Here is a 144,179-nt window from a genome sequence, read left to right as displayed (position 1 = left end):
GGCAAGTCATCCTCGGAGGGAAAAAAAAATAAAGACAAAGAGCAATAAATACTTCTTTTATTATAACAGCAGCAACATGACCATGAAAACTTCAGGCAACAGACCTCTTAAGAAGCTCAATTTTCCAACTACCCCAGTGAGTGAAGTTCACAGGGGTGCTATGGAAAGATAAATGTGTTATTTTGCAGGGATAGATCCAGGCCCACATTATCTGCTTCAGGGTAGCAGTTATCTTCCAGCAGTGCTGTTGAGGGCTCATATCGTGCAGGACTAGGGTGGTTCCTCCTCCCCCAGCACCACCTGTGCTCTTTGCTCAGATGCAGGACCAAGTGCTCAGCTGCCTCCCTCCCTGACCAGGACCCCCTGGCCCACCACATGCCAGGTCAGCCCTGTTTGTACAGTTCCAAGCACAGTGACTCACGGCTGTGAGAGCGCTCCAAGTCATTCATCACAGAGGAATTGAGACTCAGCTGGCACCTTCTTACAGCATAACTGCCAGTAGTGTTTGTGTTCTCAGATTATAATACTATGACCTTAAGTGTTCATAACATTACATCTTTCCCCTGTGCTTTGCAAGACTCAACATATTCTTTTATAGCTTTCCTCTCCAGTTTCAGTAAGGACTGTGATTATTAGAAAATTTTGCAGTGTCCCTGTTTACCCTTCATTCATGCAATGCTATTGCAATGATGCAGCTGCTACAGGTTTGGAGAGCTTTGAACCCATTTAAGAACAGGTTCCAATTTTAGTCTTTACTGTATGCAGAAGATTTACAAATTTCTTGTTTAAAATATTTCCTTCAAGCGTTCTTTTCAAATGTTTCTTTTGAGTGCTGACTCTTCATAACTCCTGGATTGTCCAGAGGTACAACACAGGGAGCAAATAGGTGATGTTATCTAAATACTTTAGGTGACTTAACTGCAAGACAGAGTACCAAAATGAGGAATCCAGGGAAGATGGATGTCATCCTGGCAGGGAGCAGAAAATAAAGAGCATCTAGGTCAGATACCTACACCAACATTGAAATCTTCCCTTCCCATGTATTTCATTGTGCATGCTTCAGTCCTGACTTTTCTTTGCTGGTGCCTGTCTTTTATTCTCTTTTGACTATCCCCTACAGTCATTGCTATCTCTCACACACAGTAACCTCATTTTTATAAGTTGTTGTGCTATGCCTGTCACCAAGGGTTCAATGAGAAGTATTCTCAAGAAAACCTTGTCATTTCTCTGGCTTGTTTAATGCCCATAAGTCAGAACAACACACTTTGTCAAAGAAACCCGCTAGAGGTTGGTCACTATTAATGCTCATAGTCTGTACATTGACCTCACAACCTATAGCAGCAAATTCCCACACAAGCCCTGACTAATCTAGTTAGCAATAAAACTAGCCACTTTCCTCAGGTAAAGGAGAGGATACAAGCATCCATCACCATGCTTTGGCAAGAAGAAGCAACCCATGAGAACTAGAGCCTTTTACACTCATGTGTTTTCACTTTGCAAGGCATTTGTTAAGGATTATGTCTCCTATATATCTTTTAACATTATGTTTTCTATGCTTCAGCAAGTTCAGCTCACTGATGATGATTGAGTAAAGACTGGATGTTTTTGATGTGGTGTCACTAATGGGTGTTCCCCCTTGGGAAGTTTCCAAGAGAACATTTTTTCAGTGGAGTTTGCTGTTCTATCATGACCTGATGGAAACCGTGCCATTTCAACAAGACCCATCAGGTATGTCCTGAACACTCCCCCTGGCAGGGTGCTGCACTCCTACACAAGCAGCCCACAGTCCCAGGGCAAGCAGCAGCCAGCTGCACCACTGTGCAACAATAATTCTCCCTGAAGGGTATTGAAAATAGGAAACCCAATTTGGGGATTTCTGGAATTCAAGTAAAATCCATTTGTGAAGTTTCAAAATTTTCCGTACAAAAAGGTTACATTGTCCCTGGGAACCTTGTGCTGTAGTCCCAGGGCAACTTCCAGATTCTCAATCAAATAATAACAATATGTTATAGATTTGAATATCATATTCAAATGTGGGAGACATTTCTAAATTTGTTTATTCATCCCTGCCTGCACTGAAGTCATGAAGACATACCTGTAAAGACAGTCCAAGCACAATACAGTCATTTAAAAACCTTTATTTCCCCAGTTCTGCTTCTTTCTACTGCTTCTTAGAGATGTTCTATCTTACCTGCTACTGACCCTATTTTCTCTTTGCTCTGAACTTTTATTTTATTCCAGGTTTTTCCTTGGTGTAACTATTTCTGACATTTCATGCTGCAGTTTTCAAGGCCACATAAATAGGAATCAAGTATCACTATTGTAGTTCCCAATGGCTTCTCTGCCTCTGCTGGCTCTTCCCCACATACCATCTGTAGGAATTAGAAACTGCTCAGATGGGGAAGCAAGCAGAAGCAGTGAAATACGTGCACTGCTAAATGAGAAAAGGCTGGGGACACAGCTTGACACCGGCTGTCCACACAGCTATATTTTTAGCTTGTTCCACAGTATGTTCCAGCTAGCTCTCTTCCAAGCTCTGGGGATAGTTCAAGGATCCCTCCAAAAGGCAATATGGAAATCACTACATCAGATTTCGTACCCCACACACTCCCATGCTCCCCCTCCCCAGGACATTCAATGTATAATCTCCATTTCAGGTTATGAAAAGAAAACACTATTTGGTGGTTCTGTTTTAGATACCATGAACTGAAGCAGACACGCACACTCATTAAATCTTAGGGTTATCATACAAAGCCTATTAAATCCAGGACAATGAATTACACATGTGATGTGACTGGAATGTTTTGCCCAAACTTAAGCAGAAAATCCATAGTAGGCCAGACAGCCAAACCCAGCTCCCCCAAGACACAGGTTATAGAGTATAACTACCAAATCCTCCTTCCGTACTAAGAAGGAACCTCAACCTCTCTACCTTCCTTTTAGTCCTTTCTGCTGGTCACACAGATATCCCCTGACACTAACTCTTACTTTCCAGGAGTATGGTCACAATGCAGTGAGAATGAAGATGCCACAGACAAGTTCCCCACATCTATTTTTATCTCTTCCAGGTTCTCCTTTTCAGGAGGCAATTGTCTGCAGCCTATCCTAGGGTTTTGCACGTGTCTGCCTTCACCCCACAAAGGAGCAAAGCTATTGAACTTTTATGATTGCAGCTCCAGCAGCCTGATCACTGCTCCTAACAGCTGATGTGCAAACCTCATCTCCAGCAGCATCAGATCGTGCCAGACATGAGGTGTCTCATTACATCTCGCTCCCAGTGCTCAGCAGCAGTTGGCACTCCCTGCTGCATTTAAGCCTCAGATGTCAGATGTCACTGGGCAATGGTTCCAGACACATATTGCTGGTCTCCTCCAGTACCTCTACTCCTTGTCAGAGATTTCCCCTCTGATTTCCATTCATCTCTTGGCAGACACCCTGTGACACTGCTTCCATTTGATTTTCCAGTGAATTCTTAGTTCTGTAATACTTAATTGGCCCAGCTTCTTCAGAAGATGTTTCCAACGGGTTTTTAAAAAGAAAGAAAGAAAAAAAAATCTCCAAGGTACCAATTCTCAGTCTGATTGATGAAGGAGTTTTTCTTCCACCTCACCAGACATTGCGGACGTCTGCTCATTGATACATATTCCCTCTGTACTCTCTGCCTGAAGACTGTCTTCACCTTTGTCTCTCTGAATTTTTCCATATGTTGCAAAGTTTCACCTGGGGGCCATGGTTTATAAATCTCTTGCTTTTTTTTTTAAGTGATGGTGATATGCTCTTGCCCCGGTGGTGGCTTTATGGCTTACCTTGAGCAACAGTTTTTTGGCCAACTTTCTTCCTCATACGAATTGACCATGGGCCTCAGCTGATATATAATAGCTTTTCACCTGGTTATTCAAAATCATACTAGCATCTTTTAATGCTCAAAAGTAAAGAAATCAGATCTGTGTCTTTATAGCATGGTATATTTTTCAATATCAGGAGAAAAAAATTTCAAGTGTGAGATACCAGCATGCCTTGCAAGCTCTGCAATCTTAAATAGTGTTTATTAGTTGATACACTTTACTCAAAAACAGAACTACAGGATTTTCTTCTTGATTAAAATCACCAGATTCCTTCATTCATTCTGGGCTGAAGTGCAATAGCTGCTCAACCCAGTTTCAGAGCTAGATGTGAAAAAGTAGCCTTATACCTTCAAAGTAACTGGAAACTGTGTTGTACCAGGCAATAGATAACTAATCTACATCAAAATTTGACTAAAACACAACTAACTGTCCCTGTTTTGTGGAGAGCAGGGTGGGACCTCGAATGCAGGGTGCTGCTGAGACCTGCAACAGCAAAGCTTTGGTTTGAGGGAATGCTCAAGCCACAATGCCCCATCACCCACACTGGTGGTAGCACTCCTATAACTCACAGGTGGAGATGGAGTAGGAAGAGCTCAGATAGGGTCTGAGGTACCTGGACTGCTGAGGCCTTCTGCTTCCAGCCAGGAGATTGAAGTGAGGCCCTCTCTTTGCATCAGCTGTTCTAGCAGCAGCATTCGTGGTGGTCTGTGAAATGATTGACTGCTATTCTCAGCTATATCCTCAGTTTTCTCTATAAGCTAAAAGCATCAGACTCCCTCTAGTAGGAAGGGATTAATTTGAAGTTGAAAGGGAGCTTGCCATACCACCATCTGCAGCATGTCCCTCAGGGACCTCATGTCCAGGTCCTAATGAGGAAGAGAACATCAGGAGAGATGATTGAAAAGGAGAGCATCTCCCATGTTGCACCTGCTAAGTCAAAACCCCTGGCATGGGAGTAATGCAGATGTCCTTATGGTGGCTGATGTTCTTTGAACAGAACAAAGAGGTCTGAGTGTTCCTCAGGAACTTGGTTTCAGTAAGCAGGTGTCATAAGTGGTCCTATGGAGATCATTGAAATGCATCTGAAACAAAAGTAAGACTTAGCTTAACAGTTTCCCATTAAGTTATTAAATATCTAGCAAATACAGGATGGACAGAAAATATAAGGAAGAATAAATTACTGGTTTTCTGCCTCTTTGAGACAGGAAGAAGTTGTTTTGCTATTTTTGTCCTCTCAAATCAAAGCTGGATAGAAACCAGAATAACTTGAAAAGGGGATAAGAAGTCCTTGAGGTCTACTTAAATAACCAATCAAGACAGAGTTATATGGAACCAGGATTATTCAATTTTAAACACTTTAAAATCATTTCTCAATTCCTAACCTCAGTTTTCCTTTTAATCCCCTGATCCTCATTAGTTAGCTTGGCTTCTATGCACCTCCACTACCCACAGTGAGACAACTTAATGGGGTGATAATGAGACAGAAACTCCTTGCAGTTGAACCCTGCCAACTGAACCCCTGACTTCAGCAGGATGTATGTGCAGAGCAGAGCTCTGAGATGCTGCTCAGAAACACTCGCTGCAATTTTTTTCTTACTCATGCAGGTCAATTATCAGTGAACTCACTCCAGCCATAATGTGTATGGCCCTAGAGAACATTTTAATATCATGTATAAATGTCACAAAAATACATCTTTTACATGTAATTGATGGGTTTGTACTGTATGTGGAAAACAAGTGTTATTCATAAAAGCAAGAGTCTTTGCCTTGCATGGAGCTGCTACTCCCTTTGCTCCTGAACAGATGATTTTCCAAAAATATTTCACTTCTTTCATCAGATTTTTCTAACTGAGGGAATGCCTAAAATACTCATTTCAAAACAATAGGATTTCAAGAAATAAGCCATAAAAGCCTGGAATAAGTCATTATTTCAGTAAAGCAGATGAAAACCAAATTAGCACATATCTCCCTGTGAAGCTGATGAGTTGATGCCCACTTAAACAGCAACTAAATAGCAAGAGTTTCCAAAATTGTCTCATTGTTTCCTTGATTTTCTCTTTATCTCATTTAAGGAGGTAGCAACTGCTATTCCAATGTTACACAGAAGTTCTCTAAAGTCCCACAGTAACCATTGCTGAATGCATCTCTCTAAAACCTACCTTTACCTTCAGCCACTCAATTATACCAAAGGGAAAAACATCTCCCTGAAAAGAAACATTTCCATTCCATGAAGTTTTGTGGAAAAATGACCAAATTAAATGCATTCTTATATCAAAGAGAACAAAAGCCATCAGTGAAATCATGCAAGAAGATTGTTAGGGATCTCTGCAGTTAGTATCTGTGATTGTTCTGATATGAGATGAAAAATAGTAGTCAAGCTGCTTTTGCAAGATTTTAAGTGTACATATTCTGACTGGGGAAAATATTAATAACAAAGACGTTGGACAAAAATTAAGAGCAATAATCAGTAATCACTGTGCTATTCCTACTGATGTGAATTAGGAACACATACGTGAAGTACTAAGGTGCTGGATGAAAGAAGTTAAATGAGGTGTTGTTTACCTGTGAAAGAAAAGTAGGAAGAAAAGAAGTCACATGAAACACAGTGATTTTCTGGATATACACATAAGGACAGAGAGACCAGATGAAGATTTATAGCAGAAGGAAGGCTCTTCCATGCTGGTGTGAATTGCCACTTGCAGCACGAGAAACCACGCTGCAGATCAGCTCTGCTCAAACAGGTGTCCAGCCATGGTGACTAGTTTATTTACATGATTTAGAAGTGCCTCCAAGAGCTGCTTTATAGAAGGAACTTCAGGTGAATCTCAAAACATTCCAGAGGTCCCAATCACCACTCCGGAGTTTGTCTGTCTACCAGCATTCACCCACGAGGAGACAGAAAGGCCCAGTGGCTGCTGCCACAGCAATTTTCACAGCACCATGGATGTCACAGGGCCATGCTGAGCCAGCTGTGGCAATGTATGCTCTGCCACATGTTGTCTGCCAAAACCAGGAAGGTTTTGTGTTAATCTCTGTGTGTTATTTTTTCACCAAGAGCTGAAGAGTACCCCTTCCAAACATGTGCTCACTATGCATTTTTCTGAAAGGTATCACTACTATTATGGTGGATAGTCGGCTGAATATGAGCCAGCAGTGTGCTCAGGTGGCCAAGAAGGCCAACGGCATCCTGGCTTGTATCAGGAACAGTGTGACCAGCAGGGCTAGGGAGGTGATCATCCCCCTGTACTCAGCTCTGGTGAGGCCGCACCTCGAGTACTGTGTTCAGTTTTGGGCCCCTCGCTACAAGAAGGACATTGAGGTGCTTGAGCGGGTGCAGAGAAGGGCGACAAAGCTGGTGAGGGGCCTGGAGAACAAGTCCTACGAGGAGCGGCTGAGGGAGCTGGGCTTGTTCAGCCTGGAGAAGAGGAGGCTCAGGGGCGACCTTATCGCTCTCTATGGGTACCTCAAGGGAGGCTGTAGCGAGGTGGGGGTTGGTCTGTTCTCCCACGTGCCTGGTGACAGGACGAGGGGGAATGGGCTTAAGTTGAGCCAGGGGAGTTTTAGGTTAGATGTTAGGAAGAACTTCTTCACTGAAAGGGTTGTGAGGCATTGGAACAGGCTGCCCAGGGAAGTGGTGGAGTCACCATCCCTGGAAGTCTTCAAAAGACGTTTAGATGTAGAGCTTAGGGATATGGTTTAGTGGGGACTGCTAGCATTAGGTCAGAGGTTGGACTCGATGATCTTGAGGTCTCTTCCAACCTAGAAATTCTGTGATTCTGTGACTACCTTGGCGAGCTTTCACCTCTTATTCCCACTCCTCCACCACAGTTTCTCTACCTCTGCCTCTCTTTTGGTGGAAGGAAAGCCATTTTTGCATTCAGGTTACAGTGCAGACTCTGTACGTTTTTACAGTGGTACAACTGAGGTCAAAGAACTGAGAGGCAGAGGCAAGAGTGACAGACATGGAAAAAACACAAATACTTCCTACAGTTGCTTCAGTACTAGAGAAAACATGTCATCATGGGAGTCTTACACCTAGTAGAAAAAATGGAATTTGGTTTCACATCAATTTAATATCAGTGAACTCCATTAGGTTAAATAGAGTGGCATTGATATCATCAGAGTGAACCATCAGAATGACAGACAGTAGCTCGAGGATTGCCAAAGACTTGCTGTGTGTTTCAGTGAAGCGATGATTTTGGAGTCTAAAGACAACTGATGAATGGTTGAAATGGTTAATGGCTTCATCACTAATGATTTAAGGATAAATGTTCAGCTACTCTGATTGAGGACACCATTTCTGTACAGTAAAATCTTTGATAATCCAAAGTCAGAAACAGAGTTTATAAATGTTTTGAAAATGGTTGTGAAAAATATCTCAAAAAGAGAATAATTTAAAGTGGGTTTAATTTTCTCTATTCTGTTACTTCTTTTTATTCCTGAGGTAACATATCTTACAGATAGAGAAGTATGTTGTACAGTACACTCCCTTCTGCACTTCTGTACCTGTAAAGATAACAGAAATACCTTCAGTAACATGAGGCATGGTGGTGCTTTATTTTATTTTATTTTAAATTAATTAATTAATTTATTTATTTATTTTGATGTGCAATGATATACAAGCAGTAGGAAAAGGTTCCTGAGAACAAAAGTTGCCAGGGCACAAACAACCATTCCAACACCCTCTTTTCTTGAAGTCTGTGACAGAAGCACAGAGTGGTATATCTGAGGTTGCTTGACCTGAAGTAGTAAATATGTCAGAATATGTCCCTTTCCTGTTTCCTTGAGTGTATCATGCATCCCATCTGGATCTCCATGTTTCTTTAGCTAACCAGCCAGCCACACTTCAGTCAACTAATTAAAAGCGACTTAACAGCTGCAGCCACAATGGAGATCTGCTCCAGAGCGATGACAGATGAAAATACGCCACTTCATTTTTCCGGACACAGTAGAGTAAAAGCAACATAATTTCAGTTAAGTTGTACTTTCATATGGCCATCCCTTTTTCTAGTGTAAACTCCATAGCTCCTCTTGTCCAAGGAAGGCACACCCTTTATCTCTGCCAGAAATCCAACATAAGAAACTTTCTGTCACTGAAAGTGCAAGTCTGAAACAATCACTTAAACCCAGGGAGTTATTCCAAGTTTGCATCAGTGGAACAGAGATCAGAATCTGACCCAAATATTAATTGAGTTTTGGAGTCTCTGTGTCTGGCCATGTAGAAATGCCTGTGGGATGCCAGCTCTGCAGTCCGCAGTAAGGCAGAACAAAAGGAGAATAATGAGGAAATAGCCATGGATGGCGTTTTCTGACATGGAGTTGTTGAGCAGCAAGTGCCAAGTGTCATGCATGTTGGACACAGAAAAATGGAAAATTGCAAAATTAAATCTCTCTTGTACCAGAGACCACGTCCCAGTATGGGAATGGTTTATGAGAGATTTGTTTTTGCTGTTCTACCTTAATGTGGATGTTCTTTTCCCTTTAATGGAGCAGACTGTATGGTTCTACCCAGAGCAGTGGAGAGTCACTGCTTCCTTTGCTGTCCAAAAATTTCACCACAGTCTCTGTCCTCTCTGTCCTTGGGGTGTCTCGTGTCTTTGCCAGCATCTTCAAATTTGAACAGGAGAGCATGGCAATTTTCAGTCTAGTACAGACAGGGGATACATGTACATGAAAGGGTTGTTAGGCATTGGAATGGGCTGCCCAGGGAAGTGGTTAAGTCACCATCCCTGGAGGTCTTTAAAAGACGTTTAAAAGTAGAGCTTAGCGACATGGTTTAGTGGAGGATTTGTTAGTGTTAGGTCAGAGGTTGGTCTAGGTGATCTTGGAGGCCTCTTCCAACCTAGATGATTCTGTGATTCTGTGACAAGACACTGCTAGCAGACTGTGGAGATAATATCCCAGAGCAGTACAGCAGCACTGACACAGTTTTGTACATGAGCTAATGAGGACTTTCATTGATGCTTGTCATCTTAACTGCATCATCATGCTGACCCAGCTGACCTGCTTCTAGATGGGGAGCTAACCGTGGCACGATGAACTTAAGGATCTCTGCACCAACCTTCACTGCATGGTGTAGAGCACCTGAAATCTTGTCGAGCACACAAAGTGAGTTCATGTTGTAACACAAAGTCATGCTGAGAGGATCCACACTCCTCTTACAGGATTTAGAGAGGTCTCTATACCTTAGGGGAGCTAGGCTGTGCCCTGGCACAACCCACTGTAGATAGTCATGGATTATCACTTAATCCTCACATCCTCCACTCCAAACTGTGTTTTGGAGTGGAGTGGAGGACTGCCTTGCAAAGGCAGTCCTCAGCTACTCCTTGGTCATGAAACTACGCTACCAGCTTCATCACTGTATTGTGAGAGGGAACCAGGTGTGTCCCTCTGAGGAAAAGGCCAGCAGAACCAGCAAAAGTGACAGAAGGAAATCACACATACAAATGAGACACTTATCAACACTCTCAGCTTCGGCAAAACAAAGAACTTCAGAGAAAAAAAAAACCTTCACAGGAACAACAATCTCACCATCAGGACAAGAAATTAGTCCTTCTTATTCATTCCATTTGCATAGGTTATACACCCCAAGTTTGAAGAATGCTGACATTTACATGCTGTTTTTTATAAAAATAAGACACAGAACCACAGCTGAGGTAGCCAAGATTTTTATATATTTTTTTAATTTAATATTTCCAGTAATGGGTAGAATATGTTTTGTTGGAGACAGACCTGACCTTCATCATATCACAACCATGAATCAGCCTTTCATGAGGCATCAGTTTGTGAGCCAACAGATACTGCATATACTTTGTCATGATTTACAGTCAGGCTTTCTTGCAGGCACGAAACATTTTTAACAGTTCAAGCCAACACAACAAACAAAACCATGAAAAGAACTATGATTATATTTTTTTTATTTTTTATTTTCTTTCTTGAGGTAGATGCAGAGAAAATGAAGGAAGGTCTTTACATTCACCTCACAGCTGCCACAATATAGAAATAGGAAGTTAGTCAACACTAACCCTGTAAAGGAATAGTAATCATTTCCAATACGAAAAGTGACTTGTTTGTCCTGACCACCACTTGAAAATGGAGAGCTATCAAACACAGAATAAACAAGAGTCCGTGCCATCCTCAGAAATATAGGTAGGAGACAACTCCTGCCAATCATTTCGAATCAGCAACATATAAAATTATCATATAAATTTGTCTCCCTCAATGTGTTTTTATGTGTCAAATGCAGAGATCAAGGAAAAATAATTGATGGGAGCTATTCAGGGAGCCATCCCTGAAGCTGCCCTTGTCTTGCATAAACAAATCACAAGACTCTCCCCTTCCTGAAGCTTCTGAAGACAGTTAACAATAAGACCTACCAAACAACATTTGCTCTCCTCATGACTGATATAAGGATAAAAGTCTGTTCGGGAGCTCAGCTCAGCATTTTGGGTTATCAGACACCAACTCTGGTGGTGGGAACCAAAGTGAGTTCAGGAGCCCTTTGACAAGGGCAAGAAAGAGAGAACAAGCACACACCATGGGGTTGACATCTGGGCTGTGATCACAAGAGTCATATGTGTGTCTCCACAAAGAATGATAGGAATGAAGAGTTCAATAAGTAGTTTCCACTGACTTACCACAGAGAGATTTTTTTCTATGTGGAAGCAAGCTGAAAGTCTTTCCAAAGTGTTTTTGATTGTTCAAAGCTTTTCCATATTTCAGTAGTCTTTAAATACTCCTTTTAAGGGTAATAAATTTAAGAATGGCATCACAGCAGTTTTTCTTTTTAAAGGCCTTTTTTAGAATCAGCCCTATGTCTTACAACCCCAAATTACACCACCAAGCAGTGTTCAGCCTGCTGAGAGAGCAAGCTGTGAGCCACATTGGTTGCTCTTGTACTGGCAAAATCCCCTTGTTGCTTCCCCAAATCCTCCAGATCCACGAGGGTGGCAGAGGCCACAGCAAAGGGAAGGGGTGCAGAAAGCCTCAGCCAGTACAGAGCAATGGGACAGGACTGTTCAGCTACCTGCTCCCCACACAGGTTTGGGGAAGCCCCAGACCTGTGTCACCCCTCCAGATAGTGTTTCCCCTCTGAGCCTTATGCAGGGGGATGCCAGGCACCTGGCCATATGGTGCATATAGCGTGTCTCCAGGACTTTGTCAGCTGGTGACCTATAGGGCATGTGGGTTATATCTGACCTGTGCAGATGCACCACAGCACACACACAGGAGAGGTGTATGGGAAGGCTGGAAGCAGCTGGAGGCCTTGAAACTGGCCTACTTCAAAACTGAGTTCCTCCATACTTGATGTTACAATAGCTCAGCTGCCTCTGCAAGGACCTTGTCTCTGGGTGGCGTTAAAAGCTCCAGAAGGAAGGCTCCAGAGAGGATGGAGACAGGCTCCTTGCAGTGGTGCCCAGGACAAGAGGCAATGGGCACAAAATGGCACACAGGAGGCTACCTCAGAACATCAGGAAGCTCTTCCTTACTGTATGGATTACAGAGCACTGGAACAGGTTGCCCAGACAGGTTGTAGATGGTCCTGGGCAACCTACTGTGGTTGTTGGAGCAGATGACCTCCAAGGATCCCTTCCAAACTCAACCATTCAGTGATCTGTGAAAACAACAAAAGGTGCCCTAGCATGTGAGCAAGACATCTCCACTTCTCCTAGAGTCAGAGCACAGCTGGGTCTCAATGCACTTGTCCACATCTGGATGTCTAAGACCACTTCAGAGGTCACAGAGTATCTCACTAACTTCCAGCTCCTTCTACATAAGGATACAAGTCGAACGTGCCAGTCATATGCTCCATACCCTGAAGCACCCTAAAAAGCCCTTGTGTGGGCTGCTGAACTGAATCATCCATCAATGGATTACTGTGCAATTCACCTCACCTAGCACAGGAAATCTTAAGATAAAACAGTGACATAGTTTCAGGGTCACACATTGATTATTTCTACACCTGCTTCAGGACATTTTTTTTTCCTGCAAATCTCATTTTTCTCAAAAAATATTAATGTAAAGATGCAGCTTTCCTTGCTGAATTTTCCCATTCTTTGTAACATCTATACTAATAGCTTTCTAGAGACAGTTTATCCATGAAGACTGCAACTTCTTCCAAAAAGCTTTTTCCTCTTCCTTGTGGTATGGGTTTGTGCTATTTTAGCGCATATGAAGTAATAATAGGACTTCTTCACATGAAAATCCCTGACATCTCAATTTAGTTGACTAGACTAAGTGACTCCATGGTTTATCAATGTTCTGCTCTTTTAAAATAAAGCACATTATTTACAGATGTGTCTTTGCTTATGCATCCATTTCATACAGAGCAAATCAATTAGTGATCACTCAGATTACTATTATTTTCTTTGGACAGCTAATCTGTAGCAATTAAAAAAAATGCAACAGTTCATTTTAATTAACCTAGCCACTGTCTTCCCATTCTTACCCTGGAACTGGAAGTCTTGCACAGTCATCCAGTTCTGGTTAGTCATTACTCTTGAAAATATGGCTGATCTCCATCTACAGAAATTCAAACAATATCCTTCATTCCAACAAAATCTCTTTAATTAGAATTTCTCAAAGCATATTCCCCAAAAATGAATGTGCTGTAGACACAGAAGCAATTTGCATTTCTGGTCCTTAACAATGTTAAGTGCTTCCAATATTTAAAGAGGATGAAGAAAGATAGGGAAAGACTCTTTATCAACATGTGCAGTGATAGGACAAGGGAGAATGGTTTTAAACTAAAAGATGGTCAATTTAGATTACACATTAGGAAGAAATTCTTCACTCAGAGCATGGTGAGGCATTGGAACAAGTTGCCCAGAGAAGCTGTGGATGTCTCATCTGTTCAAGGCCAGGCTGGATGGGGCTTTGAGCAACCTGGTCTAGTGGGAGATGTCCCTGCCTATGGCAGGGGGTTGTAATAAGGTGATTTTTAAGGTCTCTTCCAACCCAAACCATTCTGTGATTCTAAGAAATCATCTCTTCAAATAGAAGAACTGTCTCTCCTCTTTTAGCATTGTCAGTGCAATGAAGAGAATACTCCCTGTGTCTGATCTTTATGCAAGAATGGATACATATGATACATATGATGGCACCTCACCTGTACCTCCTCATCCCAGAACCAGAGAGCTCTCTGCTCATATAGGGCTTTCTCGGCTGACCACTGGCACTGTGGACCTTTCCCACACCTCCCTGTTGTTGCACAACTTGTCCCTGGAGAGACTGGTTAGGCTTAGCCAGGATGTCAGCCCTGCCCCATGCACCTCCAGCTGCCGGCTGTTTTCCCATAGTGTGCTGAGACATTACCTGCTTTCTTCAGCAACAGCATTCCCAGAAATCTGGTTGCGATTGCCAGCCCTCTTCTGTCTCTCTGTGAAAACAGACCCAACAAGCCAATGCAGACAACTGCCAGCACAACTCTGCTTTGCACACAAGAAACGCTGTGTGGTAACTTATGGGACAGGGGTAAGAAAGAGTGGGGGGCATATGCCTGAAAATAGGTAAGAGCTATCTCATAATTGATCCTCTCTGCTATCATAGTCATAACTAAGTATTAAAATACATTTTCTCTTAAATGCTCTCTTTACTTCATCCTGCATGGCAAACACAGTCCCATTATTTGTGTTTTTATTCACACAAACACTTACCAGCCATCAGCATACGTCTGCTGCTGAGTGCTCGCTGCCATAAAGCATTCCAAGCTGACAGACACAATAAGCTGTTTCCACGGGGACAATTATAAAAAGTCAAAGGAAAACATCCTCTGAGCAACTGTGTAATTTCTAAGGAAGTCTTTCTTACCCCATGAAAGTGGAGATTACTCATAGCATGACAAATCTGGAAGAACTATTAAAGGCTTCACTCCAACTTGTCACCAGTACTTTAAACCTGACATTGAGCTTCCAAAAATATTAATAATTTACCTAATATTTCCTTGGAAAGACTTTGCCAAAAGTGAAAAATTTATTCCCAGCCTTTAGGGAAGGGTAGATATTAAGAATACAGCACAATTTTTCATTAATGACCTTTCACCTTCGTATCAAATGAACAAGGGCTTTGATCCAATAAAGCACTTATGCACATGTACAACTTTAACCATGTGCATAAGATAAACGTATCTCTAAATACTATTTAATGATAAGAGCACATTTGCTCGTCTGTTTCTGAAGTTTGTTTAAATACAACATACCACAGTGGTACAGGACAGTGATATTCCAATTACCAATACTTTAAATAAAAGAAATAAATGTCTATCAGATTTATAAAGAAATATATTCAGAAGCTGCCCACAGAGAAATAAACCTGACAGAGAGGTATTAGGAGAAATGAAATGAGCAAGATAAAACTAAGTGAGGCTTTTAAAGGAATCACACAACTTCATTGCTTCATATAAGATGAAATCTTAGACTGTTGGACAAATTCACTAAGTCATTCCCTCCATGGGTGTACAAATGCAAGGGGAAGACATTTGATTTTTGACTGCAAAACATGAAACTAATGAGGTGATAGAAAGCAGACAGAATACAAAACCAGAGTTGGTCTGCTGCAGCTTCACTCCCTCTGAATCTCTGTGAGGTTTTGAATCACAGCTGTGGAAACAAGCTGTTGGATTTCCTCCCCTAACCCTCCAGGTAATTTTGTAATTTCAGTATAAATGCTCTGGAAGTCAGGATTAACTTTTGTATACAGCACGCTGCTAAGTGCCTTGTGTGAATAGAGGGTGCTAGTGGGAGAGACACTGTGAATCAAAGCTATGTGGTCATGCAACTGAGAAGGCAAGGAAAAGAGCCAGGCAAACAATCCCCAGACTGTTTTTTCCTGAGAAGGAGATGATCCACCTTGTCTGGACTTTATAGCAAAAGTGAGTCTATTGATTAAACATTTTTTAACATTACTGTTAAAATTATTAATGGTAATAATCATAGATTAAGAGCTCTGTGTTGTAGTGTTCTGTCTGAATCAGAACAAAATGTTTGCTATTAAAGGGAAGATGACAATGTACTTATTGTTTAATAAGCATTAAAATGGAAAAAAAAAAAAAAAGTGAAATAGTTCAGTGTGTTCTTGGTGCAGTAATAAAACACCTCCTGGACAGGTTTCCGTGGGCCCCAGACTAGGAATAGAGAGTATTCATTCTCTGTAAGAAAAAAGTAATGGAGTGTACAACAAAACTCCTATAACAGAAAACACTGAAAATCAAAGGGTTAACACCATCCCTAATGATTGTTACCAATGTAATATTATTCTAAAGCTGTTGTGCTGTGCACCATGCTATTTTTTCTCTTTTTTTTTTTTTGTTTGTTTGTTTGTTTATTTTTAAGGTGCTTTTGTTATTTATTTATTTATTTTTATTACCTAAGGGATAAGATTAGGTATATCTCTCACACTGTTTTGCACGAAGAGGTCTTGGGAATCCCAAGATATGCAGCATTGACCGGACCTCTGATCCACTGTGCAGACCCCTATCTGTGGAGGCATTGTTCCAGTTGGGTGGATCCTGACGCCCCCAAGTACAATGCTCTTCCCATGTGTATCACTGCAAACACCTGGCGATCACCCACCTTGTACTAAACAAACAGACTACATAGCTTGTAGAATGAACAGAGGCAAATAAATGTCCTTTCATACTTTCAGAAAGACATCATGTCCACACAAGTTAAGCAGCAGGGTCAGGTGGACACAATCTCATTTTTGGAAGTTTTTCACATTATCTATGTTTGTCCATTGACAGATACTCAACATAGGCACTTATTTTAGGATGACTGTTTTATTTAGCACTAATATACATATACCCAGAGCCCCAGTTAGGCAGTATATATCCTAACTATAATTTCTTGCCATCTCCAAATCCAAATGTCTTGGATTTCCTTGACTTTTCCCCATGGCCACATCATGGAAACCTCTTACCGTAGTTCTTATAACCTCAGTAGTACCTCTACCTCTGGTTCTCTGTCCTACAGCACAGGAAAGGGAAGGAGAACCACAGAAAACTGATGAAGTTCAGATGTAACTATCTCATGACCTACGAATACAGAGGAGAGAAAGAAGCATAGGGGCTCAAACAGTTGGACTAATTCAAATTAAGTTGTGGGAGCTCAGGAAAACACTGCCTCTTCCTGCCCACATCACCTTTCTGCCAGAAACTGAGGCAGGTGCAGAAGGAAATAATCACTGACTGCCCAACCCCTGACATTTGAAAATTGGCCTAAACCATGAGTCTTCAACTACCACTGACACATTTTCAAGTACTACTGGAGTTTATATACAGCACACCAAAACTGCAGAAAGTCCTTCTGGGAAAAAGGTAGGGTAAATTTTGATTTGTATAATATCAGTTCCTTGTTAGTTTCATAGCCACCTATCCAAGCAGCTTGCAAGTGCCTCCAGGGGAAGGGTCAGGAAAAACCTGTAAGGGTTTCTTTGAAGTCTCTCTCCCCTTCCCTTTTTGATGGTAAATGCATGACTTAAAGAGAGAGGAGTTAAATTTTTTCTCTCTCTGTTTTTGCTAACAGTTCATTTCCATCAACTGAGTGAAAGCTCTGAGGACCTCTTAGCCACACTCTGTAGCCAACAACATATAATCACGATTTTATTTCTGGGTATGTCTGCTATATAATTGTTTTAAAGCATAGATCTCCTGAATCCACTAAAAGGTGTTTAACAGACAATGCAGGATTGATTTATTCCAGCTTTCTAAGAAAGAGGGTTATTTTTCTATAATTTATCATAATCTACTGCCTGAAGGCTGGCAAGTGACCAGGGCTCTTCTGACATACAGCGGTCTTTTGTGCTGTCATATTTGAACATAAATTAAAGAATGAAAAGGAGAGGAAGACAGAAACTCCTAAAGGATGGTGTGTTTGGTTCCCCTTTTGAAGTTCTTTGGCAGCCATGCAGGAAAACCTTGTGCCTAGATCACCACCTGTGGCCTCTGGCTCATTTGTCAGAGCTGAAAAAGTCAAAAGGAGGTCAGAAGGGAACAAGAGTCAAGCTTCACTAGAGCCAGCTGAGAAAGGTCTTGCCATACCCTACTGCAAGCAAATATCCAAACAGTGAAAAATGCCTAAATTGGGCAATGGAAGAAAAGCCATGCACAGCATAAAAACTGGAGACTCAATGTCTCTGAGGGATGGAAATGGGCTATGGCTTATGGCCTCAGAAGTAAAGCTAAAAAAAAGAAACCTTTCTGTAAAAATGAATTTTGTACAAATTTTGCCTGACCTGGACACTTGCCAGCCATGCAAATTAAAATTGGGAAAGGAAACACTCCATCCACAAAGAAGGCAGCTGCACACTGGGCAGCAAATAAGAGGTGACAAGCTAAGGGAGACACAAAATCTTCACCCATACTTACGGAAATTGTTTTATATTCAGCTACTGGACACAGGACAAGTAATCAAGCATACTAAAAAGAAAGAGGTATGAGACAGACAAGTACAAAGAGTTCAAAATCAGAGTCCAGAAAAAACAACAATTTTATATGCCATGGCAAATATCACAAACCAAGGATGGCTCAGCCTCTGCAAAAACAGAAAGGGGAATCACAACAGATTACATTGCTTGCAAGAATTTGCAGATGCCATCAAGATGAGAGGAGCATGGACAAAGAAGATGACAGCAGTAGCACAAGCAAAAGATTGGAAAATCCTTCCTAGTGTCAAAAAACATCACAGCTGAGCAGAAAAAAAAAAAAAAAAAAAAAAAAAAAAAAAAAAAAAAGATATAGCCACAATTTTAACTTAGACATGTACATGTCAGTCAGTGAAGTGCAAGAAACAAAAATGAGTGCAGAAAGGATGGGAAAAAGCGGGAGAAATGATAGGAGTAAAACTCTCGACTTAAAGTATCCATTTTGCCTCACTAGAGAAATATTGGAACTATAGGAAGGAGCAAATAGCAAACTGGAGTAAATACAATGTGTAATAGTATCTCTGAACTGCTAAAAATATGTTCTGCTTTTGTTGTTGTCTAGCAAAAGTACTAGAGATGGAGCCAATATATTTAAGCAAGAGCTTGACACCTCCTCAATGTATGTAAGCTCCCAACTGAACGCAAAATAGAATGGAATAACCCAGTAGCCCCTTGTAAGGACAAGAAGAAAATCAAGCATTAGAAGAAGAGTTAAATAATCTGATTTCTCCAGATATCATGGCCAAGCAAAATAGCCCATACTATTTGTACTCTTCCACGATCATGGTAGAAAAGACATAAATGAAAACTGTCATTCAGCATAAACCTTAAAGGGTTTTAAAAATGTACATAAAAAGACATTGTTTTCCACTGAAGCAATAAATGTTTGGATCTCTGAATTTTTATATTGTTATTGATAGGAAATTTTTTACATGCATGATAGATCAAAAAGGTTCTAAGTTATGCCCATAAAAAACAGGGATCTTGTGCAGTCAGAATACAGTTTGAGATATACTCTTTCCTTAGACTATATCTGGGTAATTAAAAAGTTTCACTGGAAAATACAACCAGTCTTCTAGAGAAGATAGTAAAGTATGTGTGTATTATGTGAAAAGCATACGGAGCCATGACTAAGAGTTTCTGAGCTGCTTTCTAAGAACATATGCCACTCTCATTTCTTTAAGCTATCGTGAAAATAAAATCTATAGAGGGGGAAAAGAGGCACATTGAGTAATGTTGGGCTTGTTGCCTACGTTCTATGGATTGGAAACCATTGCTTGAGAGCAGTGTTTTTCAGATGAGAAGCTCAGATGCTGTGTAAGATGTCAAAGAAATATGACTGGTCTGTGAAACAAGTGTCAACCAATGCATCCATTTTCTCACCATTCAAAAAAGTGGAAATAAATGACAAATAAAAATGCATTCTATTTTTCTAGCTGGTTATAAATGAAAGCCAGTATGATGTATGATGATGTACAATCCAGAAGGGTTGTTTTCAAGAAAAAAATAAGTTTCTTCTCATACTTTCTGAAAAAAAAGACAAAAAAAAGGGGGGGGGGGGGAGGGAGAAATATTATAACACTTCTAGATTGAAAGGGAAAAGAAAGAAGAAAAGAAGGAAAGAAGGAAGGAAAGAAAGAAGGAAAGAAAGAAAGAGAGAGAGAAAGAGAGAGAGAAGGAAAGGAAGGAAGGAGGGAGGGAGGGAAGGAAGAAAAGAGAGAAAGAAAGAAAGAAAGAGAAAGAGAGAAAGAGAGAAAGAGAGAAAGAGAGAAAGAGAGAAAGAGAGAAAGAGAGAAAGAGAGAAAGAAAGAGAGAAAGAAAGAGAGAAAGAAGAGAGAGAAGAGAAAGAGAGAAGAGAGAAGAGAGAGAGAGAGAGAGAGAGAAAGAGAGAAAGAGAGAAAGAGAGAAAGAGAGAAAGAGAGAAAGAGAGAAAGAGAGAAAGAGAGAAAGAGAGAAAGAGAGAAAGAGAGAAAGAGAGAAAGAGAGAAAGAGAGAAAGAGAGAAAGAGAGAAAGAAAGAAAGAAAGAAAGAAAGAAAGAAAGAAAGAAAGAAAGAAAGAAAGAAAGAAAGAAAGAAAGAAAGAAAGAAAGAAAGAAAGAAAGAAAGAAAGAAAGAAAGAAAGAAAGAAAGATTAACACAGTTCTAGATTATGTGAATGCAGTGGAGGTAAGCAAATACCCAAGCTGTATGAAGAACACATCAGATTTAAAATAAAACTTGTGTTGTCTGGAAATTCTCATGAAGAAACTTTCTACCTTGAATTTTAGTCCTTGACTGAAAAAGAAACAGCTTCACAGGTCCATCAAGCTTGTGAAGCTTGTGTATAATTGTAAATGCAAAAGCTGCTAAAAGCAGAAGTTAGGAGCCAAGACAGGACATGCACTGGCTCTAATGCCACTATATGCAAGCAGACTTTGTACCATTTTTTTCATTCTGTACTTTTCTGTACTTCAAAACTTAGTATCAAAGTGTTTGAATTTGGGAAAACAATATGGATGGGCTAACCACCCAGTGCACTGGGGTTCAAAAGAGCTGAATGCTGGTGAATCTCAGGCTTCTTCATTGACTGCTAAGTGAACTCGATCTAGGCTGTTTGGGGCTTTCATTTCACTTTTCTCACTTGGCCTGTATTCTCTGTACTTTTCCTATGAGATCTATAACCATATTATGCAATGTCTGTCATAACAAGAACCACCTTGTTGAACCATTAAGGAACTGCTGTTTTAAAAAATGGTATGATAATAGATAAAAACTTCACTGACTTCATCCACCAACAGAAGGTTATAAAAATAACATCTGAGTATATCTGGAGCCACAATCCTCTGGCAGATAATCCTTGCAACTATTTGAAATGCTGAGGATTTCTATGATAACATCTACAGCTGTTAATTACTGTTTGTGAATGTTTTTTTAAGGAAGAAAGTATTAAGTAATATTGATTTCTTATTAGAGCACTTATGGTCCCAGTCCTGAGTATTATTTTTGCACTGGTTAGTTAACTGGTATTTAGCTTTCAACTTCAAGTTCAGAGGTCATTTTTTTAAATAAGAATAAGCATGTGCCTTAAGAAATTATTTTGGTTATTTATCCATATTTATACCTTCAATCTTCTGGGACTCAAGAAAACAGTAAAAATAGAGATATGGTATGAGTAAAGCTGAGAAATCATACATTAATAGCCTTTTGGATGTGAGCAGTAAATAAATGCCACAACACAGGAAAATAATGGATTTTCATCCTTAACATTATTACGGAAATATTGAAGGTAGAAGTAATAATTCTTTTCTTCCTTCAGCTCAACCCCATGTCCCAGCACATTCTGGAGCAGTAATTCAAGTCTGTCTTCTCCCATACACATGCATGGTCTATTAACCATAATAATGTAAAATTAACCTTTCTACATGAAACATTTGGAAGCATTTACTAAGCTCCAAAGCTCTCTAGCTGTGCCTAACCCCAAAGTAGGAAAGAAACAGATGCTTCTTTTCCTGATCTCCCTCCAAATCTCCTTTGCACTGATAAGAAACTTGGATACATTCATCTAGTAAGAGCTGCAAGGTCTTCCAACAGATGAGTGTGGGTGTGAACTATGTACTCCTCTGCTTAAAATCCCTAGGAATGATGTGTGCTCTTTCTGCCGTAGCTGGAAAGAAGACAGAGAAAAGTTAAATCTAGCTTTAGTTTTGATTTCAGTGAGGGGAAGCTCCAGACAGCAGACTTTAACGAGTCTGATGTGGGTGTTTTGGTTTTTTTTTAATAATTCCAGGTGATAAAGGTGACAGAACTGTGTGTCTTCCTGTGGTGGGAGAAAAGAGCTGGGAGTGGTTTTGACAAGAGCTAAAGTCTAACAGGAGTGAAGGGCATTCATGAAAATATCAAAAGAAGCAATAATTATGAGGTCCACCTATTATTGCTTGGTTTTGAATTACCAAGAAAAGATTACAAACAGAAAAAATATATGAGGTCTTTCCCTGGCGCTTTCATGGGTGACCATTCAACCTGTGCCAAGAGGACTCATAATCTGTTACACCAGCTCTCCTTACATGATTTCATTTACACTGTATAATCACTATTTTGTGTGTCATCAGATATGCAGCTCCAATTCCCATTGTTAGTCAGGCCAATCCACACATTAATTTAATATTTGGCTTATCAAGATGTTAAAGCCTCTATTGCAGCAATTTACTACTTTACTTTTTGTCCAAGATCTCCGGGACTTATAACAACCCTTGCATTTCTGTTTTGCTCTATTGACTAAGGCTTCATGGCCTCATGCCAACATCTACAGCCTTCAGCTTTATAGAAGTTAGCCAACGACATCTATAGGATGCAGCCAGATGAATAAATCATAAATTATATTTCATTTCATACAGTGGAATGAAATTATTTAAAGATTTCTTGCACTGCTACCAGAAGTATTAAAAGTTTTTAAACAAACAAACAAGGATTTACTAATCTAGCCATAGAAAATATGCTGATCTGGAGAGACGGAAGTGTACTGGAGGAAAATTTTACGGGCAGCATTCCCAAGGCATGGAAAGAGGATGGAAGAGAAATAACCCACATATTGACTCGTCTGTATTTTCATAGTAGTGAGCAAATATTATTGATTCTATATTGCATAATACTGGCAGAAGAAATAATAATACTTCACAGACACAATGAAAGCATTTGAATGATTTGAAATTCTCATTTGAAAAGTGCTAGTTCAACGTATTTTTCATAGAAATAAAGATTTTTTTATCTTCTTTTCAGAGAAATTGACGGGCCCACTTCATACTTTCCATTAGCACGAGGTGTAAATGCAATGTATTTCCAATCTGCCATTCTAATCTTGTCAGCAGAAAGCCTTTCCAGGGTTTTAACTTAAACTCAGTGATCTAATTTCACGCTCATTCTGCTACGGTAAAGTTTTGATTTTTGACTGTATTGGTGTGTCCTTAGTTTTTTCCTTGTTCTACAGTGTTCCGGCAGAATCAGGCAATTATCCTTCAGGCAACTGCACTTCTACAGAGAGAACACAGTTCAAAATGCTTAGACAGAACTATAAGAAGAGAAAAAAATTGCTGATCATCTTTAGTTTCAACAGAAATAAGGGAAAAGCACTAAACAGCCTAACCATAGTCTAAGTTTCTGCACTGCTCAGGCAACTGGGATATGTTGGTTCATAAAATAATGATGATAATAATAATGTAATCCTTCACAGAGTTTTATGGTACATATATGGTGTACATCACACATTAGGTGCATATATGCCATGGAGGAAGATAGATTGTTCACTTTCTTCAAGCACAAGCATTCACTCACACCTACAAAAGGAGTACTTGAAAATTTTTGCCAGATTCCTCTAAATGCGTTCCTGCTTTTCCCTGACAACATATGGTGGATCACGTCTCTAGCTGATCTAATCAGAATAGTTTCACTAAAGAATATTAATTCTAGAATAAATTAACCACAGATGTTCAAAATAGGACCTAAAATGTTAGAAGCACTTTCCCAAATTTCCATGATATTTAAACTGCTAGAAGCTGTATCTGTACAGCTCCAGCCTACTGCATTAAATTTGTGACCCCTTCTGTGTCTTACCTGAGGAAAAATTTCACTTTATGATAACCCTGTGTTACTGATTAAATTAGTCTTAATCTACAGTTTTAATAAGCTTTAGAAAAACTTATCCATCCATGGATTTTTTTCCCAGTATGAAAAGCCACTCAGACTATACAAACCAGAATATGCAGGAGTCAGTGAAGAAATGTTTTGTTGAGTTCAGGAAACTTGAATAGGCCCCCCTTGTGTGCACCAGCCACTTTCTAACTAACTGCAGAGAGCTCCTGGGAAGATGGCTTCTACCAGGTAGAAAAAAGGTGGGTTTGAGGGATTCTTGAGGAGTTTGAAGAATTCAACTTTTCTCCAGGAATGAGAAGCATTCTTTACAAAGTATCAGAGAAAAGCCATTCCTGAGATGAAAGATAGAAACCACCCTCTTGTTAAACTGAGTGGGCATTTTTGTGACCGCTCTTGTGAGTTTTCCTGGTTGTGTTAACACAAACCTGCACTCACACTCATACACAACATGGAGCACAAAGGGACAGGAACATCAGCAGGGAGTACCTGAGCACACAGACAATGCCTAACAGTTACTGTAAAGGAGTGTCAGCTTTACAAGGACTTTCAAAAACTCTCAGAGGTTCAAAACCTGTAAACTTAGCTTCTATTGAAAATTAAAACACCTTCCATTAGCCAAAATCATTAAGGTAACAAAGCATAAAAGCCAACAGAGCATAAAACCAAAGATGTCTCCAAGTCAACAGATTATGAATTAGTTAAAAGGACCTGTTTGTTCTGTACTGTTTCTTTCTTCTCCCTGTAGTTGTAATAGAAATCCATAATGCATGTTTTTGGAGAGCACATACCATTTCTTGTGTACTGTTAGTGCTCCCAAATTGCTTGGTTGTAGAATAATCACCAGGATCTTTGAGTCAAAATGGGCACTTTCTGAGAGGTAAGTTTTGAAAGACTCAAGCAAAGAACTATTCAAGAAGGAAAAGCATGTGTAAGGAAACTGAAAAGAAATACATTTTACACAGGTGCCTTTTCCATGATTTCTCATTAAGCTGTGTGTGTCCTTTCTATAAGATACATTAAATCACTGGTCAAAAAAGTATAATTAGGCATTCATATAGATAACGAGAACATCCAGTAAAAAATAAAGACATAAATTATTCTTACCTTAGGCTCACAAGCCAATTAAACCTCTGGGAGGAGGAAGAACTTTGAAACGCTGGTTTTGCCCATAACTATCAGCATGACCGTGCACATATCTTGGATGCTGGCTCTGCTGAAGACTGGATACTGAACTGAACAAGCTCTTCTTATTTCAGGGATAAATAGTGTTCCTGCTACTCTCTCTTGTGTTCACAGGTATTTTTCAGAGGCCTCTTGCACATACATCACATACCATTACTTATCCCTGCACCACGCCATTCACTGTGGTGATACATTGTGCCTACAAGTCTTTCTCTATCTGTCACCTGCCCCTGGAGACCTCAGTGAGATTCCACAACACAGAGCAACACCATTTGATATAAACTCAGTCTGCAAGAGCTCAGTATGTGCCTCACCTGAAGACCTGGAGGGAAAGACCCCATAGAGCTGTGTCTGCAGCCCTGCTCTGTGCTCGGCATGGACAGGATCAAACTCTGCAGCAGCTCAGAAGAGTTTCCCAAGGTCTGATGGAAACCGAAGCACTATATAGAGCAACAGTCTGCCAGAATCATGCACACAGGGCCACGTCTGTGCTAAGGAAATGGGCCCAAACCAAAGCCCATTTGCAAAACGGCAGCTGTGGAAAACTAAGCTAATGTGCAAATGACCCATCTCCTTACCCCAGACTGAACCTAAGTCTCTGAATTGTGGTCTGATTCCAATGCTGTAGCCTGGGTTTATGTTTAAAACTTAGTCATGTTGTGCTTACTGTATCATAGCTTGAAGGTCAATATTGCCTTAGAGAGCCTCTTTTTTCAAGTTGTTCCACATCATGCTGCTGGATAGAAAACAATTTCTACAACATTAGAGTCTCTAGTTTCCAGTATGTATGTGTAAGTCTTCCTTTTTGTGAAAAATCAGACTTACCAAACAATAGTAAGAGAATATTCTCTTTAAGCAAACAATCAAAACTCTAAGTTTTTCTTTCCTAGAGGAATAAGAGCCTGGAATCCTGAAAGATGCAGTCATTAGTAACTTAAGCTACTACAACCACAGAGAGTGCGGACAGTTTTCCAACAAGGGAAGCATAAGGCCTCTCTGTACATGCTTAGGCTCTATCCTCCTGAGTTCAAACTATAAATGCCAGCAAGACTTTCCCAGAAACAAACTGTGCTTCATAGCAGTGTTCCAGGCTGCAGGAGGGACAACACCAGAAGGCCAAAGGAAAATGAGCATAATGAACAAATGATTTATAGCATCCATCAAAGGCGGTGTTATTACAAAATAAGGAAAATGTCTCCACTTTCAGCACCCCAGTCACTCAGTCTAATGTAGATGCGAAAACCTCAGACCTTCCTATGCAGACCGATAATTACAGGACTTAAAGAGAAGGAAAGAGATTAACAACAGGGCTATGATGAATGTGAATAATTACAACATCAGCAAAATCCCTCACACATTATTTCGAAGAATCAGGTCAGGAAATAAAAAGGATTAATTCTCAACCTATACAAAGTACTTCTGAATTTTTCTACCCTGCTGCTGTATTCAGCAATAAAAATTTCTCTCTCCCACTGGCATAAGCAATCAGCAGTGGAATAGTGTTGACAAAAGTAATGAGATCAGCAAATACTGCCCGCTTCTTTCTCTATTGAGCCACCCCACATATCTGGAGGATCATTATCTATAAAAGCCATTAACACTGTGAGGTTTTGTGGTCTTCTTTTTAATTGCTTTTAGTAACTCTGTAAAGCCATGTTACGAAAAAGCTTGCAGAAACATGTTCCCTGCCTGAGGAACTGTGCTGTTCCCTGAGATGTGTCCTCTTCCCTTACCGAACAGAAAGGTACCTATTATCTGTCCCAAAGCTATTATATGGGGCTGAATGTACTTGAAGAAGGCCCTCTTACTTATCCGAGATTCCAGTAAACAAGCAGGAAATTTACTGAAAATGGCCCAAAACGCTTATAGATAAACTAAGCTCAGGGATGGAGAGCAAAGGAAAATTCACCAGCCCAGTATCTGCAAAGTTGCACACCCCACTTTTTACATCCGAAAAAGTGGATACAGGCCATAAGAAAGTGCAAGATCCTTGGTATATGAATTCATGCTCTCCACATTAAAAACATAATAAACTACTTTCATTTCTAATCACTCCTTTTGTTTTGTAATCACTCCCTTTGATACTTGGCTGTGTGTGCTGCCATTCAGACTACTGGCTGAAACTGCAGACATGGATAGGGAGTATCAGAGCTCACCCATGGAAACACCACATTGTGTTTCCAGGCCTGTACTGCACTTGCTGTTCAAGATAATCAGATGTGAGAGACAGGATTCCCCTGCCCCCAGTGCTGCTCAGCATCCTGAATATCCAGATGTGCCAAAGCCTCCTCTGGGTTTTGTCCTGCCCTAGCAAGAGTGGGTCAAGGCATAGGTAGATGTTTTTTCTTGCAACTGAACAGAAAATTGAAGCACCTGAAACGAAGACATCCCTGGACCAAAATCTTATGTGTTGATATGTGTGCAAGACTCACAGGATATCAAATATAACCTTTGTAAAATAATGGAGTATACATCAAGAAGTGCATTAATCAATTGCAAAATAAAGACAATTTAACTCTTTTGATTTGATGCATAGAAAGTAAAAAAAGGGATTGCCATATCAGATCATATTGCTGATCCACTTATCCAATAAAAACTTGTGGTATAACCTATCCAGAGAAGGAATGTCTTGCTCACTCCAGACAGACAGATGTTGAAATACATTCTGAAGTCCAGGTACTTATTCTTATCCAAAACTAATTTAATGTTCTGTCTATATAAACATGTCTAATCTCTTGATGTCTGCCAAATATTGTTCCAACAGCTAATACTGCTATCACCTAAACTAAGAATTTCTCCATAAATTTAGATGTTTCAGATCCTGATGGGTTGTCCAGACTCACCTCTGGATAAAAAAAAAGTCTACTAAAAATCAATTCCAGAACATGAGTCAGCAGGTTAACTTACAACAACTGCATTGGTAAGCCTGGTGACAAGTCAATAGATAAAGTACTAACCCTTAATTATTAAATGTTTCTTAGTGAAATTGAGTGCCAATGGAGTGCAAAAAGAACAAGTCTTGATATGCTTTTTGCTTCCAACAGAAATTGGGTTTCTACAATTACAAAAGTGTTTCAGAGATTTGCTGTCACTGATGGAAAGTTAGATAATAAGAATTAGAAAGATACTCAGATTGCATTTCAGAGCCTGCAATACTGAAAAGAAAGCACTACTACATTAGTGTATGTTAATGTATGTATTAGCTAATATGTATATATAAATGAATAGAACTAATTGCCTCTCAATCATGAGTCCAACCCCAACCCAAATGAATGCTGACAGAAAGTTAGTCGCTCATTAGGTGATAAAACACATGTAATCAAACACCTCAGATCACTCTGCAAAGAACAAGTTTTCACGCCACATTGAACTCAGTGTTATATATCAGTACTGTGATAAGCAGAGGGGCCCATCAAATCATGTACTTGGCAAGAGTGGAAAGATAGCTTGACTGCCTATGTAGAAGAATAACTGCTCCCTCTGGGTCAGCTACAAAGTTCTTGCTGAGGCTGGGATTTACATGATGGGAAAGGAAATAGGACCTATTTCAACCTTTCATTGTTTTGCAAAAGGAAATACTGCTCCAGGCTTTCCTAGAAACCTTTTTTTAAAAAAAAACCTGTTTTTAAAGAGCAGAAGATGCCAAAGAAAGTCTCCAAGGTGCAGACAGAGTGTCAAAATGTTCCCATATATCAGTGGGGTGAGATTCCTACAGAGACACAGTCAGCAAGTACAGTTCCCTGGCTGCTTGATCCCAGATCATCTATTTTGGGTTTACTAGCAAAAGCATGGTTTGGGTTTGTTTGCTTTTTTATTTGTTTTAGGGAGACAAGTTTTGCATAAAAAATAAATAAAAATAGTTTTTGAAGATCTTGTCCATCCCGTCCATTGTGCATCCCATGCTCAGGAGAGGTGATTTGATGCCAAGAAGAAAAAATATCCAATTAGCACTTCTGCTGGCAGGCTTAAAGCAGCCAGCAGCTGACCAAACTCTGCATCTCTCCCTGCTCAGGGCAGAGCAGCAGCACAGAGAGCAAAGCAGCTCTTGATTAAAGAGATGCCCCTTCTCCCTGGAGCTCTTAGGCCAGAACCTGGCCAGGCAGTCACATCCTACCAGCTGTTATTACTGTTCTTCACTGATTTTCAGCCCCTCTTAGCAATTTGTCCAAAGGAACTACAGAGTGGACAGACTATCTTGGGGCTATTCATGGCAGACAGAAAAAAATAAATGAATGAATAATTAGGTAGATAGATAGATAGATTGATCAACCGATAGATCAATCGACTGATCTTTTGACAATGTGATGGAGATGATCCACTAGCTGCCTTTCCCAAAATCTGTATTAAAGGCTGTATACAGGAAAATGATTAATGGTGTGTTGCTTAGCACCATCCTGTGCTGACTTGTCCACTGCAAAGGAATGTGGCCAAAGTAGAGAAGCACATTCAGTCTTAACAAATAAATGCATAAGATACTTTGGCATTTGGTCAGGGTTTGTTAGTTATCTCACAACAGCAATTTCAGAACATAATCTTTGAAGGCAGAGATTGCCAGAATATGCCATTCATTTCTACAATAGGATTAAAAATGAAAACAAACAAAAAAAGCTGTATAGGCAAGAGTTCATTTAAGTGTCTTTTGATTAGGAATAAGAGGAATAATAAAAAGTGTTGCAATCAATGGTTACATATTGCCAAAGTAAATAGTTTATTATATTTGTGATACTACAGTCTTGCAAAGTTCTTTCCAGCCTAAGCATTTACAGGAAGTAATTAGTGAAATGAGAAACATTAAAATATTAGCCATATGAAGCATCTGAGTTTACTTATATTAGCAGCTTTTGAAAAACAGAAAAAAATATTTTTGAAGTCTGGCCACTGCAGGGCTCATTCATTGGGTCTGCAGCCTGAACTCATTGTGGCCATGGGATTATACATCTCAGCCCTGTGAAGTGTTCACAGTGATGCTTACAGCCCTCCTCACAGCCATAGCTCACAGCCATGCCTCTGTTCATGCTCAGAACACCTCTTTGAAATAAGAAACTGTTGCCCTCTCTCCTTAACCCAAAGATGGTCCTTTGCTTTAACATAGAATCATACAATCATACAATCATACAATCATTAGGTTGGAAAAGACCTTCAAGATCGTCTGGTCCAACCATCCCCCTACTACAATGTCACCCACTACACCATGTCCCCAAGCAACACGTCCAACCTTTCCTTGAACATCCCCAGGGATGATGACTCCACCACCTCCCTGGGCAACCCGTCCCAGTGCCTGACTCCTCCTTCTGAGAAGAAATGTCTCCAACAGTTTCCAAATGTTTTCAACCTGAACCTCTCCTGGTGCAACTTGAGGCCATTCCCCCTAGTCCTACCTCTAGTTACCTGTGAGAAGAGGCCAACCCCCAGCTCCCCACACCTTCCTTTCAGGTAGTTGTAGAGAGCAATAAGGTCTCCCCTGAGCTTCCTCTTCCCCAGACTAAATACCCCCAGTTCCCTCAGCCGCTCCTCACAGGACTTGTGCTCCAGGCCCTTCACCAGCTTCGTAACCCTTCTCTGAACACACTCCAGGGCCTCGATGTCCTTCTTGTAGAGAGGGACCCAAAGCTGAACACAGTACTCAAGGTGCGGCCTCACCAGAGCTGAGTACAGGGGGACAATCACCTCCCTGATCCTGCTGGCTGCGCTATTCCTGATACAAGCCAGGATGTCGTTGACCTTTTTGGCCACCTGAGCACACTGCTGGTTCATGTTCAGGTAAACATCAGTCAGCAACCCTAGATCCTTTTCCTCTGCACAGCTTTTGAGCCACTCTGCCCCAAACCTGTAGTGCTGCATGAGGTTGTTGTGACCAAAGTGCAGGACCCAGCACTTAACCATGTTGAACCTCGCCCTGTTGGCATTTGCCCATCAACCCATCCTGTCGAGATCCCTCTGCAGGGCCTTCCTACCCTCCGGCAGATCAACACTTCCCACCAACTTGGTGTCATCTGCAGACTTACTGAGGGTGCACTCAGTTCCCTCATCCAAATCATTGATAAAGATATTAAAAAGGATGGGCCCCAACAAGGACCCCTGGGGAACACCACTCTTGACAGGTCTCCAGCTGGATTTCACCCCATTCTCTGGGCCTGGCTGTCCAGCCTGTAATCCCTTGCCCAAAGGCATCTAGCGCAGAGATGTAGTGCTATTACTCTCACCATCAGGTGGCATGACTACCATGAGATATGAGTCCGCATTACTGTGCTTGGACCCAAACATAGGGTTAGGTTTCCTCTTGCAGCCAATTGCTTAAGCTGTGTTTAGATATGCTCAGCTCAGTGTGAAGCCTGACAAAACCATGGTAACTTTTTCCATTTGCTTTCCATGGTTCTTGATTAGGTGCTGTAAGAACAGGTGAGATTTCATAAAGAAAATGCAGCATCCTGCCAAAAGCCCTTTCCCCCTTTCCCTCGGGAAAAAAAAAAAAAAAAAAAAAAAAAAAAAAAAAAAGCACCATTACAATGGCTTCCAAGACAACTCAGAGTTGGGATTTTTAAGTACTTTTAATTGTAACATGAAATCTTTCCAAAGCCTCTGGGTAGTTGTGAACCGAAGCAAAAATAAACACTTTCACCCGATTTTATAGTATCCTGAAGCACCTCAAGGAGGCCCTCTGCAGCCTGGCCGCAGCACCCTCTGCTCCCCACTCCAGCTGCACAGGGCAAAGAAGGAAGGCTTTGTTCTATAAACTGTGGTTCAGTCCATAAACAAGTGTCTATAGTACGCGTAGGTTAAACAAATGCCAGCAGGCAGCTGGCAGCTGAGACAGCTTGCAGCTTCCCCAGATCCAAGCCTCCACTGGCTGCCTGGAAGAGGTAGGGAGGGATTTCACACCCCTGTCACTCCAGGAACTGGCAGAGATTTGTGCAGGGAGGGAAAGCGTAAGTGAATTTTCCCCTGAGAGAAGCTGTGTTTTCCCCATGCAGATGCAAAGTGAGTGCTGCAATGAAAACTGCTACAGACTGTGTGCAACTTTTGATCACTGCCTGTCTCCCAGGGAAGAAAATCATTTTGTGTGTTATGAAAAACAGTTGGTGCTCAACACAGATATCTTCATGAAAAATTACAGTGTCTCTGCAAAGAAGAACAAGTAAAAAGAAAAAAAAAATCACCCTCACCACTGGCAAAACAAAGACAACCAAATTCAGCAATTTATATGGATGCCCCTCAAACCTGGATGGAAGCAGAACATCAGCTCAATCAGACAGCAGTGGCCTTATAAAGAGATGAGGTGAATGACACTGCATCTGTTACACTGCTGTGAGTCTGAGACTGTGACAAAATCTACATGTGAAATCATAGTAATAGTTCCTCAGTATTGTTCAGCCTGCATTTTAAAGAGAAAACTGCCATTTCAGCTTCAATATATACTCAACCATCCAGACTGACTTGGAAAGATAAACAAGTTCACTATTGATTAAATTCAGCTATAATTACAGACCACTGATAAAGACAGTAACACAGGTCTATCACTTATTATCACACCTTATCTGTCTTCAGTTAAACAGTATGCTTTATCTAGAAGGTTTTGTACCTGATAAATATCAAAGGGAAGCAATGATACAGCAAGTGAGCTGTTTGAGAATGTCTAAAGAATTTTAGATACCACCACAACAACAACAAAATGTTTTGCGACAAAAAATTATCAGAGGAAATATTTGCCTTTGTGTTTCTACAAATTAATCCTTGTCTAGCCTGTGAAAAATGACATCAAAGCAAAATAGAAGGAAACAGAAAAAGGAAATATTGATTAGCTTAAAATTTGTTTAAATCAATACCTTGCTATTATTTATCAGGCCACAGAAAGCATTCAATGTGTCATTATGAGGAAATAACTGAAGCTGAAACATGAGAAGCTTCTTAACCGAGTTAGAACTTGAAAAAAAAATGTAGAAATCTACTAATTCTAGCTTACATAAAACCCCATTAAAGGCATGGTTTTGAACAGTTTCCTTTAAAGACCTCTGTTACTCTTGGGTGCAATTTGCAATGCACAAATTCGCTGGCTATCTTACACATTCAATTCACTTAATGTTCAGTGGTGTTCTCTGGGAAATGAGTCAGACCTCCTAAAATTAGCACCCAATTACACTGGAATGTCAGCAGAAAGTTGCAACAACCCCTGAAAACCTCTCGAGGGAGATGTTGCTCCCTTGTTCTATCTTCACATAAATTGATACCTGCCTCCACTTTGGATCCTGCCTACCTACCTTTCACCTGGAGCACTAAGGTAGCCACACCTCCCACCTTCTTCAGAGTAAGTTACTGGAAAGAACATTGCAATGAACTGGCTTTCTTCGGTCAGAAGAAGCTCAAACCCATACTTTTTACTAGACTGTCCTGGACTTCAAGATTGCAGGTCACTCAGGAGACATGATCTGCTCCAGCCCTGTTAGCTTGCAGTGTGGTCGGGCATGCAAGAGTCATCAAGCCAGGAGAGCAGATAAGGGAGCATGTGGTTATAGAAAATGCTTCCATGGATCTGCAACAGAACCTTAGGGTTAGGTTGCTCTCTTTCGTTTATCTTTTAAATCACAGGTTACCCACTTACATTGGTGAACAACTCTCTCATGGTGACATCTTTCTCTTGGAAGGCATCAAGTATCATTGAAACAGAGGTTTGAAAATTCTTAGTAGGAACAAGTGATTTTCTACACGGATCCTTAAATAAAGAGGCATGTACTTTTAAAGGAGTGATACCCAGCAGATTTACCATCCCATAATTTTCACATAGCCCACCCAGACCTACTCACCAATGCTGCTCACACAGACATCATTGAGTACGATACTTTTATGTAACAGCTACAATTTCCTGAAATTTAAGGACACACATGATAATTTTCTCTGGTACTCCAGTAATCTAAGGGACACTGGAACTATTCTTCTGGATTGCAGAACAAGGCCAGGTTGGATGGGGCTTTGAGCAACCTAGGCTACGGGGAGGTGTCCCTGCTTATGGCAAGGGGGGTGGAACTAGATGATCGTTAAGGTCATTTCTAACCCAAGTCTTTCTGTGATCCTATGATTCTATGCTCTTAGAAAAGTTACATCTATCAGTGTATTCTGCAATGGCCCTGTGATTTAAATCAGCATAACTGAATAGAGAGCCTGACATTCTCATTCCAAGAGTCTGAGGATCTGAAAAAACTTTCATTTTGTTGCTCCTGCACTTTCTGTATGCACTACATCCTTAGAAATCTGTGCCAGATCACTACAAGGTGCAAGGCCACGTAAACCTGATTTGGAAAAATTAATTAAATGTAGGCTCTTTGTGCCAGCAATTACCCTTCTCGTGTGCATGCATGATGACTAATGTAATGGGAGCGAGATCCTGACATAGGTCCTTAGGCAATTAAGAAAAAATAGTGATAAAAAAGGTTATCAGGGGATAGTCATTATTAAATAGCTTCCTCTGTCCTTTCCCTTCAGCTCAAGTTCCTCTTAAGTTTCCCAAAAGACAAACTCCCTAGTGTGAAGTGCATTTTGTTCCATCATCAGGCTTCAGCTCATTTTTGAATGATGAGGTTTACTGCAGTGGTTTGCTTTGATGTGATAAGCTGAACTGAAACAAAAGACAGTCTTCTCTTTCAGACAGACTTTGTTTGTAAAGAAATTGAGTTGTATCATCTGAAGCTTGATTATGACCTGGAAGTGGTGGGTTGGGGTGTATGGGGGAGGAATAGTTTATTTTTGTACATTTGTTTCAGAATAACAAAACTTATATACACATGAACATGCTTTCCTGGACAAAGTATAAACCACTGTTTTTTGTTGTTGTTGTTGTTTTTGTTTTGTTTTTTCTATAAAGTGTCAAAACTGTAGTTTTCTTACCAAATTCAGCAATTATATATTATACAATAAATTATCATAGTTCATTTCGTGTCCACAAATCCTGTTCAAAGCTATCAGAACACAGCAGTGGCAAGACTGCTCAGGTCACCAGCACAGCCATGAAGACTCACATATCCGTCCATGTTCTTTTACTAATATATTCTGAGGCAGTTGGAAGAGGGTTATTGATTCAGCACCCCTACTGCTCCACCTGGGCAGATTTCAAGCTTTCTTTCCCTAGCCAAAAAAAATAGTATTTGTTAGATCATGTCTAGACATAGTCTAGATCATGTCCAATCTCCACAGACAGGTACACATCCTAGTTCTCAAGCCCAGATGTCCACATCCAAACCTCTCATCCAGGCGGGTGTGTCCCTACCTACGCCCCTCATTCTCCCACATGCCCTGTTTTTCTTGCAGGGGAATCCCAAGTTCCTGCCCTGGACAGATGCCTTGCAGCCTCCATCACCTGCTGAAAATGCATGACCGAGAAGCCAGCACTCTGGGGAGAGCTGATGTGGTCGAAGTCAAGGCTACCAAACCGGATTCATGAGATGTATGGAAAAAAAAATACTGATTTAGTTGCCTGAACACTGGTATCTACTGTCACTTTTAGTTACGTATAGTATTGAAGACACAGGGCTGGCAGATAAGACAAGAAGCTATGGATGACCCAAGGTCTCTGACACTGTACTACACATCTAAACTAAGGCACTCAGAGCCATACCATAAGTGGAACAAGGTGAAATGAAACCTTTTTTTTTTTTTTCTTTTGAAAACTAGCTTAAAAATTTTGCAAAACAGACAACGAGTGCAGAAGGCATGGTGGAAAACAGAATCTTTTCTCCAGTAGTTTGTGTTGACTTTCACTGCTTATTCTTGGCTCCTCCAACAAACGCCCCAAATTCATCAATAAAATCTTTCTCCCATAGTTCACCAGCACTTCCAAGGAAATTACATGATCCAAGCTACAGACATAAAACAAGTTCTGTGTAAAATGTTTATTGCTCTAATTATCATTGTAAGGGTAATAAAATGAAGCCATATTTATAAATTTCATGGTGATATATTTTTATGAGCTTAGAGCTCTTATTTGTTCAAATTCAATAGAAAAGCTCTTTGGATTTGTTTAAAATTTCTTTAGCTACAGGGGAAGAGCATATATTCCCTACCTCACTTGTTAGAAAGAATGAAAAGCAAGTCTTTCATCTGCTTACTAGAAACTACAGCTTTAATGAAACTCACTATCTTTCTCAGTATGGTTGTTGGAGTTGTACAGAGACAGAATCAGACTGCCTAGACATTGAGGGACAGGGCTGACACATACTCTCTGCAGCCCTTTTTAGAAGGTACAACCTAAAAATGGTTAGACAGATTCAGCTGAAATATTTACCCAAATTATATAGTCACATCTGAATACTTCAGCTGAGAATAGCTTTTGTTGGAGATTGGAGGAAACCAATTTATTTGTGAAATCCTGCCTAGATATTACTAAGTTTCTGGGCTTGATTTTTTCACTAGTTACTTAGCATCCTGGGGTCTGGTTGCATTTGTGGGGTCCCTAGATCATCCTGGCTCCCTGGTTGCAGGAGTGTCCACTAGCAGCCCTCAGACTTGTTAAACACTGAATAGAAAAAGAAAAGAAGAAAAGAAAAAGAAAAAACAACACCCCCAACATTTTGAAATATCAAAATCATCAGAAAAATTGGATGACCTTTTCTGCTTAGCCATAATGCATTGTGTCTTTCATAGGGCCATCCGGACTGAAAGGCATCTGCATTGGACTGACTGAAAGAATTATTATTATATCCATAGGACTGGCATCACTGCAAAGTTCCCTTATGGAGTCAGGGAAAAACCCCAAACCACTACCTTTTCATACTCATTGTAAGAGTAACACTTGGTTGTTCTGGTCTCATTCAGGTCTTGGTCTGATTCCCATTTGAATGGATTGAATGGATTTTAATGTGGTTTGGGTTGTAACAGGTGGTAGTGCCTTTAGGGTGTGCACTGTCTGTATAAGAAGTCAGTGTTCTGGGATCCTTCCTGGAGATTTCCCAAAGTTCCTGGAGAAGCCATATCTTATAAGCTGGTAAGTATTTTTCAGTGACAGAAAAGAAGTTTGATTGTAACTTCACCTGGAACACAAGTCCTGTGAAGAGAGGCTGAGGGAACTGGGTTTGGTTAGTCTGGAGAAGAGGAAGCTCAGGGGAGACCTCACTGCTCTCTACAGCTACCTGAAAGGAAGATGTAGGGAGCCCTCTAGTCCTATCACAGGTAACTAATGATAGGATTAGAGGGAATGGCCTCAAGTTGCACCAGGGGAGGTTCAGGTTGAAAACATTTGGAAACTGTTGGAGACATTTCTTCTCAGAAAGAGCAGTCAGGCACTGGGACGGGTTGCCCAGGGAGGTGGTGGAGTCACCATCCCTGGGGATGTTCAAGGGTGTTTAGTGGGTGACAATGGTAGAAGGGGGATGGTTGGACCAGATGATATTGGAGGTCTCTTCCAACCTTAATGATCCTGCGTTTGTATATGTGCAATGCATACGCTTTTTTCTTTTCCATTCATTAAGTCCATAAATATCTCCTGATTCTCGGTGTTTCTGCAGACCAGCACAGTTACTGCACACCAGTTTTTATGCCCAGCCATACACACATGAAGTGCAAAACCAGCAACATATGCCCTCACTTCAAGTCAAAACGGCTGCGTCAATACCCAGCTAAACTGCAATGTGTATAAAGCACAGAATCTATGAGTAAAATTCAGGTTTGTTCCTCTAATCTGCAACAAGGCAGAGATAGTTGCTTTATTAGGGCTGAATTCAGAAATCAGCCCCACATGTTTTCTGCTACTCCACTGATGTAAAGAGTCCACAAAGTTGTCTTAGCTGTCAATTAGCGGCATTAGATCAGGTCAGCTCAGATTAAATGTTATTAGTCAGAGCATGGTGGGTTCTGGGACTGAGCATACAGTGAGGTTACAGGCATTTAACATCAGGTTTCTTTTGCTTGGGTCAAGCATCTATTCATCTTCTCTCACATTCGGTTCAGTCCTTGCTGCTAATGATTTATGTTTTGGGAGTACATAATGCCCTAGCAAATTTATATAGTTTTTAACATCTGAAATGACAGAATCCTAATCAGAGGTTATACTGCAAATATTTAAGGCAGGGTGCTGTTTATTTTATTTAACGCTATCTCAGTATTTTCCAACATAACACGGGAGTTTGAGAGCTTATAAGATACTGTTGACTTTATGTTATTAATGACAACTTTTTATTAGAAATGTTTTCTACCTGAAATACATATATAGAAATAAACAGCAGAACTCTTCAGGGAAATCCAATGTTTCAAATGATGTAACTTCAATGAGATATAACTTCATTTCATCAACACACAACCCTGAAATTTTTACCGACTACTTAGAGAAAATTAAAGCCAGGGAATAAACAATATCAATGGAATGTGACCTGAGTATCGATAGAAAGCATAAACCTAAATCTAAAACCAAATACTTCATGGCAAGATTGCTTGGTATTAGATGCAACCCAAAACAGGTCCATCAGCCTCAGCAGGTTCATAAGCAAGTACTTGGAGCCCACATAATCCATGTTATTTAATTAGCTCCATCCAAGGGGAGAAGCTGTGGTATGAATGCCCATATCTCGTATCCGTACATCAGGCCACACACATCATGCAAATCCAGTTTGTATTTGCTTCTCCCAGCTGTGTAAAACATCGTGACTGTGGCCACAGGTTGAAGCTGGAGACAAGTAGACATTTTCCATCTGCTGCACAAAACCATTCATTCTTCCTAGTGTAGCAGAAGCCAGAGAGACACTATGATGGCACACAGCTGTTAAGAGACTGTGTGTAGCCAACACAGCAGCATAAAAGTTAGAGGAAGTTAAAACAGGGACAAATGACATCTTACAACTGTAGTAGACCCATGTCTGTTTCCAGCATTTCTAGTTAATTGAGAGATTGGTCCACAGTCCACAGTCTCACAGTCCACAGGTGAGATCTTCATCACAGGAATGTGCGTGACAAAAGTCATTGTAAAGATCACAGGACTTTATTTGAGAGATAGCAATGAAGAAGAGAAGATACTGAGATACTAACATAGTGTTCCAGCATAAACTCCTTCTATTGTAAAGGATCTAGGAGACAGCAGGATAAAAACTATCAAATAAGCTCCAGCCGACAATTTTCTTTTCTAAGAATGTGGCCATCCTCTTTGAAAGTCTACTGTAAAATGGCATCACAAAGTCCGTGCTTACTGGACTAAGTACATTGAACATGTACTGAGCGTGTATATAAGTTTGGAGGTTGGTGCGGGTGTTTGTTTTTACTTTGGTTGGTTGGTTGTTTTTTGCTGTTTTGTTTCATTTTGTTTTCCCTATCACAAATGCAAACAACTGTTCAGCTGCTAGCCTGGCTGGATTAATTCAGGTTCATGTGGCTCAGCAAGAAGTTACGAGGCCAAAAGGAACTTAAAAATTCCATAGCTAGATCACGAGTCTCTGCAGACTCCATTTCTCCCACCAAGGGATATCAGGGCTTTACTACTAGACAGATTCAAGTGTAAGGAATGTGTATCCTCAGGGTAAGCTGATATGATACAGATTTATGTTTTTGTTTTGTTTTGTTTGTTTAGCTTTTTTTTGCTTGTTTTGTTTTGTGCATGTTCCAGTATTGGACTACAGATATATATATCTTCAGGTCACTTTCATTGTCTATCTGGCCTGATAACACTAAGACCATTCCCCCTACAAACAAAATTAGAAGAGTAAATAGTTTTGTATTTATTTCATGGTACAGAAACTTTAGATACATATACTTGTGAACAAGATTATAAGAATGTAAAGACAACTCATGAGTAATCATAAGTAAACTTTAAATGACACACCGAACTACTACATATGCATTTGGGGTCTACAGTGGACTTCCAAATCTCTCCACATATTCTTGCTTAAAAGGAAAAAAAAAAAAAAAAAAAAAAAAAAGTTATCCCTTTTTCACTGATTAAATGCAATGTAATAACTTATTTTGGCATAAACTGTGACATCTGTCCTGTTTTATACTTGTTCTCCTATGTGATTACTACAGTACAATCTGAGTTATATTCATTCGGACAGAAAGGGGCCAGGCACTGTTTTGTATTTTTCTCATCAGTTCTTCTGGAGCAGCAAAGAACAGAGCCAGAAACAGGACAGCTTTGTCCTGTTGGAATTCAGGTTTTACTTGGTTTGACGTTTGAATTTTCTGAGGGGATTGTTTATTTTCATATTGCATTAGGTTATTCTTTAAAATACATAGTGACATGTATTTATCTTAGAAAAAGCTGGTTTAAAAGAACAAAATATGCTGAGATTTGTAATGATCCTTAGTTCCCCAATGACTTCTTTCCAAATCCTCGAACTTTGCCAGGAAAAGTTCGTGAGTGTTGCATTGTGCAGAGAAGCAAATCATCGACCAGGAGATTTAGGACATCTTTTAGCTATCCTTGGCCTGAGTCACCGAGTGTCTTGGTGAATTCTTGAAACTGATGAAAAATGCCACAGGAAGCCAGAGTTTGTCTGAAGGACATGTTTGATGTTGGCACCTATATAACTGAGAAGACAGTAGTAAACTCTATTATTTCATACATTCTAAGAGCTAAAAAGACATGTCCAGCTAAGTTACACTGCTGTAGTGAATAAAAAATACAATGAAGTCATGATTAACTGCATTAACATTCAACTGTTTTAACATTATTACACTATGTAACAAATATGTCTGATGCAGAGAGATTTTTTCCCGAGCATATCCTTCCAGCTGCTAATAGACAATGGCTTAGGGTCTACCTGAGCCAAAAGTCACATCTAGATTATGAAGTTTACTTGCCATATGCCAATTTATCCTCCACAAACTAGCTGAATTATTTTTGACTACTTCTAACTTACCCTTCCATAGCCTCAAACATTTCATGATTTACTTGTTCATATATAAAAAGTTACTTTCTTCTGTTTATTTTGAAGCTACCATGTATTTATTTTTTTTTTTAAAGGCCTCATTAATTAGATTAATTGTGAGAAATTGTTAATAATCACTCTTTACTCACCTTCTCTTTAACATTCAGTCTATGGGTGCTATCAAATTCCCCCCAGTTACACCTTTTTCAACATTAAGAGTTCTAGTATTTTATCTTTGTAGAGATGCAATTTCATATCTTTGCACTTCATTATTCTCCTCATTTGTTCCCTGCTATAGTTGACAGGATCACCTACCTTAACATGGCAGAAGAAGGCAAGACTATTTTTAAACTACAGACTGAATTGACCAACAGAGACTAGTTATCTTCAGACAAATAAAAATATAGAGTCACTGTGAATTTTCCAGTGGTCTTGGCCTTCCATTCATCCCTGACTTATTCTTGCTCAGCTTCATCCTCCTGAGCACACCAACATGCTCTGCAGCCTCCTCCCTCCTCCAAAGCTTTGGCTGCAGGTGCTCATGACAAGCTCTAGCACAGTATGGCTATAACCTTGGATTGAGCTGCTGGGAAAGATTCAGGTAAGAAAGCTGACCCACGGACTTGCCTTCCCAGCTTGGCTTCAGACCAAGTGCATCACGATGGACTTGTCTGGCAGTCAGGAACATTGGCTGCCCTGGTTACCATTTGCATACCTGCTCTGCTCCATTCGGGTACCATGGGATGGAGCTCTTGCCCTTGACTCCAGGCTCTGTCTGCTGCTCATTGTTCGGAAAATTTATCAGTCATTTCCACAAAGAAGGAATCAGTTCCATGAGTCAAACTGCCAATGGGCTAAAATGGAAGCACATATTACATGGATATGTAAACGGCACGGAGACAGCTACTCTATAAACTTGTTAAAGAGCAAAGGATGTTATAAATGTTGTCAGACAGCTAGAAATGATACAACTAAGAGAGGTTTCCATAGTGTTGTTAGATGTTTCGCAGTCCTGTCACTTTTTAATCTTTTGGCAGGAGAACATTACTAGCTGAAAGAGCTTTTGAAGGAGTCTTTATACACAGTTCAAGGAAAACCTCTTGCTGGAGTGGCTAAATCATTAGAAATTCAAGACCTCTCTTTTTGATATAGGACTTTATCTGAGAAGTTCCAAGACAGCATAAAAATCTACTGTGAGACTAGGAGAATTGCCTTTCTTTTCTAATAACACCTCTGTAATGCCAGGTGGCAGCAGATGCAAAACAAGACCTAAATATTCTAAGTCTTCTCTCAAGAATCAGTCTAAAGAGATCCTGCTTATCACATTTTACAAGAAATAAAAAAAAAAAAAAGAAAAGAAAAAAGAAAAAAAAAAAAAAAAAAAAAGAAAAAGAAAAAGGACTGCTTTCAGATTGAAACACATCATCATCTTAATGCCTAAAGCTCCACACTCCACAGTACACCATGAAAAGCTGGGATGGTGTATTGGGTTTATGTGACAAGGTTTTGGTAGCAAGTGGCTGTAGGGGTGGCCTCTGTGAGAACCCAGAAGCTGCCCCATGTCAGATCAGAGCCAGTTTCATCCATCTCCAAAGTGACCCACTGCTGCCAAGAGCTGAGCCAATAAGCAATGTTGTTTGCACCTCTGGGAGAACAGATTGAAGAAAGGGGGAAAAATGGTGTGCAGCAGCATCTTAGAGAGTGAGTAGTGAGATCCAGCCCTGCAGACCCCAAGGTCAGTGCAGCAGGAAGGCAGGAGGTGCTCCAGGCATGCAGCAGCAGTTCCCCTGCGGCCTGTGGAGAGGGCCCCTGGTGGAGCAGGCTGTCCCCCTGCAGCCCATGGGTCCCACATGGAGCAGATCTCCACGCTGCAGCCCCCCCATGGGTGGAGGAGCCCCCGGTGGAGCAGGTGGATGTGGCCTGGAGGAGGCTGTGGGCCATGGAGAGCCCCTGCAGGAGCAGGCCCCGGGCCGGACCTGCAGCCCGTGGAGAGGAGCCCACACAGGAGCAGGGGGTCTGGGGGGAGCTGCCGCCCACCCGTGGGGGAATCGTGCTGGAGCAGGTTGCTCCTGGGGGATGGACGCCATGGGACGGAGCTGTGTGGGAGCAGTTCTTGAAGAGCTGCTGCCTGTGGGCAGCCCCTGCAGGATCAGTTCAGGAAGTGTCAGGGATTGAACGCAGCCCCCATTGCCCATTCCCATGTGCTGCTTGGGGGGAGGAGGTAGAAGAGGATGTTGGGAGCTTGTTTTTAGTTTCTCACTGCTCTAGCTTGTTTGTAATAGGTAATAAATTAATCTCCCTATACTGAGTCTGCTTTGCCCATGATGATAATTGGTGAGTGATCTCCCACTCCGTATCTCAACCCTTGAGCCCTTTCCATCATATTTTTTTTCCCTTTCTCTTTGAGGAGGGGGACTGAGAGTGGTTGTGGTGGATCTAGGGTGCCCAGTTGAGTAAAACCACCACAGGGGGGAATCCTTCTGTCTTTTTTAACAGAAAAATACCATTATTATTCTTAGTAGCACAGAAGCTGGAAAAGAACGGGGGACACGGGGGTGGCAGATGAAAATATTCCTATTTCCATTAGCTTGGATGTCTAGATGGAAAATGAGATAAGCTATCGGCAGCACATTAACTTAACACATGGCCTTTAAAGATTCATATGCAAGTAATGAACTTGTTTTATATTGGTCCCTGGCACCACTTACTGTCATTCTAAGCCAATGGCTGTAGATAGATGTCAGGTTTACAAATATGTTTGGCATTTTTATTTTACTTTTATTGCTTCTCTGCTTTTTACTGTGTTTTGGTTTTTTTTTGTTTTTTTTTGTTTTTTTTTTTTTCTTCAAGGATTATTTGTGAAAAGAACTGAAAATAAGAACTTTCTCCATAAATTCCTGCCTTAATTCTGAACCAGCCATAATTTAAGAAGCTACCAACTATACATTTCAGGTTAGACTTAGTAGAGAATGTATAGCTCCTGGAGATCTGAAATAAAATAAAGTTTGCCTAAATTTGTCTTTAGAGTTTTTCTGTTAGAAATCTAGCCATTGGAGAGAATTTATGTTTTGTAACTTTCCTGGATCCAGAAGAGAAAAACTAGGGAGAAAATACCCAGAAAGAATTTTATTTGTAAATGAGACAGACTATGCTGTGATGGAAATAGTTGTCATACCGATATGGGGTGAGTAGAGCAGTACAGGCTCTTCCAATTACATGAACACACACAATGTATATGACTGTGTGAGCAAACAGAGAGGTAGCTCCTTCATTAATAAAGCTAGAGCTTTACATAGAAGTACACAGAATATTGTCAGGACAAAGGAGACAAGTTCATATCCCTGAAGTGTCGGACAGGATGTCAAAGCTTCTGCTTATGAACTTCTCTGACCTCAATACAAAATATTTAAATCTATACATAGGGTTATCTATATCTATAATCTATACATATGTTCCTTCATTTTCAAAGAAGCTTAAAATTAGCTACATGTTTACAGGCTTATTGAAATTTCAGCACCAACACTGGTTCTTCACTTCCCCTTATTTTAATTACACGATAATTGTTAAAAACTTACATACCTAAAAGGGTTAGTAAAATCAAAATCCTTTAAGTTAAAGGATATTAAGTTTTACTATTGAGAGTCTCTCAGTATTTTTTCTAAGGCTTTAGAGTTGGCTATCTGAGTAGTATTTTAAATGCCTTAAGAAAAGTGATATTTGTGATGCCTTAAGAAAAGGTTAACATTGGATTCGCTGCTATTGCTTGGCTAAGCCCCAAAGTAGTTTATGTAATACAAAAAGAGACAGCAAATAACTTTATAATTAGATATCAAACTTCTTAGTCAGAACTTCATGTTTTATTGGGAAATGTGTTTTTCTGTTCATAAGAACTGGCATTTGGATTGATTCTGACATTTAACTTACAACAACCAGTTCTTGTATAAATAGTTCACTTCCACTCTCCTTCCCCATCTCACCATCTTCCTTAGTGCCTGAATCAGTCCTGCAGTCAGACTGATTACTTACCACCGCAAGCAAGCAAAGTTTTTTAGCTGTAAAAACAAAAGAATAATTGAAATAATGGAAACTGATTATTTTTTTTCCCTACAGTTTACCTAGGCAGATAAATATTTTAAGAATGCAGACATATGCTTTCACTGGCTGGAATTATTTTCAAGGTCATACAATGCAAAAAAAAATCATTTAAAAAAAATAATACATAATAAGGGTGAGTCACATTACTTTAGGAAGGTCTAGAAAGTCATCAAGGCTCACTATTCCCCACTGGTAAATATTTTGTGGTATACTTCACATTTGTCTGTCACAGTAAAGTCAAAATATTACATCTGTGAGACACAATCATTTCTTAGTTACAACTTATATAACCTGGAATTAGTCCAAATCTGAGAAGAATTACTTTTTGCAAATGTCCCTTAAATTTATATGAAACTAGTATTTTTCTCTCTGTTTAGAGAATAAACATAAATCCTTCAAACACAGACTAATAGACTGTAAGAAAAAAAGCACATCACAACACATATACAGCTTTTGCTTACATGATGAAAAGGAAGCATATAAATTAAAGCTCCTGTTCATATCAATACCTCTTCCTGGTATAAAGTTACTGCTGTATTATACATATAGATACAGCTATATTTTCCGCTCCTGTAACATAATTTTCCCCACAAAAGTAGATTAGCAACTCTTAGGGGGTCTTCTGGGGACCAAAACTGTGTGATATTGGGTACAATGGGCCATATCTAAAACCACATTATTCCACACTCTAGGTTAATACCCAAAAAAAAATGGAAAATGAGTATTTGGAAGACATCCTTTCTTTAGGGTACAAACCCAGCTCAGATTTTGATGGTGAAAGGACTCACATGTGAGTCAGCTCCACAAAGCAGGGACACTCCCAAGTCCTGCACTTTTGCTTGTTCTGAAAATAGGCTAATGGAATCTCTTAACAATAACCTAGTTACATAGTGCCTTTTTGTAATCGTGTACAGATGTTCACTAGCTTGTTATTATTTGTATTATCATAGTGACTGGAAGTCCCAGGCAACATGAAGGGCCTCTTATGATAGATGATACATTAAAGTACATTATGAGAGAAAAGCCCTGCTCTGAATGCAGAATTAGGATCTAAGTGCTCTGATTCCTCGATGGAGACATCACAAGAGGATTGTTGGTGAAACTTCCACCTTTTCTTCAGCAGAGGGGAAAATAAACAGTGCTAAGCCACTTACAAATTGCCCTGTGAACTGCTCCAGCAAATGCTGTGACACTTAAGACAGACCAAAACTCGTGATGCTTTAAAACATGACTCTGCAAATTTTAACACTCCAGAAACTGAAAAATAACAAGTTTAGCTGTCCTTACTTCAGAGTGAAGGTGAAAGGAGAAGGAGGGCAACCTCATTAGACATTTTGCTTTCTGATCCTTCCCTTATGAATTGAGGCTCAAAGTAGAACAGCCTGACAAACAAGGGAAGGAAGGTGGTTTTCCTGCAGACTCACAGCTGGAGAGTGTCAGTGGTTAGAGGCAACATTTTGAACCCAGATTTTTAGACTGACATCTCAGCTTTATAGGGAGGATCCTAGAGCATATGACAACCTCATAAATCAGTTGATGTTAATGTAAGCTTAGCTTATTTAGAATTATAATATGGGGAAGTGACATACGTTGTTTCAAACTAGAGTAGACCATAACTATACTTTTCAGGTCGTTATATTGTATTTTCCTCAGAAAACTACACCAAAAACAAGCAATCAATAAAACAAATAAACAAACTTCTTTACTGAAAGGGTTGTTAGGCATTGGAATGGGCTGCCCATTGAGTCACCATCCCTGGATGTCTTTTAAAGACGTTTAGATGTAGAACTCAGTGATACGGTTTAGTGGAGGACTTGTTAGTATTAGGTCAGAGATTGGACTTGGTGACTTGAGGTCTCTTCCAACCTAGACAATTCTGTGATTCTGTGTTTCTGTGAATCAAAAACAGTGAACTAAACAAGAGCAGTATGTGAAAACTTGACAGAGTAAAGTACTTTGCTTCAGAAAAAAATAAATAAATAAACTAAAATTAAAAAAAAATCACTGTGGTTACAACAGTTTAAAATAAATATTTGATAAATATTTTTCTTGTTGATATTCAACAAGTGGAAGTGCAAAGTCCTGCACCTGGGGAGGTGCTGGAGGTTCCCCAGCTGGAAAGCAGCTCTGCAGAAAAGGAGTTCTGGTGAACACCAAGTTGAACATGAGTCAGCCACATACCCTTGCCACTAAGAAAGCCATTGGTTTCCTGGGCTGCTTTAGGAGAAGTGTTGCCAGCAGGTACAGAGAGGTGATTCTTCCCCTCTGCTCAGCACCGGTGAGGCTGCACTTGGAGCGCTGGGTCCAGTTCTGGGCCCCTGTACAAGGGAGACTTGGACATACTGGAGAGAGTCCAATGGAGGGCCACCAAGATGGTTACAGGACTGGAGCACCTTTTCTGTGAGGAAAGGCTGAGGGGTGGGACTGCACAGCCTGGAGAAGAGAAGGCTCAGGGGGATCTCATCAATGTCTACAAATCCTTGAAGGGAGGCCTCGAAGAGTTTGGAGGCAGGCTCTGCTCAGTGGTGCCCAGTGCCAGGACAACAGGCCATGGGCACAAACTAGAACACAGAAGGCTCCCTCTGAGCACCAGGCAGCACTCCTGTGCTGGGCAGGTGATGGAGCTCTGGCACTGGCTGCCCAGAGAGGCTGTGGGGTCTCCTCCTTGGAGATCTACAAAAGCCACCTGGACATGATCCTGGGCAGCCTGCTCTGGGTGTCCCTGCCTGAATGGGGGGTTTGGACCAGATGACTTCCAGAGGTCCAACTTCCAACTCAGCCATTCTATGATGTGTGAAAATAACCAACTATATCAACAACATTTATGAGTGCATGTTCATGTATAACTTATTTCATCTTCTATTATTTCGTATTTCATAGAGTAGCTATAAAGAACGAAGTACTGAAGAAGTTTGTCAGACCACACTATTGCACCAACCTGCCATGTAGATACTTAAAAACTGATTTTTTTCATTTTTGTTGGCGGTAACTATTCAGTACACTCAGACCAGGATTCATCACACTTAGCTTTCTCTCTCTAGGTAACTAAGTAAATTAGTTGTCTGGGCCCCTACTATAGGCAGTATAATTCATTCCATACATCATTAACTGTGACAAAATGGGTGCTTTCATGCAACAGAAACCTGAACTGCTACCAAAAGTATTTTTTTCTACAATCCCCAAGCTCCAGCATCCCTCCACAGAGGCATGAAGTATGCTGGACTTTGCCCCTACTCACTCCAGTGGCTGCTAAGAGACACAGAAGGAGCAATGGGATGAATGAGGCATGAGAGGACACCTCCTTCAGCAGCAGCCCAAAGGCATGTTAGCTTAAAGCAGGCTTCTGACCGTGACCTCAGTCTACCTCTCTCCACAGACTGTAGAGGAAGTTCAAAACACTAGTGCAGACTAGGTTGTGTACTAGACGGAAATTAATCCCTCCTGCTGTAATTAAATGCATTTCATAGTAAGTCTCACAATCCAGCTGTGTCCCAGACAGTGGGAAAACCCTGCAATCTTCAGTGTTTAAACCTTAAGTCTTGTATACCTGCATGCAGTCCCAGTGATGAAAATATGCACACACAAAAAAAGTGGAATTGTATTATTGTTATATTTCTTAGACACCTTTAGGTCAGTTGTTGATATTTTAAATTTACTTGAACTGTGGTTCAAAACCCTTGTTACTAGGATCTGCCTAGTGCTATATCCAAATAAAAATGAATGTGAACAATGAATCTTCAGAAAGTACCCGCCTAAGAGTTTCACTTTTGCATAGAAAAGTACAATCACGCATATTATAATGATAAGAAAGAACGTGCAAATTATCAAGAATTATATTAAAACAGAAACACATTGCATTTATGATAATAATATGATTCACAACAACTCCCCCAGAAGGAATAAGATCAGATTCCTGTCATTTTAATATGGTCATTTTTCGTCTTTTCATTGCTATAATCACTTCATCATTTACAATCACATTTTCATTAAAAGATTTACATATTTAATTCATTGGACATCTGTCTGTTGCTTTCAGTCAAGCTTGTCTTCAAACCGTCTAAATGTTTCCATATGTCAATGACTTCATTCTAGTAAACACAGAAAAGGGTTGAAGGTGCCAATGAATATTGCTAAGCTTCTTCCATAACAAAATCTCTGTGGCATAAAAAATAAAATACTATAAAAGAATTACTAGGAATCAGTCATAAGAAACAGCTGCAAACTTCCACAGATCAGATTAAATCAATGTAGCTGACACTGGAAGCACTGGTGCTATGACTCAATGGAGAAACAGACTGCTTGTGAATATCCAGACTACTTCTCAGTCTTTGCTTTCAGTGTTACACATAATAGAGGTTATAGCAGTACCCTGCCATTCTACAGCCCAGAGAGGTGACCTACTGACTGCTGTACATCCAAAAATCCTAGAGAAGTGCCAGCTGCGTAGGTACAAATCCATGATACACACACAGCCACCGTAATGCAAGGGACACAGGAAACCAATAAGTATCTCTAGGTTTCCAAAACTTTCTCTCCGAAGGTCATTCTTGTTCAAAGAGAAGCCAAAAAGAGAGTTTAAAACAATCCTACCAGTATTATTACCACTTACCTACCAGAAATACAAATAACTACCTTCACAAAAGTGAAGAAACCTACAGAATCACAGAATCACAGAATCAGAATCACAGAATCACAGAATCACAGAATCACAGAACTGTAGGGGCTGGAAGGGACCTCCAAAGATCATCAGGTCCAACTAACTCCCTGCCAAAGCAGGTTCCTCAGAGCAGGCTGCCCAGGTGGGCATCCAGACAGGCCTTGAATATGTCCAGAGAAGGAGACTCCACAACCTCCCAAGGCAGCCTGTTCCAATGCTCCGTCACCCTCACCATGAAGAAGTCCTTTCGCATGTCAGTGCGGAACTTCCTGTGCTCTAACTTGCAGCCATTGCCCCTTGTCCTGTCCCCACAAACCACTGAGAAGAAGTTGGCTACATCCTTCTGTCCCACACCCCTTAGATATTTATATACACTGAGGAGATCCCCTCTCAGTCTTCTTTTCTCCAGGCTGAACAGACCCAGGTCTCTCAGCCTTTCTACATAAGAAAGATGCTCCAGGCCCCATGTCATCTTTGTGGCCCTCCGCTGGACTCTTTCCAGGAGATCCCTGTCTTTCTTGTACCAGGGAGCCCACAACTGGACACAGTACTCCAGGTGAGGCCTGACCAGGGCAGAGTAGAGGAGGAGGATCACCTCCCTTGACCTGCTGGCCACGCTCCTTTTAATGCACGCCAGGATCCCATTAGCCCTCTTGGCCACAATGGCACAGTGCTGGCTCATGGTCAACCTGTTGTCCACCAGGACCCCCAGGTCCCTTTCGTCAAAGCTCCTCTCCAGCAGGTCACCCCCCAGCCTGTACTGATACATCTGGTTGTTTCTTCCCAGGTGCAGGACTCTACACTTGCTCTTACTAAATCCCATCTGGTTTCTTCCTGCCCATCTCTCCAGATGGTCCAGGTCTCGCTGAATGGCAGCACAGCCTTCTAGCGTGTCAGCCACTCCTCCCAGCTTTGTGCCATTGGCGTACCTGCTGAGGGCAGACACTATTCCCTCATCAAGGTCATCGATGAAGATGTTGAACAAGATGGGACCCAGCACCGACCCCTGGGGAACACTGCTAGTCACAGGTCTCCAGCCAGACTCTGCTCCGCCGATCACCACCCTCTGAGCTTGGACAGTTATCCAGTTCTCAACCCACCTTACTGTCCACTCCTCTATCCCACCCTTTATCAGCTTTGCTAGCAGGATGTCATGGGAGACAGTATCAAAAGCCTTGCTAAAGTCAAGGTAGATGACATCCACTGCTCTCCCCTCATGTACCCAGCTGGTGATACCATTATAGAAGGCAATGTGGTTGGTCGAGCATGATTCCTCTTGGTGAATCCATGCTGACTACTCCTCATAACCTTCTTCTCTTCCAATTACTTGGAGATGGCATCCAGAACAAGCTGTTCCAACACCTTTCCAGGGACAGAGGTGAGACTGACTGGCCTGTAGTTTCCCGGATCCTCCTTCCTGCCCTTCTTGAAGACCAGAGTGACATTGGCTATCCTCCAGTCTTCAGGCACCTCACCCATTCTTCAGGACCTTTCAAAGATGATAGGGAATGGTTCAGCGATCACATCTGTCAGCTCCCTTAACACATGCAGATGCATCCCATCGGGACCCATGGATTTGTGTGCGTTGAGCCCACTCAGACACTCCCGAACCACTCTCACATCCACCAGGGGGGAGCCCTCCATTTCCCAGACCCTTTGTCCTATTGCCAGGGGCGAGGAGTCCCGGGGGGGAGTCCCTGAAGCAAAGACTGAAGCAAAGAAAGCATTCAGTATTTCTGCCTTCTCAGCATCTCCCGTGACCAGCACACCCCCCTCATTCAGCAAGGGGCCCACATTATCCCTAGTCTTCCTTTTACTGTTTACATACTTGAAAAAACCTTTCTTATTATCCTTTATATCTTTCGCAAGCCTCATCTCTAGGTGGGCTTTAGCCTTCCTCGTCGTGTGCCTGCAGGCCCTGACAACACATCTATACTCCTCCCAAGAGGACAGGCCCTTTTTCCACATTTCATAGACCTTCCTCTTCCTTTTGATCTTATTGATGAGCTCCTTGCTCATCCACACGGGTTTCCTGCCCCCCTTCCCTGATTTCCTATTCTTCAGGATGCACCGATCCTGAGCATGGAAGAACTGCCGCTTAAATGTAGCCCAGCTCTCACAAGCACCCTTGCCTTCTAGCAACCTATTCCATGAGATACTCCCAAGCAGGTCCTGGAAGAGGTCGAAGTTGGCTCTTTGAAAGTTCAGGGTAGCAATCCTGCTTTTAGCCGTACTTCCTAGTTCCATCTGGAACTCTACCATCTCATGGTCACTGCATCCCAAGCTGCCCCCAACCTTCACATCCCTAACAAGGCCATCCCTGTTGGTAAGAACGAGGTCCAGGAGCACCCCCCGCCTCGTCAGCTCCTCCACAACCTGCATCAGAAAATTGTCCTCAACGCATTGTAGGAACTGTAACAGAAGCTACATAATACCTTTTTGAATATTGAAATCGCTGATTCTTAACAATACTTGTCCATATTCTCAGCCCCTGTCACTATGGACTTTGACTATCTTTATTGAATGTTGACTTTGTAATAAATATGAGCATCAGAAATAGAGACTAGACATGGGATCCATCTCACCTAACTTCAGAACTCTATACAGAAAAACTAGATGACAAAAAATAGATCCTTCTGTGGCATGATTTATCTGCTCTGTCTTTGATGAACAATCCAAGATGACTGATCCCTTTTAGGACTGATTGTTTCATACTATCGAGATGAGATGTATCTCATTGTCTTTCACCTACTCAGAAATTTGCACATCTGAACTGAGCAGCCACATGTCTTCAACGCCCACTGGGGAAAGAAAAGCATCTCTGAAGGGTGATCCCATCCTGAAATAAACATTTAAGATATGAAAGGTGCTAGGCAATGGAAGAAAGTTACATCATTTCTTAGTTTCATCATTTCTCCTAAGAGCATAGTAGCCACAAGTGGGAATATCTTTCCATGACTTGGTATGAAACAGCTCAAAAAGTAAATTGCCTCTCTACTTACTGAAATTGAGTAGATCTGTGTCTTAAGCACTTTATCTAAAGGTAAGGAACACTGATAGCATAGATAAATATGAATGCCTAATTAATTTAAACAAGCGATGAAAGACAATAACCCAATTGTATAGGTTGGAAAGTATGGTTTCTTCTCTGAGACTATTTTTTACTCTATTCAGACCTAATTCATGCACAACACTGTCAAGTAATCCAGGGTAACAGTGTTCACAAAGGGATAGCTCCACTGTTTTACAGATCATTGGGAGTTTTCTGTCCAAATGACAACCTGCAGACTGACTTCTACTTACTTCCAGCTTCTACACGAACATGTGCCCTATCAATGGCAAGAACACTAGTTTACAGCTTTACCTTAATTTTTAAATAAATGCTTTGTTTCATTCAAAAAAGACTTTGTTGTGATCATCCCTTGGCTGTTTTCCCCAGTTTTTCACATCAAGTTTCTTCATCACACATAGCACATCGAAACAGAGAAAAATATGGCCCGCAGCCAAAATTATTTCCCACTCAAACATGAAAACACTAGAAGATGAAAAGGCAGCGAGAAAGCCATACAGTGACTCAGCAGGAAACACATGATGCACAGATGAACGTGAGTCAGAGACACAGAGGGCTCACTGACAGCACTGACTCCTACCTATCTCTCTGGGACAGATACGTCAAAGGGTGGCCTCCGACCCATCCTGCTCTCACGCTGGAAATATAAAGTGAAGAATGTTGTTTCATTCATAATGCAATCTGCATGGAATGAAAAATGCAATGTTAGTTAAAGCAGGTACAAACAAATAAAATACTCTGAAAATGAGAGCAGTGTGGGAATCTAAGAACATAAGAATTGACATTCCAGCTATAAAAACAGCTTCATTTAACCTTCTAACCTGTTTCCAACAGTGGCCTCTAGCACCTAATTTAAGGAAAACTGCAGGAAAAATATAAATATAGAGGGATCTTTTAATAATACTTTATTTGTTCCCACAACCATCAGGCACACATTGAGCCACTTTGTATTTCACCATTTCTAACAATTACACATCTCATCCTTCATCCATTTTACTGATCAGAAATGCTCAGTTTTGTTCTTTTTGTATAATGAGAAATTGTAAAAAGCCATTCTCTACTCAGACTCTCTACCAAGAGATATTCAGAAAGCCTGAAAATTAATGCCTGGAAATATTTTTTCCTCTTTTCAACATTGAATGCAACTGAGTGAAGCTCAGAAGTTTCCCCCAATGTAGAGATACATTTTCTTTCTTCCTGTTCTTTTTTGCAATTTTATCATTTTTCTAATGAAGACATTCTAAAACTTACAGAAGAGTAGAAGGAAAAAATATAAAATAAAATAAAATAAAATAAAATAAAATAAAATAAAATAAAATAAAATAAAATAAAATAAAATAAAATAAAATAAAATAAAATAAAATAAAATAAAATAAAATAAATAAAAACATTTCATTCTAAGACCAAAAAGAACAAAGACTAAGGTAGTGTTGAAAAAAGAACTCTAAACCACTTAGACCACTTCTTCCTGGCTTTGCAAGATAATTGTAGTTGGAAAATTTAGCTATACTGTGTTCCAAGCTATGCAGTTTTATCATTTATCTGTCCAAAGCATAACTGTATCTGCTATGCAAGCCACATGTTATTTGCACTGTGCTATTTTTGGGAGGCCAGGAAAGGAAAATCTATCAGTGGCAAATCAGACGTATAATGAGGGAACAACTTAATCTGCTTTTTACTGAAACCTTTCCCCTTCTTTCATGTAATTTTGAGCTTTTAAGTGCTTGGCTAACTTTAAATTCTCTTTTTAGATAGTGATTTTTTCTTAAAGGGGGACTGATGAGAAAGTGATTTTTTTTCTGGAATAACAACTGGAAATATGAAACAGTTGTTCTTTACTGAGTACATTTTCAACTGCTTTTTCTGTGGATAATTAGGCTAACTCCAAAGCAATGAAGTTAAGAGACAAATTTTACTGGTTGATTCAATTTGTTTATGTGCTGTATGTATGATCAATCAGCTGCAGTAATCATATTACTTTTACTTTGTATTTCAGTGCAGTCATTTCAGTACTGTTTATCTGTAAAAATAAACTACCTTAAACTAAAAGGAAAAAAAAAAAAAGCTTCTCTCTTTTCAACTTTTTGTTACATGGGAGCAGGTAGGTCAAGACTGGGCTAACAACCTTTGTGAGGCACTGCATGTGACATTGATCAAAAGGAGAAGAAGTAAAAATTATCATGAGGAACTCCCAACAGGGCAAGAATTATCAACTTTAGCTAAACAATGTTTTCTTATTCAGTTACCTGGCAATTTGGCTCTAATAATTAATAATGATAAATCAATAATGATAAAACTAACAGAGTACCAGGTTAGTGAAACTATGAGGAAATACGGAAATAAACAATGAGTAAACAATAAACAATTGACCAAGCAATCCAATAAGGAATATTTTTCAAAAAGCTTCTGGAGAAAAACACACACTGTGCAAAAAAAGTACATTTTATACACAAGAGAAACCTGCCATTATGTGATGCTGGCTTGCTAACATCTGGAGAGCAGACTTTCCTCAGCCAGAGCCACCGTGTTGCAGGAACAATGCTTTGAGATAAAAAACACAGTCAGTGTGGCAGTGAAGGTGACCTCAGCTACAACATGATTTCTGATTACCAGATCATGTAACCATTCAATTTCCATCGAATTCTTTGTCACTCACTCTGTACACAGACATCTGTGCCAATGACCAACTGTTCAGTGCTTTGTTTACTCTCTGGTCACTGTCAAGCATTATTTATTGTAGGTTATTCAATGCTGTTCTGAAGAAAATACTGTATGTTTCTGGGTAATTTTTCACAGTTATTTATGGTAACTGAAATTGTATCTGTCTCCTGGGTGTATTAAGCATTAAGTGACACTTCAAAGGATGGCTCCCCTTGACTTCCATCCAGCTGTGTCCTCAGCACTTCTGCAAATTTATCTATAAGATCTCAGAACAGGCATCTCAGCCATTTGTTGACCATTATTAGCCACCAGAAAATCACTTGTCTGGTGAGGTAGCACAGCCGTGACAGAGATACTGGGTTCCCCAGGGCCGCAGTCAGACATATAATCAATATAATTGTCTTTCTTGGAAATATTCACTGAGAAACTTTCCAATTTCAGTAACAAGCTATGAGTCCAGCACATTCCTGCAGATAAACCTAACTAATTTCCTAAGTAGAATGGGAAAACATTGGAAAATTAGTGATATACAGCACATAAAGTCTGTTCCACTAGACTTGAAAAGCTAATTAAATAGAGACAACTGGGGCACTAGTGGGACAGCTAATGACTAAACCTTTATTTCTTGTGATTATGGTTTTTCCTGTAAGAGTGGTGTCTCTTCAGTCTTTCTGTTTGTCTTGCCAGGAGTCTTCCTACAACATCTTGGACTGTGAGTGACACAGCTCTGAGACATTATTTGAGTGTTATCTGAGGTGGGTCAGTAAGTACTGAACTAAATCTTCAGCAAAATGCTAAAATACAAACTGAATCCAAAGGTGGTTTTTCCTTGTCATTAAGCACAAATCTAGGCCCTTGTCTCTGAAGTTTGGAAACGCAGACTGGATAACCTGGATAAACTCCAGCTGAGGCATTTCTGTTAGTTCCTTAGGCTCCCTCATTTATTGCTATAAAATATTGTATACCTTTTCATATATAGTAAATGCTGCTTTTGAAAAAGGTATCTGTTTGAAATGATATAAAGCTTAGTTATTGTAGAAGGTATTAATTTCAGACACAAGTAGTAATGCCAGAGACTCCTCTAGCTTACATCTGGACTGACTTCAAAAGCTGATCTTTTGTCTAGCAATTCAGAATATTCTTTGCTGAGAAGAAGAGTAAGGTTTTATAATTAAGCCTGTTCATAGCATCTGCAGAACTGGATAGTTGCCGTCTACATCGGAATACTGCTGGAGTTGCTTAAAAGGTGAGGTTATGGAGTCAACAGAAAGGACATCCAGTATTTATAATCCCTATCATCACACAAATTGCATTGGTGGTAAAATCTTAGTAGTACCATTAACATAAGGTTATTTGCATGACGTAAGCTTAAAAAGTCTGTGCAGAACCAGTACCCAGCTCTTTGGGCACAACACAAAGATTAGAGGTAGATTAACAGTGAGGTGATTAGCAGGACAATGAGCGATAAAGCCTGGAATCGGTTTCAGATTTTTAAAACTACTTTGTGGTGTTCACATACCAGGTCCAGGCTAGAATTTAACGGTCTAAAGAGATCTGTAGTGTCATGAACTATCTAAAATATCTGCACAGTGCAGGTACCTGTAGCTGTATCACAGGATTTGCAGACAAATTGTAGAGCAGCAGCTGAAGTCTGTGAACATACCTCTAGCACCCAAAAGGACACTAAGGTTATATGCTTAAGCAACTAAAACTTCCACCAGCCTATTCAATCAATTGAATTTGTAGAATGATGCTGCTCATTTTAAAAGTACCTCCAGGTGATCAGATGAACAATCTTCTAAGACTGTTGGGCTGCACATAGTCAACGGAATCCCACCCCATTTGTTGTATTGGTTAGATCTCTGTTAACTGTATCGGCATCTGAGGCATCTCACACGTATGTGGAAACATCTTCTGAAACACAGAAACCTAGGTGTCTATAGTTTGAATGAGACTCCCATCTTGGATTCCTGAAGACACAGATACAAGAATAAAACATGCAAACCTGTAAGATTTTCAAATAGAAATAGCACATCCTTTCTGGAGCTTCATAAAGATCACAAATAAAGAGAATGATAGAAACCTATGCGATGTTCTCAGGTATCAAGCCCACTTCACAATCATAGGCCAACAAGACCTAAGCAAGAAACATCCATTCCTAGCCCTTATACACACCAGAAACCATAACACACTTCCTATTTTCCATATCAAATGTGATACTATTAATACAAAAGACAAAAAGTATCCAAAAATCTAATGTGCTTCACAACATACCAAGGGCTTAGGGCTTAAAAGCGTCATCCAGGGGACATTATACAACTATTTATGATATACAAAGACAAAAATTATGCTATTCCCCAGGCAGCAGTTTGTCCTACACATAGGACATAATTAACATTCCTAGTGAAATATATCAAAGACAAAACAAAAGAGACCTCAAATTGTTGAAGGACCCAAGATAGTGAAAGGTGCTCTGTGATTCTTTCAGGGACACAGACCTTGGGCTGCCCAGTTTCTTCAGTTAGCCTACCTGGACATACAGTCTTCCAAGACTGAGTTGAACTCAACATGAAAAAATTCTTAGAATCACGAGGAGTGGGTGGGAGTTGATAAGGCATTTATTTTAATACATAAACAGAAATTACAAACCAACTTCTCATGACCCTAATGGAACAAATTGGCTTTGTTCGTGTAAGAAAGGGCCAAATACTCTTGATTTCTGTATCAGTTCAGGATTTTGGATTTCTGTATCATTTACAGAATACTGTATAACAATAATAAATGAAAGAATGAAAATAACAAGCCAAATTGAAAAGGAAGCAAACTCCCATAGGAAAGTTTTCTGGATTATCTACACAAAAAGAAGATGCAGTGATTGTCTTCTATCTGGAAAGTAACAAAACAAAAATGGCTTTGAATCAATGTTCTTCTTAATAGACACACTTGAGGCTCATAAAGCTGAAAAGCAGAGACTGCCAATGGCTGGAAAGAAACATATTCTCAAATAAAATTATGACCTGATATATAAGACAAAGTTACATCATAAGGATATTTGGCCTTCTCACCAGGTGATTTTTTCCGTGCTACATCAGTTTAGCAATATTCAATCTGACTTCTTTTCAGAACTATTTCTTCAAAAAAAATATATTAATCTTACCGAATGATGTTTTAAATTGACTTAAACCAGAGGCATATTGAAAAATTTGTCATTCTGAGGCACACAAAGTGAAGCATAGAATAATGGGCTTATTTCTGGGTTTTAGAAAATAAAATGAAGGACCTCGCTTTCAGATATTTCTTTGATCAGTAATTAATTTTACTGTACTTAAAATAAGTAACAAAAAACTTAATCCAGATTTTCCTTAAATGCCTGTGTATTCTTGTGGATGAGGCCTGACTGCCTTTTTTGATGTGCTAATTGGAACTGAAGCCCAGCAAAATCACCATTCAGTATCTATTCAGTTTGGAGGGACAGAAACTGCACAGCCGGCCAAGTTTCTGATAGCAAAGTTCATCTGATGTCTAGAATGCTGCCTCTGGGAATCCTCAGGAGAAATGCAATCCTGACAGCTCTGAGAAGCTCAGCACCTCTTTCATGCATATACCAGATAAGGTGGTCATCCAGTCTCAGGACTGTTACCTTGAGAATTCAGTTCATTATGTATGCTCAGAGCACACACTGTGGATTTCTCTGATCAATCTCTCTGTAAAGGAGAATGAAGTGTCCTTCTCTCCATCACTACCTTCATGGTTAATGCAATTACCAAAGATGGGGATGATGGGCATTTAAGCCCAGTCCTTGCTTGGGTGACCAGAAATACTGTTCCTGCTCTCCCAGAGTGTCCTCTTCCCACAGCTTTAGAATGTTCAGGAAAATGTGTTTTATAGCATAAGACAGAATGAGGGAAGACTGGAGGAAATACTAATTTTGATAGTTCCATTCAAATTGGGGCATTCTTCATAGATAATAAAGTGTTCTTCAAACCAGAGAAAAGAACAAGCAAAAATGATGAGGAAAAACTCCAAAGTAAAGACTGATAAAATGGGGGGATTGAATCTCTGGTAATCTTTTGAGGTAAAGGACTGATCTCTCCTCAGTTTTGTTACAGGGACTCTACCACCAAAGCAATTTCCGGGCAGAGATTCTGCTGCACATGAAGTGGCAGAAGTTCCAATTAACAGTATCATTGTTTTCAATATTTTCAATAATGTAGCAAACGTGATTTCCCAGTCAGTATGCTGGTACTCATGAAACATCCTTTAGTACTTATCACTACCTAATTTGGACTTGACAGTATGTTTATACTAGTAAAATGAATGTGCCAAAGCACTTGTTGGGGCTCTCCAGCAAGCTGGTGCAGCATGGCCTGCATCCAGGCTAGTGAACTCACCACCTTCCAAAGCAGGGTGACCTCCTGACAGACACAACTTAGGCGGCAGACCCCCTGGCACAGAATGTAACTCACAAGGCTTTGAAGTTACCCACACACCTTTCTAGCATGTCCTATAGGCCACACACATCCTCATCTGCCTCACATGATAGCTTCAGATGCTCTCTCATGAGCAGTTACTGAGCACTCTGTGACTTAACGTGCTGCCTCTGGCTGCTTCCATAAAGCCTCTGGATGTTCATGTTCCCAAAGCTCCTACTGCTGCGGGTTTTTGTTACTTATATCCATACCGGATGGCCTCTCAAGATTTCTCAGCTGTGTGAGGCTTGCCTTCTTGGTGGGGACCAATAAAACTGTTACTCAGCAGATGCTCTGTAGTACCTGTGCCCCATGCCTGCTTCTGGGGATTGTCAGTGCCCAAAAACAACCTGCTATTGAGGCCCAGGCTCCCTGCCAAGGCCAATTGCCAAGGCCAATAGCCACAAAGAGGGTCCAAAGCATTACTTTTACACATTACCTTTTAACAAAGGGGAGGCCTGAAAGACTAACACTTATTGACAGGTGTACCTTGTGCTATGACTGGGATGACCAGCAATAGGTGAAGTACCTCCCCATGGAGGACGTCTTTGAAGCTCTCTGCAGACAGCTGTCTCTGAATGTCCTAAGACCATCAATATCCATCAGCCAACCCAACTGCAAAAAAAAAATTTGTCATCCTTCCCCTTTTACAGCCTCATTAACCTAACTCTTGCCAAATACTAGGTAACCAATTTAGTTTCAGAAAGCTTCTGACATGCAGAAAGGTAAATGAAATTGCTAAGGCTATCAGATATATTGTCTACACATGATTACTACGTAGCAGCAATGTTTGATATTTCCTTTGGCATGTATTTCAGCATCAGTAATAGGACAAAGCTGCACTGAACAAGTAACTCTTAATTTGGGTGAGCTAAAAGACAGCATCATGGGAAAACAAAATGTGAGAGACAAAAGGCTTAAACCAATGTGCTATAGTAAAAATTAAATTAAGTCTATGATACAAAATAATCCATTGGTCAGTGACTCTTATATCACCTTATTTGTCTTCCCTGCCTTCTAAAACTTCAAAATGTCTTCTAGAGATAATGCTGTATGATGTGAACTTGTAGTAAGCAAGTTCCACATACAGCATAGCAAACTATATACCAAATCTGGTAGAATTCAAGGTGTGAGAAATTTTGCAGGTCATTTTACAATGCTCCTCACAAACTTTACAGAAAAGGGTCTTTGCCTTTTTTTGTCACGGCATATATTATCCTTCCTGCTGACAGAGATAGGTGTGTTTGTTCTGCATCATCCTATAGTTCTGTGAAGAATTTAGAAGTATCCGCACTGCATTTCCCAAATTCAGTTCTCTAAGGCAAGGTGCAAAAAGAAGGCTGACAAATCCCAGTCAAGAGGATTTCCTTTGCTATGGAGTACTACTATATGTGCAAGATCATTGAATTGCATTCTCCCACAAATACTGTCATCAGAGCTGCTCAGAAATACAACTTCCTTGGTAAAATTTAATCAAGCTCTGTAAACATGAGATTTCTAAAACAGTTAAGCCAAATATTATGGAACAGCATTTAGTTGTTCTAGATAAATACACAACTGCATATAATAAATTTAAAATTATTGATTTTTTTTTTTAATGAAGGGAAATAGGGAGGTTTCACCCTAAGAAAAATGTTAAATGTCAATACTAGCAGACCTGCCAAATCTCTCAGTTTAACACTCACTCTTCTGGCTCTGCCATGGTCCATTCAGTTTGTGTTTTTGCAGTTTCATTACTCAGAGCCCCCTGTGTAGGTTGCCATGTGTCACCCTGTCTGTTTTTGTTTATATTTTTGTTTTTTTGTATTCATTTTTATTGCTCGCCCCCACTTGCAGACACACTTCCATCATAGAGGCAGACATCCCTCTCTGACAAATGAATCCTGTATGTCTGAAGTCTGCTCACTTGAGAGAGATGTGTTAGATATTTTAGACACTGATGTCATAGCATGACAAAGGAGTGAGTGCCACTATTAGTCTCAGGATGAATACTAATTTCTCATCTGTTCAGGCCTCCTTTTCTTGACACAAGGAAAAACTAGCTATCTCAGACTTCTAGTCAATTTAACATGAAAAAGAATGCCCCCTTTCTTATACCAGAAGCAATAGTGGGCTCCCCTGTCTGCTTTCCCTTGACTTGGATATATACTGATTCTCCCTCACAGTTATGTGCTCAGTGTAATTAACCAGTTGTATAGATTTGCCATGAGCATTGAGGCTCCCTTTTACATTAACTTGCATGAATTTTAACAGAAAGATGCTATTAGAGAGCAGAATATAATTATATTAACAAGCTATATCATGTGCTGTGTTTTATTCATTTATACTAAGATACAGTAAGTTCTTACAACCAGCAAGTAAAGAGCAAAACTCCCTGGACTGGATGTCAAGCTGAAAGGTTATTTCAAAGACCTTGCCCATTCTTTTGATTACAAACCATTGCTATTTTAACCCCTTCCTTCAAAATGCAGCTGAGAAGGTTACATGCCTGGAACTAGCTCCTGCTCTACAGAAGTAAGAAATGTTCCTGATATCTGTCTCTGATATTCTTTAAGTAGATACTTAAATAACTAGTATATAAAATGTAATCACAGATCTTCAGATAAAGCTTCAACAGCAATTAAATCAATTTTGGGGGAACCTATGGGTTACAAGTCATATTAGTGTTTGTTTATTGTTGCCAATTTGATCTCTATAAATTTTGTAATAACCATAGATATGTTGAAGGGACTGCTTTTCCAGTATTAAACATGAGGGATTAATTAATATTAACTGAATAATATATATATAATCTTATAAATCTCTATAATTTAGAAACCTCTGACAGAATTTTCACTTCTGTCAATATCTTAAGAGATTTCTTGCTAGTTGATTTTTAACCATCTACCATAGCAGTACAGCCCTGACCTCTAGTGGAATGAGTGAAACAGTCCTTGCAAGCAGAATAACATGCTAATTTGGTTCCATAAATATTTTCATTTAAAGATGGAAAATGTAGAAGTTCCAACAAAGCCCTACAAGCAGCCAAAGACTAGCTATTTTATTAAACAGATGAAAATTAATTACAGGCCAACAGCAGTACTGTGTTTGCCTTATGGCAACATCTATCTGATTGATGAGGTGTTTATGACACTCAGCAGATGAACGCTGAGTCCTGTTGGGAGCTTTTTGTAAAGCCCATTATTAGTCTCTTAGTTATCTGCATAGTTTGGTTATCTTTTTCCAGTCAACTTATCTTTTGTCAAAGAGGTATCTATCGTTGTATTCAGAAAAACAGATAAGGAAGGTTAGGGATAAGTATATTGCAATTTTTTTAATCTAAGCATACCTGATTGCTGTGAAGCATTATCAACCCCTATTACGTTCAGTGAAAACTGATAGCACTTAACACTTCCCTGATACACACCAGACTTCAAAGATCTTAGGCTTCCTGCTATTTCTGTCCCACAGTGAAAATTAAACCCAGAGCTCTGAATTGACTGCTGCAATGATTTTTCCAATGAAATACAGGAGGCTTCCGTATGAAGATGTCAGAAAATATGCAAGATACAATATTTTCATATAGAAGGCCAAAGAAAGATACAAAGTCATAGAAATGAGGACAGCCTCTCAAATTCCTGACACAGGATAAATGATATATGGACAGTATTAACAGGATAGTCGTAGTTACTGAACTATGTGCCTATATCTATATTCTTTAGTCCCCAGCACGGCAGTGCTAATGAAAGCATCCATACACCTGATTCTCTTGGTTACAATATGCAGCCACATTAATGTAAATAATGTTCTGATTTGCCATGAACTAAGCAGAAGGGAATTAGGTCAAATGAGAAAGACAGAATAACAAGAGCATTGTTTATGAAATAAAAAATAAAACAGATATAACTCTTCCAGAGGGTCATAAATGTGCCACACTTTCACATCATCTGCATGTTAGCAAAATCCAAATATGCAGATATGTGTTCCAGACTCTGAGTGTTGCAAGAGAAGACCAACAAACGTGTTGCTTATGAACTCTGGAAAACTCAGCCAAAACACTTCATCGAAAAATTAATTATGTAGGAATGGTGTATTTCTTTGCTTATTTAATACAGGAGCAGCTCAATAAAAGATGCACTTTTTAAACTTTGAAGAAGAAACTATCCTCTTTCTATCAATATTATAGATTAATTACCTCAATATCCACATTAATTTTGTTCATAATAGAAGTATGCATATCTATTTTGCCAAATGAATAATAATTTGACTATAATTTCCAGGTATTCCTGAAGCTCTCCCAGATTTTGTTACATTGAGAATCTTGCATTCAGACATCATCATCTTAATTAGAGGGCCTCATTTTATTGTTCCAGTATGGTTTATCATGGCAACCTCACTGTTTAGTAAAGCCAAACTGCATACTATGATTTTTCATGATGTACCAACTGGTAATGGAAAAATTTTTTCCCTTAAAATTCTCAAAGAGTAAAGGGATGGTTTAGATGCATTCCTCCTTTCATATGCTAGCATGTCCATGACATAAGGTTGGCATCGTAGACTCAAACCTTTGGCGGTATCTACATTGCCCTAAGTCCTCCTTGAAGTACCCTCAGTGCCAAATTGCATCTCTCCACAAGCTTCTTTCTACAGCACAAGTATGCTCAGCCTGATAACCTCTGGGCCCTGAAGCGCTTTCCAGCACAACTCCTCAGGCACCACACACTTCCACCCACAGGTTCCCGGGCTTTGGGACAGATAAAGATGGTTATCCCAACTCCAACAGAAAGCAAGGTGCTGCCTGGTGACCCATTTGACCTAGAATTCAAACAGAGTCCTAGAATATCAACTATCAAAAGCATGTTTTCATAGAATCACAGAATCACAGAATTGTTGGGGTTGGAAGGGACCTCGAAAGATCGAGTCCAACCCCCCTGCCAAAGCAGGGTTCTTAGAGCAGGCTGCCCACATAGGTGTCCAGATGGGCTTTGAATATCTCCAGAGAAGGAGACTCCACAACCTCCCTGGGCAGCCTGTCCCAGTGCTCCATCACCCTCACCATGAAGAAGTTCTTTCGCGTGTTAGTGTGGAACTTCCTGTGCTCCATCTTGTGGCCATTGCCCCTTGTCCTGTCCCTGCAAACCACTGAAAAGAAGTTGGCCAAATCCCTCTGTCCCCTACACCTCAGGTATTTATACACATTGATGAGATCCCCTCTCAGTCTTCTTTTCTCCAGGCTGAACAGACCCAGGTCTCTCAGCCTTTCCTCATAAGGAACATGCTCCAGGCCCCATATCATCTTTGTGGCCCTCCACTGGACCCTTTCCAAGAGATCCCTGTCTTTCTTGTACCGGGGAGCCCACAACTGGACTCTAGGTGAGGCCTGACCAGGGCAGAGTAGAGGAGGATCACCTCCCTTGACCTGCTGGCCAAGCTCCTTTTAATGCATGCCAGGATCCCATTGACCCTCTTGGCTATGAGGGCATGCTGCTGGCTCAGGGTCAACCTGTTGTCCACCAGGACCCCCAGGTCCTTTTCGTCAAAGCTCCTCTCCAGCAGGTCACCCCCCAGCCTGTACTGATACATCCGGTTGTTCCTTCCCAGGTGCAGGACTCTACATTTTCTCTTATTAAACCACATTTGGTTTCTTCCTGCCCATCTCTCCAGATGGTCCAGGTCTCGCTGAATGGCAGCACAGCCTTCTGGCGTGTCAGCCACCCCTCCCAGTTTTGTGTCATTGGCGTACGTGCTGAGGGCAGACACTATTCCCTCATCAAGGTCATCGATGAAGATGTTGAACAGCACTGACCCCTGGGGAACATCACTAGTCACAGGTCTCCAGTCGGACTCTGTGCCACCAATCACCACCCTCTGAGCCTGGTCAGTGAGCCGGTTCTCAACCCACCTTACTGTCCACTGTTTTCTCATTCTCAAGTTTCTATGTAAGCACAGGACAAGGGAAAAAAAAAAAAAAAAAAAAAAAAAAAAAAAAAAAAAAAGGCCAGTGGCCTTTCTATATAAAACATAATAAATAAATTCTGGACTGTATATCTTCCTCTACCCCTAGCTTACCCTGCCTGCCTGCTTCCAGATGATCAGAGAGCTGATCTAGCCTGACCATACTCTCTCTCTCCAGTTTCCACTGCTTTCTTCCCACCTTTCTCAAAATTAAACAGATAAATAAACAAAAATAAAATAAAAAATAAAAAAATAAAAACTGCATCCAAACATCACTCCTAGTAACCTCAGCCTCTGGTTTACTGTCTCTGGTCCATGACATTTCAGATTTACCACTGGTCTGCTGTTAAACATTCTTGCTTTATTGCTTTATTTGCTATTTTAAGGATGATGTTAACTCCTAAATCCAGTGTCTGCTGTCCAGCCTTCTGTATACAGAAATCTCAGCATATTTTTACCCATTTCTTTGTCAGAGAGTGTAGTGATAGGGCAGGGGGTAATAGTTTTAAACTAAAAGCGGGTAGATAGATTAGATATTAGAAACTTTTTTACTATGTGGGTGGTGAGGCCCTGGCACAGGTTGCCCAGAGAACCTGTGGATGCCCCATCCCCAGAAGTGTTCAAGGCCAGGCTGGATGGGGCTTTGGGCAACCTGGTCTGGTGGGAGGTATTCCTGCCCATGGCAAGGGGGGTTAGAATTAGGTGATCTTTAATGTCCCTTCCAACCCAAACCATTCTATGATTCCATGTTTTCATCTCCTATCAACCATTTTGTGCTGTGCCCCAATAGAGTCACCAAGTTCAAGCAAGGTGGAAGTGAGGAAGAAAGGATAGTAATTAGGTTATCTGAGCAAGGTTGCCTTGCCTGATCTTCCTTTGTTTCTGTGAGATGCTGGTAGGAATGAGTCAGTCTTTTGTGTAGGACTGGGAAGTAAAGTGTTAGAAATGCAAATAATTCAGGACAAGAACAGAGTAAGATGGAGTTGTTGGAGAAGTTGAAACAGTCTGTGGAATAGAGGTTGTCTCCAAGTGTCCCATATATCTGTGGTGTTAATATCCTATTCCTTCTCCTAAGCCACCATAATGTCCTGCAGTATAGACAGGGCAGTCCAGCTTTAAGAGGTCTTACTGCAGATGCAATCTGAAGAGCAAATTTAAAATAATTCATGTAGTTGGAATTGAGTAGCATCAGCTATTATATATTTTTTCTGAGAGAAATCACAAAAAAAAAAAAAAGAAGAAAATAAGTATTTTCTTTAGTCATCAAATCTGAGACCCAACAATGATTTCTAATTTGGAGTGTAAATCAGAATATTCTGAAAATCAGGGCTGTTTTTAAAGTGTCTCTGGCTGAGTATCCCAAATGTGATGCACCAGAGCTCCTGTCATGGAGCAAATGTCATCAGCAAATGTTATGGAGGAAGACAATCTGAGCAGACAACTAATTTTAGGTATCTACACAATTCTCCCAGATACTTAATTTTAGGTATCTGACAATTCTCCCATTGTCAGTACAGTAGCCAAGGAAGTCCAACAGAGTGACTCGGATGACCAGCCATGGGCTCATTGACTGGGCCTCATACCATTTCAGACTGTTATGTATCCTCATTGTTTCCTGATGAAGAATACAGATATCCCTTGAGATCTATGTCATATTTGCCAGTCCTGAAAAAGAGTCTAAGGCACCTAAGGTGAATCATAAAAGGCACTAGATACCTACTTTAGAGTGAGTGGAATTGATTTTCTAGGCTTTACTGAGTATAACAGAAGCCTACACTCCTTGGTCACTAGTAGTTACTTTATGTGTATTAATTACGTACATAATCCTATACCTAGTCTCTGTGAAAACATTTTTTTTGCACAGTGTTTCCTATTTTCTTCAACTCTACTGTCAGAAAACAAATACAGGAATTCTCTTTAACTTTGTGTGTGTTTTCATGAAGGAAAAATAGATGATCGGACAACAAACTGAACATAAGTTGAGTAAGAATGTTGTTCATCTCTTTTTTCCAACTGTAAAATTTTATTTCAACAGTAATATTACAAATATCTGCCTTCAAAAAGAATGGATGATTGTACTTGAAAGGTGTATATGTCTTTAAAAATAAATAGAAACTGGATCTTCAGCATGTCTGTAAATGATTTGAGTCCTAAATAAGGATGTACACACCCAGGATCGGAAATGTTAGCCACGGGGATTTATGAGAGCTCACACAGAAAGTCAGTGACATAACTGATTTAGAATTCAGGAGTTCATGGCTCTTTGCCCTAAGTTTAACTTACATGCCCACAGTCTGTCTGACTTGAATACAGCTTCTACTTATGAGCATGCTGTCATTTCTTTTTACATCTGTACTCAAATGAGAGGGGCTATACTTGAACAAGTGCCTCAGCCTGAGCACATAAATGTATTTCAGACTGATACGCCTCCATGCCATTTCTCTGAAACAGCACAGGAAAATGAAAAACAGCTTTCCAATTTTCTGTTGGGACAAGTACATGTATGTCTATAGCTACAGAAGTCAGATATTCCATTCCCATGAATGTACCAAACACACTAATCAAGCAAATCTGTTTATAGACAGTTAAACATTATGAATGAAGGTTTGTTATTGCTAAAGAATAATCCAATTTAGATAGATGAACAATGAGACTGACTTCTCACCTACACAGATTTGCTTTTAAGCTTTATCTTAAAAAAAAAAAAAAAGTTCCCATACTTTGATCTGAAAATTCTTGAACTGTACTTTTCTGGCTTGTATTTTTATTGTTCTACACAGTCAGCAAAGTGAAACATGCATATTAAAAGTTGGTTTTTGTCTACGAAATTTTGAAAAATACTAATTTCTAAATCTAATAATAGACATCACAGACTCAGAGTCAGTCTTTGACTGATTTTATTATAGATATAGATATTTATTATAGATATCTGAGCTCGCTCTTCATTGTAATATATGTCGTTTATAAATAAGGACACAAAAAGGCAAAGAAGGCTTCACAACAGCTGCTGTTAGTCTCTTTTGTGAAAGCCATTGGCTCATATGATAATTCAGGCTGGAAGGGACCTGAAGAGTCCAACCTCCCATTCAAAGCATGATCAGTAGTGGGGGTACACAAGGGCTCAGGACTTTGTCCGGCTGAGATAACAGGTAGGTAAGAAAGCAAATTGACAGAGTTATGGCTCTTGTCCCAGGAAGGTACCTGAGGCTGCAAGTATAGGAAATTATCTTTCCAAGTAAATTGATTAACTTTTCCTCAGATTTAGAAAGGAACAGAAGAGGCATTGCAAATACTTCTATTACAGATCACCCTCCAAAACAGCTTTGCAGCAGCCACTCTGTTCCTGTTCCTCCTCTGGGCTATGAGTATAGGATCAGCTGATTTCAAAGCTGAATTCAGTGAAGAAACAATGCTGGGAGAATTTAGAAGTGTCAAGTGTCAAATGTCGAGTTCTGTCAGTATGACAGAACAAAACCAGTTTTGTACACCCAAGGCAGAAAAAACATACCACACTACAGCTGAAAGGAATGCAGGAGGGATAGATCTTAAGGGGAAGTCTGTTCAAATATCAGAACTTAAAAACAATGATCAACATATCTGTATTATCATTCCAGATTCCAGAAGTCAGTCTAAGTGATGGATCTCCACTGCAGAGTCTTTTATGTAATCAAACAAATTGGCCTGTAGAAGCATGGGGCAGGTGGAGCCTAATCAGTTTATCTTATCTGTTACACCAGACATGGTACTTGAGTCAAACAGATGAAAGGCTGAGGTCTGAAAGGGTTATGTTGCTACAAGGAGAAGGAATTTGGGAGACTAAGTGGACAACAGCTCTTGTTCAGTTGGATTTAATTCAAGTTGCTGTGTTGACTAGAGCCTAAGAGCAACAGATAAGATTGTAGAAGTTGCATTTACTCACAGCCATCTACAGAGTACTCCAGAGGACTCAGGACTGGATTGCCTTAACATGGACTTTTCAGAGTATGTAAGAATCAAAAGGAAGAAGAAAATAGCCATTTTCCACAGCAAACCACTAGGGATCCACAGGAATCTCTGGTGTTCAACACATTCATAAAGAAGCTGGGTAGATGAGTAAACAGCAAGGTAGCAAAAATATATAATATCAAATTATTATTCAAAAGGGACCGAGAATTAAAATTGCATGTGAAATCCAACATAAATAAAGGGCAGTTTCAACCAAAATTTGGAGGATCTGAATCTGAAGGAGAACCTTGCCCTGGCTTTTCAGAAGCTGAAGATGCCAAACATGAAAAACCTGGAAAGTCTGGTCTTTAAATTCAGCTACTGCCTCACATTTACCTCACAAATTTGAACGTAGGCCTTGTTAGCACAAAAAATAAATAAATAAATAAATAAATAAATAAATTTTTAAAAAGCCATTCGTCTAGGAAAATGGTGGGATCTTACAAATGTGAAAGTACAGAAAAATCAGTGCTAAAAGGACTTGCAGCAAATGAAATACACAATGCCTGTTTTCCCCAGGGCCTTCCCTTTACAGTATAAACACAGCAAAGTGAAGCTAGAGTCAGTCCTAGGCCCACAATATTTGAAATGACCCATCCTGAAATACTGTATTGAGGCTGTTCTCAGTTAACAGGTTCCAGAGAAAAGAAATGCAAAAACACACATATAAAAAGGGAGATCTGAATTAAAGCATGAAGAAATGGGTGGAAACAGCTTTAATTTTTATTATCAGCATTCCTTATTCTGAAGAAGAAAGAAAACTCATCATTTGGTAGCAAGAACTTTTAATGAAACTTCCAGTAAACTGTAATATGACTCATAGCATAATTTCTTGGGCAGCATCTGTCTTCAAACACTCTGGATGCATAGGAGGAATGGTAATCAAGGAGTTTTAAAAGATGGCTTTTTAAATGACACATGGTGCACAAAGGAGAAAATAATATGAACAAATTTAAAAATAGATTAAACAAATTGGAAGGCAGTATGGATGGACTATCAACCCTCGGGACTGATTTTCCAGTTTTCTCACTGAAAAGTTTGTAGGTTTCTAGATCAGGTCCATACCTCCAGCTTTCTTTGAAGACCTAGGTTCAAAATCTTTGGGCTTTTCATCATGGATTTAGAGAGCACAGAGAGAAAACAAAGACAACTGGATTAAGCCAAAGGAAATCCAGAAAACATGTCTTGATGTACGACATCTTAGTTTATGGTTTCCAAAGGCTCAAGTAATTGGGGAAGACAGGCTTCATTATGAATCTGGCTGAGGGCACTCAAGTGGGAAAAGACTATTCAGAAGTTCATATTTCAAATTATTTCAGCCTGATACTCAGAGTGCTTCAGAATGAAAGAAGGTGGTCACCTACCCCAATGAATGGCTAAATAATAAAGAAAACAGGTCTGGTGATCCATAATTAATCACTGAAGTCTGGAAAATATCTCTAAATGCAAAACCTCTTATTCTAAGCAAGTGTAACAAATGCCAGAAACATACAGCAGGATTTTTATCTCCATGACCGACCTTCTCTCTCACAAAACTATCATCACAAATCCTGCAACTTTTCAGGAGGATCTGAGCATGGATAAAATCTCTCAAGGAATTCTTGCTACACAATTACAATAATCTTTATCATTATAATCACTGTACAACAGTTCCCCATATGTTCATCATTTATTCCATCTGTGTATAATAAGGAATACATACTGATTTGTTTCTGGTAATGGGACAAAAAGAGCGTAAATGAGCAATATGTTTAGAGAGTATACAAAACTTTCTGTGATTCTAAGACATCTAGCTCCTCTTTTAGGAAGAAAGATTGTTTCCAAACTCAACACTGAGATGCCTTTGTAAACAAAGTTTCACCCTGAAGTAGCATTAATGTGCTGGTTCTCACCCACAGCAATGTTATGTTAGGCAAGCTGAAACCCACACACAGATGGGGCCAGATTGTGGCCAGATTCTCCAGTCCAGATATAACCTAACTTGAAGGCAGTGCTGGGGGAAGGTTGTAGGCCCTCCAGAGGGCTCAGCATAGCACATTTAACTGCCTAGGGCTGAGAATAAATTTCTGTCTTGGATACAGGCTATTTTGGGGAGTGTTCAGACAAATCATGGTTGCGTATAACACCATTCTTGAGAAATTAGATTGCCTCATTCCAGCCTGAACTGAAAAGGGGAAGAGAGACACTCAGAACATGAGCCCTCATATGACTTTTAGATAATACTGATAACTGAGAGTAGTAATGGGCAAAACATGGACCGGACATTGTCTAAGAATGAAATAACTGTGAAGAATTTACAATGTAATAATTGTGAATACCATATGTGGTAGTAATGTGGTGAAGGGACAAGAGGTAGAGTGTGTGTAAATTGTCCATTTTGTTGGTGTTGGTGTTGTGATGATGCTATGTTTATTTTGTTGTGAGTTTCCTTCCTTCCTTCCTTCCTTCCTTCCTTCCTTCCTTCCTTCCTTCCTTCCTTCCTTCCTTCCTTCCTTCCTTCCTTCCTTCCTTCCTTCCTTCCTTCCTTCCTTCCTTCCTTCCTTCCTTCCTTCCTTCCTTCCTTCCTCCCTCCCTCCCTCCCTCCCTCCCTTCCTTCCTTTTTATTTTTCTTTTTCTTTCTTTCTTTCTTTCTTTCTTTCTTTCTTTCTTTCTTTCTTTCTTTCTTTCTTTCTTTCTTTCTTTCTTTCTTTCTTTCTTCCTTCCTTCCTTCCTTCCTTCCTTCCTTCCTTCCTTCCTTCCTTCCTTCCTTCCTTCCTTCCTTCCTTCCTTCCTTCCTTCCTTCCTTCCTTCCTTCCTTCCTCCCTCCCTCCCTCCCTTCCTTCCTTCCTTTCTTTCTTTCCTTCTTTCCTTCTTTCCTTCTTTCTCTCTTTCTCTCTTTCTTTCTCTCTTTCTTTCTTTTTATTTTTCTTTCTCTCTTTCTTTGATGCAAATGGACTTTGTGAAGATGTTGATGATTGGGATATAAGAATATATTTTATTGATAATCCTTAAGTATTCTTTTTACAGAGGCAAGAGAAGGAATGTATTGAGTTTACATGGCAATATTTTGGTAGTAGGGGGGCTGCTCAGACATAAGGAAATCTGTTCTGATCTTTATAACAACAGCAAACCTTTGGCCTGCAGAGGTTTTCAGGCATGTTACTGCCTGGGCTCCATTTTAGGACCAGTTCTCTTTAATGTTTTCAAAAATGACTTGGATGCAGGACTTGAATGCATACTAAGTAGGTTTGCAGATGACACTAAATTAGGAAGAGCTGCTGACTCGCAGAGAAGCCTCGCAGACAGATTCCAGTGGCTGAGGTCCCTGGGTTTGCTCAGCCCCGAGCAGAGCAGGCTGAGGGGAGGCCTCATGGCGGCCTGCAGCTCCCTCACGAGGGGAGCGGAGGGGCAGGCGCTGAGCTCTGCTCTCTGGGGACAGCGACAGGACCCGAGGGAACGGCATGGAGCTGGGACAAGGGAGGGTCAGGCTGGGCACCACCTTCCCCCGCGGAGGGGCGGGGCATGTGGTAGCCCCGCCCCCGTCTCCATGGCGACGCCTCGAGTCGCTTCCCGCCCTCTCCCTCCCCCCTCCCTCTCGTCTCCACGGCGACCGCTCCCTCCCCTTCCGGCGCCGACCCGGAAGTGGCGGGGCGGAAGCGGCCGGGGGCGCCGCGGGGGGCTGAGGCGGGGGCGGATGAGCGGGCGGCGGGGGCCGCAGCGCGGCGGGCAGGCCCCGGGGCAGGCCGGCCGGCAGGTAACGGGCCCGCCGCGAACGGGCCCCGCACCGGCACCGTGACCGCGGGGGGACGGCGGGGGGCAGAGGCCGGCCGGGAGGGCGGGCGGGGGCGGCCCCCGCCGTGTAGGGCCGCGGGAGGCGAGGCCCGGCCCCGCTCGGTGCTGGGCCCGGCTCTTGCCCGGCCGCTCTCGGCCCTCACGGGCAGGGCCGTGCCGGGCCGCTGGCCTGGGGGCTGGGCTCACCGTGAGGCGGGGTGGGGGGGCGGGAGGCTGCCTGGAAAGCAGCGGGGATGAGGGCAGGCGGCCGCCAGCAGGTCCCAGCCGTGCCCAGCTCTGAGTCATTCGGCCGGTGTTGTCTGGAGGAGTCGGTACCGCGGTGGAGGAGCGGAGTAAAGGCGCGGGGAGGTGGGAGGGGGCAGGTGGTGGCACCTGAAGGCATCCGTCCAACCCAAGGCTGATGTGGAGTGCAGGTGCAACAGAAAGAATTTCCCCAAATTGACGTGATGGCTGGTGGGATATCTTAAGTAAACATTTCACGTATACCGAGGCGCTGTAATGTTCAAATTTCAAAGTAAAATTGACTTCAGTTTTCCCCATCTCTTCACTGACAATGCTGCTAAACACAAGGTTTAAAAATCAGTGTTTGTGACCTGTTTTTTTTCTTCATGCTTTAAAGTGAAATGGTATAGGGACAGTATGTGAGGGCAGAAGCATCTAAGGGACACAGTGGTGCTCCGCAAATTTGATTTGTTTTTTAATTGACAGCCTAGTGTGAGTCAGTATTAAAATAACATCTCAAAACAGTGCTAGGAGGCACTGCAGGTGGAGGTGTTGTCTATGGAATAATACCTTCATGAAAGCAAAACAAAAAACTAATAGGGTATGCTAAATATTCTGGCCAGTTGTCATTAAAGAGCCTAGCATCTCTGGATTTGATGTTAGGGGTGTCTAGGTAGACTGCTACAACAGTGTTCTTGGCTATGGAATTTCAATTAGTTACTATTACTTTACTATAACTAGCATAAAATGATTCTGCATATTAGGAGCAGACATTAGAATAGGAACCCCTGTGCTTACACTTAACAGAATTTTCATGCTTTTGGAGGAGAAAATGCTGTACAGATGAGATTTATGTACAATGAGCCATTTAAGATGTTGTGTTTGAATAAAGTGATGTGTTTCATAGTGATATTTGTTTCTCCTTGATCTTTCAGTACCCCAGGTGTGACCATAAAATATGATTCTTCACCAACTGTACCAAACTTCTTAAGTACTTCTTTTGCCACTGGGTCACCTGGCTTCAACTACAATGGTAAGTTATGATTCAGCAAACATATTTTCAGATTGTTTCACTGTAGCCTGTTGCCTGTCTGGCTGATGAGGAGAAAACCATCAATGTTTGTTTTTTCTCAAAAATCTGATTTTGCTTATCACTTCAGAGTTTTGTCATATTTTTAATGATGTTTTCCTTCATAGCTTGTGAATACTTCTCCTAAATACTTACTCGTTGTCCATTGCATCACAGGAATCATCACATAAAGTGATGTGTTTTCAGTCATGTATGGTGTTAGACAGCTGGGTACAAACTGCATGTCCTTCTTCCACGCTGTTTTTTTTTTTTTTTAGTATTCTTCTATTCACAAATACTCATATTGCCATGAAGTTTACCTGGTGTTAAGCAGTCAGTGAATAGAATGCCTGAAGTCACTCCATTATCCAATGGGCTTATATAGAAAATGTGTTTGTTTAGGTGTTCAAATGAAAATGCCACTTTAAAATGCCCTGTGGTAATAGGTTGCAATGAGTAATAGCACATCATTAAGTGATCTTTTTTCCAAGGACAGGGAAGAAAATTTATGTTAGAGATACTGTAGGTGAATAAAAAAAAAAAAGCCTGAGTAAGTATTTTTTCAAAGATACCACAAAGGAGTTAAATCTGTTAAAATAAATACTATTGAGTATACTATGCCATGGGATATAGGGAAGCTTTTGCCAGGATGGTGGTGTGTTAGGTTTTGGTATATTTCTTAGCTTCTCTTAGTGGATATCTTGGAGTGGAGACTGTTAAATGGTTGAGAAACAGTATATCATAAGAAACTCTTCCTAAATTGCAATGTTCTGAATGTAAGATCTTCATTTCTGTCTTGTAGAAAAATGCCTGATCTTTGGTATCCGTGCCTATGCATTAAATGTTTTCTTCCTGAGCTGCAGTTCGGGAAAATTTTGGTCTAACCTTAATGTGGAGTTAGCAGCCAGCTTAAAGAAGAACAGATTTTCTATTTTTTGTCTGTAATTATTTTGATTAATATTAATCATTACCTTTATTAGGCATAATTTCTATTCCCACTTTTAATTCTAGCTGCCCTTCATTGTTTTAACGCTTTATAACATAGCCAAAACTTCACGAATGTAGATGCTTGGTAGTGGGATTAATTACTGTTAATGTAGTTACATGATGTTTCAGCTGCTAGGTTTAGAATCTGTGAAAGAATGCTTGAGCCCATCTTCTATTAATTCATATCAGTAGTAATAGAGGTTTTTGTGATGGCTTTTATGCACGAGATTGTTCAGCTAACGTACTTTCTAAAAAAAACCTGTTTATAATTCTTGCAGCAACAAGCTTTAGAACTGGCATTGGATCGTGCAGAGGTAAGGAATAGTTACTTGTTTGCATATAATATGTTGGGCTCACACCTAAGGACCATAATGTAGGTGTGAAAAGCAGGAGGGTGTGTTTATGTAAATATGTGTGTGTATATAAATAAAGACCCATACATGTAACACTGGTTTTGCAAAATTCTCACTAAAATTACTAGACCAGGTCATTGTCTGTTACCCATTGAACTGAGAACATTGTCAGGTACAATGACGATAAACCTTGCAGCACTTAAATTTTCCCCTTTTGAAACGAACAAATGTGTATGCTGTGAAATAAGCAGAGTTGTACAGTGGTGATTGCTGTAAATTCAGAGACAGCTGGCAGAACTACGTGGTAAAATCCTGTTTGTGTTTTTTAAAGGTTGCCTAGTTGGTATTAAAAGGCAAGTGCCTTTACTTTTCATGATGACATTTGATGTAGTGGCTGCCTTGAACACTGTTAGTATATTTTAATTAAAATTATATTTATAATACGCAGGTCTGTAAAACAGAGAAACCTAGAATAAGTGCAAAAGACAAGGATAAAATAAAAATTCCCTCAGCTGGTTATATTGGGGAATACTTGATGTGTTGAGCCATTACACATGAAATTGATTGTATCTGAGCAAGTTCACTTCAGTATGTTAGCACATTAACTTAAGCAAATATTAGCTACTCTAATTACAGAATGTGAATGTAAAATCAAGATTTTGCATGCAACTCATGCTACAGTTCTTAGTTTACCTGTTTCTTTCTTTTCTAGTATATCATTGAAAGTGCCCGTCAGAGACCTCCCAAAAGAAAATATTTATCCAGTGGAAGGTAATAAGAGTTTTGGTATTTAGTTTTTAAGTAGTTTTTTCTTTGGTTTGATTTTGGTTACATTTTAAGCTTTTTTTTTTTTTTTTTTATTTCAGAAAATCTGTATTTCAAAAACTCTATGATTTGTATATAGAAGAATGTGAAAAAGAGCCTGAGATAAAGGTAAGTGGAAATTGCTGAGCAGCTTTTAATTGTTGTCTAAATGGGCAAGTTCAGAAAAGACATATTTCGCTTAATTCCTCTATTGGGAAAAAAAAAAAAAAAGGAAGAAAAGCTGGTGGCTGTAGTAGTTACTGAAGGCTAAGACTTGGGTAACAACAATTAATGACTTTTGTGGACTAAACTGACTATAGCATTGTAATTCAGTTTGAAATAAGAACATGGTGCTGGGAGGGCTGGTGATTACCTGATAAACCTAATTCTGTTCCTAAGGGTAATAAAGTAGAATGCTGGCATACAGTTGTGACAATTTTACTGAAGTTGCTTTTTATTATATGAAAAGTAGAATTTCAAATGAACAGTCTAGAATGGAGAGATGTAAGAAATTTATTAGGCAACAGATAGTGCTATTAAAGTAATTGGGTAGTATGTGAATATTAAACCTAGTCTGGCTTGAGTGACCTGTTTATTCTGTTTCAGTCCTGCATCACTGACACAATTGTGAGCAAATGTCAAGCACTGTTGTCAGTATCACTGCTTCTGAATCACTTAATTAGCATGACTGCTGTGGAAAAAATGTGCAATTTTTTCAGAATCTGTGCTCTGTTGTAAATCCAGATGTCTTTTTTTGTTTAAAGATTCATCAACAGCAAATAAGTAACAAGATATTTGAGCAGCAGGGAGAAGATTGGGCTTGTTAGACTGGAATCTGGAGAAAAGTAGGGTTTTAATACTATTGCTGTCGCTGAATCAGAAGGCGCTCAGCAAACTTACCCAACTCTAATAAAATTAAAGTAGTGAGGAAATTTTAGCACCACGGTAGATGAAGTGGATTATTGCTGATAGAGATCTGAATTAAAACTTAATCTTTATTTAGTGGCTTATTTATTGATGTATTGGAAGCTTATGATAGCAAAAATTTCTATTTAGAACTCTTATTCACCAGATGTGGGTAGTTAATGTATCTTGGTCATATGCTGTGGATTCTAATTACTGAAAATAGGAAGCTTAAATATTGTAGTTTTAAGTTTAGAAGACGATGCTATTGTGAAACCTTATCCATGACTGCACATTCATCTCAGTTTACAATAACGAGGAAATACTGTTCTGCCTAGAGTTTGGCCAACAACCTTACAGTTTTTAATATACAGAACTGTCAAATCTTCTGTTTGCTACTGCATCATTTTGATGATACGAATTCTATGTTGTCCATTCAAAAGCAATCTTTTCATTCATATTTAATATTATTTTTCAGTTGTATCTTAGCTCTTGTAATACAACGTTTCTCCCATGTTCATGCTTCCTAGCCTGCAGTTTATTTGTTCATTTATATTCTTGTTTGCTTTTGGTGTGCATAGGGAACACCAAATTTTCCACACTCATTCGCAAAGGACTAATGCATTACTCATCCCCTATTAGTGCAGTCTGCCCATTTGTTCACATGCATGCTAGTGAGAGTCGTAGTTATGTTGAAGTGATTCTCTAGAGCAGTTTATGTCCTTTAGATTCCTGTGCAGTACTGTGGTACCTAAATGTTGAAACAATAACATTTTAACAATAATAACAGACTTGGGCTGTGGGCTTGAAGGATTTAGGCTAGGTAGGTAGTTGCTACTATGTAGACATGTTAGAAGGCAACATCAGTGGGCAAGCACCAAAATATCTCAAAGTAATGAAAGTTTCACACTGTTAATGAAAATCACTGGAATTAAGTCATTTGATTTCCATGTTGGACTAGTACAAAAATAGCAAATTGCACATCTGTTGCTTTGCTATAAAAGTGCTCCTAGGGACTGCTCCCCACACTGGCAGATGTGGGGAATAAGTAACAATGATATGTGAATAAAACAAATGGTGCCAGATAATGGTGAGGGATTTTCTTTGTTTTGGTGTTGTTTTTTTTCCTTGATTAGTCTCTAACGATAATGAATGATGCACACGGTTGGATGTATTTGGGGAATTGTGTAAAATGTTATCTTCATATATATAACTAGCATGTGTGAGGTTACAAAACAGCTGGCGATAATAATCTACTCTGAAGAAAACCAAACCTCATTAGGGTGCAGCAGCCTTTTTAGATCACAGCATTCCTCAAGTTTGATCTGTAAAAGCTTATCTTAGGTGTTACTTAGGAAACTGGAATATTTTCTTGCCTCCACTGTGGAGACTGTGTGGGCCTTGTCTTTAATAGCTACATTAATACTAATCTGTGTACTTAGCTAGTAGTTGCAGTCTTCTCTAAGAATCCAATTTAGATTCAATGAGGTCACAAACATCCTTAGGCTTCAGTATATTCCTTGTGTTTTGTAACCAGTTAACAATGCCTCCATAAAAGGAGGTATCTTCTGAATTGTAGGGTTGGGTTTTTTAGTCAATATATACCAAACTCTGCTTTGCTCTTTCAGTTTTCTGAAAGAACAATGCTTGTCACCATTCACACAGTTAATTTTCAAGTCTTCTGTTGAAATTGACAGGAAATAAAATTGTGATCTCTTTGACTCTGTTGAACAAACCATGCAAAGAGTAGGAAAGAAATTGGTTCTGAATTTCAAGCAAAAACAGTCATATGCTCTTAGATGTGAAGGAATCACTTATGCTTTACTAATGTGAAATTTTAAATTTTAAAGAATTGCTTAAAAATTGTGATAATCTTTAGGTTATAATAAAATTATACTTAATTTGTTGAATGCTTAGTTATCTCTGATTAAAATATATAATTGCCTATTCATGTGAGAGAACAAAAGTACTAAGTAACCCTTGTTGTTCTTAGATCAGAACCTTGTCTCATGCAAACAATCATATTTAATCTTCCTTTGTGTATAAGACTGGCCATGTAATTTCCCCTGGTAATTTCTGCAATGAGACTGACTTTTAGTTAGCTACCCTGCTGCCATACCTTAGGGAGTCTGTAAGTAATGCCACCAGGGTTGTGCATCGTATGATTACTCTTCTTCCCCTCAAAGAATAATTACAAATTTCAGTACATGGATTACTCTAAGCACTTTGAAGATGGTAGATTTCATATAAAGCCATCAGAACTGCCTGTGGAATGAGTATTTCAATCCATACCCACCACCACTGCCTCTCTCAGTACCTGAGAAAAGACATCTATGACGTGAGAAGAAACATGTTAAATGTTTACCCTAAGGGAAGTATTCTGAAATAATTTGGATATAAGATTTGTGATTTCACTTCTAACAAATCTTGACCTCTCAAAATTCTTCCTTAAAATAGAAGAAAAAAAAGACATCTGCTCCCTGAAAATACTCAAAAAAATAATCAAAAATGTGAGTCTGTCTGCTGCTTTTTTCCTTAATGCTACAGATGAAAGGAACACAATAAGACAGTATTTTGAAAATTATAGAATAGAGGAGTTATAGAATTAAGGCTGGAAAAGACTTCCAAGATCACCTGGTCAACCATCCCCCACCACCAATGTCACCCACTAAACCATGTCCTTAAGCACCACGTCCAACCTTTCCTTGAACACCCCCATATATTCACCAATACATTCAATACCAACACTCCAATATATTCGGTGACATCTGTAACCCTCTAAGATTTTGAAAAAACGATGACACCAAAGTTATGATGGGTGTTCAGCAAACTTACCCTAAACCAATGATTCTCTGCAGTAAACATAACATGACATGAAAAAGCTTGAATTCTGTTGTTCTCTACTGAACAATCAGATAAAATATATACTCATGAGTTTATAGAAGACTATGATGGTGAGCACAGAGAACCTCTTGTTAATAGACAAGTTATTCACTTGTCAAGCCCTGCAGAGAATAAGTGATGGTGTCCAATCTGCTCTTGCATATTCTATGCATTTGTAAAGTGATGCTAGGGTTAATGAAATACGTCTGAAGTCAAGGGAAGAACCTTCGGTGGTGGGGTTATTGGGTTTTCTTAGACTTGCATTTCACAAAGGTGGTAAATTGCTTCAAGAGCTTTTTTATGGAGATGATCAGTTTGAAGCATTGGTCAGAAGCTGTAAAACAATCATAAAGACAAGTGAAAAATTGACTCAAGATGTTATAGTAAAAGCAGTCGTGATGACGATAAAATCAGAATTTTGTGCACTGTCAGAGGATAAGATACTAAAGCTAAGATACAAACATAGCCATGGATTGAGTAATAGCAAACAAAGCATAAAAACACTGCCTGTCTTGTTAGAGAGTAGTCACTCAGTATTTATTCAGTGGCAGTCTTCATAAGTCACTGGAAGAGGAAGACAGCACCTATGCTTTCTCTGTGCTGCTTCTCACCCATCACAGTCACCGCAGTGTGTGTTTATGGAGGGGAGTACCACTTTTCTGCTGATTCAGAGAGGGTTAGGATTGTTAGTTTATTAGCTGGTGCAACCGAGGTAGTGTAACTGCCTTGTGCCTCTGTGTCTGAATCCTTCCAATATACCATGGTGAACATTTGAGAAATCTAATAAGCCTCAATCCACTTCTTGACCTTTAAGACTGTCCCAGACAAGATCTGAGCTTAATACCAGCTCTGAGCTACTACTTCCGATAGCCAGCTCAAAGGAGGAAGGTCCTCCTGTGGCTATAGTCATCTTCATGCTTAGTGCAAGGTAATTTTACCTGCTAATTATTTTTGGTATGCCACTTTTTGTAAACCAAAAACACCAATTTACTCCAATGTCTTGGAGTGGTGTTATTATTTTAAAATGTGCCTGGCACCTGGCATGCATCTTAAGAAATTTAGTTCATATGAATTTAGTGCTAAAAATGTTGTCAGGCCTGTTCAGGTCTGTTTGATTGTCCTCTTCCTCTTTTTCCTGTCTTCTGCCATCCTTCTCAACCTCCCCCCCCAAAACAGGCAAGAAAAAACCTGCCAAGCTGTAGTTGGCTAATTACTCCTGAACAATAAAAATAAAAAGAACTAACATGTTGTTCACTGAGTAGTGTGATTAATCAATGTAATAACTTTTACAATCGAACTATGATTATGTATGTTACTTATCTGATGTGTAAGGAGCAGAGGCCTCCTGTAAAAATAACTTCTTACTATTTCTTGTACATGTGAACAAATTTCTGAGGAAAAAGGTAAATTGTTCCCTATAAATTTTTTGTGATTGCTAGTCAGTTTAAATAATTTTGGACCTGTGATTTCATAGAATAATGTCATTAGTTGAATAATCTTTTTTATTAAGCTCATGAAAATAAAGTTGAATTAGAAATATTAACAGTATTAATAACTTCTAGAGGCTGTTTTAATTCTGTCCCAATGAGATCCAATGGATTTATTTTTATTTGCTTTTTAATTTTTAAAAATAATTTTACAATAAATAGTTTTTTTAGCATGCCTTACATAACCTGGTGATCTTTTTTAAATCAAGCCTTACATAATTCACAAGTCCTTTTCTATTTCCCTCCTAATACCATTGCACAACTGAATATGAAATGAGTGATCTTTCCAACACAGAAATCAAAACTTTTCCATCAAAAGATGACAGTATCTCAATTGTTAAGAATGAAGATATTAGAGGAGTTGAGAGTTGACTTTGTTTTCAGAGGGCAATTACTGTATGCCAGGATATTTCATGCTAGGTGTAAGTGAAGAGACAATAGCTCTATTCTGTACTCAGTGATCTTTCTGAAAATTGAAGCCGTGCACAGTCTCTCCTTCTGGGGTAGGTGTCTTATAGGATTCTAGTAGGAGTATTAGCTGAAGGTTTTACCTAGCAGGCTGCATCTGATATATAATCTAAATCTTCCCTCTTTTAGTTTAAAGCCATTACTCCTTGTCTTGTCACTATACCTGTGACAGAGTCCCTTCCCAGCTTTCCTGTAGGCCCCCTTTATATAATGAAAGGCTGCTCTAAGGTCTCCTCAGAGCCTTCTCGTTTCCAGGCTGAACAACCCCAACTCTCTCAGCCTGTCTTCATAACAGAGGTGCTCCAGCCCTCATCATCCTCACGGCCCTCCTCTGGACTTGCTCCAATAGATCCCTGTCCTTGTGCTGGGGGCCCCAGCGCTGAGCACAGGGCTCCAGGTGGGGTCTCTCGAGAGCAGAGCAGAGGGGCAGAATCACCTCCCTCGACCTCCTGGCCACACTGCTTTTGATGCAGCCCAAGATACAGTTGGCTTGCACTTGGCCTTGTTGAACCTCATGAGGTTTGCACAGGCCCACCTCGCAAGCCTGTCCAGGTCCTTCTGGATGGCATCCCTTCCCTCTGGCATGTTGACTGCACAGCTTGTTGGCAAACTTGCTGAGAGTGCACTCCGTTTTCTTGTCCGTGTCACTGACTAAGACGTTAAAGAGCACCAGTCCCAATACTGACCCCCTAAGGAACAACGCTCATCGCTGGATGTTGAGCCATTGAACACAACACTTTGAGGGCAACCATCCAGGCAATTCCTTGTCCACCATGGATGGATGGAGTGGTCCATCCATCAAATCTGTCTCTATCCAATTTAGAGACAAGGGTATCATGCTTTTCTTTATGGTATTTTCCAGACTTCTAAATGCTAAAAGGCAGTAAGATTTTAGTCTGTAAAAGGAACATTTGCTTGCTAGGAATATTTGAGAGTAGTAAATACTTTGTTGTTGTTATCAAACAGTGTATAACCTTTAAATATGTGCACATAATAATGATACCAAATAATGTTGTGCCATAGATTTGCAACATTGCAAATCTTAGCCAAGGAGAATTCTTGCTAATTGTTTTGTGTGGACTTAAAGTTTTTTGAATTGAAATGAGTGTTTCTAAAAAAAAAATTAAAAAAAATGTGTAAGTATGTACAATAATACATAATTATATATTGTATTGAATTCTGCTAAATTAAATTTAAATGGGCTTGTTTTGATACATACTTCAACATTAAAATAAATATTTCTCATTCTGGCAACTGTTTTAATGCTTCTAATTACTTGATAGTATTATGTTCATGAGCAATGTTTACTTTTAAAGCAGAAGCTGAGGCGAAATGTGAATTTACTTGAGAAGCTGGTTATGCAGGAGACGTTGTCGTGTCTGGTGGTGAACCTCTATCCGGGAAATGAGGGTTACTCACTTATGCTCAGGGGAAAAAATGGTTCAGGTAACATTTTTACTATTTAATTTTTAAAACTATTCAGAGTGCTCTATAAATAGTTGGAATGTGTTGCTGTTGCTAATGTTTAACTGTTTATAACACAATCCCTTGTTTAAAAAAAAAAAAAAGAAATAACACCTGTACTTGAACTGCAAATCTGCACAGAGTTGTGAAGTGCTTGTAAGCAATCTCTAGCAGTGCAGTATAAATCAATACATATGAATGTTTTTGATAGCCTTCCTCCCTTATTTCCAGCTAGCTTTGTATCTGTTCCCTCTTTTTTCTGTGTTCCTTATCTGAGTTTCTCTTACTTCATGTACCTTCTGGAAGGAAGAGTGAAAGAAATTATATAAGTCTAGCGAAAGCCATCTGCATTCCACTTTGATTGCATCTTTATGCTACCTGGTACTGTAGTAAGCACTAAGAATATATAGTGTCTCACTTGGGAGCAAGCATTTGTTCCATTGAGCTATAAAGGAGTTTTGCTTTGTAAGGAAAAAGAAAAGAAAAAGTGTTCTGGGAACAGAAATGGATGTAAAAATTAATATTATTTAAAAAAAAAAAAAAGCAGCAATTTTGATATTTTCCACCAGCCCTGCTTTGTTCTGCGGCAAGCTCGTTTTAGATTTCACACTGTTATAGTCAAAACTTGAAAGGCAGATGAAAAGCAGTATGTTTTGTTTTATTCAAATCCAGATTCTGAGACCATACGGCTGCCTTATGAGGAAGGCGAACTGCTTGAATATTTGGATGCAGAGGAGCTACCACCAATTTTGGTTGATCTTTTAGAAAAATCTCAGGTTTGAAAGTTTTGTTTTTAAAAAATAAATTGTTTTGTACCTAAATAGACTTTGAATCGTGAATCCTTCACATATGTGATTCCAACAACAGAACGTGAAACACTTGCTCATTTGGAACCAAAATATTTAATGCCCCAAATAAATACTTGATTGATCACTATAAAAAGGTAATTCATAAATACTGGGGAGAAAGGAATAGAAGGAGTTGCTCTTGTTTCGACTGCCAGACAGCTTGGATTCTGTGTTCTAGCAAAATGTCATTTGTTCTGTCATGAAATATTTGGCATGGAAATTTCCTAAAACTACATTTCTGGTATATGAAAACAAAACATTTGAAGCTTGTATGTTAGGTCTGTCTAGGTATGTTATAAAGACCTATGATCTTGTTAAAATTAGTAGTTTTATCCATAGTATCAATAAATACTGTATAATATATAACAAACTATATGGAGGCCAGGGCTGAGAAAGATGAGTAAATATTTGGATATTTACAAGTTGATCTTTTTTTTCAACTAGGTTAATATTTTTCATTGTGGATGTGTCATAGCAGAAATCCGTGACTATAGGCAGTCTGGTAACATGAAATCTCCAACATACCAAAGCAAGCACATTCTTTTGCGTCCTACAATGCAGGTGAGAAGTGTTCTAAGTCATTTCTCAGTGTTACAATAGTTCCCAGAGTTGATAAGAGCTACTACTGAACATATATTAAGAACTCTTATTACTTTGTTGAAAGCTAACTGCAATTATGTCTTTCTCATCAGACATTAATTTGTGATGTGCATTCTATAACAAGTGACAACCACAAATGGACACAGGTGAGTCAACAGTTGTTTTAAAACTTCACAGTAATGTGGTGAATATACTTTATTTCATAAATTTTGATAAGCAAAATAGTGTCTTTCCTCAAGATGCCACAGAAAACAATAGTTGTTAATTGAATCAGACATTTTTTTTTGGTAACACAGAATGACAGTGTTAGTGTTAGTGTAACTAGTTTACCATACTTCGTTTGTCTTCGATATAAAGCTCCAGAGCAGCAGGTATAATCCAATGGCATAGTTGCTCCTTTAATGGAACTTTCCTAATTATATTATTATAGTAAAGAGAATTTTGTTAACTAGGATTGGAAAATTAGAGTTAGTTAAATGCTGAAGAGCATGGTGCCGGCAGTGTACTTGTTTGTCTTTCAGAGCCACAATCTCGCTCAAATCCATTTCAAATTGTAATCTAAAGTTCCGGACAGATAATCTTTATGGCACTATTGCTAGTCTATCAAGATAAATCACTAAGAGAAAATTAATGTCATTACCATTACTGCTATTAAAAAAAAAAAGAAAAAATACCTTTCAGTAGGTTCTCTTTTCCTATTAGAAACCCCAACCAAAGCCCTGTAACTCATAACTGTTAGTGATATTTAAGCGTTAATTTCTGTTGTTGAGTATTGACAAATAATTTCTTCAATTTCTTTAAGATAATGTGCATGTTATGCGTAGGTGTGTATTAATGTAAAAGTCTTCATGATTTTACATTTAATAATAACTGTATATTATACAGGAGGACAAACTTCTACTTGAGAGCCAACTTATTTTGGCTACAGCAGAGCCTTTGTGTCTTGATCCTTCGATAGCAGTGACCTGTACTACAAACAGACTCCTGTACAACAAGCAGAAAATGAATACTCGCCCCATGAAAAGGTATTTTTCAGTTTGAAGCATGTTGAGACTCCTTCAAGATTTTTTTTTTTGGGGGGGGGGGGGGGGGGGCGGGGGCGGGCGGGGTTCAAAGAGAAGTGTAATCGCATCTTAATGTCTACTTAAATACTTGGAATAGTGGGAACAGTCAGATTATCTTATTTTCAAATATTCAGTTTTGTAGTGTATTTCACTTAGTAATAAATACTACAATATGCTTATTTTTGTATATCAAAAACGTGTATGTTATTTTAACATCATATGGCAGCTTTAATCTTGTCCTTTTACTTAATTCAGGTGTCAAATGGCATCTCAATTTGAAATATATAAATGGATATTTTGCATATTGTCTGACGCTTTAAAAACTGTAAAATTTTGCTGCTAAACAACGAAATCAAATTAATTATTTATTTTTGAGGTTTATAGACTAAACAGAAGTGTTGTCTTATTTGAATCTTAATAAATTTATAAGTAATGTGGAACATGCTATATACAAGATATCAAACTTGTTTAACTTCTGTGCCTGGTGGTTCACTTTTTTTTCCACAAAAGCTTGAAATGGTTTACTCTTTCTTAGTAAAAGAGGTACATTCGTTCTGTAGAATGAAAAGTGCTAATGGTCTGTTAAAATTAACAAAATATGTTTAAAATTAGAATCGCATTGACATACTATCCTAATGTACAGCTGGTGGTGCTAATTGTAAATAGACAAATTGATCAAGCTGCTCTTAAAAATTAGAGTGTAGTGGTAAACAAGCATTCCATTAGAAAAGTACACAGACGTGTTAAATGGGTGTCCCAGATAGCATTAATGTGCCAAAGGGTTGGGTGTGAAACAAAGAATGAAGAGTAGTTCCCATGATTATAACTTATTAGTCACATAAGCAGTATATGGATCTTCTGGCAGAACTGAAATCTTTGAAAATATGCAAACCAAAGGCTCAGTAGCCTTTCGTATAGTTAATTATTTTGACAATGTAATTATGCATTTCAAAAATAACCCCATTCTTAGCACTGAAACATATAAACAGAATACTAGTATAGTATTCGTAAAAATACAAAATTGAGTTTAAGTTGTATAGTCCAGAACAGTGATTTTAAATTAATATTTCAAAACCTGTTTTCTAGTCTCAATGTAAATAGCATTTCCCTGTGTGTTTTTGTGCTTGTACTTAGGCAGTGGGAAATTCGGTTTTGATGTTCTTACAATCGTATCTGTCATTTTACCTTAGGTGTTTCAAAAGGTACTCAAGGTCATCTTTGAACAGGCAGCAGGAAGTAGGTCACTATTCAACGCCACCACAGCTCAGAATACTTGACTACTTACAGAAAAGGAAGGAGAGGAAAGGCACCCAGCAGTATGACCTCAAAATTTCTAAAGCTGGAAATGTAAGTGTTCTGAGACACTGGTAGGTGAACTTCTTAACTGTTTATTTACAAATGTGGTACACTAATACCACTTTATTCATCTTCCAGTGTGTAGATATGTGGAAACAGAACCCTTGCTACTTGACTGCACCTTCTGAAGTGGATGTAAGTTTGGTTGTTATCTTTTAGCAATTATTAGCAATTGTATTCAATGTTGTATTGCATGAAGAAGGAAGTGACTAAAGAATATCCAGTATCAAACAACAAGAATTTTTAAGAAGGTTTTAACATTTGAAATTAATTTTCTGTAGTTTAAGGTACAAACACAAGCTAAGCGACACTGGAATACATTGCAACTGCAGTGTGATAGTTTGGATAAGACAAACAGGGCAAACTGAGCTTTAATATTGTTCAACTGTAGGATCAATGTCCATTTGAAATTCTGTTGATAATATTTGAAATTTTTTTTTAAAAAAAAAAAGGAAAGTATTTTACAAGGAGTTACTTCTCAGCCTGGTAGAAGTTTTTCTTGACATATTATACTACAGGACATACTATTTTCAATGGTTTAATTTATTATATAGAGAATTCTAATTGGGATTCTAATAGGATTAATAGATCTAATTGGGATTCTAATTCTAATAGGATGCAGCCTATGCATTCTGATCTCAGTGATGTGCATGTTATTGTTTTTTGGCACTGTCTGAATACATACTGCTACTAGACGGAAGGGGTCAGTGGATTAGCCAAGGCTGTGGGTTTCGGCTTAATTGGGAGTGGCAGTAGTGTACATTACACATCGAATGATGCTGTAGGTTTGCATATGATTTCTCTCCCTTTTTGCTTCAGCACTGTTGTAACTCCAGACTCTGATTAGGTCAAGTACTAATATTGTGAAATTTCTTAGCCATTCCACACTGCAGGCAGTAGTTTAAATCTGTTCTCTTAACAAAAGTGTGAAACATACGTTTAACATATCAAGTATGATGTAACAGAATAAACATAAAGTCCTGAATGTTCTCCAATTCACTTTTTCTGAAAACTGCACATATAGATGAGGTCTTACTCATTTTTGAAGACTCTCATGTTAGCCACTGTTAAAAACAAGCAGCTGTGTTAGTTTGACGTTAACTCTGGCCCAAGATGACCATTATTATTTAGTTTTTGTTTTCTTTTTCTATCTCCATTTTCTTTAAGGTGGAAAAATATGCCAAAGTGGAAAAGTCTATCAAGCCTGATGACTCACAACCAACTGTTTGGCCAGCACATGTGAGTAATTTAGACCTTTGGCAAACTTTTCTGTCTCTAGTTAAAATATCATGTATTTCAATAAAATCTAAATAATGTGCGGAATACTCCTCCTTCCACCAATTGAATTAACCTTCCATTTATTACATAGACATGGAAAGATTGTTACAGAAACTTGTAATTTCATACAGTGATCAGTGTTGTAATTTCTTCAGATGTTCCAGAAACGTAATGAAAAACACCATCTCCCAAGTAATGTGCTGTCACTGTGTAGTAAATAAAACAATAATTTACAGGGATCAAGTACTCTGATCAATAAATTGTTTTCTTCATGCAGCTCATATAAAGATTGACATAAAAATGTTTCTGTCAAAATCAAAATGGCAAATTTTGAAAGAAATCATTTAATAAGGGCAGAAAGCCCTTTCAAAATTGTTATAGTCAAACCTTAAAATTTCACACAAATGGAATGATTTGATAAGGAGAGGTCATTTTAATATAATTAGGCATGCATTAGTTCATTAATTCTTTGTAATTTCTGAATTATCATTTTTATTTACAGCATGTATCATGATACCCTTGCTTCATATTACCAAAAAGTAATACTTTCCCATAGAACTCAATTTTCATCTCTGACACATTTCTGGAACATTTTTGGCATCGCTGTAACTTATAGAATTCTAGATATGTTTACCCAGTCTGGCTTTTGGTATCTTCTAACATGGTTGGCTTAAGGTTTGCAATATTTTTGAATTTTTAATAGATGGTAAACTTATTTTCCTCCCATCTCTTCAGGTAATTTCTTCTCAAATAATTTTGAGATTAGCAAATACACCCCATCTTTTATTTTGTTATGTATCTTTTGTATTGTATAGAACTGGCATATTTTACTAGCTATTTCTCCTACTGCTTTTGTAAGATTTAAGTGGTTATTTTCTTCTTCTAGGAAATAAAAGATGATTATGTGTTTGAATGTGAAGTTGGTAATCAGCTGCAAAAAACAAAGCTGACCATTTTTCAGTCTCTTGGCAATCCGTTGTACTATGGTAAAATTCAGACACTCAAAGGTGATGAGGAAAGTGACAGTCTATTAACTCCATCACAGTAAGTTATATGTTCTTTTAAAATGTGGTATGATGCAATACATAAAAGAAGACAACCACTACTTGCCATTTTCAGGCATAAAAATATTTAGGAGCTACAAATCTGATTTTAAGAGGGTTTTTTTGTTCAAAAAAATCATCGGATAAACCTCAGATTTTTTTTCTAACAAGTAAAAGGACACATTTTACCAACATCATATCTTGAATATTCTTTTACATCAAAACTATATTGTAAGAAAATCTCGTATTGTGAAAATCTTTGTGTCTCGTACTGCAAGACATTGTTAGTGTGTGTTTTCCAGTGGTACTCATAATTTTGATCATTGTGTCAAAATCTGCCTGAAGCTGTGAAAACATTAGTCTTTATTATATTGCATTTACCCCTATATCAAGAACTTTAGGCTAAGTAAATAATGAAGGAAAATACGAGGTGCAAAGAAGTTACATCCTGTTCATACTACTGTTTTGAATCTGCTATTTTTGGCTGCAGTTCTAGAAATATTCCGTGTTCTTATCTCCTCTTATGTCTGCCAATTCTTTTTATGGAGGAACCTATGCAGCAATATATACCCTATACATTTCAGTAAGGTGGGGAGCAGTTAGCTTGAGCAACTGTATTTCTGTTAGCAAAAAAATTTTGTCTGCTATATAATTGCTATGTGATGCTATTTTTTTAGTATACAAGGATCTTCTCATACTCAGGGTATTTTATCCCTAAAATCTAAGCTATTTAACGTTTCTGTACTTACTGCTAATCTACTTAAAACAGCAGCGTAGCTTACAGTTGTAATAAGGTTGGGAATTAAGAGGATATAAAGCTGTTGTATGTTTGTTGGTTTAGGGTTTTTTTTTTAGGGTTTGTTGTTGGATTTGTTTTGTTTTTTTCAGGTGGGGGATGTCACCGTTTTGGTCCATTGCTTTTTAAGATCTTACCCGCTGATCTTTGAATTTCATTCGTTGATCATGAATTTGTTTTCTTTCTCATAAAACAGTATCATAAGAAGTGAAAGGTGCAGATGATGTTATTGTCTTATTAAAATTAATATAAAATCTGATCTGGAGAAACTGAGAAGTTCTGTAGTGTTTAAAAAATTGAGTAAAAAATTAATAATTTGCAAGCCATGGCATTAATCAAAAAAGAAATGTTTAGTTCTGGAAAAACGTGGGGAATTGGAATTTGGACAAGTGAAATCAAACAGTGGAAACTAAATGTTTAGTTTTATACACTAAAGTAGGGCTGGTTTTGACATAACTGCAGGACACTTATGTTTGTATTTGTGGGTGAGCAGATTGGGATGTTGATTCATGGATAACTTTACCATTGCTACTTTTCACAGTAGCAATGCTGTAGCAGTTATTCACTTCCATTTTTTGAAAATAGAAATACAAGAATTCCATATTCTGCCTTTTATAGGTAATTTACTCTTAAAGGAGTCTATATTACACAACATATATATTGTGCACTGTTATGAAACCAAGTTTTTATTTCAAGTACTAAATACTGAGTCAATCAAATGAATCAAATGTCTCTTGTCAGTGGGCAGATCTGAAAACAGAATAGTATTGATGTTCTTTGAGCTTGTAATTATAAAAATATTATTTTACAATCCATGACTGAAAATGTGTTATACTTTCTAAATTTCAGGTTCCTCATTGGTTCCAAGACTGACGCTGAAAGGTAAATTCATACAGAATATAGAACTGTCTTGATGCCAAATAATTCATTTTGTTCCTTTTAGCTAATATGACTGTTAATGTTGTGGTTATGGAAACAGGTGCTGAACAGATAAGCAAAATAAGAAGAATTAATTATTGTAATAAGGAGAAGGAGATAGTGTGCAGTTCATGCATTTAACATGTAGGGAAATATATAGGAAAGCAAGTATGTAAATACAGCCTGTCCCGCTACCTAAATCCCAAGTACGTTGTTAGTTAGCTTCACAGTTACTCGATTACACAAGTAATTATAAAATTCTAAAAGCATGTAAGAGGAATTTCGTCTTGGGATTTTGTGTGGTAAATTGGCAATCATGGAAGTTTTTAATTTGAGCTCAGTGTGATATAGGACTTTTTTTTATGCTCTTCATTATTGGATTCAGCTTTCTTAAAAAGCAAATAAATCAGTGTTCTAGTATTTTTAAGTCATAGAATAATTAGGATTAGCAATCTTGGCATAACTGTGTGGCAGCAAATTAAGAATTTCTTCAAATATTTGCCTGTAAGCATCATGTTACAGATACGTGTGTGCCTCTGTACACGAGGGCAGAACCTGTTGAAAGCACTCTCTCACAAAGCTGTTCACATGTTTGTGCCTTCTTAGGAGACTTTGAGGTGATGTACGTGCCATAGCCATTCCCCACTACGTGGTTCTCTCTTCTTAAGTGCCTGGCAGGGAGATGAACCCTTGATTTGGTCAAAATATCAGTAATTCTTTGTTTTAATAGATAATTTTGATCAATAAATTATTTGCTTGTCTTTTTCTCCTGCTTTTTTTTGTGGTGATACATACTTTTTTTGCTTGTGCTGTAAGCTAAATTGGGGGATTGGTTGGCTGAAAACCAATGCAACAATACTATGGGGTTTAGTTTTAACTGGAATTCATTTCCTGATCATATTTGCCACTCTGCACAAATCCTCCTATCAGAAAAAGTAGGTATGTTTCAGGGACTAGTTCAAGAAGTATCAACGGAGGAAGGAGCACAGCAGCACCTTTCTGAGCACACAGCACTTTATTACTCAGATTCCACTGTAACTTTAAATTATCTAGATCCTATATACTGGAAAAGGTGCATCTTGGGACCCTTGCTTACGGCAGCAGATTACATCAGTGCTATGCTCATATTTAGGTGCAAACTGATGGAAATAGTCCAGCACTTCTTCAGGGCATAAGGAACAGCTCACAGGTCTTCAGTTTGGTTTTCAAGTCTGCTAGGTTACTTTACCACAGCCATAAGCCAAGTATACAGTGTTCCCTCAAATTACTAGAAATGTAGAGATGTAGCATTGGATTTCTTAGAGCAGTTCTGCATTTGTTTGCCTGATGCTGTTGATGCTTTACACCACTGGGTATGTCACTGCTTGCTAGTCTCCTATAATAAAATTCTGCTGTCCCAGTGCTGAAAGAAGAAAGTCTGGTCCCTTTTGCTGTGATAACTGATTTTTGGATATACCTTCACTATGAACCTCCCCTGCTCTAAGGAGTCTTCATCTGACATAGACTTCAAGTTAAAGGAGGGTTGACTGTTCTGTAAGGAACATAGCAGAGAGGACACAGCTTTATAAAAGATTCTGGACTCGTGGAGGAAATGGCTGGCTGACATCCTGAAGAACTGTACTGCCTTTTGGGAAGGGAGCTGTTAGGTCTACTGTTTTGCATATTCCTCTGAAAGAGTGTTTCCTAAACTTAGATTAAGTAGTTTGACTGATTCAAGCTTATTGCAGGAAACTGCTTCATGTAAGCATTTGTAGTTGGCATTAGAAAAATCAGTGGTTTAAAAACCAAAGAAACAAACACAAACTTTAAAACAGCACTAATCTAAGAACAGAACCCAGGAACATAAAGTAGGAAGATGGATATATAAAAATATGTTTAGCCTGTTTATCTAGGTTTTATATAGATGTATATTTAAAGGTATATATTTTATGCATAATACATATATTTTTTATATAACATCTATATTTAGTATATACATATATACATTCAAAATTGTTAATCTTTAAATGTTTTTATGTATTTGTTTGTTTCAGAGTGGTGAACCAGTATCAGGAGTTAGTACAAAATGAAGCTAAATGTCCTGTGAAAATGTTTCATAATTCAGGTGGATCAGTCAATCTCAGTCATCTTTCTCCAGGGAAGGAAATGGAAGTGAGTTTATCGAGATATATATTTCTTTTATTTGCCCTTGTCGAATTGTTAGAATAATCAATCCTTGTTGTTCATATTTGAAAGTAAAATAACCTAAAAATTCATTCCGAATTAATTTTTAAACATGTTATTGTCATAATCATTCAGGGTGAGTGTATCAGAAAAGCTAGAGGAAAGCACTTTTGTTTTCACTGCTGGTATATTTTATCTTTTAGCCATGGCTTTTTTTTATGGCCGTGCATAGTACAGTTAGCTCTAGGGTTTTGTTTAGAGCATTTTTCTCTGTTCAGATTAACCTTTTACAAAGCAGTATAGTAAAATGCAGCCATGCATTTTTTAATACATATCAGTAAAACAGAAGTAGAAGGAATAGCTGAGCTTTTCTTTTACCTTTATAATTTATTTTCCCCTTAATTCAAGAGGAAAACTTTCAAAACGAACAAAGCTTTTAAAGTGTATATGTTTTTGTATGCATGTCATAGAAATTCATGAATTCTCATGCTTGTGGTATTGCCCCTGTGTTTTACTTCTGCTGCCTTTCTTGGTCAACTGTATTTAAGCTCCAATTAGTAAATGAATTTGTGACAGCAGGGGCTATTTGCTTTGCTGTGTCTTTGCTGTAAATACATCCTCTGAAGTGCTATAACCTTGCTCTGAAAGAGATGGTTCTTTGTGTCAGCCAGAAGAACAGCATGTTGAAGACAGTGGTTGCAGAGAGGAATATGAATGTTTGTGTGTGTACATGTACACTCATCTGCATGCGTGTCTGTATATGCTATACACACAGAACATATCTACACTGTGTACACACACACTGTAAAATCACAGAACAACTTAGGCTAGGAAGATACTTTATCTTGTCCATTTGTGCAAGTCCCCACGGAAAGCTGGACCAAAGTTACATAGATTACTTTGTTTAATGATATTGTCTCTTTTCAAATGGGGCATTAGTTTTTATTCTTTTTTTTTTTTTTTTTTATAAGAAGACAACTAGAAACACATGGAAGGAGTGACTCTCAGTGATAAGAGAAAGTGGAGGCTAAGCTCTCCAGAAAGACCGACACTACACAATAGCAGATGCTCTGATTTGCCAGCCCATGTTAATTTAAGTTAGGTTCCAGCACTGAAATACTCTATTTGCTATACTGAGAGGCTGATTTTCTAATTTCAGACAGTTTGTGGAATACATGCTTTAGATACTATCTTCATTTATGGGATGTTTTGTATGTAAAAATATAGCCTATAACTGTAAATGTGTTTCACTGAGTCTCTTGTTGATGTCAGCTGTTGAAATTATGGATTTAGGGTATGTTGTGAGTGACTAAGATTTACAGGTTTGATTACCTGAAGTTAAAATTGTGTTTAAACACCGTGATAAGCATGTTATAAGAACAAACAGTAACGGAATACCTTTAATTTAAAGAGATTAAGGAAGTTCTAATCCCATTGAAGTCAATGGGAAAACAAATTGATTTGTAAGCATTGAGGATTTTCCTGAATGTGTTCAAATTCCTGCTCCCAGGATCAGGGTTGGAAATAGCAGGTGGTTACAGTTAGTGAATGAATGGAATGATGTAATTTTTTAAGGCCAAATTGTCTTTTTATATGAAGTGCATCTGTCACTTGCATTTGTGAAAAGTTACTAAGAAGCACTTCAGAATTAGGAAAAAATAATTCCTTATTTTTTTTTGGCACAGTTTCAATTTTTCAGGAACCTTAGAATTTCTTCATAAACTAAAAAGAAAGAGTCCATTGTCTAAAAAGAGTTGGTCCTAGGTTGTTTTTCAGATACATACAAATCTGGAATATTTCAAGGGAATTTTTGCTATGGTTTGGAGAATTACAACACAAATTAACTGAATTATGTCTTCTGTTAAATATATGGAAGCTCATATTATTGCTCTGGTAGTGTTAATTTCTCTTTCCTCCTAGCAGCCAGAAAGTATATCAGGCTCTGTTCAGTCTTCAGTACTGGGGAAAGGTGTAAAACACCGGCCTCCTCCCATCAAATTACCTTCAAGTTCAGGAAGTAGCTCTTCAGGTAATTATTTATCAACTTGAGCATCTTCTTTCTGTGTTCTGCTTATTGTAAAGTGATATGCTGACCCTTCAGTAAAGTTTTATTTTTTAAAAAAGTCAGCATTATCTGTGAAAAGAGCTTTTCAAACTATCACTTTGTTAATTTCTGATTGTATTTTTGTACGAATATATATCCTCAAAAATACTTGAGTAAACTTCAACTCAGTACAATAATTAATTTTAATTGTTATTTTTCAGGTAATATTTTTAGTTCGCAGCAGTCAAGTGGCCATCTAAAATCCCCAACTCCACCTCCTCCTCCTCCTCCTTCTAAGCCACCTGGTCTTTCTCGGAAGCAATCTATGGATCTTAATCAAGTTAGCATGCTCTCTCCAGCTGCCATGTCTCCTGCGAGCTCTTCACAAAGTGAGTCACGACCTAAATTCTCCATTAAATCTTAGGCTTTTGCTTAAATGCTTCCTGAGATAAAACTTCTTAACCTGTGGAATGATGAAACTTAAGTGTACAGTGTACCCTAAATTGTATAAGTTGTGCAGCTTTAGGCAGGTCTCTTGTTCACTGTATGTATTTTTATGTTTATTGTAATTGTGTTCGTTTTTCTGTATATATGTATGCACCCTTTGTGTATACGTTTTAATACATTTTATGCAATTAGTATGATCTCCTCTTTATCAAAGGCTGGTAGATGATGTGATAAAATTCCAAAGTGTAGATTTTTCCTCCAGTGTACAAACAGTATGTTAGATCAGTTTGCTTTTACCTAATTTAAGCATCTGGTTTTTTAAATGTTATAGGAGCTGGTGCAGTTGTATCTCTATGTATGTATATAATCTGATTAGTCCCAAGGTGGTGATACAATAAACGATAAGATGATTTTTTAAAACACTCCTACACTGTTTTACAAATCATTGCTGATTGCAAGTGTGGTGGTGATGCTGATGATGATAGCACCATATTCTCAGGTGTTAAAATGTAAATTTCAATAATAAATGCCATCCTAGTTTAATTATTTTCATTAACACCGACAGGATCATTGTAATCATAGCTATAGATCATATGCAGTCTTTAAAATATGTATGTGTCTTGAGACGTTTTGTGAAAAGATTTGTACAAAGAAATCACAGCTGCAGTTATTCAATTTTTAATGAATTATTGTGTACTGCACATTCCAGTATCCTGCACAGTATTATAATATGCTTTTTTCATTAAATAATTTAAAATCTGGATAGCTCAAAAGGTGTAACTTCTCTGCCTTCTTGTTTTGCACAAAGAAAAAACAGAAAGCTGACAAAAGTTTTCTTCTAACAGATTTACTCAGTGCTTATTTTAGTGCTATGGATTGTGTAAATCTACTGCTCACAGTTGTTCCTTTAAGTAAGGCCCTGACCACAACAGCTGGACATTCACGTTTCTTTCCTTTCTTTCTGCAGGACATGAAAGCTTAAAAAAAGAGAGAAAAAAACACTTTGAGCTTTTTGCTTTTTTTTGTTTTTGTTTCATTTTTGTATTGATGAGCTGTGCTTACTGCATCCACAACAAATACAGCTACACATACTACATTTAAGTAGAAGGCACTACACAGTAGCTTTTAAAGATGCAGTAGTATCCTCTGGTTCTTATTTTTAAAAGTTATTCTTTTTATTTGATCAAAATTTGGCAAATGGGAGTTTAGTTATCTGATAAAATTTAGACTGACCCTCATGATTACTGCAATAGTATCTGTTCTTTGTTGAATCTGTTGTTTTCCATGATATGTTTTTTAACATGGTGCTATTGTGCAGGCAGTGCATATAGACTATGTGTTTAACATTCTAGGGCAAAAACATTAATTAGGGTAAAATGGTCACTAAGAAATGGCTTTATTTTGGGTTAAATGTTACTGAATATAGAGTTATGACTTCCTGTATGATAAATTATGGAGGAACATAATGGAGGATGCAAAACTGTGTTTGGTTTAAAGAATTAAGGATGGAGAACGGCGTTTTTCTGTGATTATACTGCATCCTTAACAATGAGTGCGTGCTGCAACACTCGTGTCGTGTAGAAATTAACACTTGCAGTTTAAGAAATGGGACAAATAGTCAGTGCTAAGTAAGATTCCATTAACCTTATTATACAGAAAGGGACTGGCCTTTTATAACAAACTAGCACTTTTTATTTTTCTCAATGAGCAGGGTCTGGAACTCCTAAACCATCTACTCCTACTCCAACCAACACCCCTTCATCGACCCCACACCCTCCTGATGCTCAGAGCTCAACTCCTATTACCCCTTCTGCCACCCCTACTCCCCAAGATTCAGGCTTCACCCCTCAGCCCACTTTGTTAACCCCGTTTGCTCAGCAGCAAATGTCTCTGAGCCAGGCATTGCCTGTAATGACCATTCCTCTTTCCACCATGGTAACATCCATTACTACAGGAACAACCTCCACCCAGGTCATGGCAAACCCTGCAGGACTTAACTTCATCAATGTAGTGGGCTCTGTGTGGTAAGTGCTTTGTTACGAGAGCTTCTTAATTTGTCCTGGGTGGGTTGGTGGTTGGTTGCTGGATTTTTTTTGGCAGCCAGTACGGTAGATATTTTTCAGAATCTGCAATACAAAAAGACCATTCACCTTGTAATTATGAATTAAAAAGCCACTAGAAGTTATTTATATTTCTCAAAGTTGAAGGCATCTGCTTTGAGAATACTGAAAGAAGTCTATAAAGAAAATTGTACTTTGAGCTTTTCAGATGCATATAATTTAATTCCGTAAGATGTGCCTCATGTAAGTGTGTTTCGAGGTTTTGCTCTTTAATGTTGAAAACTTTTTATTAATCAGAGAGAAGGTGGAATGTTGTATGCAGACCACTAAATGAGAAATGGAAAGAAATTCACTATAAACGTTCTATGAATAAAGGTGTGTGAAATTTAAGAAAAGAGCAAATATGTTTTCTAACAATTTCATCAAATACTTAGATTAAATATTCTTTGTAAAACTCATTTAGCTGTTTTAAAAAATAATGCTGCTGGCAGGTGTAGATTATATGGTATGAAGTGAGCTGCTTTTAGACAAAATAAAATTCTGTGGTCAGTATAATATGCTCAGTGTAAGACACGTGGTGTGCTTCAATGGAGGGATCAGGCACTTGATTTATTTATCTAAGATGTTCAGGAGCTGATTACCAATGATTAATTTATTAGACTTTTATGACACAAAAGGAAAACACAAACCTGTTACTTAGCTTTTTGTTATTATAGCACAACCATTTTGAAGACTGATCTTTCAATGTTTCTAGAATAAAAGAACCACTTAAGTTTTATTTTCCATGGGTTATATATTTCCATGGGTTATATTCCATGTTGAACATGGGTTCAACAATCGTTTGAGAATATGAATTTACATATTTGTTTTACACTAAGCATAATGATCTTTTAAGCTACTTTGATGCTTTATCCACAATCCTAATTGCAGAAAACAATTTAGACAGAGGACAAAAACATAGTTACTCAGATTTGCTTGTACCACTTGGATTTGATGTGTTGTCTTTCCTCTTCTACAGTGGAGCACAGACATTGATGAGTGGTTCAAACCCTATGTTGGGGTGCAACACTGGTGCCATAGCCCCTGCAGGTATAAATCTGAGTGGCATTTTACCATCAGGAGGTCTGGTACCAAGTGCACTGCCCGCTGCAATGCAGTCTGCCTCTCAAGCAGGTTAGTGTGAATAAGTTGAAAAGCCATCCTTCAGAGAGGGACAGTGTAAAAACCTGTTGTGAGGACAATGGACCAAAGTGGCCATTGTGTGAATGGATTATTGTTTGTTGACTTGAACTTAGGAACAACATAAATATTTTTGCATTCTAACTGTAAGCTGTGATTAAGATGGTTTCTCTGAGAAACTGGAGTGGGGAAATGTACTATGCACCCAGAGTACCTTTGGTATGCCCAGCAGGATGTTTGAGATAAAATCTGAATTCAGATGCAATTTTGATAATGATGACTGCCAGAAAATAGACATGTTTGAATTTAGAAAGAGGCCTCTGATTTTAAATGTGCAGGGTATTTCATGCTACCACTGGTACTGCTTTATTCTAGACGGACAAGTAATTAGTTTGTTATTGCTTTTAAATATGAGTATATTAATGTATAAGTTTCAATATTCATTAAAGCAACATTTGAATTCTTTATTATGCTTTCAGAAAAAAAAATAAACTAAGACAGAGAACCCTAATACATGATTATTGAATCAAAAGGATAGAAGGTACATCAAGGTATCCAACCCTTATATTGAGACAGTCAAATCTGTCTAACCCATATTAAACTGTCCATAAATACCTTCACTGGAGAAGATTCCAGTCTCCCTCAGTAGCTGTTTGGAGTAGTTCATTATCTGTATAAAATGTTTCCTCCTAATCACAGTGCATCTCCTCAATTGCAGATTAAATTATTTTTTCTCCAATTCCTTGCAGACGTATAAAATAGTTGCTTGCTCTTTCTCTTTACTTTCTAGGTATCAGAAACATGCTGTCATGTCCCACATTTGTCTTCTCTCTCTGATAGGTTGTATTTTTCAAACCTTTCATAATCCTGTCACTCTTTTCTAGACTGTCCAATTTGCTCACATCCTTCTTAAAATGTGATACCCAAAACTGGACACAAGCCTGAGCTTGGCTGATTTACCGCTGTGGAGCACAGCAGAATAACTGCATCTTACCTCTTTCACAACATTCCTGTTAATATTTCCCCAAGTGAGGTCTGCCTATTTTTGTTCATATTTTCTTGCAACAGCATTACATGAACCTAAGAAGGGCTATACTGGCTTAGGCCAAAAGTCCATCCAGTTCATATTCTGTCTCTCACAGTGGCCCATTAGAGGATATTTAGGGGAAAAAATCTAAGTCCAGGCAAATGTAAAGCATTACATCCCTTGGTGTACAGCTGTACCTCTTCTGGCAGTCTCCAGCTTTGAGACTTTCTCAGCTGAAGGCTATCCATGTGGATCTTTTTGCTTAATAGCTTGTGCTAGACTTCTGTTCTGGGGACTTGTCTAATTGTTTTTTGAGTCCTTTTGTATTTTTGTTATCTACAGCATCTTGTGACAGTTCTATAAATGTAATCTGTGTGAAGAAGTTCTTTTCTTCTGTGTGTTCTCTAATCTGTGGTACGGGTTATTCGGGTATGTTTGTGACCTCTCTAATTTCTCACATCTTTTCTTGCTGTGTAGATGCGGAGATAGTTAACTCAGTTTTGTACTTGTTTGTTTGTCTTTTTGGAATTCAGTGTCATTGATTTTGGACCTTTTCTTCAATTCACTATGATGACTTCTAGTTCTAATCCTGTCCTTTCAAGCATTATCAACCTTTACCGGTTTTGTCAGATTTTTACTTCACACTATCATCTATGTAACAAATGGAAGTAGGGAGCTGATCTAGGTCTGTGGCAGACCTCAGTGGGGATTCTGTTTGAGAGCTACAGTTTTACTGGAGCATTTTAATCAGTTCTGTTCCCACCTCACAGATAACTACATATACATCCTTTTAGTCTATCTTTGAGGAGTGCTGTGCGGAATAATGCCAAAAGCCCTACAAGTCAGATGTGTCTTTGCATTCGCCCTTCTAGGGTAGTACAGCTGCTAAGATTTGGACAAGGGTTGTTTGTTGTAATGATCAAGAAACTGGGAACCCACTACTTCCTTCTGTCCTTGGACATTTCTAGGTTTACTGTACAAACAGTAAAACTTTGCAAAGCCAGAAGGAGAGTTGCTGAAAAAATAACTTGCACGAAATTCTCTATGTTGGTCTTTACAATACATGCAAACACAAGTTAGAGGTTACAGTGTACAGTGTTTGCCAGTGATTCAGTTTTCTTTCTGCTCAGTCAGCTCTTTAACTTTGAATCTGGATAACTGTGAACTTGTCAACTTCATGGAAAATGCAGCATTTGTGTTAAAGTACAAAATTTAAGCTTGCCAGTTTTCCAGCTTCCAAATGTTTGAAATAATCCCAGTGGAAAGGTGTATTAATTGCAATACACATATATAATTAAGTAAAGACTTCCTACTAATAAAAAGATGTTTTCTTTAACAGGCAGCCCTTTTGGTTTGAAAAATGCATCAAATCTTCGGCCCTTAAATCTTCTACAGGTAATTGATATACTTGGACACAATAATACTTTCTTACATTTCTTTAGAGACATGCTTAGCACTGCTTACAGTATTGGCTGCCACAGATCTTTGAAGCCAATTGATGAAACCATATACTGCAAATTTCATTTGCTTTTTTAAAACACTTAAAATGAGGAAAAAGGTACTTCTCTAAAGATATCAGGTGGAAATGATATTCTCAGCTCACAACAAAGCAGCTAGTTTTCATTAACAATGTAAAAATGCTGACATTTGAATTCAAGAGATTAATCCTAAAATACCATCTTCAATTTTCTGGATTTACCTAAGCTTTTATTTGCAAAGCATTCTTGAAACTGAAGTTATGATTATATGAAAAGCACAAAACAGTACAGCAGAGTCACTCAGGGTTACACATACAAGGCCTGAAAGTTTGAGCTAAACATGCACAGGTAGGTGCAATAATAACTTGAAAGAGCTGCTGGTAATGAAAGTAGAAGTTCATATAAGATAGGATGTCCAAAAAGGATTTAAATGTTTCATTTCCTTTAAGCATACATACAAATAGAAACTTGAGCAAAGGGTGCTTGTTATGTTTGAGCTCCATTAAAAAGCAGAACAGGGAGTGGAGCTGGGTGTAATTCCTGGATCTTGAAGTTGCCTGCAAGTTAGAGCTGCAGACGTGCAGCTTCAAAATGCCACAGATGTTGCACCATGCTTCAGAAAATCAATAACCAGTAAAAGATCATCTGTAGCTTTGCTACTTCATCCTGCCACTCCTGCACAAACTCCAGAAACACGGGAAAGGAAAGGCACAGGAGGCAGTGTAGAGCTCTTCTTTAAAATTAACTGCTTGTATTTATGCAATTCCAAATTGAAGTATGACCTTTCGGGCTATCTCTGACACTCAAAAGACAAGAATAATTTGGCTGAAAGCACAGCACTGCAATTAAAATGGGTTAAGGGAGAGGAATTGAGACTTCTTCACTTCAGAGACTTCTTCACAACAGTTCTTGCTTCAGGCCTTCAGCCTTATTGGAAGCATCTATTAAACTTCAGTGGCATACTCTGTATATGAAACTACTATCCAGTGCTTTTGAAGACTATCCTATACATTTCCAGTATCAGTGCAATCTCTGCTATTTTAGTTGAAATAGAATAATTAAAATGTATTTTACTGTTTAAAAAAAAATCCAGCTACAATTGATGCAGGTTTATTTTGAGCATGGGGCTTCCTCACACAACAGCTGTTGTAAATCAATGAATTTTAAAGGATTTCCAAAAGACAATCCTCCAAGGAATACATCATTATCAATGTCACACTCATCCTAGGATGGGGGAAACGCAGCAGTTCGATTGAAATATGCCTTTTGTTATTAATCTTCAACAGCTTACATGAGGTTCACTTATTTTAACCCACTCCAGCAGCAGTTGTCACAGTTTTCTCCACAGCAGCAATCTCAGCAGCCCACAGGAATAAGAGGTGTGTTGCTAACAGCCCTCAGTCTGGGGTACATGGATGAATCAGTTTCTCCTATTCTCCCCATCTCCACACTAAAGGAGCCTTTACACAACAAATCTGAAATGGGAGAGGAAGGTCTTCCTCCCAAACCTTGGTGAACTCCAGAAGTCTGCAATGGAGTTGTTGCCACGGCTGGAGCTGGGTTATACTCCTTTATTTTCATCCTGTATAGAAGAGCTGTAACAAAGCACCCAGCTAACTAAGCACTGCCTCACTCCACCATGGAGAGCCAGCCCACTGTGAGTGGTGTAAAATTAGCCTCGTCTTGCTCTGTTTATCCTAACAAGCAGATACCATAGACATCAGATGAACAGAGAAGAAACACAGACAGGATTACCAGAGTAACTAAAGCTCCGTAGCTCACAACTGCTATGAGCTGGCATATGATCCTCACTCCTGTGGTGTAACAACACAGCTCTCTGCCCCAGAGAAATAAATCTGTCAGTAGGCTTTAAAGTTATCCTAAGACACTTATTGTTCTGCTGCTTGTAACTAGTATTAAAGGTGTTAATCACTGAAGAAGTGTAAAGACTTGACGGAGACCTTTCTGTCTATTCTCAAAATGAAAAATGTAAGTGGTTAGTTGTACCTGTGTCTAAAGGTCTTTCCATCATTGGTGCAGCTATTTGGGAAAACCAGCTGCTCTGCTTTTGTGTTCTTTATAACTACAAGCTCTTGTCTTTCCAGACATGCAAGACTTTTGTTTACCAAATTGTCTCTATGGATACACAACTCACGTTGTCATAATTTTGCTTGTGCTGCTGTAGATTGTTCATAAATAAGATGAATCTTTAAAACATTTTCATGGTGTAGTCTCCTGTGTCACAGGCCTCATTCTGAAATGTGTGACAGTCTAATAGGAGACTTCCAGACTTATTCTCAGAATCCAAATGTCAGTTACTAGACAAATTACCTAAATATATATCTGTATCTATGCATAAAATTCAAGCTTATACTCTTGTGTTTTATTTTCTACGTGCTAACTTTACGGGCATTTACACAAAAGCTGATTTGAGGCTAAGTCCTTTCTGTGGCAGAAAGTTTTTTTGAAGAAATCAATCTCTGCATTGGCTAACTTGCCCTAAGGAATGGTTTTCTTACTATGCATTATAATTCAGGGTTAAGGTTGTTTAGTATTCATAATAGCTCATTTTAACTTGATTCCGTAACTCATGCTACGGACAACAATGTGTATGTTCACAGTGCTGTAATCCAAGTGCTTAGTGGAAAAAACTTTAGTCCCAAAAGACAAAAAAAAACTCTGTGCTACCACTAGTATACTTACTTTTTTCATACTTAGGGTTGTCTTTTTCCACATGCTGGTTCTATGACTTTGTAAGTCTGTCTTCATTGTCTTCATCAAGATGATGATGTATGTCTTTTGGCCAAGTTTACCCAGGTCTTAGTGACATTATTTCATATGGGTATTCTTAAGAAGCATTGCAATTCCTGGAAATGCACCAGCTCAAAAGCCCATGTGTTGTTTTTTTTCCCCCTCCTTATAACTGATAAGCCATGCAGTTTGCTTAAGTCAGGTGTAATATTTTATTTCCCTGCTATTTGAATCAATTCAAGAAGAGGTCGTAATTCAGCACTCTTAATGTCAGTAAACACTAGATCAGGCTCCAGTAATTCCAGTTGTGTGATTAGTGTCAGGGCTACTTTGTTCTGAAAACAAAACTTAAAAAGAGTTCATATTTTTTTTGATGATGTTAAGGCATCTGAACATGCGAATGTAAGTTTTCACACCTTTCACATTTTGATTATGATTAGGACCTTTGCATGTGGATGGTTACAGGTGTCACCTGAAGGCTTTGGGGGTGGGGAGCAGGAGAGGAAATGCGCTAAGATTACAACCATAAACTAATCTCTACTGACTGACAGCACAATTCTGTTTCTGCCAAACAGCTGTTTGGAAGCATTCAGCATCTGTTTGTTAAACTTCAGTAGTGACTACATTGTAGCCTGTATCTACATGCACTGTAAAATGTAGAATTACATGTTTTTAAATGGCACTTCAGAAGCTTGTCGTCACACTGGCTTTACTTATTTACTGGTACTGAGTTTGGTAATAAGGATCAAGCTTTTCATTTTTGCTAGGGGTCTGACCAAGGTCCATCCAATCAAGATCAGGCATTATCTGCCCAACAAGCTGCTGTTATTAACCTGACTGGAGTAGGGAATTTTATGCAACCTCAAGCCACAGGTATGTGCTTGCTGAGCCTCCTTTTGTATTTAAGTGTGTATGTTGATAAATTCACACTGAAATGAAGTTTGGTCTTAGAGAAGTCTTACAGAACAACTTGCTATTTATTATCAGCACATGAATTTTACAAGAAATACTGGACTTCCACTACCAACGCATGCACTTCTCTGCTTTGTTTGGCAGTTAAGTGTAATAAATTGGTTGTATCACATGAATAAGCCACATTTGATACAATAAAAAAAATATAGGAAAATTCCATGCCAGGCTTCATTGAAGAATGTTTCTTTAACTGTGTGCTTAACATCCAGTATGAGAAACCTGTTTGTGTCTCCACAAGCACTTCATAATCTAATTATGTTATAACTAACCAAGTATGTATATCATGTATATTTTATTCTGCACTGTTTCCAATTTTACTTAAACTAATTCTGTTGATCCTCCCTTTATGTTACACTCTATTCCTATGTCTTCCTTTCCCAACCCTGACAAACTCAACCTGACCTCTTTGACCTGCCTGCTTTCCCCTTCTCCTTTCTTAGTGTTGTCTCAGCTTGGCTCTGCCGTGAACAGACCTGGGCAAAGCCTTCCTCAGCAGAGACTCCAGCTCTCTTCTGCCTTACAACAGCAACAACAAGCCTTGCAGCAGCAGCAGCAACAGATACAAGTAATCCAGCAACTTCACTCTGTTTAAAAAAAAAAAAAAAAAAAAAAGAAAGAAAAAATACGATTCTCAGCTCCAAAACAAAGAATTTCCTTTTTTTGTTAAACTGTCTTTACAGTCTGAAATTAAAAAAAAAAAAAAAAATGAATTCAGACAAACTATCGTGAAAGACTTGAAATGTGTAGTTCTCTCAGCTTGGAGCACTGCCTTTATTTTTATTCATTTAAGCCATCCACCTTCCTGATTTGCTAACATTCAAGGAGTGCTTGTGGCACATTACTAAATGAGCTCTGCCAGGTGCCATTAGGCTTGCAAAAGAAAGACACTTGAAGCACCTGTAAGTTCCAGTGTAGCACAGCTACAGTCAGTATGTACATCTCTGATAAAGCATTCCTTTAGCATTCTGTTATTCAGATGCTTTATGAAAATATTTAAATACTTTTAGCACACGGTCTCCTTGTGATACACAAAGAAAACACCACATACACAGGAAAGGTACGATGCTAAAAATGTACCACATCACCAAACGTTCACTGAAGTTGCTGAGTTACTGCAGTTACTGCAATGGAGAGAAAGGGCAAAGAAATAGCTGTCTGAGAACGTGTACAATGTTAGATATGCCCTTAGCAGGCTTCTGTGCCACTGGTGCTGCTTGACTGTACTCATTGCCCCAGTACATGATGTATTCCTTTTGTTAACCTAGTGCCTCCTCAGTTTTGTTTTTTTTCCACCTTCCTGTCATTCTTTCTGATGTGAAACATAGCTTTATAGCTAACACTAACAAGCTTTTTTTCTCCCCCTTCTCCTTCGTGGCAGCAGTTGCGATTCTTGCAGCATCAAATGGCTATGGCAGCAGCAGCAGCAGCACAAGCAGCTCACCTGCGACATCAACAGCATTCAGGCAGCCACTCAAAAAGTAAAAGGAAAAGAGGCACACCAGTCCCTCCAAAATCCTGAGACTTGCTTTTTTTTTCCTCTATAAAAATGATTCAGAGGTGATTTTTTTTTCCAGTTCAAAAAGGAGAAAGCTTAAAACAAATCAGTGTTTTATATTACTGGTGGGAAACCGACCTTTTGACCTTACACTGAAATAAACTGTTTTTGGAAGCTACCCCTATATAACGTGGCAACTTCATTGATAAAGCAGCTAGGGTCCGGTTTCCTTTTAAGTCACTTAATTTTTTAACAGAATGTTTTATCTTGTATTTTTTACCATTCAGCAGCATTGTACATAGTATAAGGGTGGAAAACATTTTAGAAAAAAAATGAACTTTGTAAATGTAGTATTGGTATTTGTTTATTTAGTATAAAAAGGTTTGTGAACACTGTAACAAATACAATTTTTACAAATCCACTTTTGAAAAGATCTTGCCTTTTGTTCAGTTGGGCTTTATGCTTTTTGTTACTTTGTCTATCAGCTTCTTTACTTCTTTGTGTCTTGTGATGGCTCTGGTGATACAGTCCTGAAGCTTGGCACCTGTCAGAGGACTTCCACCTAAGAATTGAAAGGAACAACTTGAATTTCCACTTATGCTTCAATTAAGTATCCTTAAATGTGTTTTCTAAGTCAGAGTATTAATACAGTAATTCTCTCAACTTTCGCCTGAAGAAAACATACAGCTTCTTCAAATATAGCCTCAGGCACAGAAGACAAACACACCAGACCTAAACAGTAGACACGCTCAAGATTTGTTGTTTGCTATGTGTAGGGTAAGCTATGACATCAGTCATGCCACCTCTTTCAAAGTGAATTTCAAGAGTAAGTGATTTAATCAGTACTTAACCCATCTGTTATCATAAAGCACACACATTTTACAAAAAAAAAAAAATGGGGGGGTATATAACATATAGGTCAAGAAGAGACCATCCTCTTCATAGGTTCCTATGCAATGAGCTTGGAAGTACCTGGCTTATGGACGGAACAGAGTCTATCTTCTTCATCAGTTACAACAGTTACTGTTCCAGTTGCTAAGTCTTCTTCTTCAGCAGTTGGATCAACTATGAGTAACGTGCTTTTGAAAGAAAAATATATGCAGACGTTAGTACATGATGTTCCATTAACATGGCTGCAAAATACATTTTCTAATTAATTTTAATGTAGTATTATAAAATAATTCTAGATTGATTTAGTGTTCAAACTCATCTGTTGTTTTTTCCCCACCACGTACTAGTTTAAAAAAAAAGAGAAATAGTGTATACATCTGTTAAAATACCAGCTGTCAAAATACATCTATATGTGCAAGTTTTATAGACCTGTAGTATTGCAGAAGAATACTGTTAAAACTGTTATTTGTAGTATGCAACCACTTATTTCATAGTTTAGCAAAGACAACGTTTTTACATGTAGCCTTCACTAATCTATACCAGACCTTAAGGTAAAATACATTTCTAATGGTAAATTCACCAAAGTGGCTCTCAGTTGCTTGTCAGAGAGCTCTAACATCACTCAGACAGTGAATAGTTCAAAAATGGTTACTGAGTTCCTTAAGAAAACCAAAATAAGCTGTCAAATACGTCAGACAATGCAGATCATTAAAGGAGAAAATATTAGTTTTCAAGTTAAAAATTGAGCAAACCAATGAAAAGAAGGGTATCAACTAAAAGACAGCTTTGCACAATAAGAGCTTGAACTTAAAAAGCCAAACAACGACACGTTAGCCTTAGGTTTCTTTCAAAAACAAACAAACAAAATGGTAGTACAAACATTTTGCTTCTGAGTTATGATATAGCCAAACAAACTATACCCGAAGTTTTTATGAAGCCTCAGTTTACATGGGTTAACTACGTTTTGTGTGAGAGTTTGATGTAATCAACTTCAACCTACCAGCTACAGTGCACCTAAACTGAATGATTATGGCAAGTTTTGGGGGAATAGCAGTAAGGCTGAATGCCCGTTAAATAATTGGAAGAATTTTTTGATTTGAGCTCATGCAGTGCATAATTTTTAAAAAGGATTTTCTGGGTAATTTACACTTGAACCAACAGTTTCAGATTGCTCTTTCAGAGCTACAGTTTAATAAAAATATCAGTCCTTAGCTATGCTACTCAAAAATGCTACTTTTTTATTCTACCCACACACACTGAGCAGCATCGGTCTTGTGCAGCATGACAAAGGAAACCTGTACTCACCGAGAGTTGGATGCATCAGACCTGGCTCCTATTTATCTACAGGAGCCATGCTGTGGAGCTCCACAGTGCTCTGCACCAGCATGCCTGTAACTTTCTGCTTTGATTAATTTGGTAATCACCTGGTCAGCATTGGAGCTTAGCACTCCCCTCACCCCATCCCATCCCATGAATCCAAGGGCCTATCAGTAATTTCTGTGACTACAGATAAATGTGCCATAAATGCCTGACCTCTCTAAATGTTTAAATGGATTGAAAGCACAGTAAATATCGTATTTTTGATTCTCTACTTTTCTTCTATGCAGCAACAGAACACTTAATTAACATACTTACACTAATGAAGAGCCAATAAACAATTTCAGGTGAGGAGTCAAGTTACCAGATGGGATTATTTTGACTTCTCATAATCAGATTCTTTACCTACAGGAACAATGACTTAAGAGTGCTGGTCATACTTCATCTTGGGTAATTATGTTTTAATTTATCCAGAGGTTTTGTTGTTCTGAGTGGACCAGTACTTTTTACTTCATCTGTTGACTAAACCCTTCATATAATCAGTTCAAAAAACTACCATCTTTTATATCAGCTACGTACATAAACTTTTAAAAGATGAACTCTGTTAGTACCATTATTTCGTCTAGAGGCTACTGCATAAACATAAATCAATACCTTTTCCAAAACCTTCAACGCTAGAGTACTTTTATGCCTGTCCTTTAGGCTGGGAAACAGCTCTGCTTTAAGTCACAGGAGGAAGTTGGACAGTTGGAAGTTGCTGCATACTCATCCATACTGCAGAACTACAAATCAGTTCAGCAAGACACGCCTTGGATATAAGAGATAGCAAAACAGCACTGCCTGAACCCTCGTGTCCTTCACCAGCAGCGGATAAGTGCAGAAACACCAGTAGCATCCTCATGTTTTCACTATTTCTTTTAGATTCACACTTGTTTTCGTAAGTACAAAACAGTTAGGAACTTACTCATCAAATATAGCAAAGGAGGTGGCAACTGGATACTTTCTGATAACCAGGGGATTCTTCTGTTTTAAATTAACTTCCGACAAACCAGTTTCTTCATTTATAGTAACAGATGGCAACTGGACTGAAGAGGTGAAAAAATTACAATAGAATAGTATTAAACACTGCTACTTTCAGTAGGCCTAAAGATGTCCTAGACCGCTGAAATATTCAAGCTGTCCTTTTACCATATTGGAAAGCAGATGAGAATGGGATTTTGGTTATATTAACAGTGTTCCATTTTTTTGAATTCAAGCAACCTGTTTAGCTTAAAACTACCTATTCAAGTAACTATTTCGCTTTTCTCTTGAAAGTAACATTCCTCCCTAGCATTTTCTGCTTCCAAAATACCATACATACAATTACAACACCTTTAGTCTCAAATTGAACAAAAAACATTTTTTCCCCAAAAAATGCCTACAGGACATGTAAAACCAAATATATACATACAGTCTCATCTCATGTATTTTATACATCTGTAGAAAAAGTACAATCCAATCTTAAGGTAACTCTCACTCTAACAACCCAGTAATGGAGACGGGGAAATCAAGAGCAAATTAGCTATGGGAATTCAAAGGCAAGCAATTCAACGCTTAGAAAAGGAAGCCTTCCTCTAACTCTTTATGCTGTCTCCTACATGCATATATAACCCACACCTTGTGAATAATCATATCTATATAGCATGCATGAAAATGATTCTTTCAAACTATAACACATGAAGCTACAAACATTGTGTTTTGACAAAATAAGCTAAGCTCCCAACAGCTTGTTCTGCCTACGCAACACAGATGAACAAGGTAAGGTGCTCTACTAGACATTAAAGTTGTTTGTGACCTCTACTGAAAGATTCTGATTTCTGAGACAGAAAAACACTCAGAATGGCTATTAATCTTACAAGACAGCGATAATATGCATACAAAAAGATCTTACTGCCCAGCTGTTACATATCTATGGAATCTTTCCCATCAGTTCCACTCTGTATTCCCAATTTAGTAATTTAGATGACAGAAAAAAGCAGACTTAAGGAACTGTGAGGCAGTTATTTTCCCTCATGATTAAAAACTAACATATTTCTCCAAGCAACAGCAATCAGAGTGTTTCTTACTCTAGAGAAGACTTACCATTTTTTAATGCTGCTAACAAAGCAAAGACACTGGCATCCAAGATGTTTCCATCGTAGTCCAGACATATGATGTCACAGTATAACACCCAAGCAAGCTATCAAAAAAGGTTTGCACATGTGAGTTATTACAGCAGCTAAGCAGACGGTGCAATATCTAAGAGAACACTGGCCACACGAACAAAGATGCTTCTTTCATAAGAACAAAATTTTACGCTCTAGACCTAAACCAAGCTATGTAAATTGGAAAAAAAAAAAAAAAAAAGTCCAATACCTTCTTTAAAGTCTTACCACCATGATCTTGCTAGTATGTATTTATATACAACTTAAGATACAACTTACCTTGCCATTTGCAATGCACAGATCTTCTTTCGCTATTATCTGTGAACTAAAATAAAACGAGAAAGTAAAACAGCAAATAGAAAATTGTCTTTCAGAGTTGTTTGTGGTGTAAACACAGTAAGAAGGTCCTTACTTTTCAATCACATCGGCAATGAACTGGCTTGCTGCTTGAGCCTCTTCGCCAGGAGGTCCAGAGCGAAACCTTGTTGAACAGAGGGATGGCAGTTCTACATTTGGAACTACGTAACAAAAATCATCAGTTATAAACTAAAGAAATCATGGCATGGGAAATCGAAAATAAGATAATATGCACTTTTAATACCATTTTACGTACTTCAAACGAAAAGCAAGACCAAGAATTCTTCAGTCAAGCCTTCCTACTTCACCCCTCAAAAACAGTTACTTATGAATGAGTTTGTACTCAAGAGCTTGTAGAAGTCTGTACTTGGAAAAGGTATGTTCCACAGAAAAGCAAATACTTGTACTTAACCGTTTTCTGTTTGGATTCCTTCTGTGAGTATCGTGACCTCACACACTCTTCCCTAAGTGTTAAGCATTCTTAACTAGCTCAAGGAACAGCACCATTTTCATCCCACTGCCTGACCTTACTGGTATGCTATCTGCTTTTCATCAACCATTAAAACTTGATGCTTTAGACTGGAAGCAAAAACATGCATAAACTTTTGTGGAAAAAAAAATCCACATATAAAAAGGGGATTTCACATGAGCTCTCTGTTCCGCTGAATGGTTTTATTTCACAAGAAACTGCACAGGAGTGAGGATGTTGGGATTTCTACAGTTCCCTGAGAAACAAGCAGTTTGTGTAGCCTTTTTTGTCTATTGGGACTTCAAGACAAAAGTTAACATGCCTTTGCACAACCTTGCATGGCCCAATCTTACAGATGAACTACCTTTCTCCCCTTAACAAACATCCCTCGCTGAGGGTTTATTTTTATCCCGGTCTGGAAGCAGGAATGAGAAAGTAGCTTTGCATAGAAAACTCACAAGCAGAGCAGGGGAATTCTGAAATTTCTGAATTAACATGTCCCAAATGTCAATTTGAAAACTGATTTTACGGAAAGTAATACAGTTTCACCCGATTTCTTTCCGTTAATGAGGCCTTCACAGCACACTTCATCTTTACTTTTAGCTGAAGCACTAAAAAAATACTATTAAGAACAAAAAGCTTACCAATATATCCTTTATTAGCAGAATCTACTGCAGGTGCAGCAAGTTCCTGGAGTAAAAAAGGAAGAAATGAAGAGCTTAATTTTGTTCAAAAATATTTCCAGCTATTCTAAGTGTTAAGTGTCATTTTCTTGCCAGATATCATTACAGTTTGATTTAAAAGAGCTATTTTTCATCAGTCAGTTGCAAGTTCATGGGTAACAAACTGTATTTTGCCAATGGGAAAACTTCTCACTGCATGCAGGGGTGTGAAGTGATTTATCTCAGGGTTCGCGGCAGGCCACCAGTAAAGCTGAGGCAACAAGGCACTTCACAGTCCAGCCAACTAATTACCAACCCACTTATTGATCAGTCTCCAGAAACTCTTCAATTACTGTTATTTCTAGATAATAAAAGCTCTGTATTTTTGTGCATATCTTTCGCCATACACAGTACACACCACAAAAATACACATTCTCAGAATGTACAAGCAGCACTAGACAATGAAATAATAATATCTTTGACACCTGAAAGTAACTCATAAAATAATGTAATTGGATCTGACTGGCATATTATTGTAAGTCGGCAGGAGATGCATTCTACAGACAAATAAACAAATTCAGCTAACAGCCAAGTTAAAATCAAAACCAACCATACCGCCTTAACTCCACAAATTACTGTCGTATTTCCCAATTTCACCAGGGCAGACCCGTCCGCAGTTGTAATTGAACCTGAAGAGAGAAAGTGCTGTTCAGTAAAATCTTTCATTCAAAGGACCTTAATTAACATCCACCTTCATAAAGTGCTTAATCTCCGTCATTTTAAACTAAACACAGGCTAAACAAAGTTGATGAATCAAGGATGGGAACAGATCCCCTCTCTCTATCAAACAGTCAGAACACTGGATTATTAGCATCCTTAAAATTCAAGCTAAGGATTGCTGAATCCATTATCCAAAATATACTGCTAGCATTTTCTCCCAAAATGTTACAGAATAAGCCTGCCTCACTATTACCTTGACCAATTTTTTTCATGTACAACAGATTGTGTTTTGTACATTGATGCAAATTTGAACTAATAATATTCTTTACATTAATAGCAGTCAATGCTCTACTAGATGAAAATGTACCTTTTACCACACAAGCAGGTAAACCAGCTCTAGATCACAGATCCTATCGACGGAAAATTTTTAAACCAGTAATCAGGGATGGTTATCACAAGATGACTTTTTGAGTGACTTACAGCAAGCCCTCATGAAAAGGCAACACTGTACAATGGAAAAGATCTGCAGTGTTTGTTTCAGCAATAACCAGCAACCATTCCATGGTGGCATGTGCTAATCTATGTATTTTTTTTTCAGAAATCACAGCAAGGTCTAAGAAAGGTAGTTAAAGACTACTGCTCACTGCACATAAGGCATCTTGCCTCTACTTGAGCCAGCTGCTCATCGAGCTTAGAACAAAGCGCGGGCCAGGAGTCAGCACCTTTCAAGATGCCAGGGATCAGCTGTGCACTTATCAGTATGTGGATAGATGCTGCCTTCAGCATCCAGAACGTAAAGCTTCTGGTCTTAGAAGGAGCCACACTTCTAAGACCACCTAAATTTTGCTGTGCGTACCAGCCCGGGGCAGGACCAGAGAAAAATGCTCAAAAATATTACTGTACCACGCATTCTTTTTAATGTTTGTTGGAACTATAAATAAAAATGCTTCCTCTTCCTTGTTTCAAAATTCAAGCACCAAGAAAAGTGATAAGCAAGTCATTAAGGGTACTGGCTATTGCAATGAGAGACTAATAATACCCACATTATCATTATTATTCCACTTACCTATGTTGACAGTGGTTGCCCGGAATTCACCTAGTTCCCTCCCATCAGGTCGACAGTTCTCTTTCTACATAGAAATTACAAATTTCAAGTTAGAAAACATATTCTTATCAAATAACACACCAGACATATTTTATCAAATAACACATTGGTAAGTTTATATAAAAAGCATTCTCCATTTTGGTGGAAATACACAGCTACAAAATTGCTAGGAAAAGCCTGATCACGTTCCAGACAGTTTTTCATCAATAGATGCCCTGTTTGTGATTGCAGGATCAGCATTTTTTTATTTATTGTAACTTATTTAGAAAATAAATATAACAATAGATTGATTGTCTGTCCCAAGGATAAGTACTACAGGCTAGATTCAGAAAACGAACATTAGAGTGAACCAAAATGAAACAAAACAAAAAACACCTCTAAATATTGTCAGTCAGAAGCTGTTCAGCAGAACCCAAACCTTAAGTTAGAAGCAACACCAATTTGTTATCACGTTAGATCTGAACTATTATTCATCACAATTTCAAGCTTCTCAAAATCAAAACTTTTGGTTCAATTACAAGAACTGAAACTGACAGAAGTAATGCCGTATTCGTTTCCAAATCAATAGTATTTTAGTGTAAAGCATACAGAAAAAAAGAGGCTCTCCTTCACAGTTACAGTGAGCACAGTTAGTAGCAATATTTTTTATTACTTTTAGTAGCAACTGAATGCCAAGTCGCTTTGCACTAGACACAAGCCTGCAGCACCACCTTGGTCAAATTTAACTCAGACTCATTTTGAGGCCAACAAAAGCATTTTCACATCTGGAGTTAAACAGGAACACAACCTGCCACAGAATCAATGACAGGGACAGGAGGAAAAACAAGTTCTGAAGAGCTACAAGCATTTTTCCTCAACTTAGTGAGTTGTTTTTCCCTTACAGTTTCAAGTTTTCATGCAAATTAAAAAAGCTTGAGTACACAAGAATTGCTTCCAACCAATTTATAAACGACATCATGTTTTACTCACCAAAAATCTTCTATAGTATTCCAACGGTTCCACTGTCCTACAATAAATAAGAAAGGATATTTACACACAAGCTTCCAAGGAGAGCAAAAAGAAAAAGCAAGTGCTATCCTACAATAACAAATAATCTAAGAATCAAGATGGCTTGCAAAGCTGCTTAGTAATACGAAATAAGAATACGAAAAACTTGGAAACTCTAGACTGATCTAAGAAACAGTAAAGATGAAGAAACAAACTTTTTTTGTCATACATTTTCCAAAATACTTCTTCACAAGGAATCTGCATGCACATACACCTAGCACAAGCTACCAGCTTTCACCTCAATAATATTAACTAAATGCCTATTAATTTTAAGGTCAAAGTGAATGTTTACTGAGGAAACAATATAGATTTTTTTTGAAGAGTTGCAGAAAGGGTAATTTTATTACAGTATCTGTAATATTTGGTAGCTCAATGACTGCATTCAGATGCAAAAAAAAAAAAAAAAACAAACAACACTTTACATGAAATATTACATTTTTTAGAATCTTCAGGAAAAAATAAAAATTGTGAGAAATGCTTTATGCTTCAGTTGAGAAATAACTGATGTTTATTATTACTCAGATACTGCCAACATAGTTTGTGCATTGGGATTTTAAGCACAGAACATTAAGGTTGAAAGAAGTGTTGTTTCATATGTGTTGTTTTAGTATTTGAGCAATGCTTTCACATGTTTAGAATCACAGAATCATTCAAAAGACCTCCAAGATCATCTGGTCCAACCATCCCCTGCCACCACTGTCATCCACTAACCCATGTCCCCAAGCACCACGTCCAACCTCTCCTTGAACACCCCCAGGGACGGTGACTCCACCACCTCCCCGGGCAACCCGTCCCAGTGCCTGACTGCTCTTTCTGAGCAGAAATGTCTCCTCATTGCCAGCCTGAACCTCCCCTGGCACAACTTGAGGCCACTCCCCCTAGTCCTATCACTGGTTACCTGTGAGCAGAGGCCGACCCCCAGCTCCCCACACCTTCCTTTCAGGCAGTTGTAGAGAGTAATGGGGTCTCCCCTGAGCTTCCTCTTCCCCAGACCAAACACCCCCAGCTCCCTCAGCCGCTCCTCACAGGACTTGTGCTCCAGGCCCTTCACCAGCTTCGTAGCCCTGCTCCGGACATGCTCCAGGGCCTCGATGTCCTTCTTGTACTGAGTGACCCAACACAGTACTTGAGATGTGGCCTCAGCAGAGCAGAGTACAGGGGGTCGATCACCTCCCTGCTCCTGCTGGCCATACTATTCCTGATACAAGCCAGGACGCCATTGGCCTTCTTGGCCACCTGGCCACACTGCTGGCTCATATTCAGGCAAGCACCAGCCAAAACCCCAGATCCTTTTCCTCTGCACAGCTTTGGAGCCACTCTGTGCCAAGCCTGCAGCGCTGCATGGAGTTGTTGTGAGCGAAGTGCAGGGCCCCGCACTCAGCCATGTTGAGATGCAGGCACTGACAGCGGCGCTGTTACACACACAAACAGAGACACAGACACAGAGACAGACACATAGACACACACACGCGTTTTATAACGTGTACATAGCACAAAATAAGGGGGCTCCGGAGCAGCACGCGTATCCCCACGGAAGCCGGCACACGGAGTCCCCGCTTCTCCTGGGGGCTCCTCCGCTCCCACCCCCAGCCCCGGTAGAAGGGTCCAGCACCCCTCCGCACCCACCCACCACAACCACTCGCGACACCCCGTTTCCCGATCACTCGCGACACCCCATTTCACGCAGCAGGCAGAGCCCACGGTCCCAAGACGAGGCGAGAAGCCGGGGGCTCCCCCGATCCGCCTGCAACCCCCGGCAGCCATCCCCTGGCAGGGCAGAGCCGCAAGGGGCCGCCCCAGCGCCCCGCGCTTACTTGAACGCCGTCGCCATGCCGCTGCCTTTCCCCTCGTTTCTCCTCCCTTCCCCGGGTGTGGTTCCGGGGTTGCAGCGCCCAGAAGCCTCCGCTGCCGGCCGGCTGCCAGCACGGCGGGGCGGGGAAGGGAAAGGAAGGGAAGGGAAAGGAGATGGCGGCTTCCGCGTGGCTGTAGCCTCGCCTCAGGGCGCCGAGCCGCTGCCTCCCCCCCGCCGCCGCGGGCTATGGCGCTGCCGCTGCCCCTGCCCGAGGCCGTCGCCTTGCTGGCAGCCTTCCTCCTCCTCCTCCTCCTCCTGGTGAGAGCTCCTGGGGTGGTGTGGAGGGCTCGGGGTGTGTGGTGTTTGCAGCGGGGGTGGGCTCGCGGGGGGTGTGATTTGCCCCGGGGGCTGTACGCCTGCTGGAGGCACCCGCTGTGGGGATCCTGCCCCAGCCGCTCGGGGACAAGGGGTGTAAAATGGGGAGCTGCTGTGAAATGGGGAGCGAGGTTGAGGATTTTCGCATAGAAACCGAAATTCTGCAGCACGACACTGCTGCCACGTCTGTGGCGCTCCCGAGGACTTGGGGAGACAGCTGTCAGCTGTGTTTCGGCTGTGCATAGAAGTGCTCTGACAGGCGTGCTGTACTCCACAGCAATGCCACCGCTTCCAGTGGCTCAGCACAGGACACAGGTAACGCCAGCTGGCTGACAGATTATTTGGACAAGGTGCGGCAAGGCGTAGACCAGCCCTTCGAGGGCATCCGGAGTCGCAGTTGACTTAAGACCATCTAGTCTAACCTTTAACCCAGTACTGACAAGTTCACCGCTAAACCACGCTACCAAGTTCTACATCTATGTGCTTCTCGAACACCTCCAGTGATGGTGACTCCGCCACCTCCTTGGCAGCCTATTCCAACGCCACACAACCCTCTCAGTGAAGAAATTTCTCCTAATACCCAGCCTTGGGCTTGTTGTGCTCCCAGTGCAGGACTCAGCGCTCAGCTTTGTTGAACCTCATGCAGTTGGCCTCGGCCCAGCCTATCCAGATCCCTCTGCAGAGCCCTCCTACCCTCGAGCAGATCAGCACTCACACAAGAAGTTTTTGGTCCTTTGCAATTTGGTTGGTGGATGAAGCAATGTACTATTGACCCATCTCATTACTGAAATATGTTTGGTTGCCCCTTGTAACGTATTCAGCAGCTAGATAAACCTTTAATACAATGCTGGTATATAAACAATGCTCAAATATTTTCTCTTTTTATCTTTTTTATTACAGATTTGTGTGATTGCTCATGTAACTGCCATAAAAATGCCAGCCCTTCACCGATACGAAGAAGAAAAATTCTTCATAAATTCTGAAGGCAGGAAAGAATCTGTACCAAGTATACACGATCCCCCCACAAAGGAACTCTCTGTTGTTGTGCCTTCATACAATGAGGAAGACCGGTGTAAGATTTTTCTTGTTTTGAGAAAAAGAAGAAAATCTATCTGTTGTTCCTCTGATAATGCAGAGGTCAGTTTATGTTGGCAGTAGACTGTAGCTCGCCAGATTATGTGTCTGATTTTCTACGCAGTTTCCAAAAAACAGTCCAAGCACATTGAATTTCAAAATTAAGTTATTGTGTAATTTGACCGTTGCTGCTAAAAGTAGGATGGAGCACTTGTAAGAATCTGCTTTATTTTGCTAAAGTATAACAGGATAGCTGCTCATTGCCCCTGTAGTTGCTGTAAAGCTAGGCGTATAAACAGACTTTTAAAATTAATTTCAGAGCTTGCTGTAAGCAACAGCAGCAGTTTCAGACAAGCAGGAAAGGAATGATCTCATGGCTTTAATTCTGCTGTTTGGCTTTTGGCTTGGCCATATGTATGAGGACATGAGACTAAAAAGCAAAGACTTTCCAATGTGACAGAAATTGTCAAGCTGTAGAGCTGTACTTCTGCTTGATGTGGTAGCATACCTTTCTATTCTTGGTGAGTGAAAGTAGCGAGCTGTCTGGAATTCTCTTGAGGGATATTGACAAATAATGTGCATCTGGACACAAGGTAGGCCTAGTTCTTTGAGTCCATTGCATTCCTCAGTCCTGGTTCTCATTTAAGTTCTTGCTTACTGCAAGCACATGTATATTTAATGTGCTTTTCATTTAGTTGTCTCTCTGGAGACAGAGTAAGCACCTGCAATGAGTTCAGAAATGAGTATGTCTTGCAAAGATGGCCATAAAGTCGAATGTGTTTCTAACCTGCAGATAAATCTGCTGCAAAAATAGTGTCGTTTTTTTGGCTGAAGCATCACAGCTAACAGCCGTAGTAGGAGAAGGCATGGGACTAAGTAGCGTTAGGAATTTCTCTGTCAGTTGGCTTAAATAGCTTGGAGATTTTTTTTTTCTTTAATACTGCTTAGAGAATAGCATTTTAAAATGGAGACCTGGTTCTAATCTTTAAAATAAATTTTTGTGTCTGTCTTACGTGTGTGAGATTTTTAATTGTCCTTCCATTCAGAAAGGATGAGGCTTAGAATTGCAGGTGCTAAGCTTGTCTACTGAAGCTGGTGTAGTATGAAGAAAGCAGTTTGCTCATCTTAGCTTTGTGGTTGTTGTCAGCTTGCATGTACAGATGCTTTTTGGTGTTTAGCCTGTTAAAATCTACTAACTTCATATTTGTGTTTTTTTTTTTGTCTAGTACCTCTTATGATGGATGAAGCTATGGATTTTCTGGAAAAAAGACAGGTATTTTCATTTTGCATTCAAAATATATTATCTTTATTTACTATATGTAATAAGTCTGTGATCTATTTGCATTGGGGTTTTTTGCTGTATGTTAAATAGCATAATTTTAGCCACTTGGAAGTAATACTTTGTCTCTTATCAGTTATTTTTAGATTGAATACTGGATGGCATTTTTTTAATTAAATTTAATTACTACTATGTGATGCATGCTATCTCTCCAAGATGGAAAGTAAGGATTAATGATCCATTTAACATTCTAAACTATATAGTTGTTTGTCCCAAAGTTTTTTAAACCTGTGTTCTTCATTAGGGTTGGTTATTTGGGTAAGAAGCGCCTTGTGCATTTTGTTTGGTTTGTTTGTATTAGCAGTGATGTTGTTCTGAATTTTCACCTCTTATAAATTATTTTTTTTAGTTCTAAATGATAGTTGAGGAACAATATGACAGCCAATATAATGGAACAGGCATCAAATGTGGCAAAATTCTTTGACTAAAATTGCTACCGTAGCAAATTTACTGCGTTATATTGGTGCCTGTCTCAACATGAATGAGTTGAAAACTGACAGAGGTAAGGTATGCTGATGTTCAAAACACCGACTTCAGATATTGGATGAAATAATTTTTTTTCTGTTCTTCTTTTTAAGAAACAAGATCCTTCATTCACTTATGAAGTAATAGTGGTTGATGATGGAAGTAAAGATCAAACCACAAAGGTAAGAAAAAGAAATGTCTTACCAAGAAATCAGAGGTATGGATTTTTACACTGCAGTTTGAAATAATGTTTTGCCTTTACGTTTTGTTACTTGAAATACTTGACAATTCAAATTCAAGTTTCTGAATACTTTCTATCATTGTCCTACCTGCATTACAGATGTCACATATGCATAAGCATACACATACAATTATTTTTTGAATGCCAGTATTCTTGACTGGCTGATGTGCTCCCCACACGGAGTTTTTTTCTGCTGCTGAAATTGTAAAAATTCAAATCTTAGCTTCAATAAACTTCTGAAATACTCTGTGTGCACAGTGATGTGAATAAAAACTTAAGGAAGCATTAGAAACCTTTTAAAATAGCAGATTCATACTGTAATTGACAGAATGGCTGACACATTGTGTAGCTCTTTATTGTATCCTTTGTGGTGGTGTTCATTTTAAAATCCTAGTGACAGTAACTGTTTTCAGAATAGTTCTGCATTCTTCTCCTCCTACTTTGATGAATGTCACTGAAAAGGAAGGCTGGCCAACTTGGGATTTTTTTTATTATTATTTTTAATTACTTCTTGGTAGACTCTGGGGTCAGATACTAAATTGAATGCTGCTTTTTCATTTTCTTCTTAAGCTTCTCAAGCTTAAGCTTGTCCATTAAGTATCGTTCAGATATATATTTATTGACTTTGCGTACTTTCTAGTATCATTTCTAACTGACTGCACTGTGGCCATGAGCCTCTGGACTTGCAAGGACTTGTGGCAGCTGTTAGAAAAGATTAGAGGAAAAAGTTCATTTGTTTGTTCCCCCATAGCATGGAAGAAAACTGCACATCAATGTGAATAGGATTTTAGATCACTGATTCTTTAAGACCACAGAGAGCAGCAAGACAAGTGAGAAATAGATAATAGCAGTAAAGAAATATATTTTTTTGATTAAATATTTGTGTTAGTATAAAGGGTCTGAAATAGCGTGGTATAAATTACATTGGTATTGTGAGTATTTTGGACTTCAGTGAATGGAGTTTAGAATTGCTTGGAGGAATATCCTGTTCTACTGAACATGCCTAGCTTCTCCAGTCTTTTTGTGTTGACTGTGAACTGGTTTTTATTTTCCCCAAACAGACTCCAGCAAACACTGGCAATGTATTTATGGAGACTGAAGTGATTATAGCTATGTGCTATTAAATTAAAACAAAAAAGAAAGGGTGAGAAAATGTAAACTTCTACCTTGATTCCTGTTTTTGTTTTATGCTCGTTTTTTGTATGTCTATCAGGTTGCAATGAAGTACTGCAAGAAATATGGAAGCGACAAAGTGCGAGTCCTTTCTTTAGTAAAAAATCGAGGGAAAGGAGGAGCAGTCAGGATGGTAATTAATACTTTAATCTCTTTCTCTGTTCGAACTACCAGTGCCCAAATATGCAGAAGGTAGAGCTATGCTGATCTACACTATGATTTCAATATATTGACAAAATGATTGCTAGAAAACTAAGTATGGGTTCCATGAATTAAAATAAAAGCTCTTTATAAAAGAAACATAACTAAATCTTTTAGATATCTAAATTTTTTATTATCTGATTTTTTTTTAGATCTGAAATTAGATCTCAGAAATGGTATTTTATTCCTGGGAAGAACAATTACAAAGAATTCTTTTATATGATGATTCTGTGTGTGATACAGTTTTGTGCTTTATAGTGGGGCTTCATTGCCTTTTTTTTTTTTTTTTTTTTCCAAAGTCACATATGTTCAGTTAAGACAATGCATTTGGCAAACCCACCATTAATTGTTTCCCTGTCTGAACCCCATCAAACATTGTCAAAGATCTCTGACCAAGAACGTGACAAAACCTGCAGCATATATGTTTTGCAGTGACACTGTGACTTAGGGCTTATTATTCCTCAGACCTAATTTCAGATTCTCTCTTGAATTCTCCTGAAATTGTGTTATTAAAAAATAGCACTGGATCCTCCTTTCCATAGTGTAAATGACAAAGGAAGGCTGTTCAGTGTGTTGGCAACTGCTAATTACTGCTTTGTGCTCCCCTGTTGAGCTGACAATAGCAACTTGTCATGTCTCACAATTTTAGTTTGTAAAGCTTTTAGTTAGTTTGCAAGCTTCTCCAGAGAGGGTTTGTTAACTTTTCGTGTTTGTGCATTCCCTGTTTTGGGACAGTGTGCCGTGTGTAAAGTCTTTAGATGTTGTTACAATATAATTTAATAAATTGTTAGTGGCAGAATATTAAGCCTCACCTGTTGTGTTGAATCTTTGAGATATCACTGGTCTGGTTGCTACATCAGGTGCTTGCAGTGTTTGCAGCTAGCTTATGACAAATACTGATTTGGAAGGTGTAGATTTTTATTGACTATTTTGATTGCAGGGTGTCTTCATTTCTCGAGGGAAAACAATTCTTATGGCTGATGCAGATGGAGCTACAAAATTTGAAGATATTGAAAAAGTAGAAGAAGGTCTAAAAAATCTTCAGCCGTGGCCTGTGAGTATAAACTGTCTGTATTTTAGTTTAATACACATGCATACGGATAGATTTTTATAGTTCTCTTTACCTTAAGCTCTTTGAGATCCAGTTGAAGATGTAGCTGTCAGTCTGAAGACCTCACACTTAGAAGCTGTGAGAATGGGCTGCAGGAGGTAGCTTCCATGGAATTCTTACCTCCTTGGCACTCACTGTGCCTATTTCAACGCAGCATATAATATTCTATTTACCAGTTTTCCTTTTAAGTTGTTATGCTCTGTATAAATACCATGTTTTATTCACTTAAAAATACTGTATTTGCTTAGTTAACTGTAGTATTCTTATCTGATGTCATCCTATATAACTCTAAGGGTGCATCTTAATTTCATTCTATTTTTAGAGGGTTTATTTTCTTAGAATTGTTTGTTTAATGATAGTATTTGGAAGAACTCTTGTAAATACAAATTCAGAAAACTATAAGAAGAATCCCTCCCTGGATAGTCATTGCCTTTCAGGTGCTTGACCTGAAAGAACTGAGGTTTGTTTTCATCAGCCTGGGATTTAAGTGCAGAACAGAGGGGTACATCTAGCTAGGTTCCCAATATGCAAGAAATGGTACGCAGCCTTCCAGTGGGAACTCTCTGATGGCTGCACCTGTACAAAGGGCAGCAGCTGTCCGTGAGTGTAGGCACACAAGCGCCGGGGCCACCGGGTGGCAGTGTTTCCCTGATGCTTTTCACTGCCCAGGCAGCAGCAGCCGCTGCTGGTTCTCCAACAACAATCCCGCACTCAAACACAGCAGGTTTGGGGGGTTTTATGGGAGAAGTACTAGCGTGAGAATAACTTTAAATATTCTATTTTGAGCATCTCTTTTGATTTAATTTGGGATTATATTTGTGACTGAAACCAGGGTGTTTTACTTGTTTGAAGATACATCAGAGGAACAAGTATTCTGTTACCGTTCACAATGTGGTATCTAAGGGAAAACATACATTATAACTTTAGGAGCCTTGGAATGCTCACTGCATTTCTGTGCTGTTTAATACATTTACTGTATGCATACTTCAGAGGAACAATGTAAACTAAGCAAGATATGAATAAATTGTACCAATCTGTACATACCATATAGAAAATGTAATAACCTTTAGATGATCTCTTAGTTGTAAAAAAGATTTATCTTAGCCTTGGAATATAGCAGCAGAAAAAGTGCAGCTACAGAACACAAAAGAGTATACACCTCTGAAGTTTTTATTATACTGTTATCATCACTTGTAAAGGTTTCATGTGGAGACTCACATAAAATTCCAATGATTCAGAAGATGTTAGTTTAACTAATAATTCTTTAATTTGAATTCCTGCACAGAACCAGATGGCTATTTCCTGTGGTTCTAGAGCTCATCTGGAAAAGGACTCAATAGCAAAGGTTTGTTCCCTTTCTTTCTGTGTACCAGTACTCAAAATATTTCCATTATTTGTATCTGCTGTACAGGTTTTACAATTAAAGATCTGAAAAAGAATGGAAGCTGGAAAATAGGAAATGCTTGCCATTAGTGGAACATATGCTCCATCACATACAACGGATGTGTTCTAGATTTCAGGCACCACCAACTTTGAACTGGTTTCAGTTATTGTTATGATTGAAGGATTCGGTTTTCCTAGTTGAGAACATCTTACAAGCAGAGCTTCAAATTCCTGACTTAATTGGTTACTAGAGACAATTTTGGTTTCCTGTCATTAGGAAGTAAAGTTTCAGGCACAGTCCTCAGAAGTTAACATTTTGTAACTGATGAGTTAAAGCTGCTGCAGTGGAATGGTCTCTGTTCAAGTGTACATTTTCTGCCAGTAGTGGTGGTGGAGTGGAAGGCAAATGATGAGTTCACTTTCATTGATGCTCTTCCACAGCAGGAGCTTGTTATCTATGGATCTTGAGGGCTGTTCAAAGTGAGTTAGGGGTAATTAGCAATAAACTTTGAAGAGTATCTCAATCAGTGGGAAAAGTACTGTACTGTAATTTTTCTGTATTACAGTAAAATTTTTGAGTTTGTACTCAATCTACTGAACAGTCCTGTTCAGTGTGTGGCTCTTGTGGAATAAACAGGGATGCATAGGCACAGTCTTATCTTGCATCTGGTTTTCTGATGTCTTGGCTGACAATAGTTGACAAAGCACAGGCATGGAATTTGTATTACAACAGACACATTGCTGGACTAATATTTTTGAGCATCATTAGATATGCTCATCATGTTGAATGTTCTCAAGAGTAAGCTTTGTGTATGCTGATGTTTGATACTTGAAACTGATATATATACCCAAATAGTAAAAAGTCCAAAAAGTCCTTTAAAAATTTGAAAAGAAGTTACTCTGGTAATGTTCAGCCCCTGGTAGATCTTGAACTTTTTTTCTTCTGGTTTATCAAGTGGTATTGGAGCAGTGCATTGAAAGAAAGTTCTTATAAATACTGATGTGTTTATGTCAGCATCCTCACAGAAAGAAAAAAAAAATAGAAAAAACAAACAAACAAACATAATTTTCCCAAATAAGAACAAATATTTGACATGGTGCTTGCACGCTTGCACTGAGTATACATGAACTTTCATCAGTGCACTCATATTTCTTAGCATCTTTGAAGGGTTTGCTAGGTAAGGGAGAAGAATCGGAACAGTATTTTAGCTTTTAATACAGAAATACAGTTGGCAGGATGAGAGTATCCCTCCTTTGCTTCTTGTTTCTCCCTCTATTTCTGACTTTTTGATGAGGGCATCATCAACTGATTAGGTAGCAATGTTCTGTTTAAAATATGTAGCACATTTCATCACTCCAGCTGTCCCCAGTCTGGAAAGGAAGGACTACCATATTGGGGAAAAAACTGCTGAGTAGGCAATAAGTATTAAAAATAAAAAAAGATGCAAAATAATGTTTGAGAAGTTGGGATTTCTCTCTGGGCTTAGTGGCATCTAGAACAGTAGAATAAAGCTGTGATAAGAAGCCATGTGGGATTTATTAAGACCAGAATTTCACCCTTAATTTAAGTCTCAAGACATCAAGATTGCTGTTCTGCTTCTAGAATTGTTAATGTACGTTAATGAGTCCATAAATAAAGGCATAAATAGTCCTGAGAGCAATGAACATAACACAGGAGCTCCTTTTTGCAAAGTGCACGCTATTACAGGATGGCAGTCATGCAGCCTCTAAGAGCTTTCCTTCTGGGACTAGTAAGTAGTCTTGTGTTACTGGGCACAGGGTGGCTCACCTTCACCGAAAGACCCAAAAAATCCACACCATATCCACCATTAACTCAGGGCTAGAGCTCTTTTCTAAGAGGCACAAGCTATAAATTTCCTTAAGCCAGAAGCTCTTACATAATAAGCTGAACATCTTCCCATTTTTTAACTGAGGTTTGCAATTATTAGCTTTAAAGGAATCTCTTATCACCCAGAGATACTTAACAGATGAATTGCTGGCTCCTAAAGATTTTGCGTAGTATTTGGCTTGCTGTCCTAGATACAATCATCTAAATTCAGCTTAATTCAGCAGTGAGTTCAGAAGTGATTTGTGGGTCTGAGTCCTGTTTGCTTAGGAGCTGTCTTGAACACAAGACTAGGAGTGATCTCTGCAAACCCAGAAGGCAGCCTCTGGATTGCATGGACAAACACATCTGTGTGATTATTATGTCAAGGCCAAAAGTGTAACCAAACAATAGACTGGGAAAACTTGTAGCAGGAACATAAAATACATTTGCAAAAGAACAAAAAAGGTGACTGGAACATTGCTGGAAGTATAAAATGAAAAATTATCTTACACAGCAGCTGTTACTTCAGTCCTGTTTGTTACTTGGACCATCACATGCTGGGGAAAAAAAAATCCATTCTTTAACTGCATTCCTTTAAGTGCCTTAACACATCGTGTGTAATCTCTGGAGATCATTGAATCTTTAATGAAAGAAATGTTCAATGCAAACAACAAGGGATGCTCCTGGTTTTTTTGTTTGTTTTTTTTTTGTTTGTTTTTTTTTTTTTTTTTTTTGTTTTGTTTTGTTTTGTTTTTTTTTTTTTTTGTTTTGTTTTTTTTTTTGTTTTTTTTAATTGTTGTTGTGTGGTTTTGGTTTTTATGAATAATAATAAACTTTCAAAAAAATGTTTTGGGGTAGCAGCTGGAACCTGCATAGTTTTTACTGTGTATTCTTAAGAATAACAGTCTTTATGCAGCCCCGTTGGGTTATTCTCCAGTGTTGATTGTGTTAACTTGTGAATTTGTTGGGCTTGTTCAGCAAACCAGACAGATGTACCCAGTGGAGCAGAGGATGTAGCATGCCATTCCACCCTCCTCCTTCACTTTCCTCTTCCTGGTACCCCCAGTTCCCTGGAAATCACAGGCTGTACTGCTCAATCTGAGTTGAAATCCAGGTTTGGATTTCTGCTGTGCTTGATACAGTGTTGTCCAGAATGGAAAGCTGCTCTGAATTAGGTAAAGCAACAAGAACTTGGACTTTTCATATCCTGTGCCTATATTCTAAATGTGAACTTGACTGGCAAGTCGTTCCCTTTCAGCTCTAGCTTTGTTTCACTGTAAGAATCCAAAAGTTTGCTTCCAGTGCAAAACAAAAATAGTTTACAGCCTTTGAAAGCTGTCACAAAACATGTTTACTGTCCTGTAAGCCAGCTCTCTTGAAACACTTCACTCATCACATAAATGAAGCCATCTAACTACTTGTCATTTGTTCACAGCGTTCTTACTTTCGAACTCTCCTTATGTACGGGTTCCACTTCCTTGTATGGTTTCTGTGTGTCAAAGAAATCAGGGATACACAGTGTGGATTTAAACTCTTCACCAGAGAAGCTGCCTTGCGGACTTTCTCAACTCTCCACGTAGAACGCTGGTAAATTCTCTGTTTTTGTTGGTTTTTTTTGTCTGTTTTGTTTTGTTTCTCATTGAACATGGTTTTAAAAAAGTAATTTCAGCATTGCAGCTACTATGAAACATGATGTCTGTGCATAAATCCTAGCTGCCCAGTTTCTTGGTGAATTACAGTACTACTTGTATAGTAAAAATACCTTGGTATTTGCTAGGAACTCTATTTTATTCTTAAGGTCTACTTCAGGAATTAGTTCATTTCACTTTTTCTTTTTGTGAAGGTAGGGATAAGGGAAACAGATGGACTTACTAAGCTTTAAACTAAGTTTTGACTTTAAAATAGCATCCAATGTAAACTGCAGGAAGGATTGTAAGACCACGTTGCAGAGATCTTGGATAACATCCTTGATGCCTTCCTTGCAAGTCCATTTTACTTCGGCATGTGGTGTAGAAAGAGTTTTGTAGTACTCAGAAGTAGTACATTTTGGTTTTGCTTTGTCAGACCAATAGGTGATTGATTAGGAAAGTGGACTCTTCTCTCTCTTCACATCTAAAAGCAAGAAAACCCAATCAGACTTTTTTTTTTTTTTTGTCTTATATTCAATTACTTATTTCTGAGAGTCCTCTCTCCTTTTACAGATATGAGCCCTACAGGCAGAGTAAGAAATGGAGAGAAGCTCTTATTTTGCTATGGAAAGTTGATAGTTAATAATCCTATTCAAAACTTTTAACAAACTATTTTTATGCAATACAACCTCACAGTTGAGTGTTCCTTAACCAAAGCATTTTTCCTAATGTTCATATCTGACAAGATACTGGTAATTGCTAAAGGCTCAAAGAAAAAGAAAATACCTTTATTTTCTGGCTGGAATATCTAATGAGAGGACTACTGATAGATTTCAGTCATTTAAGGCACTAGAAAATGATGCATGATCTTTGAATTACTTTAGAACTTTCTTTATAATTTAGCTAGAACAGTTCCCTTATGAGAGTGACAGTCATGATTATTGTTATGAGACTGAAACGCTGTTTCCCCATAAATACCAGAATTTCTGTAAACTTCCTAGTCCACAGTTATTGCTTAAAAGCATCATGACAGTCCCCAAGTTTAATTATCATCAAATCTTTTCAAATTACTGTGTTCATCCCAAAAAAAACTCCACAGGCTACTGCATGCTACAGGGAGAAGAATTACTGACCAGTGTTCCCAAAAAAATGCCTAATCCCACAGTCTCAGTAAAATCCATTACATCTCGTTTTAGGTTGAGTTTTGGCAGTGGTAGTCACGCTTTATCACTCCTAGAGATGGGCTTGTGAAGGTATTGTTTGAGCACACAAATTTGGTGTGTATGATGCAGCTTCTCTTAAACTGGATCTGGAATTTTATGTGTTCAGCTTCTGCAAAATCACTTTCCTGGCTGAGTGGTTTCCTGATTGCCATAAAGAAAACCGTAGCTGAGCTAGAATCTTGATTTATGCTGCTACCTTCAAAACCAAACATGATTAATAAAACTGTAAATTTCATATTCAGGAATTTTCTAAATACATGGCTAAACATGTATCAATAGCCCAGAAGTGCACATCTCAAAATTATCCTATTTAACTTGACTCTTTAAGTGGTTCAAGAAGGAAATCTGAAAGGAATGAATTAAAACAATTATTTTAATCTGTGAAAATGCAATCATCAATTTTTATCCAAGAATACAGGCAGTGATAAAGGGATATTGTTAATTTACTTTATGGTAATTTTATTGATAGTGTGGAACACACCAGCACTTCAGGACTTGGTGTGCTAATACATTGTGCTTTTATATGCAGCTGTAAAATTAGCCTTCAGTACTTGCTTTTTTATTTACAATAATCCAGAAACTAATCCCGTAAATGTTTTCCTTTTTATCTGAAACTTACTGGTTCATGATGAAGAATATTTTGTTAGTCAAAAAAAAAAAGAACAGCTCGAATTCTTCCCAAAAGCAGCTCTTCAGATACTTCCAAGTCACAAATCTGCCAAAAGTAATATTTATTTATTTATTTCCTTTAATTTGCTGCCAAAACAGGCAATATACTGTCTGCTTTTCTACTCCTCTGTCTTTCAGGCAGTTCTTGTGCTTCCCTCCCTTTATTTTCATACCTATTGGCTAATTTCAACCAAATCTGACAGAACAGTAAAGATTTTAGGATGAAAGGCTTTGCCACTGCTGAAGAAAATACTACAATATGGACTCAAAAGTTACTCATCAGCTCCATAGCTAACATCCAGCTTGTGCAAGTGGAAGCTAACGTTTCAGTGCACAGAACAGATTATTGTCCCTTTCCCAGTCAGTATTTGTAAGATCTGGAAAAAAACTGGGGGAAAAAGAAATAAGAAAGTGGGCAAAGTGAGTATATTAAAGGAAATAGTTGTTTTAAGTGAAATGTCCATGGTGTACAGACAGTTGGGACAGCTGCAGTAGGAAACAGTGTAGAGACATCAGCCATTCATCTCACAGAACTATGCACCGGATTTCTTTGTATTTAATGATGTAATAATCTGAAGTAATCCAATGGTAGAAATTCCTTATTTTAAATAAAACTGGCTTCTGATATGTTTCCATCACTTAGCTTATGTGTAAAAAAGGAAAACAAAAACTGGTTAGATGTGGAAGTTCTGTCACCTCGTGAGTATGAAGCTGTCAGAGGAAGGACTATGGGGCCTTCTTCCTACAGCTGCCTGATGAACTCAATATTCCGCATTGTATAGTATCCCTAAATGAGTCGCAGAACAACTCATCCGTACTGAGACCATTGGCAAGGGATTGGAGAGAAACCTCTATGTTGATACTGGACAAGAGGCTCTGAAATCTGTCTGTTACCACGCCTGCATCATGTCGGTGGTGTTACTTGGCATCTAAAGAAATCATTTGATTCTGTTTGAATCTTAAAATCCCATTAGTTAAGTACTGCAAGAAAAATTCATTTGAGTGCTCAGATACTCTGGTAATAATGGAGGAGAATGCTGGGGAACTTGCAGCAGACAAGCAGCATTTAATAGGGTCATGTCCATCCAAGAGCCAGCAGCACGGTCATAGAATCTGTCATGGGTTCCCCTGCTGCTGGAACAGCGTATGGTGAGTTGTTTAAGGGAATGAATGCAGGTTCTACAGGAGCCTGGTCTGTCCTTTCTGCTCAGGTTTTGTGAGGCTCCAATTTCTGGAGGTGCTACGGAGTTGAATGAATTCTTACATGGGGTCATATTTAGACTAAACACTGATATATGATATATAACATTTAATAAGATGTTAATATAAAATGGTATACAATTGGTTTTCTAATAATCCCTGCCTGAACTGTTAAGTTTATTGCTCAGCTATATCATAAGTATGTGCACCCGAAGGACTGAGTTTCCTTCTATCTCATCTAGAGTGCATCTGCTTCTCATCTAGCATCTGAAGCAAAAGAACAAGGGACAATGTTAGGGTATCATTCACTTCCTTCTAGTGCAGGGCCTCTAAAACAGGCCAGCTGAAGTGTGGCCAAGAAGTGGCCATTTCCTACCTCTCACTACAGAGGGATGCTGGACAATTTGTACAGGAGCTATCTCTGTAGGTGACTGAAGTTCAGCAGGGTAATTTCCACTCACGGTGTCACAATACGTAGCAAAAATGTCAGGCTGCTTGTGTGTGAATTGCATAAAAAGTATAAAACTATTCAGGAAATACTGAAAGTCATGGATTAGGGTGAATACGACTAACCCAATTTTGTATCTGAGGCAGGTCAATTTCTGGGCCATACGGGCAGTGTTGCTTGTTTCTGTAGACAAAAAGCCCAGAGAATTCTTCCCCTTGGAAAAAGGAATTCTGAAGTGTCTTTGCATACCAGGGAGTAAGTAAGTGCTCAATTAAGTGCTGAATTAGCACTGGGTAGCAGTAGACTGCACCGAAGTGCTGGGTTTTGTCAATACTGCCATAAGGCAGAGCAACACTTATCCAAGCAATAATACAGGTGTTTTGTCTGTATGTCTCACAGCAGGCTGATAACAAACCTCACTCAAAGAGCCAGTGCTGGGAGCACAGTCTCTTTCTTGGAAACTGAACGTCTCGCACTCTGGTCAATGTAAGCAATGTAGCTGTCCTGCTGCTAGGTAGGAGGGAGCAAAAGATTTTTTTAGTTTCCATACTTCGATTGTTACCAGAGACACAAAACACAAATGCTTGTGGTGTTTCAAGTGTTTGACTTGTACCACCTTTAAATGGAGCCTTGTGTTTCCATACCCACTTTTCACAGGAAAAAATTGCAAGGGGGTGGTGACAGGACATCACGATCTTCCTTTATATGATTCTATGTTTGCCTTTGACAGATTCAGTCATGAGGAAATAAGCAAATTTCAGCTGCAGCAGAAATGAAAAGCTAGTTGCTCAGACCTCCACGTTTTTCTGCTTTCATCGTGCTTTTCTCTTCCAGTTGACACCGAGTTGTATATCACCTCTTTAACGTTAAAAATACTACAAGATTAAGGCCACAGTTGTCTTCTTGCTACGCTGAATTTAATTTATAGATGCTTATGTTTAGGAAATCTTAAAAGCAAACTGTTTTATTGTTACAGTGATGAGAATCATAACAATTTTTCAAAAGAGACCAAGATATTTCCTGGAATATTTTATTACTTGAACTCTAAAGTTCAGAAAGCATTTGAAAAATTAATAGATGCTGGAAACTGTTTATATTTTTGATACTGAGAAGTCATGCTTGCTTCGTATACAAGATATCTTTTGTAAGTGGTTTCTTCTTGTATGTAATTGTCCTTCGGAGAGATGGCTGTATGTATATGAATGCAAACTTGAAATTTACTTTCTACATAGCAAAGTTTTGACATTAGTTTGAAATGAGAGCAACCTTTTGAACAGCGAGCATATGCTTTTTGTTTTAGGTTCTGAATCTGATTATACCACTAATCTATTTTTCACAAATGGATGGAGCACATTTTTTAAATTAAAACCTAAAAAAATTAAAAGAGGTATTTTAAAAACATAATAGAGACGGTTGGAATTACTCACTTTCAGATTCCAAAAGAAGCTTTACTTCTGCATCTACAGTTTTGACCTGGAAAAGTGTAGCTTTCTATGTTAAATTATAAAGTGCAAGAGGAAAACTGGGAAATTCAATTGCCTCACTGGCAGAATTTTCCTATCCAAAATTTGGTCGTTGATATTTTTTCTGACTACAAAAAAAAATTCATCCAGCCAGAATTTTTTCTTTCCTTACACAGAAGAGCTAGATGTGGCAGCAGTTATTATCCTACCTAGAATATTGATAAAATAAGAGGAAATTCAAAATACAGTTTTTGTTCTGGCTTGACTGACATAATTTTGTAAAGTAGCAATTTATAATGATATTAAGCAACTTAGAAGATCATTGATTAGATAAATTGATTAGATTAGAATCTTGACAGATCAGAATAGATGAAAATGTTATTACTTTTGTCTAAAAAAATTGCCTTGTGCACTGAACAAGCCATATTTTCACATTTAAAACACAAAAAATTCAGTATAAAAATGTCACATTTGCTTCTTCAGTTTATCACTAACCTCTAAATGTGAGTCTGTAAAATATATATATATATATATATACAGAAAAAGAAGCATTCATTGCTTAAATAAACAGATAAATACTGGTATGGAAGGATGTGTTTCCACCTCTTTGGCATTGTAGATGAACACAAGCAGTGGAATGAATTCTTTTTTCCTGTTTTTATGCATGACAAGTAGAATTGTTTATGGACATCTAATCAACACAAAAATATTTTGGTGTTACAACTATCTCTGTTTTGTCTTGTAGAAATAAAAAAATGCTGCTCCTAGCAGGAACATGTGGGCTTTCAAAAGCCCCAGTACAGCTGGAGCATGACAGTATATTTCATTCTTTCTTTGGCCATCGAAAGTTTTGTCTGCCCTCTAAGTTTGCTGGAACAACACATCATCTCTTTGTTGTTGAAAAGTTCTAAATTTCTGTTGCAATGGTATATGCCAGAATGCCAAATTTCGATATTTGAAACATTTAGTATTGGAGCAGCAAAGCCAAACAGCAATTTCAAATTAATTACCAGATATTTATTCTGCAAAATTATTTTTTTTAAGAAGAAACATTTTACAGGTTCAGTTTAAAAGGGATTGAATTCAGCTAAACACCTACCAACCTGGTGTTCAACCGAGTTTTAGCCAGCATAGCTTTAAATTGTAACTTAATCAAAAGTATTTAGCATAAACACAACCACACGGAAAAGTTTTTCTGTGTTTTATACTTGATGTTTGTGTTAATTAACACATAATGGAGCCACTATTAGGAGTAGGTGGGGAAATGGTTCACACCGTGTATTTTGGGGTAACTTCAGGTGCTTAAATTAGAGCCTGAACTTTCTACGTGATCAAGGAAGAGTGTTAAGCTTTTCTAGGAATTCATTCAAGCTGGAGCCAAATGTAGGTGCTCTGAACTGTGTTCCACACCCAGGAGGCGCCTACATCCGTGCTCTGCAGGAGGATCCCCTGGAGTACACGGTGGGAACAACTCCCTGCTGTTCCCAACAGTGCTTCTGTCACACGTGAACTGCTCGCAAGTGGCTGACGTGCTGCTTCATGTCAAAGCGCGTGTATTGCACTCATCAGCTCATCCACTGGTGTTGCTTTGATCTCTACAGCTGGCTCCAGCTAATATACCCACACCAAAATCCTGGCTAGGGAAACTGAGTACTTCTGTGCTGCCTGCGGTTGGTGGTCTGCAGTCTGAACGTAGGATCAGCAGTGTACTGAGTACCCTACAACCTAAATTCCCTCATTAACTCTTCTAGCACGCCTATGGATTGTGCTGGAAGGTGATAAGGAACAGCTGAAGGAAAACAGTACCCCAGCAGCATCCTACAAAAGTCATTCTCCTTTCAGCCTCGAATCGAGTTCTTTATATTTCAGGATATGTTCACTGTCACACAAATGACAACCACATGTAACAGTATTAGCGTTCAACTTGATTAATTCCTGTCCTTTTAGTCGTATACTTTGGGCACTGTAGTTCCCCAAACTATTTAGTGTTGCTCTACTCTGATGTATATTGCTGACATTCCGGTAATTGGTTGTCCATAGGAATTGTTGCAAATAACCATTAGTTCACCAGGCTAATACTTCATGGAGTAATATTTTTAGAGCAGTTCATATAGTATAATTCATCAGACAATTATTCTGTGTCTCTTAAGATTTTTAGTCAGTTAAGTAGTATGTATTGCAAAATTAGATTTACTCTTAATACACATGACTCATAAACATTCAAAGGTGAATACATGGGTTTTTGGCTTACAAATATAAAATGTCAGCAAAAACTCAAGTAGTACAATTTCAGTAAAGGAGACCATGGCATAATTAATAAAATGATATTCAGCCCTAATTTGAAGAAAACAGCAAAATGGCAAGGCTGCTTGGCACAGATTTGGTTGACTGAGGAAAAAAACAATAAAACAAAAAACATTAATTTATTCCTGTAACTATTTCTGTGACAATTAAAAGGTGTGTGTCCTAATCAAAATCGAGTAGTGGTTCTAAATTCTCTGTATAAAATACCTAGTCTCTGTAGATAACTTTTGTTTATGTTGCCTTTGCATGTTTTAGTGCTGTTGAGAGTACTATCAGTGGTTCTGTTTCCACGTACTTACCGTGTGAATTCAGGCTGATGCGTGTGTGGTAACGATTTCACCAGCAGGGCAGTGTGCTTCAGTGGGAACCTAAGTGTACGTGTCATACCTGAGTAATTACTTCAAAGTAGCTTCTCTTGTTGTTGTGTTCATTAATAATTTTGCAGAAATAGCCTGCACTGCTTGAAGGAGAGGGTGGATCGAAGTACGAGGTTGTATCGAAGCAGAAGGAAGTAATGTCTGAATTTGGCTAGCCACCTGCTAAAGTATGTCTTTTTGCTTGCTCTTGGCCACCTTTCTATCCCACAGCTGTGGTGTCAAATGGAATTGCTAGGGGCTTGAATTCAAACAACACTTGAAGTATGAAGAAATAATGTTATTTAATTATTTTATTGCATACATTTTCTCCAATGGCAACAGATGATTATATTTTTCATTTTTAAAAAAACAATCGATTTGGAGTTAGCAATGAGAATTTAAGGAGATTCTTAAAGTATGAAGTTACGGAGAGAAAACATGGGTTAGTGTTGAATTGTGTTTGACTGCCTCACAGCGGTATTTTCAAGACCTAAATAAGTTGTTTTGCAACTTCTGTTCCGTTGGCTTCAAACTGGAAACCTTACCAACAGCTTGGCTAGAACATTTCTAATCCCTTGACCTTCAAGGTTTAGTTCCCCGGGAAATGAACTTGTGTTTGAATTTATCTTGAATCTAACAGAAATCAGATACGGATGGCCACTTGTTTTTTTTTAGTACAGACTAATATCTTTAAAAATCAAAAAGGTGGTGGTTTTTGTTTTGTATTTTTATGGGAGAGGAAGTCTTTAGCTTGAGTTTCAATGACCAGCAAGGAACAAGAACAGCCCTACTGGTAACTGAAGACTACAGAGGGGGAAAATAAAGACCTAGCAATCAATACATTTAAGAAATGGTAACCAGCATAACCAAAAACTTTGTAGTTGTGATTTGCATTCACCCTTGTCAACAGCAACTGCCAGGATGCTGATTTCTACAGAAGCATTATAACCCATCGTTTCCAAAGCACTTTTCTAATATCAATAGCCTCAGTGCCTTAGGCTCAGAGGGCGTATTTGAGCATATACTTGTAAGAATGAAGCACACAAACAATTTTCTGTGCAGAGAACAGTGAGGATTAAAGCTCATTTTGGAGAAACTAGACAAGGGGGTTAGATGACTTAATTAGCGTAGGATCACTTCCCCAGTTCATTTTGCTGCACAGCCTGTGAATAATTGTGCGGGGAAAAAAAAAGAAAAAAAAAAGACAGGTCTTTAGGGTTTTTATGTTGTACATTAAATGGTCACTGGGTGAAGTACAGCTGTTGTTCAGGCTCTGTTATGCACACTACCTTCTCAAATCACTTCTGTGCTGCTGCCTTTATTTTTCACTTAGAAAGTACAGGGAGAAAGTATCAGATCAGCATAAAAACACAGCAGGTAGTCTTCCTCTTTGGTGAAAGTAGTAGAGATGTAAATTGACATCACACATTTGACTGCTTGGTCTTCAAAATTTTCTAAATCATGATTGTGGCAGAATGAAAAGTGAGCAGTGGTCTGAGCTCAGCATGACACACACCTTAAGAAACAGAGTGCAGTGAAGTATTGTTTTCTGTACATTGGCTATTTTCTTAGTCATTCAGTCAAGGAAATTAAATTCCCTTTCATGTGCATCAGACCTGTAGGGAATTGGTACCAACTTCATAACTGAGTGCCAACCTGTTTTAAATTACGCTAAGGATTTAATTAACAGTACCACCGCCTTCCTTCTGGAAATAAATATCACTGTATTTTGCTATTTCCTGTTCTATTTCAGGGCATTTGATGTAGAACTTCTTTACATAGCTCAGCACTTGAGAATACCTATAGCAGAAGTTGCTGTCAACTGGACTGAAATTGAAGGTAAGGAAATGGTTTATTTTCTTGGTAAGATTCCTTAAGTGTCACTCCCAAATAAATAAATAAATAAATAAATAAAATCTGAAGATGAGTCTTCCCAGAATGGATTGTTTTATCCAATTTTGATAGTACACAGCCTTCTTTCCATAAAAATTTTGACTTTCATGTCTTTGCCTGCCTTCTCACATGGCATGGTAGCACAGGCACAGGAAGAGTAGGTGAATAGGTAACACTGGAGAAAAAGGTAGGTAATTATTCTGCTAGGATAAAGCACTACTTCAGCAAGTCCTCTTGCAATAATGTGTTAATAAAAATAGTGCAATTATAAAATGCTCTGCAGGAAGCCTGACCATCATTGTTTATCGATTCAGCTCTGTTTCTCTGTCTCTCCGTCCAAAATTCTCAACCCATCTATTAAGTCTCCTCTAGAGCACCCTCTCTTAAGATTTTGTTTGATTCTTTGAAACTTGTACAGAGATCTCTTACTGGGGTACTAGAAAGAATAGCTTTATATATTTCTCAGTAGCAAAAACAACTTAAGAGGTACTGCTTGCATACTTCCTCCTATCAAGTGCAGTTCCTTCTTTTTTTCTGTATTTTTTAAGCTGAACCTTTTCTCCTCAACAAAACCTCCGAACAACAAAAAGTATAACAAACCGTAATGGTGACAAAAGGTGCAAGAAAACAGAGAACATCCTAAACCAACTTAACTATAAAAGAGACTATTTTCTTTCAATGCAGTTCCGTTTGTGCTTCCTAGCACAAATGTTAGCAGAGATGGAAGAGGAATTGGTTTCATGGTGTGTGTTCCTTACCTTGTCTGAAGACTGGCCAATTCATGTTACTGTCTTTCAAAGACAATTTCCAAAGAGTTTCCAAAGTTGTTCAGAAATCTTAACTTTAGAAACCTTAACTATTGGTATTCAGGTTCCTATTTATTTGAACAAAGCCCTGTCTCAGAGAATACTGTGCATCCTGTGGCATGCATTGAATTACTGTACTGCTGCCACTCATGATATAGTGTAATATACCATGCAATACATTTTTAATATATATTTTTGTGATATTTTTTATGACAAGGTGTAGGTTGTAGGGTTGAATGTGCTGAGAATGCAGAGGTTCATGACTAGTAAAAGTATGTTTTGCCATTGCTCATTTTTTCTAACAATGTCCTTCTGATTTTCTTCTTCATTAATCACAGGTTCTAAGTTAGTTCCCTTTTGGAGCTGGCTGCAGATGGGCAGGGATCTTCTTTTTATACGACTGCGATATATGACTGGTGCCTGGCAGCTTGAAACAAGAAAATGTAATTAGGTTATTTACATTTTCCAAATGTATTATTATACTTAATGGAACATGAGAACAATTTCAATCAAGTTAAACGGTGATGAAAGCTGAGGTAATTCTTCATTGCTCCTGCTGTAGGTTTCCTTTTTGCAGCATGTACGTGTTTTGTAAGATTGTCAACAGGGAATTTCTGCAATGTTCTGAAAAGAGAAAGCATTTCCAAAAAAGATTTTCTTATCTGGTGGTCAGGTTTTTATTTTATTAAATAGTAGGGTTTTTTTTAACATGTCTTATCAACTCACTCACAGAGATATGTCTGCTTTTGTCTCATCATACATTTGGAATTTCTCCTAGTGAAATTTATACAGATTAGAAAGAGGCATTCTATTCTACAAGGTGCAATATTGTGTTGTGAATGACCACAACCACTTATTTCTGTAGTATCTGGAAATATATGGCCATATTGCAACTTGGAATGATCAATCATGGCTCGCTCTAATGTGTGTTTAGATTCAGTGTTATGGGAAACATTAAATGGGTTTACTGAGTTGTAACAGTAATGTTCGTTAAGCCTGTTCTAAGGACTTTCAGTAGTCTCTTGACATTCCAAGTGTCGTTGTCTGAAGCTGAAATAGTTTCTGAGATCACACTGCAGATCACCTCCAGGCTGTAGGAGTTCCAAGAGAAAGCACACTTCATTCTAAAATGTTGTCTTTTATAAATATGTTTTGTTCATACACACTAATTAAGACCACATGCTGAAGGCTAGGAGTCCTTGGCATCTCCGAATGTGTAGTGAAAAGGGTATGGAAAACTAATGCAGAGCATGCAAAAATGAGACCCTAGGCACACTGGGGGCCTGTGCATTGACAATGCCAGTTTCAAATTCTCGTACTTCAAATGAGATCAGAGAGGGAAAGATCTCAGGTCTTATTAGTAGTGCCATACCTTATCATAGTACTCACCTTCAGTGCTTTCAGAACAGTTGTGGACTGCCAAAGACAAATACAAATGTGAACAGATTTAAAGAATGAAGGGTATATGGTTGTATTTTCACATTTTTAACTGGTGATTCTTATGTCTTCTGCAATGGTGTACTGCAATATTGAGTTTTGCTTCTGTTAGGGTTACCTCAGTTTTCTGTAAATTGAAGTGCTGGAATAAATTCTCAAAAATATAGTTGTTTTTTATTTTGCAGATTTTACTGTGTCCTGGTTCACGTATATCTCTGTCATTTCTGTAGAGTCAATCATGATTCATTGCTGACATTGCTTGAATAGAATACAAGCTTCTCAGTTTTGGTGAAATAAATTGCCCTGATCAAGCTTGAACAATAACAGCCCTGCCTATAATTAATTCAAGTTGCTAAAAGCAGTTCCCAAAAGCAGATTCCTAAAATTTGCCTCATGTCTTATCTTAAAATTTGAATTTATTTTAACTTTTAACCTACATAGTTCACATTTTTCAAATGATGAGACTGAGGTCATGCATTGTTTTCTGCATAATAAGTAAACATCTGGGGACATCTTCTTTAAGAAATTCTGCTTTTAGATGTTGGATGTTAGAGCTTGGAAGGGGAGTGCTAAGTTTATAATTTTTTTAAAAAATATATATTCTATGAGGCCTTTTTTTCTTTAAGAAAAAAACTCTGCAGATTAACACTCCAGTATCTCTCTTTATTAAGCTGTCTCCTTTAGCAACTGTGCATAGGTCATTCTAACAACAACACCAAAAAAAAAAAAAAATTAACTTCCACCTCAGAGATGCAGAGGTAAGGCTAGATTTACCATTTTTGAGGTTTTGAGTGGACAGTGGAACATGTTGGCAGGGAAATATTTTATGGACGAAATGGGACAGAAGGAGTGTGGGGAGAAACTGAAAAAGAGGTCAACCGAGGGCTGAGACTAGGAGCCACTGAGTAAAATGGAAAATGGCCACTGAGACTGCAAAAGGAATGGGAAAGGAACAGCAGTGGACTCAGCAAAAAGAATAGAGCAAGGGAATGGGGAAGGAGACAGATCAGTTAAGGATGGAAAAAAGAAACATGGCTAATGAGGGAAGGGGGAGCTGAAGGGGTTCAGTAAGCCAAGTCCATGACAAGAATAAGGTTAGGACAGAAATGGCATGGTTTAAAACAAGTAGGGACTGGGGATAGAGCAATATTCAAAGTCTGGAAGTCAGGTTCCTTTTCTAAGTTTCTCAGTTGTTATCTAACTTCTGCAAAACCCTTTGGCAAATCATATCTCTTACGTGCTAATCCATAACTGGCTGCTTGTGTTGATTATTCTTCTACCCCTGGTCACTGAAATCTGCAGTAGGCCCACAGCTCCCAGTTCTGAACAGCATTAAGGAGCAATGGAGGAATCTTTCATGAAGATGCAGGAGACTATACAAACCAAGCTTCAATACAAGTTCGATATTCAGAATTAGAAAGCCAGGTAGGAAGAACATAGGAAAAAAGAAAAAAAAAAAAAGTAGCCTTTCTGAGATTTTCCAACATTGTGCATGTGTGCTATGAGGAGATATTTGCTTGTATTAGGACTGTTTTTCCTAAATACGTATTTTTAGTTCATTGGATTGATTCAGGAATCAGTAAGTTGAATGGCAAAAACAATTTGATTGACAGACTTTCTGTTTGCAAGTTGGAAGTTTGGATAGCATACACATGAGACAAAGAGGGACGGTATGCTATCCTTTATCAGCTAAAGTTAAAACAAAACAGGCATTTTGTTTTGTTTTGTTTTTCCATCTTGGTGGAATGGTCAGCGCATCCCAAGGGAGCGGTATGATACGGATTCAGTTCCTCTATTGTTTAAGGGAAACCAAGCTCAGAATGTCACACGAGCCCAGGACTCCACTAGGCATGTGCTCCAACAGAAGGTTAGACTCATGCTTGGCTTTAGGATTTTGCTCCGTTACCAGCATTCCTGTAATTGTGTAAGGGCCATATATAAATATCACGCTTATGAGGCAAAGGTGAGCCTACTTCGTAGAACCCAACAAAGAGCAAATAAAAGATGAGCAAAAAGTATCTTTGCACTGTGAAAACTAAAGGGCATAGGAGGTTGGTCACAGTGAAATTGAGTGTGTACGAGGAACTTCAAAGTATTTTACAGACCATGGCTTATCCATGCCTTCAGATCAGGCTACAACAGAGCAAAGATTTTTAACACTGACAAATTCCAGATTTGTGTCAGAGCTCTGAAGTCCCCATGCATCTTGAGACCTGTACCAATATACAGGTCAATGTTAATTTAGTCCATATATTTACTGAATGCAGAGAAAATGAAGCACAATGACAAGTATGCACTTTTAAGCAAATGTAAAGGATAATAAGATGTTTTGAAAAGCAGCTACACACAGGCTTATGGATTTTTTATATGAGATGCCACGTAGCAGAGACCCAAATTACAGTATTTAATAATCCTAGCACATAGGCAACAGTCTGTGACACCAGAACATTTTACATAAACCTAAAAGTTTTATAGAAATGTCAGATGCAGAGCGATGGAAAACATAACTCATTTAGAGTTGTCAGAAACCAGATCCTTTAAAAGTTAATACATCTAGTAGAAGTCCATAGCTGTCAGAGATCAGAGATGGTTTGTCTTTGTATGAAATACAGAAAGCCATTCACAGCCTGATCTCCCCCAAGCTTTTACCTTAAAAGGAGGAGGGTTTTTTTGTGTGTTAAATCTGTAAATTTTTAGATTCTTGCTGGTGGCTCAGTGTAGTTTATTTCCAGTATCTGCATGCAGCTGCCTGAGCCAATGGGACATTTGGAACCATGTATCTTGATTTTCCCATGAAGATCACATCAGGTGACAACTTCTGGACCAGATCCAGTGCATGACTTCAGAAGTTAACCATCAAGATCCCGGGTGGGTGCCTTCCCTCGAGGTTACTGGAATCAGTATCCCAAATGAGGCACCTTTTACCTGCGTGAAATACCACATGCAGCCTGCCAGCAGCCAGCTGGCTATGGTCACAGTTGTCTAACAGCAGCCTGTTCAGCATGCAGGGAGATCTGTCGGCTCATTGCACAGCCCAGAGCCCTTTTCTTAGGGTAAGGATGAGTAGAAGACTTTTATAAAATCAGGCTGAAGTTTGCCCTCAACAGAGCAGGAGCCTGCCTACTGCTCTACGGATCCAAATCAGAACGTAAGGAACGGGAGACCAAAAGCAAATTCCCACACTGGAGGGAGACCAAACCCATCTGTCCCGGGGGGTGTTCTCTGCCTTCTGTTGAAGCTGTTCCACCGTGCGCTGTTCTGCATGAAGCCCAGCAGGGAAACATGACTCGACCTCATTTATCACAGCACTTACCTG

At 38.9% G+C, this 144,179-nt stretch overlaps 3 protein-coding genes across 12 annotated transcripts; 2 read left to right on the top strand and 1 right to left on the bottom strand.

The window, feature by feature from the left end:
- The first annotated feature begins 73,402 nt into the window (after positions 1-73,402).
- On the top strand, positions 73,403-107,750 carry SUPT20H (SPT20 homolog, SAGA complex component). 9 transcript variants are annotated; one of them, XM_084293834.1, is made up of 23 exons: positions 73,403-73,506; positions 74,702-74,799; positions 76,101-76,136; positions 76,888-76,946; positions 77,042-77,108; positions 84,040-84,166; positions 84,857-84,960; positions 85,477-85,593; positions 85,725-85,778; positions 86,518-86,657; positions 87,887-88,043; positions 88,131-88,187; positions 89,220-89,291; positions 90,217-90,374; positions 92,019-92,051; positions 94,121-94,238; positions 96,174-96,279; positions 96,516-96,683; positions 98,696-98,765; positions 99,820-99,974; positions 102,347-102,402; positions 106,004-106,109; positions 107,587-107,750. In XM_084293834.1, exons 2-23 carry the CDS (start codon positions 74,797-74,799, stop codon positions 107,688-107,690), a joined length of 2,067 nt encoding a protein of 688 aa, XP_084149960.1. In that variant the 5' UTR covers positions 73,403-73,506; positions 74,702-74,796; the 3' UTR covers positions 107,691-107,750. The 9 variants fall into 9 exon arrangements, 8 of the variants coding, with proteins under 8 accessions (XP_084149960.1, XP_084149959.1, XP_084149957.1 ...); XM_084293833.1 differs by having other exon boundaries at positions 96,171-96,279; XM_084293831.1 differs by having other exon boundaries at positions 96,171-96,279; positions 98,453-98,765.
- On the bottom strand, positions 106,144-118,305 carry EXOSC8 (exosome component 8). Of its 2 annotated transcripts, XM_084293907.1 has the most exons (12): positions 118,269-118,305; positions 116,377-116,413; positions 115,369-115,432; positions 114,198-114,271; positions 113,565-113,610; positions 112,507-112,612; positions 112,374-112,419; positions 112,033-112,129; positions 110,876-110,996; positions 108,676-108,782; positions 108,143-108,265; positions 106,144-106,792 (listed from the first exon to the last, which is right to left on the bottom strand). In XM_084293907.1, exons 1-11 carry the CDS (start codon positions 118,283-118,285, stop codon positions 108,150-108,152), a joined length of 831 nt encoding a protein of 276 aa, XP_084150033.1. In that variant the 5' UTR covers positions 118,286-118,305; the 3' UTR covers positions 106,144-106,792; positions 108,143-108,149. The 2 variants fall into 2 exon arrangements, with proteins under 2 accessions (XP_084150033.1, XP_084150032.1); XM_084293906.1 differs by lacking the exon at positions 106,144-106,792 and having other exon boundaries at positions 108,119-108,265.
- Positions 118,306-118,360: 55 nt separating this feature from the next.
- On the top strand, positions 118,361-141,059 carry ALG5 (ALG5 dolichyl-phosphate beta-glucosyltransferase). The gene is made up of 10 exons (XM_084287813.1): positions 118,361-118,564; positions 119,522-119,693; positions 120,922-120,968; positions 121,613-121,681; positions 122,954-123,046; positions 124,055-124,168; positions 125,511-125,570; positions 128,872-129,023; positions 138,481-138,566; positions 139,765-141,059. The coding sequence occupies exons 1-10, from the start codon at positions 118,493-118,495 to the stop codon at positions 139,875-139,877; spliced, it is 978 nt and encodes a 325-aa protein (XP_084143939.1). The 5' UTR covers positions 118,361-118,492; the 3' UTR covers positions 139,878-141,059.
- The last annotated feature ends 3,120 nt before the right edge of the window (positions 141,060-144,179 follow it).

The sequence above is a fragment of the Netta rufina genome, assembly GCF_964035555.1.
Source record: "Netta rufina genome assembly, chromosome: 1".
Lineage (NCBI taxonomy): Eukaryota > Metazoa > Chordata > Aves > Anseriformes > Anatidae > Netta > Netta rufina.
This window is presented reverse-complemented; position numbering and strand designations above follow the sequence as displayed.

Coding starts and splice junctions, on each gene's coding strand:
- EXOSC8 (XM_084293907.1), bottom strand. Junction 110,997..112,032: donor GTTAGCAGCATTAAAAAATG/GTAAGTCTTCTC, acceptor TCACCTCTTCAG/TCCAGTTGCCATCTGTTACT. Junction 108,266..108,675: donor CTGTTCCGTCCATAAGCCAG/GTACTTCCAAGC, acceptor TTCAATTCTTAG/GTGGAAGTCCTCTGACAGGT.
- SUPT20H (XM_084293828.1), top strand. Junction 94,239..96,170: donor CTCCAGGGAAGGAAATGGAA/GTGAGTTTATCG, acceptor CTTTCCTCCTAG/CAGCCAGAAAGTATATCAGG. Junction 96,280..96,515: donor TTCAGGAAGTAGCTCTTCAG/GTAATTATTTAT, acceptor GTTATTTTTCAG/GTAATATTTTTAGTTCGCAG.
- ALG5 (XM_084287813.1), top strand. CDS start 118,493: ATGGCGCTGCCGCTGCCCCTGCCCGAGGCCGTCGCCTTGCTGGCAGCC. Junction 120,969..121,612: donor ATTTTCTGGAAAAAAGACAG/GTATTTTCATTT, acceptor CTTCTTTTTAAG/AAACAAGATCCTTCATTCAC. Junction 123,047..124,054: donor AAGGAGGAGCAGTCAGGATG/GTAATTAATACT, acceptor TTTTGATTGCAG/GGTGTCTTCATTTCTCGAGG.